The sequence below is a fragment of the Varanus komodoensis genome, unplaced genomic scaffold (genome assembly GCF_004798865.1).
Source record: "Varanus komodoensis strain SLA01 unplaced genomic scaffold, ASM479886v1 scaffold14_1, whole genome shotgun sequence".
Classification (NCBI taxonomy): Eukaryota; Metazoa; Chordata; class Lepidosauria; order Squamata; family Varanidae; genus Varanus; species Varanus komodoensis.
The window spans coordinates 16,012,248-16,156,260 of NW_025335438.1; the positions used below are offsets into that span (position 1 = coordinate 16,012,248).

A 144,013-nucleotide genomic window follows, 5' to 3' on the forward strand; every position below is an offset into this window, starting at 1 on the left:
GCTAGGGAGTTCCAGAAAAACATCTACTTCTGCTTCATGGACTATGCTAAAGCCTTTGATTGTGTGGATTACAACAAATTGTGGCAGGTTCTTAAAGAGATGGGAGTACCAGACCATCTTATTTGTCTCTTGAGAAACCTATATGCAAGTCAAGAAGCAACAGTGAGAACTGGACACGGAACCACTGATTGGTTCAAAATTGAGAAAGGAGTTCGGCAAGGCTGTATACTGTTTCCCTGCCTATTTAACTTATATGCAGAGCACATCATGAGAAAGGTGGGGCTAGATGAATCACCAGTTGGAATTAAGATTGCAGGGAGAAATATCAACAACCTCAGTTATGCAGATGATACCACTCTCATGGCAGAAATTGAAGAGGAACTAAGAGCCTCTTGATGCGGGTGAAGGAGGAGAGTGCAAAAGCTGGCCTGAAACTCAACATTAAGAAAACTAAGATCATGGCATCCGGTCCTCTCACTTCCTGGCAAATAGATGGGGAAGAAATGGAGGTAGTGACAGATTTTATTTTCCTGGGCTCCAAGATCACCGCAGACGGGGACCGCAGCCAAGAAATTAAAAGACGCTTGCTCCTGGGGAGGAAAGCTATGGCAAATCTAGACAGCATACTAAAAAGCAGAGACATTACCCTGCCAACAGAAGTGCATGTAGTCAAGGCTATGGTTTTCCCAGTTGCAATGTATGGTTGTGAAAGCTGGACCGTAAGGAAGGCTGAGTGCAAAAGGATTGAAGCCTTTGAATTGTGGTGCTGGAGGAGACTCCTGCGAGTCCCTTGGACCGCAAGGTGATCAAACCAGTCAGTCCTAGAGGAGATCAACCCTGACTGCTCTTTAGAAGGCCAGATCCTGAAGATGAAACTCAAATACTCTGGCCACCTAATGAGAAGTAAGGAGTCCCTGGAGAAGAGTCTAATGCTGGGAACAATAGATGGCAAAAGAAGAAGGGGATGGCAGAGAATGAGGTGGCTAGATGGAGTCACTGAAGCAGTTGGTGTGAGCTTGGGTGGACTCCGGGAGATGGTGGAGGACAGGAGGGCCTGGAGGAATGTTGTCCATGGGGTCGCGATGGGTCGGACACAACTTCACGACTAACAACAACAACAACATAAATGAGCTACAGGAATACCAGATTACTTAGCTTTTAAAGACACATTTCTGGTACTAAAACATCATCAGTTTTTACTTTGAATCATATGATAAAAATTGATGAGAAATTCTTACATGCTACGTTGAACTCAGTAGGAAGTCTGTGAGTGACAACATTTAAATAAGGTCCAGCTGAGAAAACAAAAGGTGGAAAAGGAAAGTGAAGCTATCTCTTGAGATTCCTGTTTGCAGCCATGTTTTGTCACTGTTGTAAGGATAAAATGAAGATGAAGAAGATTGTGTAAGCTTCCTTGGGTTCCTTGGTGGTAAAAGACAAGATGTAAATATAATAATTAATAATAAAATAGAAAATAAATTTGTGTTCTGTGAGGCTCCTTCCCTCTTATGTGTGTTCAGGATTGTAGCTTCATGCTTCAGACCTGTACAGTCTTATGTGAGAGTAAATCCTGTTAAACCCAGTGGAATTTACTTCCAAGTAAACATGCATAAAGAGGATGCAGGTGGCGCAGTGGTTTAAACTGCTGTGCTGCTGGGCTGGTTGATCGAATGGTCACCGGTTCGAATCTGCACAACGGAGTGAGTTCCCATTGCTCCATGCCTGCTCCTGCCAACCTTGCAGTTTGAAAGCAAGCAAATGCAAGTAGATAAAAAGGTACCTCTTCGGTGGGAAGGTAACAGTATTCCGTGCACCTCGGTGTTTAGTCATGCTGGCCACATGACCACGGAAACTGTCTGTGGACGAAGACTGGCTCCCTCAGCTAGGAAATGGAGATGAGCACTGGCCCCGAGAGTCAGGTATCACTGGACTTTAATGTCATGGGGAAACCTTTACCTTTACCTTAAACATGCATAAAATTTACTGCTGATCAGCAAAACAAATAAAAGACTATCTTACTAAGGCTACACAGTCCAAATGTTACTAAAGCTCTTGTTTCAGTTAAATATTTCAGTTTTAGTTATGACTTTTTGAAAGCAATTGCATGAAGGCACACAGGTAGAAATAAGAACTTGTTCAGACCAAACCAGAACTTGTGAGAAATCTGGACTGGGCATGAGAATCCATCAGATTGACTCCCCAGACTCCAGCCCACTTTCTCTCTGCCTTAAGTATGTCTTGTACTAAGCATTCACATGGGTATCCAGCAGGAAACAACTTCATGCAAGTCCATGCAGCCAGCTTGCATACATGCCACTGGCATACCTTCTGTGCAAGCGGAGTTCTGCTTCCATGTATGTAGCTTGCAGGATTGTATATTTTGTGTATTTTGCACAAAGAACTGCATACTTTGCACCAAGATGGGATCAGCCAGCATTCCAAAGTGTTTGCCAACTATCTTGACTCAGCTCACTTCCTGGCAAGTCTGAGTGCAGGAAAGATGTCTGGTCAGCATAAGGGAGCCAGATCTTTGTAACCCTACCAATGGCCTATGTAGTCCTGCATTTTATTAGACAAGCTAGTGATGAATGGGAAGCCCACAGGGAAGACATTAGTGCAATAGCTCCCTTCTGCTCACATGCATAGCAACTGGTACAGAGAAGCACAGTGCCTCTGTTATTGGAGATAATATGTAGCAATCATGACATGTAGCCATTGATATGGCCTTCTCCATGAATTTGTCTCATATCAAGGCCAAGGCTACAACTAGAACAGTTTGATTTCTAGCTTAGAGGAACCTGGAATAGATGGGGAAGGAGTTCTTTGTGTGAATTATACATATGTCTATGGTCCTGTGGAAAAACAACCTGAATATTCCTTCAGGGATTAAAAACCTAAGTCTAAGCTGGAAAAGGAGGTGACTCAGACTTTTACGCATTCCAGAACAACTTGGGTGGAAAGATGCAGGATATTGAGAGCAGACAAGTCAGGCCAAGAGAAATGGCAAATAAAAATGGACTCTCAACCGCAACAGGACAGTGACAGTCACTCCGCCATGCAGTTTGGGCTTCTATACAATTGACACTAGCCCAGGGGAGCTTGGCAAGAGCAGCAAGGGGTTTCCTTTCCTTTTGTTATGTTTGCCACTCTTTCTGAACAGCTTGTTATTCACTTTCTTAGAACTATGATGGAGTCAGTCATTTGGATCTGGATGGTATGGCAACTCATTATGGGTCCAACAACCCATGGAACAGGTCATGACTTGGCAAGGTGGCTTGGTGCTGACAGACCAGCCACCCTGTTGGAAGCGGTCACGTTTCACATGACATGACAACCCACTGTGACTTGTCACCCATAATGGGTTGTCACATCATGTGAATCAAGTAAGAGAGTAGATATAGATAATATGACAACTCACAGTCATTGAATCATGGAAATATGGATTCTTGTGTACTAGTCAAAATAACAAACCATGGTGAGCAATCCTTAGTTTGCAATACAACAACAATCCATGGGTTCTCTTCAAGGATTCTTCAGGATTAACAAACAACATGCTGATAACGTTGTTGCTTTCATATACCATAACTCATTGTTCAGCAACAAAGCACACTCAATTTATCTTCAACCTTTGAGGGGTGGTTATTATGTTGTCTGAAGCCCAATGTGCATGCACATGTGTCTGGATGAACACTGATGGGATGTGTGTGTCAGAAATTGTGATGATGCTCTTAAGAGGAAAGAGAGGTGGCACCATTTATCATTAACATATACTTCCTTCCCTGCGCCCCAAAAATGATCTCCAATAGAAAATAACTAGTGTGCTTAAGGTTTCTCGATTACTATTTGTAATTTAGGAGGACCTACCAGAAATATACAAGCCTGACTATGGAACTGTCTGTTGGAAGACTACATAGGTAACTAAATCTGGCCAGAGTTCTTTATATTTTGTTTACAGGTTATTTAAAATATCTCCATGACAATGGATCTGAGGCCAATACCAAACTACTCTGTAATGGATCAAGAGGGCAAAGAAAAACAAGTCATATTATTTTTTATTATCATCTGTTTGCAAGAAGACATTTATCTTCAATTAGAAAGTGACCTGACCAATTTAAACAGAAAGAGAACTCATTTCTGTGGCAGTCTATCCCTAATATACTAATTTTATTGAGCTGACTCTCAAATTAACCAACTTTAGGATGAAGTATCTGCTGCATGTTTAATGTAGATTAAGGATGCTGTGTGTTATAACTATATATGATCACAAGGAGGAGCTCTAAATCAAAATGTTTGATCTGTTTCTATCCAAAACAAACTTTTTGTCTAATGGGCAAAGCAGGGAAGGCCACATAAATAAATACACTAAAAGTTGAAATATATGGTTGGGAACTGTACTAACCAATTTCCTTGTCAACAACTAGTATACTCTGAATGTGATGTCAACATTTTGAAAGCAAGTGAGTGCTAACTCTGGCTCAATCCTTTGGATAGAAACACTTCAGCTATTGTCCCTAATTATATGCAATCCCCAAACCACTTGCTTTAATGCAGTTTCCAATCCTAGAATATATGGCTGTGTGCTGTTAATGATGAAAGTGTTGAACTAGAGACCAAATGCTCCTCATCTTACTTCTAATGCCATCAATCCTGCTGAAATTGCAAACTAGAAGGGATAAAACAGAAGTTATCATTTCCCATCTTAAAATATCAGCGACTGACACATTTATAGAAACAGATCTATAGTGAATGTCCTGGTATTATCTGTTAGGGTTTTACTGTGAGGTTTTATCTTTTTAAAAATGTAAACTGCTTTGAGGAGATTTCTATTGGAAGACAGTATATAAGAATGGTAAGCAAACAATATTTCTGCCTTTTTGAGTGCCCATTGGCCTTTGGAAGTATGAATTTTGACTGCCTCTCGATGTGCGCACTTCTAGCCTGGGTTTACTGCTACACAAACAAAGGATTATTTAGTATGGAAGACTGTTAGAAAGACACATCTCCCATTACAGCACAACAAAACCACAAGCAGCCATGGGGGTAGCCTGTAAAAGGAGAAAAGCATACTTTTCCATGACATACCCACTAAGGGAAGTCCTATCTGCATGCTTAAGATGTCTGCTCCCAGCTGGAAAGAGTGATCCTATCATCCCCAGATATCCTCTAGCATAGGCTGTTTTGGAGTCCTTGACCCAAGTTTGGAGACAGAACTCTGATGGTGGAGCTGAGGATTTGCACTTCTTCTGCCTACCCTGCTGCAGCTGAGGTGCAAAGAACCATGCCACCTGCTCCTCCAATATGAGGAATTTGGAGTTTAGAGAGGGGGCAACTGAACTGAACCTGTCTTGTGAGGGAAGTTCACCATCAGGACTCTGTAGCAGAGAATGGCTTCATTTACAACCCAGCCAAATGGATCTCACAGTGGTGGAATATGAAGCAAGGCATTTGAGCACAAAGCTATTACTATTAGTGGGTAGGCTCATGGGAGAGGAGGTGGTCCTTCAACATTCTGATCTCAAATGTTTGGCCAAGGCGAGTAAGAATTTAGCATTGAGACCATAGTGCAGGAAAGGTACGGCCTATGTGAGAGCAGTGGGTCTCCCTCTTCCTTTATTTATTTATTTATTTATTAAAACATTTTTATGCCGCCCCATTTGCCGAAGCCTCGGGGCGGCTTACAACACTAAGTTAAAATAATTATAATATAAATTAAAAATATAAATATTAAATTAAAAATACAAAAATACAGTATAAAATAAGCCGCCCTGGCCAGATAAAATCCAATAATATTAACAGTTAAAATGCCGCTTGAATAAAAAGGTCTTCGCCTGGCGCCGAAAAACAAATAACGACAGCGCCAGGCGGACCTCTCTGGGGAGCGCGTTCCATAACTTAGGCGCCACCGCAGAGAAAGCCCTCCTCCGAGTACCCACCCTCCTAATTTCTTTCACGGAGGGTTCCCGGAGAAGGGCCTCCCCCGCCGATCTCAAGGGGCGGCTGGGCATATACGGCCAGCTTCTGGCCAGCATATATGGCCAGCTTGCCAGCTTCTCCTAAGGCCTCTGCCCCAATCAGGAAATTCTCTGCTAAAAGTATCATATGTCCAATCATGGTTTTACTTTATTTCATTTCATTTTATTATCTTTATTGTGACTTTCACCAAAACAAAATAAAATGAAACAAATGAGCCACAAAACCAAGAAAAAAGAAGCAAGGAAGAAGCCCTGAAATTAAGCAATGTTGATATGTAAATATCCAAATAATGGCATCAATCCAAATGCATGAGTTTCAGCATACATGGATATATTTATATATGAAGTTTCATATATAAGTCTCAGCAAAGGAAGACCCAATATTGATCTATATGCCCATTTAAGAGTGGTGTCTGTGTGGCACCTCCTCACACAATGAAAGCATTGTTAAATCTTCAATCTTTTTAAATGGATTATACAAAGTGATATTTTATCTTTCCATGGTTGTAATATCAATCTTCTAGCTGTCAAAAGGGCAAAGGAAATTCATTTTTGTTGGACAAGTTTGAACGTCCAAGAAACAGGTAGATAATTTAAAAGCACGTGTACATCAAAAAATATAAAACAGTGTTTCAATTCAAAGTTTATCCATATTATGGCTTCTAACTAAAAGGAGACATTTTTGGGTGAACATTTCCAAAACATATGATTAAAAAAATCATTACTACTATTCTATCTGAAGTCCACTGAAACTTCAGGTACCAGTGGACCAACTCAAAGAAGTATCCCACTTGCTTGGACCAAACAGGATATTCCAATTATCTGTTCCATTTCACCCAGTATATCATATCTATTCATCAATTATAGTTATAGACATATTTGTTGGTCAATGCAACTGATCAGCCTCAATAAGTGTTTCCAATGTCTTAGGAGATTGAGAAACTGAAAATGTTGCAGAGCCAAACCTGGATTCTAACAAATGTTGCAATTGGAAGTATTCCCCATCAGCCATCCCAGGCATTTCTGAGCAAAGATGAGAGACTGCTTTGCCTGCATCCCACTACCACCTTTTAAAATACCATGTCTCTCTGCTTTTGCTAATATTAGTGTGCTTTGGACACAGTCTTCAAAAAGCTTCACAACCATTATTTAATTATAATTCTTACAACAGTTCAGTGTGGTTTGATCTATTTTCTCCATATTGCAGATGGAAAGCCAAGGAAGGGCAGTGGCTTGCCAAGGACACTTTTGACATTCTTTGTTTTGGAAGCTAAAGTATGTTGTGATAACTGGTTTAGCATAGTGGCTATGAGACCAAGTTGTGAATCAGTAAGTTTGCCTATGTCTTTAATTCACTAAGGGGACAATCCTATGCTGGTGAATTAAGAAACAAATTCCACTAAGTTTCATGAAACTTGATCATAAGTAAATTTGGGATTGTGACCTAAGTATTTTTAAGCAAGCCACTGGCCTACATCTTTGCACTTCATGTCTGTGACTCTTTCCTGGAAAACTGCAACTCTGTCGTATAACACAGTGGCTACAAGGCCTACTCAGAAGTAAGTCCTATTGAGTTCAATGGCACTTACTATTAGGACAAAATATCTAGATTTGCAGCATGTGTTATGAATCAAGAAACCCTTGCAATGAGCCTCACCTAATCTTCATCAATTGAGACGGCCAATCCAGATGTTATACAAAATATATTAATGGCTCTCCTACTTTGTCAAAGTCACAGCACAAAGCACAAACTGGACCGAGACAACAGTGTTGCTGTAGGGCAGGGTTTGCCAGGCACTTTTCCCAATTTAATTCTCCATTCTTTGCTGTGTTTGCATATAATGGCAATGCAGAGTATGGTTTGTTGTTGAAGTGTGAGTTGTCATTATGTGTATATCCTGCTCTATGGTTTAAATATGGACTGCTAAGCATGAACACTCAAGGAAAAGACTCATGGGTGGTTGTTTGGCTCTGAACTGAGGGTTGTTTGTGGTTAGCATGCCATAGTTAAATCATAGTGCAGAGTCCACACTTAGCAATCCATGATCAGCAACAATCCATTCTCAGGGTTGATATGTGAGGCAGGTCAATATCTGCTTTAAGCCATAGAAGGAGGCAGACAAACAGCTATGATACTGAGAATGTGTTAAACTAGGGAAGGTGGTTTGGTTTGGTTTTAAAAAGTCGCTTCTAAGACCACAGCCCTAGTTCAGTATGAGAACCCCATTTATTTTTAAGTCTTAGATTTTTTTAAAATTGGGGAGATCCAGTCATGGATTGCTCATGTCATAATTAGTATGTCCCTGAGTTAGAAAAAGATCATGAGGTCAATTTAGGGGGAACAAAATGCATCAGACAAATTTTGTCTCCTGATTCCTAAGATGCCTAAGATCTATCTTACATAGGATTGACTTCAGAGTATTAACACCTGTTAGGCTAATTATAGCAAAGGACTGAAAAGTAAAATATTGAGGAACTGGTACAAAGAAGTTTGGAATCTGTCTATTAATGATAAGTTAACTTGTGATATTAAAATAAAAAGGTCTGATAAATAAGAATAATTTTGGAGATATTTGGGGGCTGTTAATAAACAGTACTATTAATAAAAGGGCAAGGCTTTGCACTTTCACAAGATTCATTGCAATTTTGGAAGGGAGATGGAAACTCTTGGAAGAGTAAACAATATAACATGTATCCAATGGTCCTGGATATACTGTTTTTTATATTTTAGTATAATTTTAATTTTATAATTTCTTTCTTTTTAGTTGTATTGCATATTTTATGTATGTTGTATTGATTAATTTCTGTTATTATTTGATAAAGTATAATAATGATGTTGATGATGGATTGGGTTCAGAGTAGATTCACTGAAATCAATGGCATGTAAGTTAAATATGAATGACTAAGAATTCAGTTCAATGAAAGCTGGGACAGAAAAAAAGAACTACAACTTCCAGCATGCATCAGTTAGCTGCCTTGGGCATATGGGGAGTTGCAGGTCTTTTTTATTTTCTCTTTCTAAGCTTGCATAGGTCATACTTTAAAATAGGCTTCTACCCATTATTGACTGTAATTAATTGCTGATGTCTGCAAGTGAATTTTTGTCCCTGACAGATCTGGTTCAGTTACAATGCAAGGAGCTAATTACTGATGTTGAGCTCCAAGGATTGCACAACGCCAACCCCAAATGACCTGCACAAGTAAGTGACTACATCAAAAATATTAAAAACCAGAGCAACAGGAATATTATTTTTTATTATTATTATTATAACATTTCTATGCCGCCCCTTGCCGAAACCTCGGGGCGGCTTACAACATCATAAAATACAGAATAAAGATTATTTCTGGCCTTGAAAGATGTTATTCAAGAAAAGACCTTTTCTGTGGCCAGTCTCAGGCTGCCAAAGTCCATCTTAAGGGAGGCTAGTTTACTCCCATGCTGCTGTGCTTGCACAGATCATTCAATTTAAGAGGGCCTTTATCTTGTACATTGACTGGATGCCATTTTTAATAATGTAATACCTTTTGTTGTATTACAACCAGGAACTGAAATTTAATTAATTGGCATTGTTACCACTTGATGTACCCATGATACTCGACACTGAAGGTGCAAAATATTTTACTGTGGCACAAAAAGTGCTATTTGTGGGGGTAGAAAGAAGGGAGTTCAATAAGATAAGTATATGTGTGTGTGTGTATATAGTGAGAGTCCTGAGCATGTGCATATAAAAATATAAAGTCGATTCCTGAATATGTGTATTCCTTTACCAGAAACCATGAATGGACACCCAAGAGCCAACACTGCATACAATAGCAAATGCCTCAACCCCCTGCAAGATCAACCAGCACTGCTCCCTGACTTCCTACCCATGAAGAACAGTCATCACCAGCATGGGAGAGGTGTCTCCACTGAGGTTTGAGGTTGGGTGGACCCCTCCATTGTAGCACACTGCTGCTGCACCACCTCTGCCTGCCTCCAGTGGGCAGGCTCCAACACAGGCAAGGCATAGGTTTATCTGTTCCCTCGCCAAACCTCTTTCCTCAAAGTGGCTGTGTCGGTGGTGGCAGGCAAAAAAGCAATTTCTAACATGAAACCAAGCTAGAGTGGGTCATTGCCACATTCTGTAGCTTGTTGCCACCAATGTTCAGTTGCAAGTCATATATTTGGGAGGCACCGCAGTGCCTTTCAGCAGCACAGCAGCAGGGCCTGCATGCAGACCATGGGCTATGTGTTGCCCAGACCTGCCCCAAAGGGTGGCAGGGATAGGCCTAACTTGATGGCCAGAACAAGCAGGAAAACAGTTGCTGCCTTTGTTTATTTAAATGACCTGTCCCCAGTTAGCACAACAAGGCAGGACTGTGATGGCTGTTCCCAATCTCAGGAGCTACCCACTCAGTCAAGGGTGCAAGCAAGGAAGAAGAGGTAGGAGACACATCCTGCAAGCAGCACCCTTCCTTTGCCCCACAGGCCTGTCCTTTGCTCCCGGGTTCTTCTATAGCAGGGGTAGGCAACATGGTGACTGCAACCACAGCGCGTCCTTTTCTTGAGGCCCACCAAGTGGGCGTGCTTTACCCCTCCCACAAACAAATGTACTTTCTTAGTGGCAGCTTGGACAGTGCTGAAAACTGTATCTTTGGTCAATTTTGTTGCAACCCTCATGATAGTCATTTTTTGGTGGGGCACAGGAATGTTTCTCAAATGTAGCCATGGCCAAAACAAAGAACAAACAGTTCTTTAATGTGAACTGCTTAAGGATTTTAAGGATGCAATCCTAAAACATTACATTGCACATTCAATGATGAGAAGCTTCCAAATACAGAGATTTCTGATCATTCCATGCCAGGCAGAATGAACACTTGGAGATGTTCTTTTCCTCCCCAGCTTCCTGCCCTGCATATTTTACAAGTTGGGTGTTTCGCTCATTCAGAACTTGTACTTCAGAGAAGAAAGATGGAAGAGACTGAGAATAGCTTGCATACTGGCCTCTCCAGTTCCCTCTCTACCCCATCTACCAAAACATTTCCTTTTGGTCCCAGTTCTTTCCATACCAGCTGCAAGAGGGCAAGGTACGCTGGCAGTAAAGTATTTGCTGAGCAGTGTGAGAAATTATAATGGATGTAATACGATGTGCATGGGTTAAGCTTGCTTCTTAACAACTTCCTGACTCTAGACACCCTCTAAAACATCTAGATGAACAGAAGTAGTTATAAAGCATTATAAAAGTAATTACCTTGTTTCAACACCCCATCCTACTTTTTTCCTCATTTCTTTTTATGGGAATAGGTGCTTTATGTCTGCTTGACACAATGGAGGAAAAAACATCATGAAACATGGTTTGCATTGTTTTATTAACATTGATGTTTTACTTTTTAAAAAATTGGTTTTGCCCGCTCGTCATAAACTGGCAAAACCAAAAGTTTTGTACAACTCAGGACACATCCATGAACCCAACTACCTGCACAAATTAAAGAGGTAAATTCAGTTTGTAATTCTTGTCTGAATAAACTGTACTTTTGATATGACACAGTACTTTATGCCAAGGCAAATTATAGATTATATATTTTACTTTTCTAAAGTAACAAAGTTTCTTTCAAGCTATAGTGCATTTTTACTTTTTCCCCCTAAAATTTCCACGGTCTTTTAAAAAATACCTCCTTCCCGCCCCCTTTGGCTCCAAAATCTCTGGAACCTTTTGGCATCTCTGCCTAGGTTGCTTCCGGAAACGGAGATCTGCCCGCACAAGGGCACGTGGCAACTCTTGACGCGATCCCAACCGGCCGGCAGGCGGCCGGAACGGGCCAGCGGCGGGAGCCTCTGCGTTATAAATGGCCGGCGGATGGCTGCTCCTGGGGGGCCCCTGGTGGTGAGCGAGGTCTTCGCCAGCTGCTGCTGGCTAGTTCCTGCTCGCTGCAAAGCAGAGGCGCTGCGGAAGCGCAGCCGAGTCGGCTCCATGGCCTTTATTCGGAAGAGGCAGCAGGAACAGCAGCTCTACCCCAAAGAGAGGTGGGTGCGGCGGCGCGCCAGGGCGAGCTTGCTCCGCGGCACATTCGGGGTCCTGGGGGCGAGCAGGCGACGGGGAGTCCGGGCGTCGTCCTGCCTCCGGAAGGGAGCGTCTCTGTTTGCATGCGCTCTGAGCCCGAAAGCTGACCCGAGCCGCTCTCAAGTGAAGCGGGCAGTCCCCTGGATCTTTCGGTTATCAGGCCCAGCACTGGGGGCACCCCAAGCCAAGCGAGACAGGCGGGACAGAGCTGGTCTTGAATGTGCGCCATGGAAGCGTCCGCGTCTTCTCCAAATTCTTTTGGCTCGTCGCGGTGCCCTTCTGTTTTGCACCGCCGTCAACGCGATCCCGTAACGCGGAAGTCGAGCGGCGCCTGCTTGCTTGGGGGGCACTGCGGAGCAGTCTCACTTCTTAAAGGCTCTGCGCAGCTCTAATCCCCCCAAAGTCTTTACGTCGGCCTAAAAACCGCTTGAATTCCATGGGATTTAAGACCAAGTAGGTCGCCATGTCTTCCTGTTTATTTTCAGCCTTTTCGGATTAAAAGAGTAAACTTTTTCGCTATCTGCCCTGCCCCGGATCGGGGCCTCAGTGCTGGGGTAAACATGAAGGAAGAGGAAAAAGATGTAACTGCTGGACATACGTTTAAAGTAATGTCTGGTTTGGCCCTTACTTCCAAGTGAACACACGTAGATTTCATGCTTGTTCCTTTGCCATCGCACATCCTGTAACAATCGCTTTCTAATCTGTTGTTGCCCATCATTGCTGTCTGTGCGCATTCATGTCTACCTTGTGTTATTTTTGTATAGCCTAAATAGGGCTGGGAAGGTAAAGTGACTTCAAGGGAAGTTTTCAGCTGCATATGTTGACTGGACCAGTGTTTGCGCTGTTCTTTGATTGTGAAGTTTAATTTGTATTTGGGCTCTGCCACTACCTCTTTTGCATAGTGGGCCAGTAGGTTGCTTCTTATTTAGGATTAAGGCTCACTTGGAAACGGGAATTTGGCTTGATGCAAAAGATACAAGGAAATTGTAAACTGATTAGGATCACCATGACATAACCTACTATTGTCAGTACTGCACAGAGCAATCCTATGTATCTACTTAGAGGTAAGTTTCATTGAGTTCAGTAGGTCTACTCCCAGGGACTGCAGCACTCTTTGTGTGATGTAATAATCATTTAAGAAACTTCTGAAAATAAACACTTGCAGTGTGTGAGTTACTGCATTACACTGGTGTGCTCACTGGACAAAACACTGCACTAGTACCTTCTCCACAGCATGCAGGGAAAAATAGGATGAACCCATGAGGTTTGGAGTGGGCAGGGCTCCATAATGAGCCCAAACACATACCAGGCTTATAGCAATGCTGCAGAATAACTCAGACTGACCAAGCTGCACTTGGCAGAGTTTTACATAGACACCAAAGTTAGAGTAGAAATCATTATTTTACAGACAGGAAATACCCAGGAATGAAGCATTAAGTGAATCAAGTATTATCAGTATTGTGATTGAATCTATGTCAAAGAATTCTCAAGACAAGGCTGGGTAAAAAGGAGCCCTGCATTCGTTACTGTGTTCCCATTTTAGAGCTCTGGAATACCAAGGCTAAAACTTTGCTTGTCCAGTTTGATCAAAATATCAGCATCAGAGTCTTAACTGGTAACCATTACCTGTTCACACAACTTTCTTCTCCTGGGTGTGTGGTAGTGTCAGATGAGGGCCTGAAAGTCCCAGCTTCCTTTTTTTTCCTGTTTCATTTTCTCCCTAGCAACTAAGCAAAATGGGGAAAATCTGATGTTTTAATTTTCTGCATCTATTTATTTTTATCCCACTTTGATCTTCACTGACATTTAGGTTCTCAGGGATCTATACAAACTTTTCACATCTTACTAAAGAAGCTTAATTCCTAGAACTTGCTTTCTACATGCAAAGACACGCCATTTCTTTGTGTTTGCTTTCTAAAAAACCAACTCATTCACATTTCCAGTTAGCTCTTCCCCCATCTTTCCAGTTTGAACTTATGTATAGAAAATCACTTAAGGTTCCAATCCTGTTTCCACTTGCCAGGGAATAAGCTCCACTGAACCATCCCGGCTGCCTTAAACTCTACCACACACCTCTTAGAAAGTAAAAGTTAAACAGCATCTTGCAGTTTATGAGCTAGCTTTAAAACAAGAATGGAAATACCTCTGTGTGTGTGGAGGGGAATTTAATAGTTATCAAGATCATAATAGCAGTCAAGAGGGGAATCTTAACTTCTTCCTGCCCTGCTTTGATTCAGAGGAAATATCTTCTCTGAAGCTGGTATTTGCTTTGCAGGCTGGCAAAAAGCATAGTGGGGACTGTACAGGATTCCTTGCAGTGCAAATAGCATCTCTGCAGTTTGGCCCTTAGTGCAGGATTTACTGTGGATTGCTTCCCCTCCCTACAACCCAGACATAAAGAGTGCCTTTATGAATAGTCTCCTGTACAGTTCAGTTTTTGTAGGGCACTCTTCTGTAATCCCCCTGGTTTTCTGTGCAGTCATATGCTAGTAGCTCTAGGAAGGAGGGAAATGCACTGGTCACATGCGAATATTTTACAAATACTGTTTCCAATGCAAAGGCATCTCTGGTGCATTGGTAACACAAAAGTCACTAGCTTCTCACCCTTCTAAAGACTATCACATGGGAATGAGACAGTGGAAACAACTGAAGTTGGTTTCAGCTAAAAGGAAGTGATTTGGATACTTCCAATTTATCAGGACTCTCTATACTTTTTTGTATAGATAATTGGCTGCACCCACCTGGAAAGAAAAACAGACTTTAAACTACCCACCCCTAACTGGCAAAGTGCCATTTCAAAGATTGTAATCCCTTTAAATGAAGAATGAAAACAGAGTAATGTCTTGTTGTAGAAAGATCAAAACACTATTCTTGGTAGTTCTGAGTTTTTAAATGGAAACATTTTATAAATGAAGCCTGACAACATTTAGCTGTTTATTATTATAATCCTACATTTCTTGGGACTGGTTAGAATGTAGGAATCGGAGAGCCTCTGATCAGGTTTTCAGGGTATCATTAAAATTATTATTTATACAGTGTATTTCAAATATTCAAAAAGTGTCATTTTTATTAAAGTGGTAATCCTTACAACAACCCAGTAAAGCAGAGGTGGAGCTGTTTGGCCTGAGGGGTAGGGTTTTTCCTAAGGCCACCAAGTGAACTCAACCAGTTGATGCAAATGTGGGTTTTGGATGAGGGCTTGCTAAACACTGCCTCCAGTTAAGCCTGCTTCATTGATAGGGTCATTCACATTGGTCTGGTGTCATTTAGTCTGATTAACCTTTGCATGAAAATCCACAAAAACATGTTGCTATACTGTTAATGGGGCATGGTACCCCTTCGCCTTAAATCAGTTGTCTACTTCACATTACTGCTTAAAAATATTGTTGGCAACTTATAGTTGGAAAGGCATTCCTGGTTTTAAATGTGTTTTATTTTTTTAACCCTGCCTTTCAATACTGAAGGATTCTCCAGGAAGCTTTACTCAGTGCCGTGCAACCCACCATTTGTCCAAAGATTGGAGTATTGTAGGTGTACTTAATTTCGCTTGTCCCATCTAATTGTTGCAATGCTCAGGCAGGGTTCCAGAGGGCCAGCCTTGTCCTCTTCCAAGAATATGCTGTTCCGTTTCTTTCCATCAATATTTTCTATTTCCTCTTCCCAGTATTCTGTGGCCACTGAGCATGCTCAGCTCCCATTGGGCTAATTTGGAATCCCTTTAAGTGTTTTCCTAAAGGTTTATTTAACTGCTGCAAAATCTCTAAAAGTAAGTAGTACCACTTGATGGATATATCATGCCACTTTATTTCGCTACAGTAGTTGTTCTTTTGTTAAAGGGCCTAATTTGAAAGCCTTTACATTAATGTATCCATCATATGCAATACTCAGTTTTTATATAATGATATAAGTGATAAGGAAACATTTCATTGAGAGAAATTGTGAGCATAAAGAGGCTGTCACTTTTGTTCAGTGATAGTTGTTCAGTAGTGAACGTTCCCTTTATGGCTTCAATTACCAATGGTTGACCTGAGTGTGCTCAGGCAGGGGTGAAGTTAGGTCTTTAGTATCATGTAGCAAGATCAGCATTGGTCTGTGTATTGCATGCTGCTTTGGTTCCTGTTCAGAAAGCTTAACTACTTGTGTGTTCTTTTTGGAAAGAAATTAGCAGCCTTCATTCTTCCTGGATGCATGTTTGGAATCTCAGGTGTAGTGCCATTTATTTCAAAATCAAGATCATGCAACAGCTGTATTTGGACATCATGCTAAAATCCTAGTCTAATATGACAGAAGCAAGCCTAGATGGGATCTGCGCTCGTATGTTTCCCAGTAATTCCCTTCTCAGGCATGGCTGCAAAGAAGTTTGGAGGTGTCATTTCTAGTTTTGGTAAACTGGAATGGGGAACTTCTTTCAGCTCAAGGGCTATATTCAATTTTGGAGATGTTCTCCAGGGCCACATGCCAGCAGGAAGCATAGCCACAAACAAAGGATCTGAGAATAAAGCACATTCCAGCAAATGCAATTTAAAGCTCTTAATTCCAGTAACTGAGCTTTAAAAGGGGCATGTCGGCCATTAGAATGGGGGGGAAAGAACTGCACAGAATCCAAGAAACCAAACCATTTGTTTTGCCAGGGGGGCGGGGGTTGCTGGAGGAAGGGGCCAGGGTAAGGGCATGTGGTTGTCTGGGGGACTCCAAACAGCCAGATTTGACCTCTATGCCCAATGTTTCCCACCCCCATCTATGCCAACAAACTATGTTTAATGTTAACTATATTTTTTTTACATCCAAAATTACAAACCTTGCACAAGCAGTGGAAGAGTGCTCTGCCAAAAACTGGACAATTACACTGTTCTACTTCAGACCTGTATACGTAACACAGCCTGTAATGTTCAGTAGACCTCTTAATGTGCCGGAGAGGTTTCTTGTGTGTGGGGCTGGTACAGGAGGAGAGAAGGGAAGAAGAGATGCTATATGAACTGCTTTCTGTTCATACCATATTGGATCTTGCTGTAGTTCTCAAAGGAATGCTAGAGGACTATCTGTAATTACTCAGTCTAATTAAAGAATAACTGCATGAAAGAACTCCCATAGGTGAAAAGATAATTTCTTAGAAAGTTAGTAAAGACTTGTGCCAGAATATTGAGCGTGTAGCACAACTCTTAATCTTATCACTATCTGATAGTAAATTCCTTTTTCTTAAACTCTTGGATTCCCCAGTAGGTATCTACACTACATTCATAGCTATGAAGGATATACTCCTTTCCTGGATCAGATGGGTGTATAATGAGAATGAAACCTGAGAACCTCCTCTTCAGCTCAGTGTGCAAAATTTGGGTGAATACTGTTAAGCTTTTGATGCCAGCTAAAAACATTTGTTTACGTAAACATAGGACAGCATTTAATCAATACTTATTTAATGTTTCATTTAGCTGTTTTGTTTGTTCAAGCCTTGACATATTTTCAAATCAATTTTTCTCTGTTGTTGACCTGATACTTTCTTTAACATTTTCTTTCATAATGTCAGATTGTTCTTAAGTTCTGAGTTGTTTTGGAGGCTTTGCGTGGGCTTACAGGTAGGATACAGAATAAGCGGTGATGATGACAGTGGGCAATCAGCTAGAACATTCTGCTGGTTTGGGCTAAATGAGGAACTTGGGAGCAGTTTCTTTCAAAGTCAGGCATTCATACTCTAGTGGGTGTTCAAAAACCATGATCCTAGCCCATCGTGGCTTCTGACTTGGTGGTAGATGAAGATACCTTTATTGATAATGAAATCTGAACTTCCCTGTTTATCTGTGTGGTTTTTAAATGATATTTGCTTGTTTTTACTTATAGTGGTATGAATGAAAAAAAAGGTATGTAGCAGCAGCCCAGAGTGAAGGTGTTCTGCAAGAGCAACAAATGATTAACTCTTTAACTCTCTCAAAATCCCCACATACCTGAGCATAAGCCTCACTGATTTCAGTGGTGTTACTTCTGAGTGGGCATGCCTAGGACTGTGCCATGTGTTGTATTTTTCCTGGCAGGGAAGGACAGATGATCGTGGCTGCCTTGGGTGCTAGGGTGACCTGACCCGTCATGGACACTGAGCATGGACACTGATGGGAGTGTGTGGGTAGCAACAAATGCTCCTGGGCCAGCCCTGATGGTAAAACAGACATTTTAAGAGAAGCGATTTGTTACCAAGCTTGTTGTGAATAACCCTCAGCTTCAGGCTGGAACACTGTCATGTTAACAGAAAGGCTTCTGAGAGGCCGCTTGCAAAGATGTTTTCCTTGTTCTTTTACCAAAAGTTATCAGCAGACAGCTTGACATATTCTGGTACTGACTGTGATATGTATGAAGGGGCTGGATATAGCCAGACAATCAGATAACTGCTTGATAAGCTGAGATAGGCATGGATCTTTTGCCAGCCACATAGCCTCTTCCCTGCTCTCTTTATTTATTTATTCATTTATTTGGGATACTTGTATTCCGCCCCATTCGCATAAGCCTCGGGGCGGCTTCCAGCAAATAAATAACAATACAAAAATATAAAAATTGGACACATTCAGGCAGTAAATAAAACCAATAAATAATTTAACAATTAGACCTCTCTGGGGAGCGTATTCCATAAGTGGGGCGCCACCGCAGAGAAGGCCCTCCTCTGGGTATTCACCCTCCTAATATCTTTCACGGACGGTTCCCGGAGAAGGACCTCTGCCACCGATCTTAGAGGGCGGGAGGGCAAGTATGGACAAAGGCGCTCCTTCAGATACCCAGGTCCCAAGCCGTTTAGGGCTTTATAGGTAATCACCAGCACCTTGAATTGGGCCTGGACTTCAATGGGGAGCCAGTGAAGCTGACGGAGGACTGGGGTTATATGAGCACAATGCCCAGTCCCTGTCAGCAACCTGGCAGCTCTATTTTGCACCATCTGAAGTATCCGGACCGTCTTCAGGACCGTCTTTAGTGGCACAAAGCAATCAGACTTGCGAGTCTCCAATTGACCATGGTCCCATTTCATCCAAAGCGGGAAGCCAGTATTACCAGCTTCAGAAGAAGTCTGGATCTTAAATCAAGGTTTGCTTTAAGAATTAAGATACTTACTTGCACTGAAGCTGGCATTAATTTTCTGATTTGGATGAAATGGGAAATGATGGTTCATTGGAGTTTTCCTGATGGGATTGGTGCACATCATGAAAGGAGATTGGAAGAGGCTGCATGCACAGTCCCAAGTCTTGCATGCATCTCAGTTTATTAAGCAGAGAAAAACTCGTACAACTGTGACCTGTGTATAGATTTTAAAAGGGTAAAGGGACTGTAGTTTTCTCCTCCTACAAGACCATAGAACATTCTTCCCCATGCAGGTGCCTTCTAGGTATGTTGGACTAAAACTTTCAGATTCCCCCAGGCAACTGTGAGAGTTGAACTCCAGTGCATCTGGAGAGCACCAGGTTGGGCAGGCTGCCGTAGAATAGGTGGGAGAAAGCAGCAACTTCTTTATGCATAGGCTAAGCATGTTCATATATTAGTTAGAATAGCCAACTCCAATGTTCTTTGGGGCTGAAGCCTGAAGTACATTGGCTGAGACAAGCTGTGCCTTTGTGCATAGTCAAACTTGGTAATAAAACTGGCACCCTCTAGCAGTGAAGAGGCTCACAGTTTTCGAAAATGTTCTCCTCAGGTACAGCTGAGTCAACATAAATTAATCCAAAACTAATATTAAAATTTAAATATAGAATACTTATTTCTTACATAGTAAACCTGTCCTTAAAAATTGGGAGAACCTCAGGATTTCACTTAAATTGCAACACAAATTTTCTGTAGAATTTGGATCATGCAGGTTAGGGAACTTCTTTCAGGTTGTAAGGTGACCATGCTGGGCGTTGGACCCAGTGGCCTTCATGGCCCCTTCCAACTCTGCTAGTCTATGCGTTGATGAATGATTTTAGAAAGACTTCAGATGCATACTTGAACTCAGTTTTGAAGAACCTTTTAGGAACAGTTGTAATTGGGGTCAAAATCAAAGGGAGTGGTGCCAAAATACAAAAGTGCCAATATATTGTAGCTTAAAGCTTTTATTGCCAGTAACTATGCTTTGGGGAAAGTATTTAAACTTTGTGGGGGTGCACAAAAGCCAGGAAAGCACTAAAGCATCTGTAGGTACAGAAAGGGTGTGCTGGGAAAGGAGCAAAAGTAGGCACAGCTGAGCACCTGCCAAGGGCCCACACCCGAGGGGGAGCTCACTGCCCAGAACCCCCGGACTTCCTTTCCCTTTTCACTGTTGCATCCTGCTTGTTCCCCTCCTTCTCACTCTGAACCAGGTGAGATAGAAGAAGAAAAGTAGATGCTCACTAGCTCTCTGTTTGTACTAATGACTTCACCACTGTTGGATTCCTTTGCCTGGTGTTGAAAGTGGTTTTCCTTTTATTGTTTCAGGTTTTCCTTGTTGCTTCTTAATCTGGAAGAATACTTCTTTGAGCAGCATACTGTTAATTGCATTTGTAACAAGGCTGGCAGAGAAAAAAGGTATAATACCACTTCCATAAAATGGAGAAACAGCAGATAATATGATGTTGCATCTACTTAAAATTTTGCAATAATTTTAACTATCTTCTGTCCTCTTAGGAAAATCAGAGGATCATTAAAAATCTGCTCAAAATCAGTGATATTTGAACCTGATGAAATAAACCACCCTGTTATTAAGGTAAGCTGTATTGTAACAGGTGTCAGGGTATTTTAGTCTCCTTAAATTAGAAAGAAAGAAGGAGAGAAAGAAAACGATGTGTGTTTATATCTATTCACATAGATCCTATTGAGAGACTGCATTAAAATAGAAGCCCCAGAAGATGAAGGGTATGTGATCTTGAATGTTTTAAGTATTTTCCCCCTTTGTGTTTCATTTGTGTGATAACTGGTTTTCAAATCTCTGTTTTAGAGGTAACCCTGGACAGATTGCTCTTTTATCCAGTCAGGTAAGTGGTGGGCATTCCACAGTTGTATTTATTTATTTTTAATAAGCAGCATGTTGCTCTTAAAAAGACAAAAGTATGTGTGTTATCATTCAGAAGTTCATGAATTGCAGTTAATGTAGTAATTGGAAGTTTCATAATATTAGAATACTTGCAAAACCAAAAAAGGGGGAAATGGTGTGACATTTCATTGTGAAGGAACTCTATGAGCCAAACTCGAAATTTTATTGTAGACATAATATATTTATTTTGAATGTCCTATATTTGGAATATATTTCAGATCCAAATTATTTCCTACATCGTTTAGTAACTTGCTCTGAATTTACTACAGATAGTCCCTTTGGAAGCAAATAACCTCATGAAAGGGGTGACATTTGGTAAGAGGCAAACCAGGATTTGAATTCTGATCTAGATTTGGCCCATAGCTGTGTAAGGACCTCAGTGCTACTTTTTCTTTAAAGTAACCATGATCAATGAACTTAACACTTCTAAAAATTGTATATGTAACATAGCAGAATATTTTTTTCATAAATGAAGAAACACTAATCATCCTTTTCTTTTTCTTTTAATATATGACAATGCTATTCCCGTTCAATTATGTGTTTTTATTGCTTTCATTTTGAATAGTACGCACCTACAGTTTTTAAAGAATGTTAGAAGTAAAAACAATAGTGAAAGATAAAAGTGTTTCGTTTACTTTTATTACCTCTTTGTTGTACAGAGACAGTGAACCCAAGGTAGAAGTAAGGACAAGAAAACTAGATGTTATTTATTAACAAAATAGATGCTTAAACTGGAAATTGAAGACATGTAGTTGAGCCTAGACTAAGTTAGTCTAACTTCAGTCTCTTTGAACTTGATACATAAATTGATAAATAAATTAAGTTCCTTTTTCCAAGGGAAAAGCAGTTTCTGCTAAGTTACTTTTGCTCCAAACCATGATTAAAAACCTGTTTTAAATTTTTAATTCTAATTTATGAACTCTGTCTTAGATATACCTTTAAAATGAAAGAAGCAGGGTGTGCATTTCAGACAACAGAAATAGAAAAAATCAACAGATTGGAATTAGATTAGAGAATAGAGGAGAATGAGTCAGGAATAGGTTAAACTGACTGTGATACAAAAAGGGAGTCACTGAGTAGAAATACCTGTGAAAATGGGATGAGTAGCTATAGCCTTACTAATGCTTACTTCTTATTACATACATCTGCTTGCATGTTCTATGCTTTGTTTATTTGTTTTTCTTGTGAGCGGCCCCAAGGCTTCGGCGATGGGTGCAGCATAGAAATGTTTTAAATAAATAAATAAATAAATATTATCTACCTTCTCAGGATGTATAAGCTCTCGTACACCTCTAAAATCAGCAAAAACCTGTTACTGCAACATTCTATTAATAAACTATCCTTTTTTAGGCTTTTCTCATTAAGGAGCAAAACATCATTGCACCCTTCAAAACAGAAAGAGTGAGTGTGTATGTGTGTGTGTATATATATATTTCCAAGAAAAACAGCTTAATTTAATTTATTGCCATATATCCTGAACATGAAAAGCAATTAGAAGAAAGTAGAGTTACATTAAATCAGCTGTTTTATCACAGTGCCTGAATTGTGGAAAGTCAGTGCCCAAATGATTTATGGCATAATTTGCCAATAGTGAGATTTACAGATGTAGGAACAGATCTTTCTTGGTTCAAAGTGGTACTGCTAACATTGTCATTTGCTGCAGGCAGTGACTTGCAGTGAAAAGCTAATGTACAATTCTGTGCATCCTTGTCTCTGTAAAACCGAAAGCTGTTTTAATATTGAATGAAACATTTACACTGGCAAAGCAATATTACTTGTCAATAAATATATGTGCATATAATGCGTAATCCATTGACATAACTTGTTTGCAATTTCTAAGAACAGTTCAAAGTCTTCAGATGGTTCGTAGAGAACTTTAATGCTGTATAAGGTACTTCCTGTTCTTTCTGTACATTTAAAAATGTACACTAAAGTGATTTAAATTTCTTTTTAAAAAAGCCCTCAGATGGCTGCGCCATCTGTAAGATATTACAGATGACACAACAGGGATGATGCCTAGTTAGGCATGATTGTGTCACTTGCTAGTGCACATGTGTTTAGCATGGGTTTTCATATAATGACAAACCAGGTTTATTATGGGTTGTCATTGAATCATAAGTTGTCATTACATGTGAGTCCTGCATTAGATCATTATCCCACCATTTCTTGTTGAGTTGTGAACTCTAGTGCTGGTCATGGTTAACATTTCATGATTAAACCATAATGCATGGTTTGTGCATAATGACAACTCCTGATTCAACAGTATTCTATAATACAATGTAAAACAACAGCCAGCAGCTTTACAGGTTTTTACAGACATCTTGCCCAACCATGCCTGGTGATGCCAGAGATTGAACCAGGGATCTTTTTCATTAAAAACTCTTCTGCATCACTAAATTGGATTCCTTCCATATTTTAAGCTGTGGCTTTTAATGTGGGCTGGGTAATTGTGATCCTTCGATTTCAGTCTAGTTTTAATTGCTTTCTCTCCTTTTCCTAGGGTCAAAATGAATACATATTTCAGCTGGATGTTGCTGAGAAGGTTGAAGATGTTGTTCATACCATTCACCAGGTGAAACTGTGGTTCAGCCGAATTGCAGGTGGCAGTAGCACATGATCTTGGCATATACAGAGGATAATAAATCTTTTCATGGTCAAAATTTTAAAGTCAATAGCTGGAGCAGTTTTATATTCAGAATGCAAGTTCTTCTCTTTCAGCAAAAATTGGACTGCCTTATTTTTTTCAAAGTCCAGTGTTAAAAACATGCTGCTCAGCCACTGGCCATAGGCCTGCAGGGATGCTTCCTGTGCATGGCATTTTGCATGGGAAAAGCTTTAATGTATGGCAGGGTCTCTTATCATTTCTAATAAATTCTGAAAGATAAAGCTGCTCAACAGTTTTAGGAGCAAATAAGCATTGCTGCTAACCTGAGAGTGGCATAGTGGTTGAACTGTTGGACTGGGACTGAAGAGATTTGGATTCTGGTCCCTACTCATTTATTAAGTTCACTGAGTGGCTTTGGGCCAGTTGTTGATCTGGTTTGCACGAACTAATCTACTGTAGGTTTTTCAAATCACAGTGCATGCTGGAAATGATTTCCATGATTGCTGGCTGGATGTGTTTTGTTGTGTTTCCACTTGGGAAGCATGGCTTGCTGAATGGGAAAACAACTCTCCAGTGGCTCACAGCACAGGCTACAGCTCTTGTAAGCTGTCCAGAAACTTTTAGTATTGGGATGGCATATAAAAACTTTAAATTAAATTAATAATTGATTTTCATGGTGTAAACCACCAGCCCACTGATTCTCAGCCTTACATGCTTTATAGGATTGTTGTGATGATAAGATGAAGAGGTGGAAGGGCATGCAAGTCACCCTGGATTCTTTGTAAGAGTGAGAGTAAAGGAAGGATCTGAATGTAATTTTAAAAACTGTGAAGCACAGTGACTTCTGACTCCTGTGGATGTGTAGGCACGCATTTCATAGTGATGCAGGTGTGCTAGTGGAAATGGATCTGGTGAAGGCTGTGGTACTTCTGATAGAAGTCTAGCCTATTTCTGTGGATCTTTAAGGACCTTAGGAACATATCTAAGAGATACTAAACTTAATCTGCTTGCTTTTATTTTAACAGTTGTACAGGGCATCTCACCTGGACAAGCTGGGAGACCAGGCTGCTATGGTAAATATACATTGTGGACACAATACTAATGGAACATAATTTCTTGTAGTGATCAAGTTAATCTTAGAAATCATAAGCACTGTTTATTCTTTTTTTTCCAAATTAGATAACTGCTATATTGCAATCGCGTTTGGCCAGGACAACATTTGATAAGAACAGGTTTGTTTCTTAAGTATTTTACACACATACACACTCTTACTTTTTCCTGTAAATAGTAATGGCATATTTAGACAGATATAAATCAATGAATTATCAATAGCAACCTATATAATCTGTCCACTTCCTTTAATGCTACCCCGAACAGTTATCAGATTTGCTCTAGCCAATTTCAAGATTTTTCAGGTTTTACACATTTACAGATTACTCACTATTGAATTCTGGAGTCACAGAGGCTATCCAAACTTGGCAAAAGTTAGATTTTAAGATACCTATGATGTTTTAAGGTTTCTTCCTTCTGGGATGAAATGGAACAATGTTCTTTCCTGTAGCATGGAGTTTCTCACCTGCCTCTAACTTGGGCTGAACCTCTTTGCAAAGTGCCATTTTTCAACTAACTAGACTTTGTGCTGTGCTGTGCTGAGCAGTGTTTGCAGGCTATAATGAATGATGGAATCAAACTATATATGGACAAGAAATAGAAAATTGACATGACTGTTGCCTTTCTAAAGTATATTTATAAATGTGAAGCAAGTATTGTGTTTACAACAGGATGAGAAACTATCTAACGTGAAGTTACGGCCTGTATTGAGCAGTTTGTTTGTTCTGTAGATTTCAGAATGTTTCAGAAATACTGCATATGGAATGTAAAGCTGAAATGGTTACTCCTTTGGTGACGAATCCAGGACATGTGTGCATCACTGATACAAACTTGTATTTCCAACCTCTTAATGGATATCCTGTAAGTAATTTGGAGTTAAATTTTCCTCCCCCTCTTCTGCTTCTTGAACCATAAACAAATTGCTGTCTAAAATGTCATCCATCACTCGGATTTGGACTGCATTCAAACTTATTTGTAATTTTTTCACCTAATTTCTATGAAAATTTGGCAAGGCCGTCATGCTACTTTCATATATGAGGAATTGCACATTATTGCAATAATACTGAAATAAAAGAGGTCATTGTACATATTTATAGTTTCCAATCTGGGAGAATCCACTTTCATGCCAAGTAGATAGTACTTCTTCATCACAGGCAGCTACTAAAAATTTCCTCCCTCTCCACTACATGCCTGAATATTTTGGCAGCCCTGTACCTCTACATTTCTTTGACTTGAGTTAGCAGTTGAAGTATTTTTCATGTTCTCCCCCTTACAATGTCTATTTCCAGATGTTCTAGTAATTAGAATGGCCTGCATGACCCAGTCAGTGACTGCTGGTCATGATGGCTGCCATGCTTAGATTCAGAAGCCATGTGCCTCTGCTTGTCAGTAGCTGAAAAACATGAGCAGGAAGCTGCTGTTGCTCTTTTATCTAAATGTGGGTTTCCCTGTAGCCATTTGATTGGTCACCATGAGGACAGAATGCTGGACTAATAGGCTGTTCCAGCAGGGCTCTTACATAGCAGAGTTTATAGTTCTGTGGGGGTTCTCAGCTTTCTTGGTTAATCACTGAAGTCCAGGGATCTTGACAGGATAGTAGCAAACTATATAACAACATAATAGTCATCTTTTTATGAAGAGTCATGGTTATGTCATCATCATCTTCAGTATCTGTAGTGAACTTCTCACTTTGGCCATTTGATCCAGTTGATTTCATTTTTGGGGGTGGGTTTCTAATGTCAGATTCACAGATCTCTGTATTGTGTAAGCAGTTGGCAACAACTTAGTCATAGGATAGATTCCCCCAAGCTTACAACCAGCTTGTCTATCCAGTCATTTTTTGGTCAGCCGTTCTTGGAATGCATGCTGGTGACTGAGTCATTACTAATGCTGCCATGGCCATGCTGATATGGTTTGATTTAAAAATGTAGCAAGTCATCACTTGCAAGTAAAACTTAGACCCTGCAGGGAAGTTGCGACTTTTGTAATGAGCAGGGAAGCCAGAGATACCATATCCTGTTCTGGTATTTCATAATTTAGTAACAATATATGGTATAACAATGATTTCAAACTGTATTGTTTGGAAATTTCTATTAATGTCAGCAATTCATAAATTGACTGTCATTGATTATTGTCTGTAATCCACCTAGGGAACCATGTGGCTAGTGGGCTGAGCTTAAAAATCTAATAAATAAAATAAACATGTTGTTCTTTTTCCTTTGCCCAACAGAAGCCTGTGGTTCAAGTAATGCTTCATAGTGTCAAGCGCATCTATAAAAGAAGACATGGCTTATTGCCCTTGGTAAGGTGATAATTTGATTTTGTCTCTTGGAACCACCAAAGTGCTACATGGTTTAAACTTGCCTGCTGAAATTCCTATAAAATTCCTGTTTTTCTTCCTCCTTTATACTATTGATGCAGTATGAATGGCTACTGCCATGCTGCTAATGTGAGAACCACTGGTAATGTGAAGACAGCAGCAACAATCAGGATACAAAAACTGCTCTGTTTGTATCCTGAATAGCAAAACTAGCCAGTGAATTTTACATGTTGCTTTTATCTCCCTTTTTAATTTCCAAGGGTCTAGAAGTATTTTGCACTGAGAATGATCTCTGTTCGGATATCTATTTGAAGTTCTACGACACCCAGGACCGTGATAATATCTATTTCTACGTGGCAACATATTTAGGTTTAAATAAACTCTCTCTCCTTTTTTTTTGCAAATTGTGTTGTTTAAGGAAAAAAATAAATCTGTTTCTTACTTTCAAACACCTGAGGGCAAGCTAGAAGTATATTCTGGTATAAATACTGAGTCACAATGAAATTAGCATTGACCAGAATAGGAGTTGCCTTTTGCCTTATAGAACATTCTCAGCACCTTAAAGCAGTAATTTATAGGATAAACAGAAGAAAGCAATTAGATGCTTAGAATTAGTCAGATATATAACATTGTATTTAGATGCAGTTTAATCATATTCCTTTTATCCCAAACATACAGGCTGTAAGTGCCACTGCTCATGTCAGAGTTGGGCAATTTTAGGAGGACCGGTGGCTGCATTTACCCTCTAAGAGCTGCACTTCCTCTGCCAACTCTGCATGGAATTTGGCAGCAAATCCCCTGCAGATTTCTCACTGATTTTTCCATGACAAAACACTACAGAATGCTCCAGTGGCCAAATTTAGCTTGAAAGCTTGACGGTGAAGCATCTGAGTGATTCGGCAGCAAATCAGTGAGTCGTTTATATTACAAATTTTGGCAGTGTAGGGTCTTCTGAGGGGCTGAGAAGGGGCCTCATGTGGTCACTTCTACTTACATATTCAAAACAGCACCAGCAGACCGCCCCCATCCCCCAGTGCACACACAAGGTAACTGCAAGGGTTGGGAATCCCTGCGGTTTGCAAAAATGCAAACCATCCTTGAAGATCTAGGAGAAAGTTCAACACAACCCAGTGAGGACTTAGTATGCTTAGAATGCCAAACTTGAGCAGGCACTTTTATGCCCTTGTGCCACTGAGAATTTCTGTCTCTCACTTTATGCCTTCCTTTCTCCCTCACTCTGTACTTCCTGCAGTTTCCATTTATGGCTGTTTTGAAGGTACTTGGGCAAAAAAGTGGGAGAGAATCCCTGGGTCTCCACTGGCATTTTCTATTTTTCTTCTTTTTTCCATTCATAGACATGTGTTCTGTATATAGAATAGGGCAAGACTGTATAGTGAATTCATGGGAAATAATTTCATCCACTTCTACACTTGGTAGCCAAGGAATAGTCTGTCTCAGTTCAGCCTGTTCAGTATGGATTAATTTAAAAATGTGCTTCTAAAAGAGTATAACTGCAAATTGCACTGACTTCTTATTTTCTGTTTCATTACTCTGATTCTCATAGAGAATCATCTTGCGGAGCACACACCAGAAAGTTACATGTTGCAGTGGCAACGAGGGCATATTTCAAATTACCAGTACCTCCTTCATCTCAACAATCTGGCTGATCGCAGCTGCAACGACCTATCCCAGTATCCTGTATTTCCGTGGATTATAGCTGATTATTCTAGTTCAGAACTGGGTAAGAATCCTCACAGGAAAATAGAATAATTATGATCCTGTAGCCTTGCATTTCAGAGTAAATTCAGTGGATGATACAGATCACAAGAATATAAGAAAAGACATGCCAAATGAGATCAAAAGGTGCAACAGCACCAGTATTCTGTTCACAAAGTGGCCAACAGCTGCCCACAGGAAACCCACAAGTAGGACATGAGTGTAACAGCATCCTCCCAATCTGGTTCCCCAGCAACTGGAGTACATAGTGATAGAGCTTCTGATGTTGCAGCTGTCAGGATGAATAGCCATTCATAGCCTTTTCCACAAATTTCTCCAGGTCCCTTCTGGAGCCATCCAAACTGATGGACATCACTAAAGCCTGTGGAAGTAAATTCGCAAATTGAACTAAATGCTGTGTTTAAGTAGTTCCTGTCATGTATTCTGAACTTCCCACTAGTTAGTCCTTGGATGACCCCAGGTTCTGACATTGGAAGAAGGAGAAAAATGTCTTCCTATCCACTTTCTCCACATAGTGTGCATGACCTTGTGCAACTTTATCATGTCTGCCCTGTTTATTTACCATTTTCCTAAGCCAAAGTCTCATACGTTGGTTCCTTAAAAATGTCCTGCGCATTCTGTGGTGCTAGAGATGACTTCTTATTCCCAGTACACTTTATTGTCTCCAGCTTGTATTTCCAAGGTGGATGTAGCATGTCACTGCATCATGAAGCAGTAACACACTGTTCAGTGCTTTGTGTAAGCTCCATATATGGGATATATTGCCTGTTCCATGTAAATTAGGCGTCGGAGACAAATACTGCTATCTAGTACAGTAGGGTTTCCCCAACCTTTTTGGTCTAGAGTGCACATTCAGAATTCTAAGAAGGTGGTATCAGTACCCTCAGAAGTGGCTGCCTTGTTATGTTTGATCAATAACAACACATCCATTTCCTAAAGGGGAGTTGCAGGAGTGAAGAGAGGTGGTAATGTGCCCAACAATTTAACTCCAAAGCAGTAGAATGGCTTTGTGTGTTGGCTCTAAAATGCCAAACCATTCTTTCAGACCAACACTTTTCTGTCCAACTCCTGTTTCATACAAGGAAGGTTGATATGGAGGAACTTCCTCAAATGCATTTTTATTAGTGCCAATGGGTGGACACTGTTGGATGCTCCCCAGTTCATTGCTGTGCAGTGGATATTGCTGTATGTTCCAATATACTAGACATTTTGTTTTATTCCATTTTGTGGGTAGACTTGACAAAGCCTGAAACATTTCGTGATCTCAGTAAGCCAGTGGGAGCCTTAAATAAAGAAAGGCTGGAGAGATTATTGGTATGTAGAAACAATGTTTTGAGTGTTACATGTTTAAATATACCACTTTGTGATTCATTTTAAGTTATGGCTGGTTATATAGTAACATTTGTAAATTAAATCTAAATATTTATAGAGTGGATAACTATATTTACTATTTTGCTTTGGTATATACTGAACCACTTAGGGAGTCTACATGTATCTACTGCTTAGTATATAAAATAAATACATAGAAAACCATTTGTGCATCAATTCTGCACTATTATCCAAAGCAGTTAACTATGCAGTGTGGAAAAAATAAGGACGGGGGGAAGCATCTGGACTCCCTGTAAATGCATTAAATGCATTTAAAAAAAGCCTTGACTGGAGGTGATCTGCTCAACTTTTGGAGTGTGCATTTTTGTTAAAATCCATTTGTTTACATTAATGTCAGGTAGATAAAGTGGTTGGCTTTTAGCTCTTGACTGGAATGTAGATACAGAGTTACAAAGAACTGCCAAAAGAAATCCCCACAAAAAAGCACCCTGTCCTGAGGACCTTACTGTCTGTCCTTGGATAGGAGCTGCTAAATGGGTGACAGAGATAACCATGGTATGTATACAAGCAAATACAGGGATGGAAGCATATTTATATGACAAAGGCTAAAAATGACATAGGATGTTGTTGCTTATTATCTAGATAGAATGGCATTTCATAATGTTTCAGTAATATCCAAGCTGCATGAGCAGCAGTGTTGTGTAGTATGTCTTTTGCTGGACTGTTTCACCTAAACTCTGAATATAAGGTCATTTCTTGGAATTGCATAGGTCTTACTTTTATCGTAAGAAAACGCTAGAAGAGGAGAGATCTCTAGCTTAGAAGCCGCCTCTATGACATGCTGGCTTTTACATGCAGGTTGTAGTGAATTGATAGGTCCTGCTTCCAAACGTGTTGAGGACCAGGCAGCAAATATAGGCTATTATCTGCTACCTAGATTTAGATGAAATAGACATTGCTGCAGTAGAGCAGATTTTGGAACTGAATCCTTTAATAGCCTGCAGTGGTTGCATGTGGCTCTGATACTAAGCTAGGAAAATAGTTATGGTACGGTAATAAAGATAAAAGAAAAAAATTAAAAATATAAACCACATCTGTGACCTGGACAGAAGGATATTAGCACTGAGCAGTCTCTCTCTCTTGCATTGACAGGCACGATATCAGGAAATGCCAGCACCAAAGTTTATGTATGGCAGCCACTACTCCTCCCCGGGTTATGTTCTGTTCTATCTTGTCAGAGTTGGTAAGATACCTGCACAGGTTCTCCTGAGCATGTGATAATGGTGCTTTAATAAAGCAGCATTATGTGATATCTAATCTCTCTTGTTTCCACAGCACCTGAGTACATGCTTTGTTTACAAAATGGCAAATTTGATCATCCAGACAGAATGTTCAATAGGTTAGTTTTAACTTTCCCTTCCAGATCCAACATCTTGCTTTAACATACTCGTATGACATATCTGCAACATGTTTAATTTTTGATTTATTTTATGTATTGTTATTGCCCAGCGTTGCAGAAACTTGGAAGAATTGTTTAGATGGAGCAACAGACTTCAAAGAAGTAAGTGGTCAGCTTGTCCCTCACCCTGTATTAAATGGCTTCACTTATTTCTCTTGGTTACTGAGATACTGCAGAATTGCATTTCACTACAGAATCCAGAGCCATATTTATATCTCAGAGACTTAACAGAACCTTTTTGGAGCACTGCATGGAAAAGGGCTGTAATTCAGTGGTCTGCAAATGGTCTGTTTAATCCCCATAATCTCCAATTAAAACAGCTTTCTCCAACCTGGTGCCCTCTTGGATGTTTTGGACCACAAAATTCCTAAACATTGGCGATGCTGGGTGGGACTGATGGAAGCTGTAAGCCTAAAATATCTGGAAGGGACCCAGTTGTGGAAAACTGAGTTAAAAGGATCAGGTAGCAGGTAGGGCAAGATTTCTTCTGTAAAACTGGAGTACAACTATCAGTCACTGATAATAGCTGGATGGACAATAGCTGGTCATAGTGGAAGAAAGCTGCTTATGAGTCAAATCTGGCAGGGTACCTTCATGATTGGAAAAGCTGTTCTGCCATTGTTTGTGTGTGCTGCTGCTTATGATGGCAGCTAAGCTAAGCCTTCTGAAGTATTGCAGGTTCACAGGGAGCAAGGTACCCAGAGTTCCAAACTGTATTACCGAATGTACAAGCAGAAGTGCAGTGGCATTGGAAGGTCAGAATCTAAGTGAATTTGCTGAACTATCAGCAGTTGAAACTGGCAATATAACTCATTCTCAGTTGTCGCTGGGCAGCATTACATATTACTGGTTGTTCAGAAAATATCAGAGAAAATGACAGCTACATGTCAGGTTTTCTTCTGTATAATAGTGTACAATTCTTCACTAGAAAATGAAGCCTTGTAGGGAACTGAAAATTCTGACATCCATAACCATTCTGGCATGTTGCAGAGAAGTAGAAAAGAACTTAACAGAGATGCTGTCTCTGGCAGGATCCTCATTCTGCCTGTAATATTCCAGTTGAGGGGTTGGATCCAGAAAAAATACCTAATGGTGTTCCATTCATCCTGGAGAAAGGCAGAGAAGCAGTCTTTGCTCTTCCTACTTCCCCTCTACTCCTGTAGAAAAGCCTGTTTGGGAGACCCTCCAGAGCAGCATGAGAGGTGTCATAGGGCTTCATGGGGATGGAGGAACTTACAGCTTGCCTGTTCCCCTCCTACAGCAGGGTGCCTCTACTAGATCCAGTGCCTTCCAAGAACAGAAGGAGAATCCTGATCCAGCCCTTGGACTATAGTGAGAATAAGGCAACCTACTATAGTGAGAATAAGGCAACCTTTATGTAGAATGATTATGTTGCACAGAGTTCTGGTTGGAGTCCAGTGTCAATCTTTGCTTGCATTTTGGCATTTTAAGCAATGGTTTATGCTTGGCAAGTAGGCCAAACCATCCAGTTCTGCCTGATCCATAATTTAAAAACAAAGCAAAATGCAGACAGATGTCCTTTGCAGCACAAAAGCTTCACTAATGTCCAGAATCCATCAGTACCTGCTGATGAATTCTGCTTAAAGGTTTTCTTTGATTACTCTGAATCTATTTCTTTGATACTTAGTAGGAATTGTTTTATACTAACTTTTGGCTTTCTCTTCCAGCAGCTTTTTAGAATTCACATAAAATGTCAGTACTACACTTGAAAGTAACTTCTATTTATTTCAGTAGAACAAATGAAGTATATGTGTACTTGGCCAAGAGTGAGTTTTGTCTTTCAGTGGGGTAACTCTTGTAACAGGTGTTAGATTTAGTCAGGCTTTGGGAACTTCATATAAATTAACTAAGCTGTTAATTTATATGAAAGCTTAGTAATATTTTCCCTATGCTATGTTTGGGAATCATCAATAAATGCTGGTCAGTGGTTATAAAATCAAAAGCATAACAGGGCCTCAATACTTTCAATACCTGTCCTGTATTTTTATGTTCCAGCTAATTCCTGAATTCTATGGAACAGATTCAAGTTTCTTGCTGAATAATCTGAAACTGGACTTGGGGAAGACACAAGGAGGAAAGATGGTCAACGATGTAGAACTACCCCCTTGGGCATCAGGTGAAGAAAGCTCTGGGTGCATTTAGTACTCTGGAGTCTACTTTTGCCTCTATTCTTCATCATGGCCTCTGTGCATCACCCACATGGGTGCTGCGCCTGCGCAGTGCCTAGTCTGGAAGATTAGAAAGCTAACAGTTTTTGGTGGGAAAACGCTCCGCTCCCCTCCCCCCTGCAGTATAAATTGAGCGGAGTGTCCACCATTTTACTCAGTCTCTGTGACCGCCGTTCGCTGTGCCTCGTGCCTGCTCGTCTCTCGCTTAGATCTCGCCACGTGCTCCTTTACGGTTATCTTGTTCAACTTACCATTTCCTCGTTATATATCCCAGTTTCTCTTTCCCTTGTTGTAGTTCCTCTGTTCATTCTTTCTCTAAAAAAAAAAAAAACCAAAACTATTACTTACCCTCTGTACTTTTCGCAATGGCACAGCGGCCGGCATTCCGCAAGTGTAGTGAGTGCAGCTCCAAAATGTCTCCCGTGGACCCGCACAACTTATGCCTCCTCTGCCTCAGCGAGGGGCATAGGACCAATAAGTGCAGGCATTGCCTGGCCTTTACCAAACAGGCCAGGAAGAATAGGGAGAATCGTCTCCACAAGTTACTTTGGGACCAGGCCTTGCTTCAATCTGACCAGCTGGTCTCAAGGCCTACCCCCTCCTCGGCTGCACTGCCTCAGCACTCCACCTCTACCCTGGCTGCGCCCCCTAAGCACCCTGCCTCAACTTCGGCCGTGCCGCCGCAGCACCCTTCGGATGAAGGTGCTGCTCCAACGGAAGCACAACAGCTACCTTCTCTCCAGCCAAACAAAAGGAGAAGCGTAAGCATTCAGAGCCGGAAAGGCCCTCCGGCCATAAGAATCCGAGGAAAGAAAAGGCAGCTAAGGCAGCCCACAAGGGCAAGAAACTGAATCGCCCCAAACACCCAGACTCGGGTTCGTTGGGGTTCTCGGTACCGACTGCCGCCATGGTACCAACTCCCTCGGGACCAGCCCTGCAGTCCGCAATGCAGGTGACGCTGCCGGGATCCCGCAGGCCTGTTCTTCGGCCTGAGAGTGTGTCTCCTTCACAGGAGCCACCACTTAGGGAGTCCATCTCTGATGGAGAAATTAGAGATTCCCCGCTGAGGCAACGCTCCCCGACGCCAATGCCTGCTGTTGGGCCACCTGAGAGGCCAGACTCTCCTCCTAGGCGTAGGAGCCGTTTGTCGGAGCGCCATGCAGATGACTGGGCTATGCACGGCTATGGTGGCTATCCTGCCTGGAGTGGACTCCATCCATATGCCTTTTTTCCTCCAGACCATCACTCACCGTCGATCCCGAGAGAGGCACCGTCCACTTCTGGCCGTACGGAACGCAGACCTCCACCATCTTCTGAAAGCTCTTCGTCCAGCGAGCATTATCACTACCATCAAGACTCGGATGAGTCGGAAGTAGTCTCCACATCTCCGGACGTGGCTATTACTTCCCAAGACCCAGGATCCCCGGATGAGCCCCATGTTTCTTTCTCGGAGCTGGTTTCTCATCTAGTCCGGTCGCTGGAGATAGAGGCCTACCACCACCCCGGGCCCAGCACAGAACGGTTTTATGACATCGTCCGAGGTGAGCAATCTGCCACCATTGCCTTACCATTGATTACCATGCTTCGCCAGGCAATGGTTCAACCCTGGGACCAACCGGCTCAGCCGCAGGCGATGTCTCACTGGTACGAATCTATGTACCGGGTCCAAGAAGATGACATCCCGTTCCTGCTGTGCCACCCAAAGCCTAATTCGGTGGTGGTCGAGTCGTCCCAGGGCAGGGAGGCTCAGGGACATACAACACCCCAAGATAAGGAAGGGAGGAAGGTCGACATGATTACGCACTGGGTCTACGCGGCTGCAGGACTCGGTTTGCGTATTTCAAATTATGAGGCTACACTGGCACGTTACCAGTACTTCATTATGCAGAAGCTGGAAAACGTCGTCTCCTCCCTCCTGGACCAGCAGGCAGACCTAGCCAAGGTCTTCTTAAACGAAGCGAAGCAGGTGGCCATTCAACTGTTGTCTACCGTGAGACATCACGTAGACACTGATTCTCGGGCCATGGTCAACACTATCTCCCTCCGACGACACGCATGGCTCAGGAACTGCAATTTCCCTGAGGAAATGAAGAGGAGGATAGAAGACATGCCTTTCGATGGCTCCAGTCGCTTCTACGCGAAGACCGATTGGAAACTCAAAGCCATCCACGAATCCTGTATGTCGGCGCGTTGAATGAAACTCCCACAAACAAAACATAAGTGGCCATGGTTCAGACCCTACGGGCGCCAGCAATATCAGCCTCGCCAGCCGTTCCACCAGCGCCAGCAACGTAGAAGGTAACAGCCTCAACAGCACTTCTCCCAGGGCTGTAGGCGGTTCGACACCGAGAAACGTCCCCATTGATGATCCTGGCGAACCAATTCATCTCTCCACCTCCCACCTTCCCCTCTCCCCTTTGGGAGTCGGCTCCAAAGCCAACTTCCCATTTGGGAGGCCATTACATCTGATAGGTGGGTGCTGTCCATCATTCAGCTCGGATATAGAATAGAATTCGACATCGTTCCACCATCGAGCCCTATCTGATTTACACCGCCATCTTCGGTTCTGTGTGATGAAGTCCTTCACCTTCTTCATAAGGGAGCGGTTCAATAACTCTCTCGCACTGATGGGCTACTCGGGTTCTATTCTAGATATTTTACAGTCCCCAAACAGGACAGTGGTCTTCGACCTATCCTGGATTTAAGAGGAGTCAATAGATATATCAAACCGAGGAAGTTCCGGATGACCACTTTACAGAATATTCTTCCATTGCTGAGGGAAGGGGATTGGTTCGCCTTATTGGACTTGAAGGATGCGTATTTTCATATTTCTATCCATCCTTCCCATAGAGGCTTCCTTCGTTTTACTGTCGGATCCGATATTTTCGAATTCAATGTTCTACCATTCGGACTGGCTACGGCACCGAGAGTCTTTACAAAGTGCATGGCCCCAGTTTGCGCCCACCTATGGCTCCGGGGTATACAGGTCTACCCCTATTTAGATGATTGGCTAATTGTGTCACGGACTAAAGACAACCTTTTAGCGGCTGTCCACATGACTTGTGCTTTACTTGATGACTTCGAACTCTGTATTAACCTTAAGAAATCGTCACTTATTCCTGCGCAGGTCATCGATTTCATCGGAGCACGTATCGACTCCACCCTGCAAAGAGCATTCCTTCCTCGCAGGGCCATCCTGTGTACACACATCCATCGGATTCAATGACAAAGGACAGTTCAAGCCATCACTATACAAAGATTGTTGGGACACATGGCAGCCTCAGTGGCCATTGTGCCGCACGTAAGGCTCAGGCTCCGCCTGCTCCAATTATTTTTCAACAACTTGTTCCATCCGCAGCGGGATCTACAAACCAAGCTTCTGCAGATTCCATCTTCGATCCTTCACACCCTGACGTGGTAGACTATTTCACGCAACCTATCTGTAGGCGTTCCGTTCCACCCACCCCAGCCGACAGTGACAGTGTACACCGATGCGTCTCTTATCGGATGGGGTGCAACATGTGTAGGACTGTGGGTCCAAGAGGCATGGACCCGACGGGAAGCGGTGAGGCATATCAACTTCCTCAAGCTTCTAGCGATTTTCAACGCTCTCAAATCTTTCAAAATCATCTTACACCGCCAAGTTGTACAGATTGCATCCGACAGTATAGCTGCTGTTTTCTACATCAACAAACGGGGCGGGACAAAGTCACCTCTCCTGGCCCATTTGTCAATGCAAATCTGGAACTGGTGCATTCCTCGGGACATCACGATACTGGCGGTTCATCTTGTGGGAACCGACAACGTAGAAGCCTACGTACTGAGCTGACAGATGTCAACTACCCGCGAATGGAAGTTGGATCGAGTGATTTGCAACCAGCTGTTCCAGTTATGGGGACAACCGGATATAGACTTGTTCACAACCCAGTCGAACAGGGTGTGCGAACTGTTCTGCTCCAGAGCGGGGCTGGGACTGGACTCAAGGGGAGATGCCCTAATGATCGACTGGAACAACCTGTTCTTCTACGTGTTCCCTCCAATCCCACTCCTCATGAAGGTAGTGTCAAAGATAGTGCACGACAACGCCACAGGAATTCTGAAAACCCCATGGTGGCCAAGGCAACCCTGGTTCCCCACTCTCCTCACTCAGTCCAGAGGAGTTTTTCAACGACTTCCACTTGTTCCTCATCTGTTAACACAGCGGGACAGTCCGACATCCGGACCTACTCTCGCTGAAACTAACAGCGTGGTGCTTCCGATAGATTTGAATTTTCTGTCGACTCCATTGCCGTCCCGATCGATGGAACCAACTCCTCCCTCGGAACCATCAAGGTCCATTTTGGGACCGATAGTGTTATCCTCGGATATCCAGGCAATTCTCGAATCTGCACTACGACCTTCCACACACAAAGCGTATTCAGCAAAGTGGAGAAGATTCTCTTCCTTTGCTAATGCCCGTTCCTTCTCACTGGAGTCGGCTTCAATCGAGAATATTTTGCAATTTCTATTCGACCTTCATCGCTCGGGACTCAAGCCTTCATCTATAAAGATCTATACGGCTGCTATCTTGCATTTTTGTGGCAGCATCCAGGAGTCATCTGTTTTTTCTCAACCCGATTCACCATTTCCTTAAAGGGCTACAAAATTTGCACCCGTCGGTTTGACCTGTTATGCCGACATGGAGTCTTTCTGTTGTACTTCAGGCCCTTACAAAACCTCCATTTGAACCTTTGGCAACGGTGGATTTACGCCTAGTTTCATGGAAAACTGCCTCCAGTTCTCCGAATGGACTCCGAGTTTCTTCCCAAGGTGGCTACACCGTTTCATTTGAACCAAGACATCGTCCTCCCTGCGTTTTTTCCATGTCCATCGACTCCGATTGAGCGCTCTCTCCATACGCTGGATGTTAGGCACTGTCTAGCCTTTTACAGGTCTTGCACAGAAGCATTCAGGAATTCCAATAGACTTTTTGTCAAGTATGCTGCTCATGACAAGGGCTCTCCAGTCTCATCTCAGCGACTGTCCAAATGGATTGTGCAGACCATAGTCCTAGCATATCAATTGGCAAAACTTGACTTACCCTCACTTCCGAGGGGGCATTCTATGCGAGCAGTAGCGACTTCGTCGGCCTTTGCAGCAGGGGTTCCAGTTCAGGATATTTGCAAGGCTGCAACTTGGGCTGCTCCATGTACTTTCGCCAAGCATTATTGACTTGATGTACATGCCAGAAGGGATTGTTCCTTTGGTAGAGCTGTGCTCTCTGCCATTCTTCACTGACAACACCTTCCCTCCTCCAAGTCTGGTAAGCTTGCTAATCACTCATATGTGTGACACACAGAGGCCACGACGAAGAAGAGCAGGTTGCTTACCTGTAACTGATGTTCTTCGAGTGGCCATCTGTGCATTCACACAACCCACCCACCGGCCCCGCATGGTGTCGATGAGTGGACTATTTTTTCTTACTGTCGGTTCCATGTTATTCCTACAGTACCGATTTTTCTTGCTGTGATGCTGTTTTTTTAACGTTAGAGGGTGAACGTCAGTCTTCAAGACTGAGTAAAATGGCGGACGCTCCACTCAATTTATACTGCAGCGGGGAGGGGAGCGGAGCGTTTTTCCACCAAAAACCAGTAGCTTTCTAATCTTCCGGCCTAGGCACTGCACAGGTGCAGCACCCATATGTGTGAATGCACAGATGGCCACCCGAAGAACTTCAATTACAGGTAAGCAACCTGCTCTTCTCAGAACCTTAGAAAAGCCTTCTGTCTTCCTGCATACTTCCAAAATAGTTCATCTTATAACTTAAAGGAATGCACTTTACTAAGAATAAGCTTCAGTAAGAATTCTTATTCTGAACAATGTTAAGAAATAATTCTGTTTTGTATTAAATGTCAACACTTTTAAGGGGTTTTCTCCCCAGCAAGTTAAAAAAATGGAATGATATGAGGAGGAAGGCGTGAAATTTATTCTAATTTAACAAGTACATATTGGTACCATCTGCTTCAGGTGCTGATGATTTCCTTCAGAATTGCCAAGATGCTTTAGAAAGCCAGTATGTGTCGGAACATCTCCATGAATGGATTGACTTAGTGTTTGGCTATAAACAGAAGGGGACTGAAGCCATTGACACTCATAATGGTAAATTCGAAAGTTATTTCTAAAAATGGCAAGTGATGCTCTTAAGTTTAAGCTCTGTAGTGATAATTTAAACTTTCTGTCATAAAGGAACACTGAATTTTAAGTGTAGACTATCTCACATAACAGTAAATCCTATTTCATTTCCATCATGTATTATAGGCTTGGTGCAAACCAATCTGAATATGTTTTAACAGCACAATTCTATATGTGGGATACTCAGAAGTCCTACTGTATCAACTGTCCAGTAAGGGTGCATAGGATTGCAAAACTTCATTGATTTTGATGATTTAAGCATAACCATAGGTGTCTCTAACTATATGTTTTACTTTGCTAGATCATGCCTTGATTAAAGTGAAACTGAGTTTTAAAAGTTAGTTTCTCTATTTCTGTCTTTAGAAGAAGGAAATAAATTTTCCAATTTGTATTTAGGAAGAAATAAAATAGTATGATTCCTCCTAGTCAAAGTGAGTAAACAATATGTATATTAAGGAACAGGATAGTAATTCAAGAAATCTTACAAATTTGAAGGAAGGATGTGTAGATTATCTTGAATTACAATCCTATTTCTTCAAATGCTCATGCCATTGTGTTTGTTTTTAATAACTTTAATACCTTGGCTTTAATTGTGCCGTACTGCTGTATAAACTGGCAGAGGAATGGCCTAAATATTTTGTAAAGCAAAATGCTTTGTGTTCAAAGCAGGTTTGGGGAGTCTTTTTATTGAAAGTCATATTGCCTTAGAGATAATGGATTGGTTTGCACAATGGCTTGTTACAGCCACTGAGTGTGCTGGGTGTGCACCAGCTGGATTTCCCTTATTATCCTCATGTACTTGCCATGTTAACTGAACCTGGGTGGCATGATTTATTTGGGGTGGGCAGCAACCTTCAAATACCCTGTTGCTGCTCAGCCCAAAAAGCTGTGCTGGTATGGTTAAATACAGAAATCTGGCTAGTAAGTGCAGTGTGGTGGCTATAACAAACCATGGTGTCTTGTTTGTCACCACACCATGATTGTGTGAATTGGGTCAGTGTGTTGTGGAGGGTACATGCTGATGGTAGACAGGGCCACCCCTTTCCTTGCTGGTCAGGTGGGCTTCCAGGAGAGGGACACACTGCCCTTGCCAGAAGACCAAATCGGACACTTACAGGACCTTGAGCTTAGATTGCTTATACTGAAGTTTTGACCCAATATGCATTATTTTAAATTTGCTATTTTGCTGCCCTTTCTCCCAATTTGGAGAGATCCCTTTGGAGCGCCTTATAGTCCCTTTTTATTTTAACCATATTAAATAGTTTGATGTCGTCAGCAAACCTGGACACTTCACTGCTTACTTTTAATTTAAGATAATTTTTGAGTAAGTTGAAAAACATTCCTCACGCAATCCCACTGTTTACATTCTTTAGGAAAAATTACCATTATTATCCTCTTCTTTCTAGTCTTTAACCAGTTACTGATCCATAAGAGGACCCCCTTCTTATTACTTACAGCTGCTGCCTGGAGCAGAAATGAGTTAAGAACTGTAAAGGTCTGAGAAGTGGTTCAAGTTCACATTAAAGGAGCAATGCTAATTTCCGCTCACCAAGAAGCCATGTAAAAATGGGCTGAAATTGTTCAAGTATTTTCAGTTACAGAAGTTTAAAACTGAAGCATGGGTTTTCTAGCTGGGAAAAAATTCCATCACTGGGCATTTATTTTTAAAGTATATTTTTAATCCCACTCTCAGCTGAAAAATGCTTCCAAAGCTACTTACATGCAATTGAGGAAACAAGACCGTCCTTGACTGCAGGCTTATGATTAAAAAAAACACACACACACCCTCCAAAGGCAAGGGTTTAGGGAGGGAAGAGGAAGAAATTAAGTAGTCTTGGTGCCAGACTGGTAAAACAGGCCTGCTTCCACCTCTTGCTTCTCTGTATAGCCTGGCAGAATGGCTGCTGGTGATAACAGCAGAGACCATAACTAAACAATGGAAGGAGCATTTGATTCAATCATTTGAAGGGGTTTAGATCACTGAGGCAGAAAGGCTGACTAGAGGTCTTTTAACATTGTTTTCAGGCATATATCCAAAGATAGCAATCAGTAGTTATGGGGCCTAGTTCTTTGGCAGGACAACCGTAGAACGATGTCTGCTTCTGAAAACAGAGTTGGGCTTGATTTCTTCCAACTTGTTTCCACCCATAGGAACTATTAAATAGAGGTTATTGCATTTACAGGATTGGCAATATAGCACTTGCGGCTGCCTTTTAACAGAACATGAAATTTTGCATACACTAATAAAGGAGTGCTGATTACTTTTTTAAGCTGTGCATATTTGTGTATGTGTTAGCATTTCATTCAGTGTAACAGACATTTACTTTGTATGAATGGACTCAAATAATGCTGTTATGAGAATGTACAGTGTTGTTGACCCAGAGTACTGGTACTACTTACAACCAATTTGTGTTTTCCCCCCCTCACTTTCTTTTAGTTTTTCATCCATTGACCTATGAAGGAGGAGTAGATTTGAACAGGTAACTGCATGTTGGTAAAGGAGGGGGCAGAAAGCTTTGTGGGGGAACTTTCTTTTGATCTGAAGAGTGTACTGTTTCTTTGCTTCCAATAGCAACCTTTTTAATGGTAATCATTATCTGTATCTCTTCAAAGAAGGGATCGTGATAAAATGCTGAATGTCAGTGTGACATCATATATATGAATAGTATGGGTTCTCCAGCTGTATATCAGTCATTTATGTAGTCAAAATAGCACCATTGATAGGCAAAAAGAAGATAATTGGCTGGTTTCAGAGTAGCCCCAGGTTTGCAAAAGTTAAAAGAATAGTTAGGGAAAGAAACCACCTTAGACACACTTGCAGTCCAGTGAAGGCCAAGTATGCTAAGTTTCCATAACATGCAGCCTGACTGTTGGTAACAGGGAACAATAAACTGGGAGTGGAGTGGTCTCTCCTGGAAGATGGCATGCGTGGCCTGAGCAGGGGAGTTCAGCACTGCGATTTTTTTCCCTTTGGTGGGCCCACATGTGGTTGCAGAATGGGATGCCCTGCAACATGAAGCTAATGACAACTAAGTGCTCTGTATGTTGCAAATATTCAGAGCTCAAAAGGGCGATGGGGGATGGAAAACTTCTCCAGTTTTAAAAAAAATGTGCTAGTAATACTGGACCTGATCAGATGTAATAGTCTTGTCTCCCTAATCCATGGTTCATGAAGCTGGTGTAGACACACACACACACACACACACACACACTTCTCATTGATACTCTTCTCCCATTGGGTGCCACATTGGCATGGAGGTCCTGGTTTATTTAAAATGGAGCTTCCAGTTGTATCCAAAATAAGAAACTGGTTTAAGCAACTCGATGGGTCTTTATGTTGAAGCTGGTTTACAAGAAGACATGGATGATGGGGAATCTGGGGAAAGTATGTACAAACTAACTTCTTTTCCTAAGCTGTGATGAGGGACAGTTGTGCAGCAGAAATAGGGTATAGCTAGATTAATGCAGCTACATGGATTTGGACTTTCCTTATGTTTGCAGCTATGGATATTTTCATGATGAATTTCAGACTGTACTATGGCATTACTGGTGATTGAGTAGCTTTAGTACTTGAAATTATTTGTATTATGATTCTGTTTTGGAATTGTAGGATCCACCAATTAAGATTAGATTTAATGCACACCATAAACAGGAAAAAGGAAAGTTCATGTATAGACATACAGAAGTCATCAGATACTTGAGCAACTGATATATGAAATTATTTGTGCACTAGTCAAGCGAATGCATTGTTCTAGTTCATACATGCTTTGACTGCAGTGGCATCTAAACAGGAGGTTAAAAGAAATAGTTCATGTGCCTGTCTTAATCTCAGTATTAGTTTAAGTAGTTCCATTTCTAGCAGGAAGATTGGGGGGGGGGGAAGCATAGTCTTGAAACCTCCAGGAGTTAATACCAAGTGGAATAGGTTGCACTAATCTAGATAAGCTTACATGGTATACTACAACTCCATATCTTCATATGTTTCTTTTTTCTCCTCCTCCTTCACCTTTTTCTCATGAAGAATTATGGACCCAAATGACAGAGTAGCTCTGCTAACACAAATCTTGGAGTTCGGGCAGACTCCAAAACAGTTGTTTACAACCCCTCATCCTCAAAGGATCATGATAAAGGTCAAAAGTTTATCTCGAACATCTAGCCGCAATCGTTCTGTGGCTGAATCTCCAGGTAAATCTTAGACATGGTGGTAACTCCCTGTATGTTATGTTTCAGCTCATTTGACTTCACCTCTGCTGCTTTGTGCACCAGGGTCAATATAAAATTTAAATGAATAAGCATATCATGGCATGCTTAAAATGCAGAATACTATTTGCTAGAGAATTCTGGCTTTCAGCTTGTAAAGAGTGAGGAAGGAGCCCTTATGGGGTGTTATCCTCTAAGGACTTTGCAATTCTGAAAAAATTATGTGGGATTAAGAGTTCTCTCTTCTATGGAGCACAGAGTTTTCTGATTGGATGTCTCACAAGTTACTGCTTCCTTTGAATTTTTGTGGCCCTACCTCTTGGTGTGGTTTTCCATGGTTTAGCGTTTTTTCTTACCTCCCTAAGTGTGGTGTAGCATTTAAGAGTGCTGGACTGGGACTTAAGGGTTCTGGATTCTAGTCTCCACTCAGCCATGGAGCAAAGTGGATAACTTTAGGCCAGCCATAGACTCTAAGCCCAACTCTTAGCAGAGAGTCTATCTTGGGGTTGTTGAGGATGAAATTGAGCGGAGGAAGAGGAGAATTATGTAAGTCACCTTCAGTTCCTTGAAAGGTAAAAAGGCAAGATATAAATATAAATAAATGCACGCTATTGGTTGGACTGATGCGGTATTGAGGGCAAAAACAAAAAGACAGTATGGCATGTGAAAAAGGCAGAATTATCTGTTTCCTGCATTATAGTTGGATTCCTATGTAAAATACATCCTTTTCTCCCTGGGGTTTCCATTGAACATTTTCTTGTTTGTCAGTCTCTCTAGGTGAAGAATCTTTTGAAGATCTGACAGAAGAAAGCCTTCTGCTTGCTTGGAACAACATGAGCAGATTAAAATTAGATGGGCAGTACAAGATTCACAAAGGGTAATCTCTGTAACATATAGAAAGGGGAGAGGTATTTAAATTGCAAGAGCAACATGCTTTGGAAGTAGCTGCAACAATGTGCAGCCTTGTTGGGAGTGGGGAAGGAATTCTCCTTTGAAGGTACTATTTGCAAAGACTGGATTATACCAGTGACCATTTTCAGGTTTGTTGCTACAGGTAAAAAAAACACCTGTAGCAGCAAACATTTAAAAATTAAAACAGTAAAAATTTAAACTGGAAATAATTATGCAAAACCTGCAACAAAGATTTGCTTCAAAAGACAGTGCTTGCACTGGAAGAGAGAGGTCTTGCAGGTAAAAGTGTACCTTAAGATGTTCAAGTGCAAGGCAGTTTGGAGCTTTAAAAATTAGAATGATACTTTGAACTGAGCCCAGAAACAATATGGTGCTGATAGTTAGCACTGTAGTTCTGGTTTAATTGTAGAAACACTATCAGCCAACAATAGTAATGTAGGAAGCTCCCATACACCAAGTCAGACCATTGGTCTATCTAGCTTAGTACTGTCAACAGTGCCTGGAAGCAGTTCTCCATGATTTTAAGCAAGGAACTTTTCCAGCCCTATCTGGAGATGTTGGAGTCTGAACCTGGGACCTTCTCATGCAAAGTAACTGTGGAGCCACAGTTCTTCCAAGGAAGTTCCCATGATCACTGCCAACTTCACCTTATCCCACCCATTCTGTGGAAAGTAGCATCACAAGCAGTAGACAACACTAAACCTGCTGTTGGACTTAAGCAATTTATGTAGATTTGTCTTGAGGACTTTCAGGGTGCAATACTCAACCTCCCACGCTTGGGAGTAAATGCCATTGAAGTCAGTGGGATGCACATCTGAGTTGCAGACATGCTTATGATAACACTTTCATGTTCTGGTGCAACATTGTTGTGTTTTAAACAGGACAATCACTGGAATTGCTGTGCCTTCCAGTTTCAACCAGTCTTCTATATTTACAACTTCTCAAGGTACTGTATCACTGAGTGTCTTTCAGCCTCAGTGGGGTGAAATATTTGCAGTGCTCAGCACAGAATGCCTTTTAGATTGACTTGGAGTGGGATCACATAGGTCTGTTATCTGTTAAAGTATGAACCAAGAGACTCCACAATGGGTTAGTAGGCACGACACAGCTAGCTCACAGTGCATTATTTAAGCCATAATGAGCTGCAAATTGGGCCAGGAGTATATGGCCACCATTTCTACTGCACCGTCCCTGCTTATAATGGGATCTTCTTCTTAGTCTCCATGCATAATTCATATGGGTGCTGCACCTGTGCAGTGCCTATGTTTGGGAAGAGTCTTCTAGCTAAGCCTAGAAATTTTGGCTGGATCCCCGCCCCCTCCCCATAATATAAATAGGCGGGCTCCCACCATTTTCTCAGTTCACTGTCAAACACAGTACAGGTTAAGCAAAGGTTGTTTAACTCAGAAAAATCCCACACTGATTGGGTTCTCACAGTAGTAGAAGTGGCCATAGCACGTGCCACAGGTCATTCTGGGTTAAATAATTTGCAATGAGTCAGCCGTGTCATGTGAACCAGATCATTGTATTTGATTTTCTTACAGTGGAATTTTTTTCAAGCAGTTTCCTAGAAACTTTGATGTTTAATATATGCTGTAGTTCTGAGGAAGTGCACAAAAAGTATAGAATATGATATGGTTGTAGAAGTTGGCTTCCAAACTAAATCTCCATTTCCTTTAGAACACATACACACACACACACACTCTCTATGCTTCTATCTCTGGTGGCTCTGAAGATATATCGAATAATTCATAGGCAGTCTGTGTTGAAATCTCAGAAGCTAGCAAGGTAGCAGAATAAGAAGTGAGAGTGATACATCAGTATATTTTGTTCTCCCCATGACAGACAAAACTCAGCGAAATGTATAAAATAATGAAATTATAGAATAAATTATGCAAAAATGAGAAAAACATATGTATGTTCTTTTTTACTAATACTGAATTCATTTTCTGAGTGCTGCTTCTTAAGAGGTCAAAACAGCATTATCCATGCTCAGGAGAGGTATCAGATGGCTTGTGGAAATCATGAGATTTGTAATAATGCAAAATACAAATGTTCTTTTTCTTTTTAAGGAAGGAACAGCATGCCTCAGAGTAAAGGGAACACAATGGATTTATCCAAAGTTAGTCGCATTAGGGTAGAGCTACTGAAATGAATGGAACTTCAGTCGGTTACGATTGAGGAAGGCTGTTCTAGCCCTTGTGCATCTTTGTGCAAAAATGCCAAAGCAGTTAGTTTCCTGTGCTGGTGGCAATTTTGATTCATGGTCAGTTTGACTGTTTGAAGAAGCTGTAAAATACCAATTGAGAATTGTTTCATTTTTCCCAATTTGTACTAGATTCAACATTGAAGATGTTTTCTGCAGAATCAAAAATGCTTCAGAGAAGTGTGTCCTTCTCAAATATGGTCAGTGTGTCCAGAAATTTTATATTTTGTCATTGCTCCTGCAGAGTGAGAAGAAAGTCTTAAATGTGCAATTACAAGCTTTCCCTTAGTGCATCTGAAGTTTGCCAAGTGTGCCAATACCTGCCTGCTTTTGCCTGCCAAATGGTTAGAGAGCCACTATTAATTCTTAACACACAGTAGTAACTATTTTGTACACCTACTAAATTGAATGACTAAGAAGGCAGCACTGAGCCTTCATAAATGAAAATCCAGAAGCCTATTTTTCTATGTTTTTAAGATGAACAGATTTTACTTCCAAGTTCTGGGCTACTCAGTATGGACTACTTACCATCAAACTAATTCAGTTTACTGATCATAAATATCAATTTGTGTAAGTTGTTACTTTAGTTTACTTTTGTTATTCCTTGGCAATCTCACATAGTAAATTTGTGTGTGTGTGTGTGTGTAGTACAGAATGTACTACATGGATAGGACTGAATCCAGATTCTGTCCCACATGATCAGCCAGAATGCTGCATAAGTGTAACAACCTTTTCTTTGATTGCATGAAAACTCGAGGGTCCTAATCTAGCATTCTAGTGCAATCCTATGACATTATAATCCTGCATAAATTTGTGCAACGTTTTCTGTGGTCTTATTTGCATGATGTTGCATGTTGTCACTCCAGGTCTTAGAACCACACAACCCATATGCATTAATCTTTTTTTTTTTTTTTAGCTTAGCATTTTACCCTTTGGTAAATGTCAATCCCTTAAGTTACAGGAGATCACTTTAAAATTAGTTTTCTAGGATACAAACCATGCTTGTTTGCATGCCTCATCATTAAACTGAGCACTGTCTTCTTTATGTCATAGGCCTTGTCATCCTGTTTAATTCTACCGGGTGATACTACTGTGGTATGTTCTTCATGGGACAACAATGTGTATGTGATTTCTACATGTATCTAAATGTAAAGTAGTATTTTAGCAATATTTTAATCTGGACTGAAACAGTAATGAGATAGGTGGATGGGAAGGGGCAGCAGTTTATGCTTCCTACTGCCTCACCATCTTTTGCCATCATGATTGGCCGGGTTTCCCTGACTGGTAGTGGCAGCTGATGTTGACTGCCTACTAGCCCACCATGCTTTTGCCACAACATGAAAATGGTCAGAGGGACCCTCTGAACCAATGCCTTATTCTGACTCATTGATCCTGAGAGCAGGGGAGTAAAATAGTGTGTTTTTAAAAGAATAGATAGAGGCGGGCAAGCAGCATGAAGCCTCACACCACCCCATCTTTTATATTATGATATAAAGGAAAGAAGAAAATAGTTTTCACGTGTGTGTGTGTGTGTGTGTGTGTGTGTGTGTGTGTGTGTGTGTGTGTGTATTAGGAAGCCCTATCTTAAAATGAACTTTTTAACATATGTGGATACACTAAATTAAATGTATACAACTATGCTATCTGAAATAAGCCTATTATGCAATATATTTATATTTCCCCCCCCCCCTTTTTAATTTCTGCTAGCTATTTCTATTCAATAGCCTTTGGAAGACAGCAGGACACCTTAATGGGCCATGATGATGCTGTCAGCAAGATCTGTTGGCACAATGACCGTTTATATTCTGCATCTTGGGATTCAACTGTAAAAGTAGGTATTCTTTACCTGTTATGGCTATTTTGTGGTAAGTCAATGCATTGTGATGGAAGCAAATAAATTACAGAGAGAGCTGTTTGGTAACTTTTAATATTTTTGTGTAAATAGATAATTTTGTGTAAATAGATAATATCTCTTCAGAGTTTCTGTTATGGTGCCAAAATTAAGTGAAATTACCATCAAATTGGCAGGGGAAGTAAGCAGAAAAAAGAAACAGTGACTTTTGCATCTTGTTTCTCCAGTTACATATTTTTTTTCCCTTGCAGGTACAAAATAACACAAATGAATGCACTGTATCTTCCACTTTGCACTATGCAACTGTCATATGGAAGCTATTTTAAAATAAACTCTGTGTGATGGCTGCTTCCTGCAGTGTTAGTAACATGTTGTACAGCTGGCCATATAGTCATTCTTACCCATGCCACTGCCAGGCATCCTTGGTAGAAAGTGGCATGGCATGTCTCCATAAAGTAGCATTAAAATGATGTGGAAAATGGATTTTCTCAAGTAGCTGCCAGTGTACAAAGGTTCCCCAGGCACATAGGTTGGATCACCTTGTTTAATTATCAGTTTTATATACTGGCAGTTGTACAGCCTTCACCAAACTGATGCCCCCCAGATGTGCTAAACATCCCCAGCCTGCTTGGATGATGGGAGTTGTCATTCAGCATATCTGGAATGTGTCGCATTAGGGAAGGCTGCAGTAATATGTGCTGTTGGTTTTAAAATGTTATATAATAGTATTTAATGACTAACTTATGGTTTTTATGAAAAGAACAAATATATACAATGAGAAAATCAACTACAGATTGGTTACTGCTTTCCATTGGCCTTGTGTATTACCAAAATTAACATTAATTGGAGAAGGAGAAGCTTATTTCCATCTCTAATGGGCATAGAACAATTTCAATATTTTTTGTTCTAGGTGTGGCATTGTGTTCCTGCTGAGTTGCTGGGCACTAGGAAACGATTTCAATTGCTTGCTGAACTGGAACATGATGTCAGTGTGAGTATGAAGATGTGTCTGCTTCTTGCTTGTGAAAGAATGGGCCTGTTTGCACATCATCACAGCCACTGCGAGTTACATGGGCTCTCATGTTGTGCCATACATTGACAGAGGTACCATTTCTGAATGGTGCCTGTGAGAGCTTGGCTTGTCATAGCTTCTCATGTTGTGTGAATCAAGTTGGGTAAAGCCTGTTTGAGGATTAGATAATCCCCAAGTAAGCCTAAAACAAGTCATGGTTATTTAAGGATTGTTTAAGCCCCCAAAAATGATGTCCTGGTGTAGTGCCACAAAGAACCGTCTGGAATCAGGCTCTCTTGTGCTCACTGAACTTCTGTCCTGCATTTGGCCTTTGCCTAGGAAGTGAACCAAGTCAAGAGCAAGCTCAGCAACACTGGGGAATGCTAGCAGGCCATTTCTTTGTGCTGAATTATCCTCGCCTGCAAGTCGTGTGGAAGCAGGACTCTGCTTCCCCAGTGGGTGTATGGGCAGCTGGTGGCATGTGTGCAAGCTGGCCTTGCTAGTTTTACCAAAGCAGCTTGTTGGACTTGTTTCCTGCCCAGACACCCATGCAAATTGTTGGCATGAGGTGGACTCAGGGAAGAGAGAAAGCAGCCTGGAGTCTGGGGTGGGGTGGGGAGCCAAGCAGACTTGACCAATTACAACTCCCAAACCAGATTTCTCACACATCACTATCTTCTGGCACTGGGCACAATGTGACAACGACTGTGCAGGTAAAGTAAGGATCATCATGTGAACTAGGCTGATATAGTGTTAAATTGTTGTAAGTCAAGCTTTAGCCTTTCTAGCTGAACTGTTTTGGAGGAGGAGAAATGGAAGGTAGGAAGGCCTCAGGCTCACTCTTATCCTAGCCCACCCTGTCTTCTCCATTTCCTGCCCACTGGAATCTTTCTGTAAAGCAGAGGAGGTCAGGGCTCCAATTCCTAGCTCTGAGGTTGGAATGCTATTTCTGAACTCAGTTCTGAGGATCTGAAATAACCTGTGGCCTCTCGGACACTGTCTGAGTACCCTAGGATTGTTTCCTTAAGTTGACCTTCTGTTCCCAGAAGTGACCGTGATACCATGGGCATTTCTTTTGGTGAAAGTTGATATTTGCCCATTTTTCCTTGCAGTTTCCAAGGCCTTCTTTAATGCTATTCAAGAGAGTAAATCAACCCTCCTGAGGAAAGGTCATAGGAGAATAAAACCAGCACTAAAACACTCTTTTCCTAAAATAGATTTTCATGGGGAATGTCTAGATGCCTTTTTAGATGCTTCCTTGACTTTCTCTTTTCATGGTGCTTGTATGAGCAAAGTGTAAATGTACTTGTACTTAATTATTTAGGTAAATACAATCAACATGAATGATGCATATACTCTACTAGCATCAGGAACAAAAGAAGGAACTATTAGTATCTGGGATGTTGCTACTGCCTCTATGTTGCATCAACTCCCATGCCATTCAGGAACTGTCTCTGAGGCTGCTTTTAGTCCTGGTATGTTGTATTCAGTTCTTTTCTAAAATGCAGGTACTGGGAAAGAAACAATTACAGCTAGCCAGTGTGTAAGTCAGTGCCACCACCTGAATCTTGATTCCTGGATCTAAAACATATAATTCTAGTGCAATCCTGTGCATGTTTATTCAGAGGTAAGCTCCACTGTGTTCAGTTATCAGTGCAGCTTCATAAAGGTCCAAATGAAAATGGTTACTAGCTTGGCTGGCAACATAGACCATTTTTGTCATTTTAGCTCGTGGAATCCTTTTTTGGTTTCAGGCAACCAATCACTTATTTCAGTTTACAAAAAACTTTCCTATAAGGGTCTCCCCCTCTCCCCACTTAAAATCATTTGTGTTGACCTGCCGTAGACAAGCAACAAATTGATAATTTCTAAGGTTAATTTAGTAGATAACTTCTTTTACCATCCAGCTAGTTGATTTTCTTGAAGATGAAAGAAGATGCTCTGGTACCTATGTTGTGGTTCATTCTTTATGCAAATGACAGTGTAGTATTGCTGTATATTAAATTTAACTACTGTATATTCAAGGGCTACGTCTATTGTATCCATGTATATGAGTGAGTTTTGAAATAGGGGACTACAGGTGTAATCCTGTGGACACCTAATACTGAGTAAGTCCCATTGAACTTGATAGATCCTATTAAAGTAAACATACATGGGGCTAGACTGCACTAAGGAGGAACAAGAATAATTATTTTTGATGCTTCAGTGTGTTTGAATTAAATACCCAGTTCAGGTATTTTGTTTTATAGATAGCCGGCATCTCCTAAGCATAGGAGAAGATGGTTACTTTAAAGTGACAGATGTGCAAACAGGAATGATTATCTCTTCTATGGCCTCAGAACAGCCTCAAAGGTGACATTACTATGTGGGAAGTTTTGGAGTAAATGTCTGTCTCTTGTAGGGATTTCTGGTGGAATTAGATTGTAAGTCAATTCTGATAAGAGTTTGGAGTCATTTTATCTAAGACCCACTTTAAATAGAGAAAATTGTAATTAAAATTTGTAAAATGTAGGTAATGTGGGCTTATATAAGAATATCTTACCTGAAGTGTTTCATACAGTTTTCACAACAAGCCTATAAGGTGGGCCAATAGGTTTAGTTCCTTAAGACCTTTCAGGGGGACATAACTGTGTTGTGTTTTGAACTAAGAAACTCTAGCTTATTCCTCCTGTGATTAAAACAAGTATTAGTATTTGAAAATTGTGCTCAAAACCTTCTGCATGGCATTCTGAGCTTGGGTAATTAAAGCGTAATAATGGGACTGAGCTTTATAAATTGGAGCCTGAAGTAGAAGCAAAAATCTAAGTCTTAGCAATTAGTGTGACTGCTAATTTCCATTTATGTTGCTTGATATCGTGTGCTTTAATTTTAAAAATGAGAGGTTTGTGGATAGCAGTGTAAGCCTTAAATGCTTAGTGGATGGTAGATTTCACTAGTGGATATATTAAGTGCTAGTTTGTAATTCAGGCGATCAATATATTACAAGGATATGCACCATAAACAATTCTACAAGGAAAATGGGAAGGATTTATAAATGGCTACTTTATAAAGTTCAGGCAATAGTAAGCATTATCTTTTTCCGAATTCTTAGCATACCTCTTTGAAACTAGATGCTGTATCTTTAAGATGATGGACACTCTTAAGCTTCTGTTCTGTTCCATGTACTCTAGGCATACCTTTCATTTTGATATTCACTCAGAGCTAGGCTTGAAACTAATGTATAGGCTTAGTGTATTAAGCAGCATCCCTGTACTGCAATATGTTTTTGCTAAACTTATTTTTGCAGATGCTTCAAGTGGGATGGAAATACTGTCTTATCAGGAAGCCATTCAGGAGAATTGCTTGTTTGGGATATAGTTGGAGGAAAGATAGTAGAAAGATTCTCAGGACATACAGGTGAGTATTTTTAAAATAACATTTACCTTAGCCACTTTAAAAATCTTTAAAGTAAGATACAGATAGGTTGATCCTAATGCTTGCTATGCCAAACAGTAGTGATTAGGGTAAGATACATTTTTTTTAGTAAATTCATATGTTGCAGTACTTTGCTAATATAACTTAATGTCTGTGAGGAGAGCTTTTTATATTTTTTATCCTTTTGCTAAGGTTTTGATTGGTCATGCTTAAATAAGACAAACTGAACACCAGAACTTACTTTTCAAAATGGAGGTTTTATAGGTGCTTGAATCTGTGAAAGCTTTTGAAGCTGAATGCCTTAATCCTGAAAGTTAATTGCAACTCTGACCTAATTTGCCCTGGATCAAGGCCTATTATACATCTGAAATCATCCTATAACTGCAATAGAGTGAGGACTGTATGTGTAATTGTTTAGGGTTAAATCTAACTATGTGATAAGGATGATCTCAACATAGTAAGCATTCTGTCATGTTTCTTCCTTAGGTGCTGTGACTTGTATGTGGATGAATGAGCATTGTAGCTCTATAATCACTGGAGGGGAAGACAGACAAATCATGTTCTGGAAACAGCAGTACTAAGTGCCTTCCCCCTCAAACATATCAATATTCAAAATATTTTAAACCAAACTTTTAAAAGGACTTTATGCACATGTAAAGATGCCTGCTGCTGCTCAGACAAGGAGCTTTGATTGTCTCTAGCTGAAAGCTCAGATGTTACAATGTCAAACCACAGTATGCACTTACTTGTTTATGGATGTAATTTCATCTTGGAATGTTTGCCCAAATACTTAACTGAAAATAAAAGACCTTATTTTTCTGTAATCAATGATATTCTAACTTGTGACCATGATAGTAATGAACAGTTAGTCAAAATGGACTATCTTTTTTCCCCTGAATTTAGTTTATTCATTAAAGACATCTCAAAGTCTTCCTATTCTATTAGATGGACGTATGTTTGACTGTATTCTTCCAGAGACCTCACTTAGAATGAACACATAATGGATTTACAAGAAAGTTTCTCTCCTTTAAAACCTATACTGGCTATTTTATCTAGGAAAGTAATTTCTAATAGGAACAAAAAGCCTCAAGATCTGTTAAAACACAAGCCATTAAGGTCTCTTAAAATTCTAAAGGTTCCTTAAGGAACCTTATCAGTATTTTTTCAGAAAGCAGGTGTTAACTAAAATGTCTGGATACAATAGATTGCCTGTTCCAATTAGTGTTCATCCTACTTACAGTTGATCCATTGAACTGGTTGTAAGAAGATAATTAGGTTTATGCCTTCCTTCCCTTCCTGATCAATAGCCAAAGCTTTTCAAGTGGTTTACACTAGTTGCTAAATCAGGACTGTAATTCACCTGAATACCATAAATTTTTTACTGAAACACAGAATTTAAAAACAATTTAAAGAAAAAAATGTAACAGCTGAAGTATATTTGATACGATGTAGACCTGTTAAAAGCAACTAATCTGGATGCTTCCATTAGGTTATTAAATATACTTCAATGTCTTTAAATGCATCAGTGTGGAGGGGTCTTGGCCTTCTTCTGAAAGGATGGTCGAGCAGGACCCAGGCAGGTGTCAGTGAAAAAATGGTTTCATAGTTGGGGCACTCAGGTGGGAGGAAAGCCTCATGTGTTTATTGCAGTGTTTGGATAGATTGTGGTTGGGAGCGGCATTGAGTACTGCAGCCTTAAACCATATAAAGCTTTAAAGGTTAACACTAGCACCTTCTTTGGCTGCAGCATACAGATAGGCAATGAAAGCAGGTCAAAACTGTTACATATTGAAACCTTCTGGTTCCACTTTACCAGTCTTACAGCTGCATTTTACACAAGCTACAGCTTCTGAGCAGTCATCAAGGGCAGTCCTATGCAGAGAGCATTGAAATAATCTAATTTAGCAATAAGCACAATGTACACTTCTAAAGCCAGGCTATCATTGCCCAGATAGGGATGTAGTTGGACTTCCAGCCAAAGCTGGTGAAACACTCCCCATGCCACTGAAACCTCAGCCTCCAGTGACTGAGGTTTAGTAGATATAAAGGACTTTCCAGAGTCAAGTACAGCTGGGTTAGGTTTTTTGGGCAGCCAGCACTGGGAGTTTCCCTTTTCCTTTGCTAGCAATGAAAGTTTCTCCCAGAGGCATGAGCCTCATTCCAGTCAAGAGCAAGCAGGAGTAACTGGTAATACAGTACCAATTCAGCTTATCTTCCCTGGAGTGTCCCAGTTGGCTTATTTGTGGCTGTAGGCCTAACTGGCTATAACTGCTGCCAGAGTTGTTACGAGTCAACCTTTTTTTAAAAAAAATGCTGGTATGGATTTCTTCATTACACTGTTTGAACACCAAATTGTGAGATCCATTTCTGCTGCTATGGCTTCAAATGTGTGTTGAGTAGTATTCTACAAAATCTGGCATCAAATGTCCTCCAAACAGCCGTTTCAATGGTGGACAACACATCCTGCTCTACCATAGCTGCAGCTTCATGGTCTTTTTCTAAACAAGCAGTCAATGCAGTCCACTCAACCATCTATGGCCAGTCTGGAAAAGGGTTCTGCAGTTCTTCCTTCTGCAGTATGGTTGTACATAAAGAACCTGCTTTAGCATCATGTGACAGCACTGGAAGAGCTCATGTGGGTCCTCACAATGACCACAAACAGTAAGTGTTTTTAAAACAATTTTAATGGCAGCGGCAATAGCAGCTGCTTCTGTACCTCAACTCCAGTTGTTTCCACAATATAGAAAACGAGTACTAGCAATCACGTATCTCCATGTTTTTGCTGTGAGGATAGGGGTTGAAGAAATTGGGGCTACTTGACACGTCCTGGTGTGCCTGGAATGGCAGAGGCAGAATAGAATGAGAAGTACCTGATTCTCTGAGGCCAGGAAACGGCAATCCCACTAGCAGTGGTATAGCTGGACATCATATCTTTGACCAAGCAAGATAATCATCAGTTTGTCATAGAATAGAATGGTGCATGCCACAAGCCCAGAGTGCTCGTTCTGAATTTTGCCTTCCTGAATCTTTTTCTTCTGGCCATCAACTGTTTCCTTGCACAAAGCTCCATACTATCATCTGTTCTGAAAATCAGCATTGTGCTTGGATTCCTGCAGATAATTGTGCTCCTCCGGAGCAACCATGACAGAACCATACTGTTCAGAGCTGCAAGCTACTTCAAAGTTGCTGTGTAGATTTACGCACAGCTGGCTCATAAGGGAAAGAAACACAAGATTACTAAGAAGTGAAGCAGCAAAAACTCTTTCATGGGGGATGGAAAATGTGGAATGCCAAGGAGGGATGGAAGCTGAAGAGCACTGTCTGTTGCTTGGCAGTGTTTGGGTAGCAAGGTAACTCACTAGGAATGGCACATTTTTTGGCCACTCTCACCAAGCAAGACTATTGTTCCTTTCAACAAACCACAATGAAACCATCCTGCCAGGTTCAGATAGCCAACAAAGCACCCTAGTAGGAAGTCTATACCCACAGTTCTCAGAATGGCTGGGGGGGGGGGCACACAGCAAACCCATGCTGAATTTGGACAACAATCCACCATAACTAATCACCCATGTGAGTTACTGTCATTTGAACCAGGTCAATCTTTTAATGCCAATTCCAGAATAACTAAACTTCATTTCTTTTCAGTAAAGTAACTTTATTATTCAGAAAGTCAAGGAATCGAGATCGTAATTAGATGGTGCAATCATAGCTTAGTTGCAACTGGGAAATCTAAAAGCCAGTTAACAATACTCTTTCCTCAAAAGTATGAAGCCATTAGTCAAGTTAAATGCTGGATTTACTACTCCAGAATTAGAGGGTCATCACTCCACCTAACAAAGATAATGCATCCTCCTCTCCAGCACACTCATTTGTACCAGATCACATTTTCAGCACTGGGGATTTTAAAGAGATTATAGTCAGTGTACTCTGCCATTTAAAGAATGTTTTTGCAACTGAATGATTTAAGATGATTAAGGCAACAGAATATAAGCATATTCAAATGACTTTGTAAGAGCAGTAAGACAAAACTAAATGTTCATGTGAATATCTTACTATTTAAAATATCTATGGAATGATAAATACTAGCTATGCTCAGCTTAACTGGCATGCTTTTGTAAACAAGATTTCTAGAACCAGTTAACTAACACTACAAGTCATAATTGTATATATTCTTGCAGAAAGAATAGTAGAAAAACTAATTTATCTGAAAAAGTACAAAGAGCAGCAATATACTTGAATCACAGATAGCAAATACTAACACTTGCAAGATACATTAGTTTTCCTTTTCAATGGCTTATAGAAAATGTTGATCTATACAATATAACCCTATGAAAAAGCATACAGCTTGTTTTATCAAGCTAATAAGGCTACAAAATTCAGTTTGAACAAGGTAATGTGTTGGATTTGACATTCCAAGCCATCAACATAATGCAAATGCTCAATGCAGCATTTCATCTTGGCTTTAAAGAAAGGCTCACGTGCAGAACATAACCATTGCAGAGTAAATAGTAGCCCATGTTTAGCAGTGTTTCCATCACAGAATCAATGCATCCAAAATAAGTTTTAAACTTCAGGGATAGTGTGATCCATTAGGCTTTTCATAATGCTTGAAGCCATCCTGGGAAAAAAGAACCATAAGTATTAACAGAATATGGAAAAGGCAGACATGGCAAAGCCACAGGAATACAAAGTATATCTGAGCAAAACACTTATGTCATCTTCCACATGTACAAAGTCCATATGTGCTTTGAACTCTCTCAATACTGAAACAATCTCTAATCTCTAAACAATTTCCTAATCTCTGTGTAGCAAAAAAGCTTAATTTGTTTTGACAAAAGCCTTCAACAGCTTATTATATTTATGTATAAATAAATATAAACTTCTTATAAAATATAAACTTCTATTGGTAACGGAGTGTAGTATTAGTATGTTCTTTGCTTGCATTACATGAATAAGGCTTATACCAAGTCAGACCAGTTCACTTTTAATATACCCTTGAAGAATGGGTGCATGCTTATATCTTACTAAAAGCAAGAGCACTTCAAAATGTAAAGGTTGCTGGAATTTTCCTGTTTTGAAATGTCTTTCCAAACTGTCACTCAAGTACTTCTATACACAAGTTCTCCACTAACTTAGCTACATTCCAATTTTATATTAGATTGCAAGTATGTTTTATACATTTGTTTTATCCTGGAGACAAAGTATGCTTAATCTGTTTGCCATCCTTTCCTTAGATGGGTTCTTTATTTACTGCACCCAAGTTACCTGAAATGAAATATTCAAGCATACCTCTTTATCATGTGTTCAAAAATCTGAGAAGGCATGATTGTGATGGTCACTACATTTCCAGCAGTTGTTAATATGTCTGCAACCTGGGAATCCTGTTAGATCAAAATATAACATCATCAATTCTGAGAATCTTGGAACTCATGAATTTTTGCAATAACTTTCATTGTTATCAATAAAGCTTGAGCTACACCAAGGTGCTAGATGTAGATGTTTTACATAAAATGTGCATACAAACAAAAATTATAGCTCACTTTAATCCCTTTAATTTAAAAATTGGACTACAGAAGTTAACCCAGCATAATTTAGCACTCTTTTGGCCACCTTTTAAATATTGCTACCCAGTAAACAGATATAGACTCACATTTGGAGCCTAGGTTATTCCCTATTCCTGCCATTATTATCATCCTGTTTTAAGGAGGATTATTAAAAGGACATTATTATACTCCTGTTACTACATCTTCAAGCCTAGCAGGAAAGTAGCTATATAGATAATGGGTTAGGCATATTTAGAACTAAAATCAAAGGGACTTCAGTTCTAAGTGAAGGTCAACTACATATATTTAATTCTGGAAGTAAATGTCACATATTCCCACTGTTAAGCATCAGAATATGCGACTCTGGTTATTTGCTTTTACTAGCCAGGAGGGTAAGAGACCAATTGATGAAGAAAACTTCAGCAACTAGAATGCTCTGCTAGACAAAGAGAACAAGAGACAGTATCCAAATCCTTCTCGTACTAAGTATTTCAGACTTTCATTGCGAGCCATCCAGAGATGCAGAGTGACTGGACAGCCTAGAAATATCGCAAATTAAATAAATTATTTTCTACAAGCCATGGGAAAGAGTATTATCTATCCTCTCCAAAACACAAGGTTTATATATACTTAAAGGAGACAAGCTACTTACCTTCAAGCCAATTACATTCTGTCCATTAATTTCACAGATGTTGTGTTCTGTCAGAAGTCCATTTCGAGCAGCCGAACTATCTTTAACTATTGAAGTTATCTTTCCATTTTTGAATATAAAGCCAACATGTCCTGTGCTGTCCTTGTGCATGGTAATAGTTCGTCCAAAGGGCCTGTATGAAAAATGTTTGGAACTCAATGTCTAGAATATTTACTAAATATAAATACATCACACAGCTATACAGGCTGATTAATTCTGTGTTAACTAGCCAAATGAGAAGACTGTTTTGATGTTTAACACACAGGATAAATGTACAAACGTTCATCAGAAATAGCCCTCTCCCTCCACAAATAATCATAAACAGAAATACATTTTTGGAACTGTTACCGGTCACGAATAATCATTGAAATTCTCTCTCCAGATGCTTGCTTCAGAACTTTATGGGCTTTATCAGAACTCCATCCAGCACAATTTTCTCCAGTGATTTGCAGAACCTGGTCCCCAAACCGCAAACCAGCCAGTGATGCTGGAGAGTTAGCCTGAACCAACTGAATAAATATACCCTAAACAAAAGACACAAGTGCATATTAAGATAAACCAAAAATCCTCTCTCTCTCTCTGTGTGCGCGTGCACGTGTGTGTGTGTATATATATATATACACACACAAAACATTTAAAATATGCAAGGCAATGCAGGAAGAACACAGCACTTGTGCAGTTTTTTTTTTTTTTTAAATGCTGTTGCTGTATCCTTTGTTTTGGTTTAATGAACATTTTTCTCGCTACAGCACGAAGTTCAGCCAATATTGGTCTCTCATCAGGATGTTCTGTTATCTGTGAAAAGGCTGCATTTCAGAATGCTAACAAGTTTTTGTCTTCTCATAAATGTAATGCAATAAACTATTTAAAATGTGATGCCTCCCTTACAGAAGTAATTTATATTAAAACATTAAAGGTTAAATAGATAGCATGCTAGGTTAATTACTGAAGATCATGTAGTAAATTAACAAAGAATTAAGAAAACTGTGAAGCACAAGAAATTCAGCAAAATCTGAAAGGATGTGACTTGATTAGTGAATCTATAGCATCTTGTATATTTTCTGCCCTTGACTGCTGATGTTAATGGGTCAGCATAGCATACAGGACATCAAACATACATTATCCACTGATTTGAGGCGAAGACCAATTTTTCCATCCTGATCTTTACACAAGATTACTTCACGAATCCCTTGCTTAATTTCTGCTCTACGAAGTCCAACATCATTTCCAGTTACTGGAGCCACCATGTAATTCATTGCAGAAGGTCTTGCAACAACCTGAAGAATACAAAACATATGTAAACAGATTAAAAACAATGGCAGAGTCAAATCTCATTTACAAGCCTTTGATTTAAAAGAGACAGATTAATGAAAGAGAGATTCCAAGACAACTTCTGAGCAACTACAACAGTCACAGGATGGCAGTTAATTTCATCTGGGTACACTAATTCATTGTTTTAACAAAGCACTCTGCAGTGGAAAGAGGTACTTCTCCATAAGAGGGGTATTTCTGTTCTTGCTTTTTCAGAATGCTAAAGAAGGAAAAAGCCTCATGAGAAAAATCATTATCAGAAGTTAACATCTTATGCTGAAAAAGCACTACATTCCTCAAAACTCAAGAAAAAATCTGCTCATTTGGCTGATACCTACCCCCTGAGAATAAGCAGCAGGAACCACTGCCAAGTTTCTTTGTATCTCCTCTTCATTCAAGCTTAGACCCATATATTGGGAAAGTTCAGGATACAACTTGGGATATAAGTCTACAGAAAGTTAAAAAAATAAAGTATTAACTATTACCAACATCATCTTTATTAGCTAAGGCCTGCTAAAACAGAATGTGTCACCATATGAAAATGGTGAAATCAAGAGCAAGTCTCAGTCTTGAGTAATCCTATTCCTCCCTTAGAACATGTAAAAAGTTACAGCTACACTTGAAGATATTGTATTTACTTACATAAAGTTCATTCAGATCCCTGCAAAGTATATCTTTAGTTATATAGGTCTTGTCTATGGTAGCTGGAACAGGAAAATTAATTGGCAGCTAGAACGGGAAAATTAAAGTATGGAACTGATGCCATATTATCCCATTCCTGAGCATTCTCACATTCCAAAATGATTACATAAGAACTCAGTTTAAATCACTGTACAGCATATGTTTACATACCCCCTCACAAACTATTCCCAGCAAAGATTGAGAAACTTATTACAATTTTATGCAGCAAATAAAGCAGCATAGTATTTTCAAGCTATAAAGAACAATAATTTTATCAGGCTTGTTATTTTTTTAAGAATTAAAACCTGTATAGTTTCTTTGCTATGAAATAATGTCAAAAAATCACCATTTAAAAACTGCTTTAGCTATATCCCACCCGGTCTTCTTGCAATCCTTGTTCACTCTTGAATCCTTGGGAAGCAGATATAAAGTTGGAGTGTGTAAATTAAGGGTTTCCAGATTTTCAACTCAAGGGCCAAATTCAATTTCAGAAATGTGTTGCATCACAGTTGTGAAAAGCACAAGCCAGGCCCAAACTACTAAACTATTTTAGTTTAACACTCTTTAAGAGAGGCATTTCAACCTTTTCAAACAGAATAACTATTAACAGTCAGGAAACCACCAACATGTTCCATGACAGTGATGGTGACAAGAGTTCCTTTCCTCAGTGATCTTTTCAGTGTCCTGAGAAGAGCTTTTTCCAAACGATTCATGGCCATTCAACTAGTAGGCCACGAAGAGTAACATTAAAAGATAGAATCACTTGGATCCACAATTGCAATTAATTTAGTTCCACTAGGACAGATGCCCACAGTACCATCTGGTTCAGTTTTCCTGGACAAGTTTCAAATTGTTGAGACTCGAGGATCTAGACAAAGTGCAGGGCCAGATCTAGTTGAGGACCCATGTGCATGACCCTTGTCCTTTATGACTTATTACATTTCACAAAGAGATGTCTGGATCAGTACAGGTGGTTATAAATTTCTTAACAGAGGAGTGATACCCAATTCTTGAAAGGATCTGGTAATTAAAAGAAACCTAAAACCTAAAAGAAACCTAACCTATTCCTAGATAATGCTAACAACTCTATCTCCTTCTTGGGCAATGTGCATGAACGGGTGGTTGCTGGTAAACTCCAGGCACCTTTACTGAAACAGATTATCTATAGCCACTTTGATTTAGCTCCTTAGCTAAATCTCTTTGGAGACATTTTAGTCTTTCAGTTTAGTTTAAGTCTGTTACTGACTGGGTCCAGACATGACAACACACATTCAAGGATGAGGTATGAGTTGAGCATGGGATGTTGTTGAACTGTGGGATGTTGCTGAAACATGATAAATCCAGCTAAGCTAACAAACCATGTTGTGTAAATTCAGCTAGGCTAACAAACCACGGTTGATTAATTGCAAACAATCCATAAAGAGAACGCGTATCTTCTTGTAAGGTTCTGAACTATCGGTTGTTTACCTAGAGGCTGACTAATTTCTTAGGGCACCTGGATCTGACAAAACAGTAACTAACACATGCCACTGTATTTTAAATCTTGTATTGCTGCTAAGTCTTATTTTATTTTGTATTATAGTTTAAAAATTTTAGAGTATATATTTTACAGTTTTAACTGCTGCAAAAAAAACCTCCAGCTATTAGGCAGAATGGAAACCCTAATAAATATGCCACTCTGTTAAGCATTGTCCAATTAAAATTTGTGAAAACTGAGTTTTCTGTCCTTTGGATTTTTCATCTAGCCTTGTTAAGGGAATTGAAGAGTATATTTTCAGGAAATACGTATTTTGTTCCCCATACTCAAAGGTCTTACATTTTTCCACACTATAACGACTTACTTCCATCTTGGAGGATGGGAGCTGAGGCTTCTGATAAAATTGCTGGATTGGCTGGATTTGAAGCAAAAGATGTCTGGGCCTACACAAGGAAGAAGTAAAACATACTTTATGGATTTTATTTAAGATGAAGAAAATATAGCGATCTCATCTCATTTGGCCATGCATAGCATATGGTTAAATCAAGTTTGGGTTATATGAGCATCTAAATCAATTTCATTTTAACTACACAAGACAAACTTGGCTTAAAAGGACTATGTCTCCAAGGGCTTAACTAAATGTAATATAGGAGAGCCACAATAAATATTACTCAGTTGTTTCTTTCAGAGTGACCAGGTTGGATTTTAATTTGAACAAATGGTGTCAGGGAACAATCTTAACCATCCACCCCCCATAATGCTTCCCCAATCACACAAAAAACTCTATAGGAGATATTAGTCTTAGACCTTCCTCCATATCACATCCACTTTGGCCCTAAATACTATTACATATCAGCCCTATCTTATCCTTAAAGTTCTGCTTGATATTATAAAGTCCCAGATGTAGGATTTGCCTACTGGGCAGCTAAAGTATCATTCATTAGTGCTGTTCAGTGATTGCTAATAGCTGGTCCTAAGAATATGTTCATGGCACTCCATGTAGCATCCTAGGTGCCTTATTAGCAGCCAATGTTCATGTACAACTCTGTATTATGGTACAAGCATTTAAGGAATATACACTGTAAGCTCAACAAAAATAGATGACTATATGTGGCTTGCCAGACAATGAACAGGCAATTCAGAGTACAGCTGCTATAGTCACAGTACTGCATCACTAGTCAATCTGTAGGATCAAGCTGATCAACAAGAACTACCAATTTTGCACATGAAATACAGAATTTCTGAATTTAGAAATTTTTATTATAAAAAATTAATTTTTATTTTCCCAGCATATACAATTACATAGAAAAAATACAGAGCTAAGGAAAAACTAACATAAACAAAACAGCTAAAGTGAACAAAATTAAGCAAATTGCCAAGGGAATTACAAACAACATAACCCATATACTACAGCCCCCAGAGCTAACTCTTCATATCTTCCCAAGCTCTATAAGAGTTTGCAAAAAAGAAAAAAGATTCATTATTCTATACATCAACAGATTTTCTAACCAGTTCAAATTCTAATGCTTTCCTTTTTCCCTTCCAATCTTCCATGGACTTTTATTAATCATGCTAAGCATGATAAAATTTCCATTTGTCATTAAATTCCTCTAACGGTCTTCTATTTACATACTTAGTTAGCTTTGCCATCACTGCATATTCTGCTAATCTATTTCTCCATTGGGGGCTCCAGTATTTTCATGAATTTAGGAATTTTTTACAGGCTAACCAAGTTTCAAAGATCGATAAATTCCTCTTCCAACTGAAATTCTAAGAATAATTGGGAACAAAAGCTTTTACCTTTTAACAAATATAATATTTCCCCATCAAATATATTTTGACATACCTGAATTACTTTGTCCACCTTCAAATCTTCCAGAGAAGGATACAGTGACATTTTCACACAATTTCACTAGAGGAAAAATAGATATATAAGAGTCATAAAGTATACCATCTGAATGTTCATGCTCATTTAGGATACAGCTGCATTTGGGATTAAACCTTTTACATTTCTCTATATTTGTCCAATATTGAATAATTCTACAAGTCGTATCTGTGTACATGAAAATTACAGCACCATCCTAGCACTGTTCACTCAGAAGTAAGTTCAAATATTATCAAACAGGGCTTACTACTGGGCAAGAATCTCTATCATGAATAATAATCTTTTTTTTCCAGATTTAGACTACAACTGCCTAATGAGTGATCGCTAAGATTATCTGAGTTGTAGTTTCAAACATCCGAAAGGTACCACACTTCCTGCTGTCTCTGTATTAACCAATGTGCTCAGGTTAGTAGAGCAAACAAGGTTGTATTGTTTCTGGGACACTCCTTCACAGGTGTGTACTGTGCATACACTTAAATGGATCAAGTCCCCATATATTTAGCCTGAGGCAAACCACCAAACCCAAAATAGTAGGAAAACTGTCCTGTGACCTGAAAACATGTCCTTAAATGTTAAAGAAATTTCCAAAACTGTATCCATTGAAATATACAAGCTTTCAATAGGAAGGAAAAAAATCAGTAGTGTTGGATGCTGGTTCATTTCATGAACAAAAATATCTTTCATAATTATCAGTCATGACTAATTCTCCTGCTTTGCAAGGAAAGATAATAAAAAGAACATCTGGGAGGCTGAAATTAATGCTCTCTGCTGCATGCCCAACACATTTAGCTGATATCTAATGATCTCTCTCTTCTCATTAGTGAGGAAGATACTTTTGCTTTTTGAAATCAAGTAACCCAAGAATGGATGGTGGAGGACAGGAAGGCCTGGAAGAGTGTTGTCCATGGGGTCGCAATAGGTCGGATGCAACTTAGCAACTAGCAACAACAACCCAAGAATTATATCTGTCTAAAGAAGTAACTGATAATTGCACAAGATATTTGTGCCTTAAAAGGCTAGCACAATTATCAGTGAAATTTCTGCTATTTTTCCTTTCTACCAAAGACCTGTATGTAGGTTCTCACTATCCGACTTAAAAAGTAGTCCAAGTTTTCACTGTGTGAAATTATGGATCTGCCTATTCCCACCCCATTATCCTCACAGGAAAAGCCATTTTCAATGGAATTAGGAGTGACAAATACAGAAGTACCAGTACCAGAACCTTCTCCTCCATTTCTTTCAACCTTTATTTTCCCTTAGCTAACTGGGTGTGGTTGACTTATTCCCTTCTCTCTAGGTCTAAGTGCACAAAAAAAGACATACAACCTTCACACCTTACAAAAAATCCATCTGATCAGGAGTAGAATACTTGCTGGCTGGCTTATTTGTGTTCACAACACAACAATGCCTTCTTGGGGGGGGGGGGGCAGTAATTCCTCTCATGAGCTCAGGTATAGTGAAGTTAAGAAAGAACAGGAAAATTATTCCAAAAATCATTTTTAAAAAAAGTTAAAACATTTGCACTCAAAATATTCTTGCTATTATATATTAAGTTGACATATATCATATGTCAACTTAACTTGAAGAAAAAAGTAATTTTTTCACTTAAAAGTCAAGCTGTTAAAATATTTCAGGATTAACATGTAACCAAGGAAATGTTTGGCACCTGGCCAGAGCTTTGGTCACTGCAAGAACACAAACCCATATACAGTGGTACCTTGGAACTTAATACATTCCAGGACTCTGGTCATGACCCAAATTGATTGTGAGCCAAGTCAAATTTCCCCATAAGGTTCAATGTGAATAAGATTTAAAAAATAGTTACAGAATGGATTAATCACAAAAATTTGAAGCAAAGTGACAAAGAACAACAAAGATCGTGGCCATCTCCCCCTCCCCCCCCAACACTCCAAACACGGCCATCTCCTCCTCCAGCAAGATCGCGATCATGCCCGTCTTCCCTGCACGAGCACAACTGCAGCCATAGATGGGCGCGATCATGAGCATGCTGTGGTGGGAGACGGGCGCAATCACAGGCGTGCTGTGGTGACGGACGAGCATAATTGCGATCGTCACCCGATGGGGAGTTTGTGACCTGAGGCAAAATTTTTCAGAAATTTCTGTTTGCAACCTGATTTGGTTGTGAACTGAAGCGTTTGTGAGCCGAGGTACCACTGTATTGAAGGAGATCAAAATCCTCAATGATTTGCCATTACTGTATTTTGCTACTCTCCAGAGGGAAGCTACCTCTGCTAATGCAGACATACAGACTTTGCTTAATCCTTTTGTCTGTTTTGCGGACTGACCAGTGTTTTGTGGAATCCTACTGCACTGAATATTAATTGATGAAATCTGATTTTTAAATCAGAATTTTCTCCTACTTGCACTGATTTGCATTAATGTGAACTCTTGCACATTAGTTAATACAAATTAACATTAATTCAAATAAGCACGTATGTCTCCCAAGCCATAAGTTAAAAATATTCTACAGGTCTGTGGAATCACTCTTGGACAAGTAATCTCAGATGTTGCAGTCTGCAAGAATAGAATCACATGGAGTAAGAAAGCAGTACAGTGGTGTGCCTTGTGTAATAGAAATAGCTCAGAATATTTGCTACAGAACAGGGGTTTCACATAAAAGGAGGTGAAAAAATAAGCTATTTTTCCTGCTGCTAGAAAATAATTGAATATATGGAGAACAAACCCCAAATCCATATATTTTAAGGCACTTCCTAGCCATTCACCTAATTCAGATAATTTGTAACTCATCCAAAGGTTGCAATCAATTTAAAAAAAAAGTCTAATGAATTGCACTGTTAAGTTTCCCTGCTCATCCTTTTTTTCCTTTTGTGAGGCATATCTTAGACAATATATGCCCTGTAGGTGCCACATTTAAATGAATACTTATTTGGATACCTAGTCTACGTTTGTTCACACACACACCCACACACTTTATATGTATTCACTGATATGGAGAGATATACAATTCATATTTATTTATTTATTTATTTTAAATAAATTTTTATTTTTATATTGTTATTATTAATGTATTTATGTATTTTGTTTCTGTTGTGAGCCGCCCCGAGGCTTCGTTGCGATGGGGGCAGCATAAAAATGTTTTAAATAAATAAATAAATATGCAAATTTTTAAAACACTTAAAAGGGAAATCAAGCTTGAGGGATCTGAGACATCCCAGGGTGTTTCAATGATTCTTTTAAACTGTCTTAAGAGCTTTTTTGGCAGGAGAGCAGGGCAAAAATGCTTAAAATCAGTGGTGGGCAACTTGTAGCCCAAACATTGTGGAAGGCCACAATTCCCATTATTCCTTATCACTGACTGTTGGTTAGGAATAATGGCAGTCAAAAGGCCAAAACATGTGGAGGTCACGAATTGTCCACCTCTGCTTTAAGTAGAGAATGAAGCAAGGATGAAGCACACCAAAACTCACTAATCTTAGGAGCATTCATCCTATACAAGCAGAAAATGACATCAAGAATTCACCCAGAAACACCAGGCACTGGCTCAAATGCTTATTGTCTTACTAGAGGAAGGGTCTTCAAGCCCTCTCTCCAGCAATCCACCAAAACCTCTAGGGAGACACTGCCCCCTTGTCCAGTTCCAGCAACTGAACTTGTTCCATCAGTGGAAAGAGAAGCACTGGATTCCACCTATTATACGGAATGAAAGCCACATCTGTCCAAAGCAAGTAGTGCACTTTGGACAGTACAAACTAATTGCAAAAGCCACTTTTGAAATATTTAATATAAACAAACAGAATGAGGCCAAGCAGAATGAAGTCTGTTATCAACTGTTACCAACAGAATGATCTTCAAAACAGAATTAAAAATGCAAATCTATTACAGGCAACTAATTTCTCTGACAATGCACAATTTTAAAAATGTCCATCTTCAAAACCATTCTTCCCCAGCATGGAGGAAAAAATATCAGCCAACATACTAATTGCCTTCCCCCACCACTGTGTGTGTATTTGTTTCATCTAGATTTACATTTGGAAATACCAACATGGGATCTCTAAAGCTGCAATTCTGAGCAACTTAACAGTGTGAATCTCAAGACTTACTTCCAAATAAAACATGCACACGATTATCTAAGTAGCATATAATAAACCTATTAACATACATTCAGAAGCTACAATATACAGTAATAGCTGGATCTCTCTCTCTCTCTCTCTCTCACGTACTAAGAAAAACAGAAAATTCACCGTGCCGGCCACAAAATCAGAATTACCTCCTTCTCCCACCGTTAAAGTAAACATCCGATGTAACGAAACTGAAATAACCGAGGCTTCTCTCCTTCGTCCTCTCATTCTCCCGTCAAAGCACTGCAGTGCGTCCCGTTTCCCCAACCCGTTTCCTTACGGTGTTATTTACAACAGACAGCCTCCAGCTCAATCGCCCCGTTTTCCTTCCTCCATCACTCAAGTCTTAGCCGCCCCCGCCCCGCGCTGAGAAAAGCCAACCGAAGCGCGTTACCAGCTTCCCAGAACCTCACCCCACCCCGCCCCGCAGGGTCACTCCAACGTCTGGGAGCTCGGCCAGCTCGCTCCCCTCCTCCTTCCAAGGACTCAGAAGAGGGGCTCTGCTTCCCGCCCAACTTTCCCGCCCCGCCCCCCAATCGAGGAGGGAGGAAACGGGCCCACAAACCAGGGCGCGGCCCTTGTCGGGTTCCAAGACGCAGTTCCGCGTGAACGTGTGAAATGACACCCGTGGCGTGCCTCTGGGCATAACAGCGTGCGCTCCCCTTGCGTCGAGGGACGGCAACCCAGGCCGCTCTGCCGGGTCAAGAGACATTCTTTGCCTGGCTCCGTCCCTCGGAGTCCCCCCCCCCATTGAAGGAATGAGGAAATTCCCTCTCACACCGTCCAAGGCCGCCGATTTAGGAAATTCGTCCCGGCCAGCTCCGTTTCGGCCTGCCCTGCTTTCTTTCGTACCGGCCCCGGAGGTACAAGATGCTCACCGAACGAGGCGACGGCTTCAACTCCCGGACCGTTAAGGGCAGTGGCGACTCTGAAGACAAGGCTCTCCCTTTCTTCCGATCCTGACGTTGCCTCCGCAGCCGAGGAAAACGAAGCCCAACCAGCTGGAAGGGAACTTTCCGCGCATGCGTCATCACCAGGGCACTCGTGACACCAAGCGGAGGAGTGTGGTGCAGGGGAGGGCGAAGTGAGTCACGTTGTCTGCGGCTTTGTGCAACTCTCCTTAAAAACTCTTACTTCGCGTCAATGGAGTTTTCTCCCAAATCAGCCGTGAGTCAGCTTTTGCTCTGTAAGAAGGGAGAAAGATTCCCGCAACTGATCCCCTCCACTAATGGATGAACATAGCAGAATTAAGTTCATGTGATCAACTTTTTGGAAGTTTCCTTCCAAAACGACCCTATTCCTTTCCTAGAACGACCGTCTGGGAACCGAGGTGCAAAATAGTGGCCCCGGCAAGCGGACACAAATGCAAAATGCTGACTCAAGAGGAAGTGCTAATTCCCCTCTGCATCCTTTGAGTATATGTTATTTATTTATTCAATATATAATGGCTAAGATGACCTCCCCGTACAGGTATGAATCAACAGATCACGATTCTAAACTCTGAGAAAATCTTCGTTTCTGTGGAGAGTCATAAGCCCATTACAAATCATCAGGCAATTAGTTTTTATGTGCCATCATGTCATTTCTGTCCTATGGCAACCCTAAGCCTTTATGCTAACCCTCCTTCACCTGCCCCCCCCCATGTTGTTGCATGCCTTCAACTAATCACCCCCATGAATTAGTGTAGTCCAAAGTGGCCTGTCATTGACAGCCCTGCTCAGTTCTTATAAATGCAAGTCTGTGGCTTCTTGATAGAACTGATTCATTTCATATTGGATCTTCCCCCTCTTCTGATTTCAACTTTCCTCCACATTTTTGTCTTCTCCAGTGAATCTTGCCTTCTCCTGAAGTGTTTAAAGTATGACAGTTTCAGTTTTGTTACTTTCCAGGGAAACGTCCTGCTTGATTTCCTGTGGGACCTACTTGTTCATCATTCCGTTGGTCCATGGCATTTGCAAAGCTCTCAACCAGCAGCATGTTCCCATCTCATCAGTTTTCTTCCTGAAAGCTTTCACATCCATACATAGTGATTGGGAATACAGTTGTGTGGATGATCTTGGCATTGGTCTTCAGTAAAACGTCGTTGATTATCTTTTCTAGTCCCTTTTGCCTGCAATCTCCCATTGAGTTGATGACTGAGCAGAATCTGGCACACCTTTGGTGTGTAAACACATATTGTTCACACCTTTTTCTAATCATGGGAATAGAGTACTGTTTGAAGTCAGCATGTATTAAGATTGCTGTGGTTGACTAGAAAAATATGTGGCTGTTTATACATGTTATCGTAGTTGGCTAACTACTGCAGCTCTGCACATGTGAACTTTCATGTGCAGTGTAACATCTATGAGACCGTGTAAATGTTAACATACCTAGTAATGCCTAGGCATGAGAGCATAAGAGCCATGCCAGATCATACCCAGGATCTGTCTAATGTAGTATTCTGTTCACACAGTAGCCCACTGTCATGAGAAACATGTAAGCAGGACATGAGTGCAATAGCACCTTTCCCCACACTATGTTCCCAAGTTACTGCTGTACTTAGGCATGCTGTCTCTGGTTATGGAGGTAGCAAAAAGTTGTTGGGGCTAGTCATTGAGAGGCTTCTGTGCCACTGATTTGTCCAGTCTCCTTTTAAAACCATCCAAAGGGATGGCCATCATTACATTTTGTGGAAGTGAATTCCATAGTTTAACTACATGGTGTGTGAAGAAATGCTTCCTTTTATCTGAACTGAAAAGGAGCCAGCTTCATGAGATGACTCTGAGTTCTTGTGTTATGAGAGAGGAAGAAAAATGTCTCCCCTTTCTTGTCTTTTTCTAAAGTAAATAATCCCAGTTGTTGCAACCTTTCCCTATAGGGGAGTTGTTCCCCTCGTTGTGTTTTCTGCACTTTTTCCAGCTCTACAATATCCATTTTTAGGTGTGATGACCAAAACTGTGCACAGTATTCTAAGTGTGGTTGTACAACATATTTGTATAAGGGGAGTATGACCTTGATGGTTTTAGTTCCAGTTTCAGTTTCATTTCTAATTATGCCTAACATGGAGTTTGTCTTTTTCACAGCTGCCACAGTATTTTGGTTGATATTTTCATCAAAGTGTCCACTACAACCCCAAGATCTCTTTCTTGATCACTCACCAATACATTAGTTTCTATCAGTTTATATTTGAAGTTGGGTTCTTTTGTCCCAATAACTTCTTTATCGTGGTTGGAACTTGCATCTATTCATTTAACATTGGGGCAGTTGAAACCACTGATTATTATAACCTTTCCTTGTTTGAAGACCTCATTGATTCATTTACTGTTTGTATTATTTATATACCACTAAATATAATAAAATCCCACAGCAGTTTTTCATCTCAAGATTACCTTGAGAGTTCTGGTCTGGAGGACAAGAGCACATTCCTAGTATTAAATTAGTTTTGGAACCTAATATCGTCTACACATCTACTGCTGTGGTAGAGTTTAGACCTTTTAGGGTTCTGCTCCTCACTGCATTCTGTACAAAGCAACACAGCTCCTCGAGTATATCATGGCACCTTCCAGATGTGTTGGACTACAAGTCCCATCAAAATGGAGGATGACCTGGAAAGTGTACATCTGGAAGGTGCCAGGTTGGGGAAGGCTGTGGTAGATCACAGCAGTTTTGTTTTTAGAAAACTTGCAAGATACTTCTTGTGCACAAATCACAACTATAATCTGTATGAATTCATTTCTGATGCAAATTTATACAGACAGATTAGAAGTTCTAAAAAGTAGTATCTTTAAGTTGCTCTGATGTAGAGAAAGTCAGTAGACTGCAGCATCCCTTACATGCATTCCTAATTACTGTTGTCTAATCAGGAGTAAGTCCTATGGTGCTCAGCCATACTTATTCCCAGATAGAACAGCAATCCCATGGAGAAGAGGGAGAGGTTTCTTGGAAAAGCAATAATCCATTACTGAGTTCTGCTGGTTCATACTGGCTAGGGCAGAAGTTGAGGGGAGACAAATACTGTGGTTTCTTCCTTCTCCCTGCTACAGAGTTTCCTCTTTTTAAAAGTTATTTCCCTGCTATTGACCACAGAGAGAAGAGAATTAACTAAGCTAGTTCAGGGCTGGTGTCTTTTTTTCCAACCAGTTTGGAGTGGTGTTGAGGAAATTTTATGCGCAAAGGTTTCACATCTTCTCCCAACATGCTTCCAACCCTCTTTTCAGCTCTAGCCACTTTTGGAACATCAACAGTGGAGAAAGAGGCCCATAATATGCTATGGCGCTCAGTGTGCTTTCCCAGGGACTATAAGGTTGTGTCCTACGTATGTTTAGGATTACAGCATTAAACTCGCTTTAAAGTGCATTTCCTCCAAACTGGTAGTAACCACTACAATTGTCCTTGTATGCTATTTACAGATGCTAATTTACACATTGAATACTGTTCAATAATTCTCTGGCCCTATATGTTTAGTGACTGATAGCTAAATGAAACTGACTCACTGATGTGATATATGGGATGATATTGGAATTCTTTTTGATCTGTGATGGCCTTCTGATTTGTCACCTGATGTCTCAAATATGCACATATGAACCAGTCCCAATACACTTTACAGAGTACCTTTTCATGCAGATGTACAAGGATAGAAGGGGTGAGATGACACTTCAAGGCAGCATGGGTTTTTTATCACATTAATATGTTATAACATTCTGAATAAGATTTATCTGTGACAAGTTTGCTCAGCAGATAAACAGCATGACTGGCTTGGCCTCAGTTTTGTTGCAGCCAATCTCATGATGAACAGCTGCAGTCCTCATCTTTTATACTTGCTGTAGATCATGCAAATGAGGAAGGAGAAAGAATGTTTTGATGTCTGAGCAGCTGATTTCTAGAACTCATATACATCTCTGCAAAACTCATTGTTGATTTGAATTCATCTCTACCATGTAGTCCTCTTTCAGATAATTAATGTAATTATCACAGTCTTGCTGTCAGAGGTAGTTTATACATGACAGGTGTGAGCCAGGGTACAGCCATTTTAGAATATATTACCTCCTGCTCTCAGTCTCATTTTCCTCTGAAGCAGCAGGAACTATTTTCATAGGCCATGTGAATGTGAGAGAAATAACAAACTTGCAACAATAAAGCTCCCAAATCCAGATAACTGAAGACAGGCCCAAGTTAGATGAAACAGGATGTTCTAAGCCAAAGGTCAGTTACAAAGATAATATATCCTTCACCTGACCCACACCCATGTTGTTGTTACATGTCATCAAACCATTTCTGACGCATGGCAACCCTGTGGATGAATGCCCTCCAAAATGTCCTATTACTGCCATACTCAGCTCTTGCATATCTAAAGTTGTGGCATCCTTTATAGAACGGACACATCTCATATTTGGCCTTCCTCTTCTTCTGCCTTTGACTTTACCTAGCCTTATTGTCTTATTTCTTTCTCCAATTAAACAACCCTTTAGAAGGCCCTGCAAAGATCAAAAACCAGTGATAGAACAATGGGAAGTCTCTCAGACTGAGATAAGGATGAGAAGAAAAAGCCATGTAACAGCTGATGCTGCACTTCATGGCAAAATTCCCAACTAGGACTGAATTGCTACTGTAGCATCTTTATTTATTTATTTATTTATTTATTTATTTATTTAAAACATTTCTATGCCGCCCCATTCGCCGAAGCCTCACAACATAAATTAAAATATAATACATTCAAAATATAAAACAAATTAACATAAAATAAGTCGCCCTGGCCAGATAAAATAAGCAAATAATATTAACAATTAAAATGATGTTTAAATAAAAAGGTTTAAACGTTTACTTATTGCTAGCAATAAGTAAATATTTTGTCTTGGGTGAGCATGTAAACCAGGGGTCTCAAACTCGCGGCCCGTGGGACGATATTTTGTGGACCCCACTTGATATCAAAGTTTAGTGATAGTGCGGCCTGCTCATTTTTCTCACACGCACCTGCGTGGTCGGCCTTGGGCAGCAGCGGTGGTGGTGGGCTGCTCATCCCGCGTCGCTCCCGGAGGCCGGCCCGGGTGCCGCTGGCGCTTTGAAGGCCGCAGGGCCTCCCTCCTGTGCCCCGCCCGTCCCGGCGCGCAGCTTAAAGGGAACATTGCCTGGGCATTTTGTATTTTTTGTCATCTGTGGGCTACCATAGCTCAGGATTGTGACAGCAACGCAAATTAACAACATTAGTCACTTGAAATGTGATTCGGAAGTGTCACCAAGTGAAGGGAAAATATATCCTGTCACCCAGTGCAAATACGTTCTTTTTGTCACCCAGCCCCAGTCATGTCTTTCTCAAAACCTGCCGTAAAGAGAAAGGGTGGCGATGAGCACAGACAATTTCAGGAGACGGAATATTTTTTTGTTGAGCACAGGGACACCCCGACGTGTCTTATATGCACAGAGAAAGTTGTGGTGCACAAGGAGTACAACATCAGACATCATTACTCAACTAGACATGCTGAGGAGTATGCAAAATACCAGGGAGATGGGAGAGGACTGTGTTGCCCAACTTAAAACATGTCTACTGAGGCAACAAGATTTTTTCAAGAAAGCAAGCAAAGAGAGTGATGCGGCAGTCGAAGCCAGCTACGTAGTGAGTGAGATGATTGCTAAGGCAGGAAAGATGGCGAGTTCATCAAAAAGTGCATGTTACAGGCTGCAAGTATAGTCTGTCCGGAAAAAAAGGGTCAGTTTAGCAACATCAGCCTCTCAGCCAACACAGTGGCAGAGCGCATTTCTGACCTGTCAGGTAACATTTAAGATCAACTGCGTGAGAAAGCTAAACATTTTCATGCATACTCAGTCGCTCTTGATGAGAGCAGACGTCACTGACACTGCACAGCTCGCAATATATGTCCGTGGTGTTGACAACAATTTTGAAGTGATGGAGGAGTTACAGTGATTCCAATGCATGGCCAGACCACCGCTCAGGAGATATTCCACCAGCTGTGTGATGCCATTGCAGATGCCGGCTTACTATGGAAGAGTTCTGCTGGAATAATAACCGACAGAGCGCCATCAATGACAGGGAGGAGAAATGGAGTCATGGCACTTGTTCAAAGAAAATTGGAAGAAGAGGCTGTGGAAGAGGCCATTGCTCTGCACTGCATTATCCATCAGCAGGCCCTTTGCAGCAAATGCCTGAAGTTTGACAATGTGATGTCTGACGTTGTGAAATGCATCAACCATATCAGATCTAGGGGCTTAAAGCACTGGCAGTTCCGTGCCTTTTTAGAGGAAATAGAGTCAGCATATGAGGATGTGCTCTACTACACCGAGGCACGTTGGCTTAGCAGGGGAAACATCTTGAAGAGGTTTTTTGAGTTGAGAGCAGAGGTGAAAACTTTCATGGAGAAAGATGGGATGGCTGTTCCTGTACTAAGTGATCCCAAATGGCTCATGGACTTAGCTTTTCTTGTTGACATCACACAGGAGCTGAATGTACTGAACAAGAAATTACAAGGCCAGGGGCAGCTTGTCAGTGCTGCCTACGACAATGTCAGAGCATTCTCCACAAAACTTGTGTTATGGAAAGCCCAGCTTTCTCAGACAAACCTCTGCCATTTCCCAGCATGCAAGGCACTCATGGATTCTTGCACACCATTCAGTGGTGAGAAGTATGCTGATGCCATTGTAAAGCTACAGGAAGAATTTGATCACAGGTTTGCAGATTTCAAGACACACAGAGCCACTTTTCAAATTTTTGCTGACCCCGTCTCCTTCGATGTGGAAGATGCCCCCCTGTGCTTCAAATGGAGCTAATTGACCTGCAGTGCAATTCTGAACTCAAAGCCAAGTTCAGGGAGGTGAGTGGAAAAGCAGACAAGCTTGGACAACTTTTGAGAGAATTGCCCCTTACCTTCCCTGAGCTTTCCAGGATGTTCAAGCAGACCATGTGCCTTTTTGGGAGCACCTATCTGTGTGAAAAGCTCTTCTCCACCATGAACTTTAATAAGTCAAAGTTTAGGTCCAAACTTACTGATGAGCATCTTCAAGCCATACTGAGGGTCTCAGTTGCTTCCTCCCTCAAGCCAAATGTGGCTCAGCTGTGTAAGAGGAAGCGCTGTCAGGTCTCTGGCAGCAAGGAGTAGGAGGAAGTAAGAGAAGCCTATGTTCTGAAGAACCGTTCATGTTCTAAATTATTATTAGTAAAGATTGAGAAGATTGGATCAGTTGTACTTTTTTTGGAATACTTGAAATCTTTTTGTGGAATACTTGATGCAGCCCAGCCTCACCCAGACTCTACTTCCAGCGGCCCCCAGGTAAGTTGAGTTTGAGACCCCTGATGTAAGCTATCTACTTGAATAAGTCCCAAACAATTTTCCTTAAATGCAATTGCTTGACTTTACAGCTCCAGTCTCAATACACTGATTAGCCTTTGGTGCCTTTGTAGCTCTCCTCCCAAAACAGGACCAATCTTGCTGCCTCATACTACCAGGAATTATCTACTGCAGTGAGACTTAATGTGGTAGTTGGGGAACAAATTAACTACCACTCCTTCCTCAGAGAGAGTGTATCCTTTAATTATTATTTCACATCAGTGGGGCTCTAACATTTTATGTACTCTTCAATTCCACAACTGTATAATTCTTTATAGTGTTTGATACATATTTGCTTCTTTTATTCCCCATGTGTTATTTCTTGTCATTTCTTTTTTGTTCCTTCTTCAATTCTAAAACTAGTTTTTGTAGTCTTCTAACATTTCTATTTCCATTCCTTTCTTTAATAATGTAGTCTGTTTAATATTTTATATTGCTATTGGCATTGCAGATCTTGAGCAAGGAAAACTTGAACTCTTTCTCCTCCTCAGAAATGAATTCAGGATATGCTGGATGGTTTACTAACGCCCCCTCCCTTTCAGGAATCCCAGAGTTTGAGTAATACTTGCATAAATATTTATTCATTAATTTTGGTTACATGAGTAGTGTGCTCTAAAAATACATTCACATTATGATAAACATCATCAAAAATAGCATGAAATGAATGTCTGTCACTTCTTGTGAAAAATAATGGTAATAATTCATTTCAGGTATAATCTGAGGCAAATTTGCACAGAAAAAAGTCCTAGCTGGGACATTCTGGGGGTTCTAGGGCTTTTTCTGTCTAAATGTCCATGGACTGTGCCCTTAATGACTAAGAAGAAACTTTTTAAAAAATCTGAGGAAATTGTAATCTGCTCCAAATTCACTGAGTGTCAATTATTTCCATAAGGCATATGAGAATACCATTAGGTTTGTAGTCTTCCATTAAAAACACAGAGAAGTCAATAAGAAAAACATACAAGCAGAAAAAACCAGCAGTGGCTTGCCTTTTATGTACTGCTCATCGAGTAGTGGGGAACGAACTGTGTTGCAGTGGTACAGCACATGCTTTGCCTGCAGAGGTTCCCAAGCGGATTCCCCAGCATCTCCAGAATCAGATACTAAGTGATAGGAAAGATCTTTGCCTGACACTCTGGAAGCAGAAGGCACCGGGCTAAACCTATAAAATGTAAGATCTATTTCTGTAGGGAGATTTCTGGGTTCCTAGCTGCATGCACAGAAGAGGACATTCTCATTTCTCCTGCCCATTGCAGCCTCCTGAAAAGTCTGAGGGTCAGGGACTTGTTTGTAGGCCCTTTTGTAACCTTTACAAATGCACGCTACATCAGAATATACCATTGCTTTTTTCTTAATAAATTTCTGTTTCCATTACCCACTGTCAATTCACTCTGATCACTTGGCTATCCTGAATTGGCCTCCTCTGCATTACAATATAGAAAGGGCAATGGAGGAATGAAATTGTATAAAGGAAGTGGCAGTATCCAGTAGTTTTTGTTTTTACCTCTGTCATAAAGCTCACAGCTTATGAAAATGTTTCATAGAATGTGGAAATGTTTGCACAAGGGCAGGTGGTTTAGCAACCCGAGACCAATGTCAGTAAAATTGTAGACACTGAACAATGCTAGCAGATATATGTAGAGAGACAAAATGCCACATAAATCTTTAAAGCCAAGAGATGAGCCATGCCATCATATGTCAAATTCAATTTCATGTCATTTCTGTAAAAATACAAAAGGGGGGATCATCTTGTGATGGAATCATGAGACCACTGAGTTTAACATCTTCTAAAAGAAATTAATAGATGAAATTAACAAGACAAATGGTTACAGGGATACAAAGTCACAAAGGCAGTTCCCAATGATAACAGAAGGAAGGTAAAAGGCAGGGGTCCTCAAACTTTTTCTAAAGGGGGCCAGTTGACAGGTGCCAGCAGTGGGCACGGGTTGCCAAGGTGGTGCTGGTGAGGGGGCGGGGCGCATGGAAACACCCGAGGCAAGGCACGGTGGGGGGGGTGCGGGGCAAGGTGCTGGCTTGCTCACGAGGAGATCGAGTCCAAAACAACCTCCCACGAGCAAGCCATCGCTGGGTGCGCGCACGGCAAGGCAACGGCTTGCTCGTGAGGAGATCATTTTCTCTGAGCTAGTCCAAAACTACCTTCTCGCAAGCACGCCATGTGCCAGCGAGTGCAAAACCTGTGGGGTGGGCCAGTTAAATGGGCATGGCAGGCCAGATCCGGCCTGCAGGCCTTAGTTTGAGGACCCATGGTAAAAGGAAAGGCACAATGTTTCTGTCTTTTTTAGTGTAAAAATCAGTGACAAAGAAAGGAGAGGAACAAGACAGGTTTTTAATGCATTGTATAGGAAAAAGGCAGGTTGCTTACTATTGTGTCCCACTTTTTTTTACAGATGAGACCAGAGACCACTAGGTATTTTCAAGAGGAGTTTATTACCTGTGCAGGGACCAGCACTCTCACACAAGGATGGGATGAGTGCGGCCCCCAGTAGAGGAACAGCGGGGTTTTTGTACCTTGTTACAAGCAAATGGAAAGTTGTTATCTTCAGCCTAAGCGAGCGAGCATGATACAAAAGCGGAACGGTTTGCGGCTAGTCTATCTTTTGATACAGAAGCAGGACGGTTTGCAGTTAGCCTATCCTTTGATACAGAAGCGGGACGGTTTGCAGTTAGCCTATCCTTTTAAGTTTTACGCCTTTGATAAGCCCTGCCCATTTTCTGAAAGAACACCCTGTATATGCCTGGGGCAGCTGATAAGCCTCCTGTTATGCTAATCTTGTACCAGGTGGGTCGAGCCTAACACTTACCTGTAATTGATGTTCTTCGAGTGGTCATCTGTGCAGTCACACATATGGGGGGGGGGGTGCTGCGCCTGCGCAGTGCCTAGGCCGGAAGATTAAAAAGCTAACGGTTTTTGGCGGGAAAACTCCGCTCCCCTCCCGCTTCGTGGTATAGAGCGGAGTGTCCGCCATTTTGTTCAGCCTTGAAGACCGAACGTTCGCTGTGCCTCGTGCCTGTTAACATCCTCGCTAAGATCTTGAGTCCTTACTGTTCCTTTTGCCTTTATCCCTTCTTTAACTAATTCTTATATTCCAAGTTTATATTCCAAGTTTGTATATCCCTCTCTTTTTCTTCTTCTCAAAAAAACAAAAACAAAAAACCCCAAAAATATTATCTTACCCTCTATCCTGTCATCTTTTCTTCTTTTTCCGCGATGGCGCAGCGAGCGGCCTTTCGCAAATGCACCGCATGCGGATCCAAAATGTCACCTGCGGATCCGCATGATCTATGCCTCCTCTGCCTCGGCGAGGGGCATAGAACCGACAAGTGCAGCCATTGCTTGGCCTTTACCAAGCAAGCGCGGAAGAACAGAGAGAACTGTCTCCACAAGCCCCTCTGGGACCAGGCCTTGATGCAATCAGACCAACTGCTCTTACGGCCTGGTTCCTCTTCAGCTGCACCGCCTCCACACTCCACCCCAACTATGAGCGCTCCTCCGAAGCGTCCCGCTTCCACCGCTCCTCCTCAGCGTCCTTCAGCTGAAGGTGCTACTGCAGCGGAGACCCAGGTGCCGCCTTCTTCCCCAGCCAAAAAACGAGAGAAGCACAAGCACACAGGTTCTGATAAGCCTTCCGCTCGTAAAGTTCCGAGGAAGGAGAAGGCAGATAAACCCACTCACAAGACCAAGAAACCCGATCGCCCCAAACACCGGGGCTCGGGTTCGTCGGTTTTTTCGGTACCGTCCGCCACCACAGTACCGACCCCTTCGGGACTGGCCCTGCAACTTACTATGCAAGTAAAACCGCCGGGATCCCCCAGGCGTCTCATTCAGCCTGAGAGCGTGCCGACCCACCAAGTGGAGGAGCCGCTTTGGGAGTCTATCTCTGATGGCGAGATTAGAGACTCCCCACCGAGGGAACGGTCTCCGACTCCAATGCCCACGACTGAGCCACCTGTGGAGTCACCTTCACCTCCAAGGTGCCACAGCCGCTCGTCCGAACACCAGGGTGACGACTGGAGGATGCACAGATATGGTGCCTTCCCAGACTGAGGTGGCTATCAATCTTATTCGTACTACCCTCGGGATTGTGCGTCTCCATTGGCCCCGAGAGATTCGCCTTCGATGGCCAGGCATGTGGAGAGGGGACGTCCAACCTCCCCAGAAACGTCGTCTTCGAGCGACCGTTCACTTTATTATCCGGATTCGGATAAATCCGACGTTGACTCTACATTCCCCGATGTAGCAGTCGCCTCCCAAGGACCGGCGTCGCCTGATGAGTCACATGTCTCCTTTACGGAGCTCATGTCCCACCTCATCCGTTCACTAGAGATTGAGGCTAGTCAACAACCGGGCCCATCCACGGATCGCTTCTATGATGTCGTGAGGGGAGAACAGTCCGCGGCCATAGTCCTGCCGCTTATTACCACACTTCGGCAGGCTATGGTCCAACCCTGGGATCAACTGGCCCAACCGCAAGCGACTTCCCATCAATATGAGGCCATGTACAGAGTTCGGGAGGACGACATTCCGTTCCTGATTCGCCATCCACGCCCGAACTCTGTTGTCATCGAATCCTCCCAGGGCAGGGAGTCCAGAGGACACACAGCCCCTCGCGACAAGGAAGGGAGGAAGATCGATATGCTCGCCCGCCAAGTCTATGCGGCCTCTGGACTCGGCATGTGCATATCGAACTATGAAGCAACACTGGCACGTTACCAGTATTTTATTATGAAATATAATATATGCAAGATAGGTTTTTAATGCATTGTTTAGGAAAAGGATCAGTACTGTTGTTTATCTTACAGTACTGAAACTCAGTCATCCAATTAAATTGATTAACATTAGTGTCAGGACATACAAAAATGTACTTTTCCATGCATGCTTGGGTTATATGATGATGAGTAACTTAGGCAGCTCTAAAAGAGGATTAGAGTAGGTTTGGGCAGTTCAGGAGCTACAGGTAAATTCCTTGATTATTTGAAGTATAATATTAACAGCAGCAACAAGAATGACATATAAATAGTCACAGAAACCAATATTCTCAGCCAAACCTAGTAGAAATGCCTCTTGTACATGTTCCAAAAGTCTCTAAATCTGTAGTTTGGTTTGCCTCTTTGTGAAAGAGGTTCATAATTGTGGGGCTATTATATTTGACATAAAATGAAAGGCTTGCTGGCTGGACTTTAGGTAGTGACTGAGCTTGTTGGGAAAATTTGGGTAAATCCTGTCTGAAAAGCATTACTCCTGTGTGCCTTTGCATTGTGGGATCAAATCCTGTCTTCCTTCCCAAAACCAAGCTGTCATTGTTTAAAATGGCATTCCCCCTCCCCTTCTCTCACCTTTAGCTGTAGGCTACAGTAGGCCATTTTAGCCCAAATATACATTATAAATAGTCATTGTTGGAATTCAGTTTACAATAATCTTTTGATAGCCCAGAGGGCTTCATGTGCCCTGATCATGCAGAATGTTTAGAGTGGAGATAGGGGTCTGAGTTTATCATGAATAGTTTCTAGCGCTTGAATTTGCATGTCTAAGCAAACCTGGAGATGGGTTCAAGTTAATCAACTAAAGTGTCAGTACTAATCTCATTGTTACAGTATGATTGCCTGACATTTCTTTATCTGTTCTGTATGTGATGACCTCAGAATCTTATTGTAATCTCTGCATTCTGTCATCAATTGCCCTGTACATGTGTACCTATAAATGCCCTGTAATGGTATTGAAGCTTTGCAGCACAGTTCACCTCTGCCTGCCCGGTAATGCATGCATTATCGTGAGTGTGCCGCGGGAACCTTGGGGGTAAAACAATAAAGCCTCAGATGGTCTGGACGCTTGGTCTTTCCCTCTTCTCAAATTGAGATTCCGGGATTCTGACAAGCTCATAAGTAGAACATCCTTAAGGCATAAGGAACCCAAACTTAGTAAGTTTAATTTGTGAATTGTGCCCAAAAGTATAACGACATTCTGTGCAATTGAATACATGGCTGTTGTAAGGAACAAAAGGATCAGCATTTCCCACCTCCCACTACTTCTTGGGGGAATCTGCAGCCCCAAAACTTTCTGGCCCCAACCACCAGGACCCAAACACACTGGATTTGGCACACTCCATCAAAGTACTGGGGGAAAACAGAACTTTATTGAACAGAAACACAATAGGAGTGGGGGGTTTGAAGAGGCGAACACTCAGCAACGCAGATGTTCACACACAAAAGGGAGAGGGGAAGAAAGGGAAATTGGATAGCAGCATACAGAATACAAAGTTCAGAACCTAAACACCATTCCTAAGCCCTTTGGCCATCTCAGACCTAAAACAGTAAAGCTGGCTGACTTACCACTAACACCAGATAGAATACTTAGCAGAGCTTCCTGGCGATTAGCATATCCAGGCACAGACGGACAGAGCCTTCGGCAGAAACTGGTTTCTCTGTAAAAAGGGAACATCTGCCAGCCTGATTGCTCTCCTTTTACCCCCCCCCCCCCCGCCTCAAGCAATCAGAACCCTTGGTGCCATGGGGTGACATCTCCTGATCATTCCAGGTGGGACCCATTGACTTGGTGACCCCCAGCTCTCCAGTGCCCTTCCTTCAGGAATGTGAATTGCCCTGTTCTTGGATGATTTGCAACCTTTGGATGTTTTTGCTATTCCTTTCTCTGCTCTGCCTCCGCGGAAATGGCCTTGAAGCCGCCACCTGGGCTCTGCAGACCCTAGTCCGGTTTTAACTCTTTCTTACCCGTTCAGGACATCGTGCCCTCTCCACTACAGCTGCCTCCTTGCACTTGTTAGGAAACATACAGTAGCATTCTGTTCCATCTGTCTTCAAGAGCAGTTCCATGAAAAATGCATTACAGTAATCAAAATGGAAAAGTACAGAAATTTAGATGTGAACAGCAAAATCTGGCCAAAGACAGGTGTCTTTTCCCCATTTAAGAGAGGAGAAATCCTTCTGAAGTAGCTAAAACTAATGGTGGTCCTAGGAGCAACTCTGACTATCTCAGGGTTGTCCCAGGTCCTTTTCTCTTCATGGAAACCCCATTGATTATAGGTAGACTAGGTTAGCCTTTTCCTTTGGATGATTTGTATTTAGCATTCCCACCAGCCCCAACCGCTATATCCAACAGCAAAAAAGTCCCCTGTGGCTCTATCATTGCAATGTTTATTATGGTGGAGTAATGCTAACTCATTTGTACTGTGGCTTTCCACCAACCACAAACTATTATTTATTCACTCATATGCTCATAGGCTATAGTTTCCATCCATCCATTGTACAGCAAGGACATGTCAGCATTATAAAGACAGAAGAGTATAGCACGTGGTCACAATGCAGTTCACTATAAAAAGAAATGGAAATTAGGACCCTATCAGAGAATTCAGAGACAGGAAAAGTATGTCAGGAAATGGGTGGAGAGACATTCTTGAATTAACAACCAAAGGAACTGTATTTTTCCTGTTGCTAAAATGCAAGTTGGACCTTATTACCACTGAGTGGGGGAGGGGGAGTTGGACCTGATGGCCTCCTGGCCCCTTCCAGAGCTAATATACTATCATTCTAAAATCAAGCAAGGAGATAACAACCATTGCCCTCCCTCTCTGTTTCATAATTGATAGTGTGTCCTAATCTCATGTTTACATATGGATGATTCTATCATCTCAGTAATGCAACCACCATAAAAAGCACAGTATAAAACTCATACTTAACTATAAACTAAATAGAAAGATGTTTAACTGTTTTTAAGCAGTTAAAAATCAGAAATAAGTACCGAAACAGTTTAACCCTCAGTCCCACAAGAGATCTCTGGAAAAGGGCAGTTTTTGCCTAGCTCTGAAACAGAAGGAGAGGCTTACCTCTAAAATAAAAGGAGAGGAGAACCAAACCAAGGTTTGCTTGTGCTGATACCTTGTCCAACCAACAAAAAAGTCCAGCTTCTGACTTGTTTGAGGACTTCTAGTGCTTTGCAGGTCAGTCCTAGCACTTAAATTCAGGAGCTAGTGCAAGTACTAAACTTACATCTCTTTCTGGCAAACTGCTGCATATCTGGACTTTATTAGGGGCTATAATTAATGCAGCAGTGGGCAGCCTGGGGCCCTCTAAATGTTTTGGGCTAAATCTCCCATGATCTGTAGCCAATATAATCAATGATAAGAAAGGATGGAAGTTGTTGCCCAAAACACTTGGAGGGCCACAAGTTGCCCACCCCTGTGTAATGAGTGCAGCAGTTCTTCAGAAAAATGCATGATATTCTTTTGTGAAACTTATAGCCCTGTGGTTACACTGGTGCAGGCAGGAGGAAAGAGATAAGAGCAAGACTATGTGGGCACATGGATGAGTTAATTTCATATCTTATTCTAATGATCAAACTAGAGCTAATGTAATCCTGGAAGCTTTCTCTTTTTAAGGAAGCAACAATAGGCATGTCAATGGAAAGGTTTAGGGCTGTAATATGAATAAAAAAGAAAAAAAAACCTGGAACAGTTGGCTGAGACCATGGCCAGGGCAATGTGTGGACCAATGACGAAGAGGCAGGTGACACAAGCAGGAGCAGTGCATGGTGGGATCGATTTTCAGCTGTGGGAGCTGATGGGATACCAGCCACCGTTAGAAGGCAAGGAGAGTTGTGGAAACCACATGGCTGTCTAAACTGAAGACCCAAGATAAGAAACTACACCATGTGGCAACCACATAGCATGGTTTAGTGTTACATGTGACTGCAACAATCTTGATCTCTTCTATGTGACAGGTTCACCTTTCATATGAGTTCCTTAGTGTTCTCTTGGATAAACACAGATTTGTTCCTTCAGATGTTTGTCATAGGACTTGTTCTCTGTATTGCTAAACATTTTAGTTGCACTTCCCAGAATAACTTCCAGTTTCTCTATATCCTTAATGTGTAGCACAAATGGACTGCCTGATACATTATCTGTCCTCTCTAGCCATATTAACTAGTGAAAGTGGCTTTGGAGCGAGGGTGTTGGGGTGTTTTATAGTGTGATTTCTCCTTTAGTGTAAGGTTGGCTGTCTTACCTGCTTGAATATTTGGAAAGTACTTGTTTTGCAGATATATTTCTATGATGCACCCGCTTTTGGCTTGTGGCCCAGTGTGGTCTAGTTTATGCACTGCTGAGTATGTTCCAGTTTTGGAACACAGGCTTGAATTAGATGGTCTTTTTGATTCTGCAATGAACTAAATCTGTTGTGATAACATTTTCTGCTACTGACGGAAGAATTATTGTCCATGCAAGGCACTTCAACAGAACACTGTGCACAAATCAGGCACATATTATTTCCTTTTAAAAATGGTTGAACCCTGTTTTTAAAGGACTGCTTTAGACTTCCTGATTCCTCTGTCACCAAGCACAGCACAAGCTGTGAATCACATGTTGTGATAAGCAAAGCAGTCAGTATTTTAATTGGAAAGTTTAGCAACTATGGAAAATGCCCCCTTTTCACAATAAGTTTCTAAATCTAAATAATTAACTGCTGGAATTGTATTTCTAAAAATTTCAGAATTATTAAATCTAAAAGTACTTTGAAAACTCCTCCAACTGCTCCATGCAATGAGACTTAACATCCCATATTAAGCATCCCGAACTGTGGGCAGTCTGTGGGCCATTTTTCTCCCCCCTTGGGTGGTCCACAATGGGAAGGAAAAAACAAACTACCCAGATTTGAGACAGCCCTAGGAGCAACTCTGATCATCTCAAGGCTTTCCCAGGACCTTCACCTGACAGATCACATCACAGAAATTCCACTGATCACAAACAGGCCAGATTAGCCTTCCCCAGCACAGAGCCTTTTGGATGCTTTGCACTTTGAGTTCCCACCATCTCCAACTAGTATATCTAACAGTAAAAAATGCTGGGAATTGTCTTTCAGAACATCTGGTAAGTGCCTGTTTGTGTTTGTGGAAGGCTGGGTTAGACCATGACCATTCCCTACCACCATCTCTCTGGTTGCATTCGCACATATGCCCCTAAACCAGGGGTCAGCAACCTGCGGTGCCGAAGCCGCACATGGCTCTTTCATCACTCTGCTATGGCTCCCTATCGCTCAAAATATGCGTCACAACTGCCAATGTACTACACCCGCCGGCACATGATTTATTGAGCTTTTGGACCCCCGGTAAGCCAACCATGGATTAATCCAAGAAAATAAAAGTTTCAGAAGAAAACAGAACATTTACTTGTACATGGGCAGATTCATTTGCTTTCACTGCTGATGAGACTGGTTTACCAGTATGCTTAATATGTGGGTGAGAAATTGGCAAACAACAAAAAGTCAAATGTTGCAAGACATTTACAGAATAAACACAAAGCCTTTGCTGAAAAATATCCGGATGGAGAGGAGAGGAAAAAAGCCATTTCGGAACTGATGCAGAAGGTTGATCTGAGCAAAAATCATAATTTAAGTTCGGGTTTTTATTTCATAAATATGAGGAGGATTAAAATAGAAATTGAGTATTTTATTTGAAAATAACTTTAAACCCAGAATTTTTTTTTTTTTTTTTTTGGAGTTCAAAATGTTTTTCTTGCATGAAGAAATAAAAAATTGTTTTATCTGTAGCAGTTCATTATTTCATAAATGCAACACACTATAGTTTTTTTATACATAGCATAAAGGTAAAAAACGATATATGCAGTGTTCTCTTCATTTTAGATGTCAAAAGGGTTTTGTGGCTCCCGATGTTTTCTTTTTTGTGGGAAACGGGTCCAAATGGCTCTTTGAGTGTTTAAGGTTGCCAATCCCTGCCCTAAACCATGACCCATGGTTTCCTAGCTAGTTTCTGGGACCAGAAAATCAATTCCAGGTACAGTGCTTCTTCCTACATTGCCTGTTTCTCTCTCATTGGTCCACAACGCCCCTGGACAAATCCTTGGCCAGCTGGTTGTTTGTTTGTTTTGGTGCTCAGCCAAAGCAACCACTTATTCATTAGAGTAGCAGTGTTATCTTAGAGCAGCACTCCCTGTGCTGCCATCCTCAATGCCAACATATAAGATTACCCACCCACACCACTTCTCCACCACTTCCTTGCTGCAGATATGTCCACTTCCCCTGTGTGCAGGATTCACACATGCTGAAGGGCATCCTCCCCTCTGTAGTCTGGCATTAGTGTGGGCAGGCTGTGCCCTCCCCACCCCCTCCCGTGCCATACTCTCAGCCAACTTCATGTGGTGCCCCATAGCTTCACCCTCTGAAGCACTTCTCCCCACATCCCTCTATGCCATCACATGAGCAGGCAGCTAACCCTGGCATCCCCTCCCCAGTGCCAGGCCACTCTGTGAGAAGCCTTGGTTGGGTGCTCCCCCTCACGGCCTCTCTATCCATCCCCACAGCCAGCCCTCCCCACAAGAACCATACCCCTGTTTCAAAATCTGTCTTTAACTGTCACTAAAACAAAGGCAAAGCAGCTTGCAAGTGATGCTTCTCCACTGTCAGCAACATTCCAAAACTGCAGACATTTCTGTAGCTGTTGCAGAGTGCCACTTCCTCTCCAAATTTAGTTTAAAAAATTCAAGGTGATAGCAGTGTATTGCCCATTCCTGTCTTTCCGTTCCTATAGCACTTTTAATCAGTTAGCAAAATTAAGTTAATTGGGACAAATTTCAACAAGTTTTATGTCATCTTTTTGTTCTGTTATGTGGGCAAATTCTGGTGGTCCTCAAGCCATTTTCAACCCCTGTGAGTGTCACAAACAGGAGGTGAAGTATTTATAATACAAATATGAGTATGAGTAATAATACTACAAATCTGGAGATGTCAGGGACTGACAAAAGGTTGAAAGTTAACTTGTTTTACCATTGATCTTTCTGGTGCTCCATAGCAGCTCTAGATGCCATTTTGTTTGCGTTTTGGGAGGTGGCGCATGGAGAAACTACAGGGTTCACACATGAACCCCAGGGTACATGTTGTCTGCTCCTGTGTCATGGAAATTCTTTTTGATTTATCCTAAAGGCTGGTTCTCAGCCTTTGTAGGTATTGCACCTAAAAAAGGAAAAACATACACCACATCCCAATAATATGCCATGCAAAGCTTCTACACCCATGTTCCACTTTCTCACCTACCCTCTGTTGGTAGACTGTCTCCAAGGGAGGTCTTACATTATAAACAGAGTCATGCATAAGGAGGCGATCTTTTGAATATTCTGGCCTCAAAGCATTTCATACTTTATGGGTAAGAGCTAGCCACTTGGATTATAAGAAGAAACAAACTGGAATCCAGTCAATTGATACAGGACTATCTAATTTAATCAAAAAGGACACACTAGATATCAACCTGTCCATTCATTTTTATGAAGAGTACAGTTTCCAACCACTTTTCAAGGGCAGCTCCATATGCAGCATGCTACGATAATGTCTACTTTCCCAACTGTGTTGGATTACGATATGCTGATTGAGGGATGCTAGAACTTAAAAACCAACACATTTGGAGGCTCCCACTCTGAGGAAGTCTGCTGTAATTGAAGCAAGACATGATTAAGGCATGGATCACAGATCTACCTTCTGCATAAAATAATGAAATAACTGGTCCATCAGCCAGTGCTGAGCAAAGGTGCTGTTGGCCACAGCATCCACCTGGGGGCAATCTATACTAAATATTTTTATTGCAATTGAAATGTGTGTCTCACTGGCAAGTCATATGGCACTCATGTCAACTTCTCACCTATTTTCTGTCACAATCCCCTGGATTTCTTCAGACCGTTCATCTCACAACTTTTCTAAATGATGTGGTTCCCCTCCCCGCATATATATTATCAGTGTGTGTAAAACTTGCAATACTTATAGGCAGTGCTTTTTTTCTAAAAAGAAAAAGAAAAAAAAGAGCCAGAACTCACATCTTGGGGTCACATTTTTACACAATGGTCACTGCCGGCAGTAAGCACTCAGCACGCAACCACACGACCGATCCCAAGCCGAGCAGCGCCCTCACAATCAACGCAGACAATCGGCGCCGACACACAAGCAGCCTGCAGGCACTATGTTAATGATTTTTGCTGCCGACCTGCTACGCCCAACAGGGCGATTCACAATCACTTGGAAAAATCCATCAAAAAATGGTGCTGGAACGCTGTTCCGGTGTGTTCTATGACAAAAAACCCCCTGCTTATAGGGGAGCAGGAGGAGTGGTCTCAGTGGTCTGGGATAGTAAAGAAAGTGTCATACCTGGGCTTTGGCAAAAGAGCACCAGAAGGAGATCCTTTAGTCGCTCTTCCATCTTCCCCCACCCCAATTCTCTTTGTCTGATTTGAAAATGCAGTGCTGCCTCCCTCTTCCCTCTCCTGTCCCTTGGGAAAAAAAAAGTTTGTAATGTTTTTTCAAGTCTTCCCAATTGTCTCCTTTTTCCTGTTCCTCAAGAAGCAACTAACTGAATATGCAAGGCTATGTAGAGGTTAATCACATTATCTTCTTAATCACAAGCAAATCACACTGACTTACAATTACTTTGGGGCAAAGTCAGCACAGGGCAGGGGCTGTAATGGGTGGCAGGGAATGGGGACACTGATATTTCCACTGACACACTCTGTAGGAAACAGGGTGAAGACAGCACCACACTCCTTCCCTCACCAGTTACCTCCTCTTCCATGATTTTCTGTGAGGAGCACAGAAGGAATTGCCTCTTACCCTATCCCTTTTAAAGTCTCCTCTCTTTTGCATTTGCACCTTGTTAATAGATTGAATATCTATCCCTGCATACCTTCCCTTTCCACTTCCCCCTACTTCTCCCACAGTTGCAGTTGTAGGTGACACAAGCTCAGTTTTTCCACTATGCTGTATTAACATTAACTAACAAGTGCCTCAGCTACTATGCTTCCTCCATTGAAAAGGGTCGGAGAACAGATCTCCTTCTGGACCTTTAGGAGCAATGCCCCATACAGAAACACCTTCAACTTGCAAACCTGATCCTTCAGTGGGAATGTAATATACCCCCAATCTGGGATTTGCTTCTTTTTTGACCAGTAGAACTCCTGTCATGTCTGGATTAAGCCTTAACTTGCTGACCAACATCCAATCCATCAATCTCTTCAGTACTTGGTTCAAGACTTCCACAGCTTCCTTGACATTATTTAAAAAAGATAATAGTATTGCATATCATCTGCATAGTGATGGAACCACACCTCCAAAGTCTGGATGATCTCTCCATTGGCTTTATGTAATGTTAACAGGGCTGGGAGGGAATGGGAAGAGAAAACAGAGCCTTGAAGAGGCCAAGGGTGATGAGAACAAGCAATAGTTCCTCAGCACTATTATCTGGGAACACAGCTCAGATAGCTAGGATTCAAAGCAATGCAAAGCAGTGCATCAAGAATGATACCATGGTTTATGGAATCAATTTGAATGCTGCTGAGATAGATATCGGCCTAGGTCATCTCATACCATGGTGATCAAAGCAGTTTCTGTCATAAAACTGGCCCTGAACCCAGAGAGGAACTGAGTCAGTCAGTTTCATCCAGGAATACATTTAAAAGGAAAAAAAAAATCTAAATCTGAACAGTCATGTAATGATAAGTTCCAGAAGGTAGAGTAAGTCTTTCTCAGCATTTTTCTTCACAGTTCGCATTTGTTTCTTATGGTGTACTTGCACGCAGAGGAAACACAACAGTATTGTATAACACTCCTATTTATTTATTCATTACACTTATATACCACCCCATAGGCCAAAGGACTTTCTGGGCAGTTTACAAATTTAAAATGAAAGAAATTATTAATAGTAGTTGCTGTGGGCTATAGCAGGGTAGAGATCAGGATTGGGATTGAGCTGGGCAGACAGCAGCAGTTTGAAATCTTGTTCAAAACAGTTAGCCCCAGAGGCAACTATTAGCCCTTCTAAAAAATTAAAACCAAAACCCAATCCCTCTGCAAAACATGCCATGTTAAACTACACTATAGCCCCCTCTGCTGGAAATTCTAATGCTTTTTGTTTGTATGGCAGCTTCTTTAGGAGACTGGCTTCTCAAATGACATTTTTCATTCATATTAGATACAGCCCGGTGATCGACTAAAGCCCCAAATGGATTTTTCAGCTTAGGTGGAGAGAAATGGTGGTGTTCCTCCATCCTGCTCGTTAGTCTGCCTTTTAATAAAGAAATGACTAGAGGAATCAGGAGGAGGACATGTGAGAATATCCTTCAGTAGACAGAAAAAGAACATAAATAAAGTTGCTTGTGTTTAGTTAGGTGCCTTGTAAAGGTTTACAGTATTGCAAATATTAATGCTACCAAAGTGCAAATCAATAAAATGCTTCATGTGTTTGGAGATCTTTATCTATAATCAGCATGTACTGCCAGATTAGCCAATGTCAGTCTTTGCACATACATCAAACAGAGGGGAGTAAGACTGTGATGGTAATCATAGATTTCAGTCAGTGCACATTGCCGTTCAATGTGTCAAGGGAGACTACCCAAGTGTATGCATATATGCAGAGTTCCGTCAGCACAGTCCGGAATCCTTGAAAAGCAGACTATCCAATTATGCAGAGAACTGTGCATGGGTAGAAGTTTTGCAATTGTTACATACCCCTGCAGACAACTGACCAAAAAAGTGTCAATTCTTTCCTCCTGCAACAACTGTACATAGGTTGAATAGTGCCATTCCCCTACACGGATGTGTCATCTCTACATTTGCTTCTTGTTACTATTGTGCTCTATAACCTTATTACAATATTTCATCTTCCTTGCACACATTTATACTATAGACTAATATCTCTTTCCTTTTCCACAGGGAGAATCCTGTAGTCCCATAGACAGCATCTGAGGATCCATAGGATGTTTTGTATTCTTAAATTCAGTTCCCCAGCCAGCAACACAGTATACCACTTTGCTTTATCCCATTAAAAGTTGGGAACTGATGTCCCAGCATATCACATTTAATCCACAAACTAGTATTGAAGTATAAGCTGCATGTCAGTATTAGGAGGTGCTTATCACTGTTTGTTGCTTCAAATATTTTCCCCATCTTGCTCTCAAAATCATGTCAAATGCCAGCTTAAAGTCAGTAAAGACTGTATAGAAAGACCCTCCAAATGTTATTACATGTTTTTCAACAAGATGTTGGAGGACACAAATCCTATCAGTTTGTATGATCTGTCAATACTTTTTTGCTCACTATACTCCAACAATTTTGACATATGGCTCATTATAGCAATTGGTGGAATGTGATTTTCAAAGAATCTTGTAACCATAATTCTATTATGCACACAGAACTATTTTTTTTTCATTTCAAAGCATTGCTAGCCTTCCTATTTGCAGAATTCCCCTGCATCAGTGATAACTAATTGCTATAACTTCCAGTCAAAAGGGAATTAATAGAAGACAGAATTAACAATCTTGAAGCTAACACAAACAAATTACATGACTCACTTTGGAGCTACAGCTTGTGTTGTGTTCTTTGATGCCATCTTTTGAGATGATGTCATCTGCTATCCCTTCAGACTTCCAGGTTCCCTCAGCTTAGCTGCAGTCCTCCAGGAGGTGGGAGAAAATAGGTTTTCCAGCTATGATCTAGACTATAGACACAAGGCAGGTAACAGAGAAAAGGGACTGAAATGGAGGCAGAGGAAATCATATGCTATAACCTCACTTCCTTAAGCTTTGTTACAGTCTGTGGAGACTAGGGGGTTGTGCCAAAGTTTTATGGAAAAGGTGTGTGGTGTGGAGGGATTTGAAAGAGAGGTTGCATCACACAGACATTCAGGAAAGCAGTTCTACTCCTAAAGGGCAACAAGAGATAAAAGTCATAGCAGAGCATCTGGTATGGACCTTGTTTGAATGATAGATTTTACAGCAAAAATGTGTCAGGATATAAGAGAAGAGAGATAGGGATTCAAGGCTGCAGTAGGTATATCAGCAGGTAAGTATTTATTCAAGGCATCCAGATGAATTCCAGATTGTTTCAAATATTTGCAGAGCTTGCCTTTTTGTAACTATTTCTAAAGGGATAATTAGACTTTCATGACTTACACATTTATTACAGCATAAGCTTTGGTATGTTACAATCCACTACTTCAAATTCATGAGTTCTGAGTGTGCATATATGCTACTCATGATAACAGTTAAATGAGAGCAGCAATTTAACCTCCCCTGGGGAGGTTATTTACTCTTCCACAGGTGCAAGTTAATATATTTCCTAAACACACATCTTTTGACACACCTTGGACATGTCAAAATGAATGGTCAGGCACTTCAAAAGGCCTGGAAGATCATTGCCTATGAAAAGGGGACTTCAGATCCCTGCTTTGCAGTAAGACTCCACGAATATTTTTGAGGAATCCATGTATTTCCAGTGTCCCCTTCATTTTGCAACTGTTCTGTTCCCAAAATCTCCTATTGATAGCAATTACCCTACCCCTCCCACTCCCTTGGACATTCACACTTATTTTGCATGGTATCACCTCAGGAACAGTGAAAAAATGGAAGGGGCACCAGGGAGATACAAACTCATCCCTGCAAAAAAATTCTGATAGTCCTGCTACTAAGGGTGCTTTCTTGATCCTGTAATTTTTTACATCTAGTTTCTAGAGTGGCTTTGGATGGGCCTATAATTTCTTTATGGCAGGGACATAGATTATGTTTTGTTGGTAACCCTTGGCAGGACTGCTCAGGGATAGGTAAATTGAGATAGTGAAGACGGAACTGACCAGTGGTTTTCACAGTCTCCCCCCCCCCCCCCAGCAAAAAAAGCACAATTAAACTTTTATAAGTTCACAATGGCTTGCAGTGGTGGCGGGATACAGGAGAACCCTTTGCCAGCCACAGTCAAATGGCAATGATGCACTTTGGAGGTAACTGGCCCTGGCAGTCATCCACTAGCAAGATCTTTTTTTCTCTTTTTTGGTCATTCTTGCCATGTGATTAGCTTGTGGCCTTGCCACACAATAGGTTGTATTGTCTGGTTCAACACAAGCAGGCCCAACTGCAAGCTGTGGGTTGTCAGGGTGCTCTCTAATCCAGATTTAGACAAACCTGACAAATCTGTCATGGGTTTGCATAACTTACTAGCCCATAATATCTTATAAGGTACTGTGACTTAGTATGCCATGCAATCTTAGTCAGAGTGTCCTGGGAGGTTGAAGTTTTCCGCTGCAGGTTTTTGAAAACTATCATTTCTGATATAAATGCAGGGGTGTTTCGTTTTTGTTTTTTTGCTTAGTTCTGTTATGATCAACAGAGAAGTAAAAACAGTAAGATATGTCTACAAAACAAAATGTATCAGCAGAAATAAGAATTCAAACATACACTACACAGAAACAGCTTCCTAGAAACAATGTACTAACAGCAGATAGTTGTTTCCTCATTCCTATGACAACTGGCAAAACTTTGATGATAATTAACATGACTAATATATGAAAACAAATATTTAACATACAGTTGCACTATCTACCTGGTAAAATGGCCAATAAAGAGACCATTTGCTGCCAAGTTTCAACATAGAAATGGCAAACTCAGGATTTCATAGGTTGTACTTCCTGTTAATTACATGGACAAACCCTAAAAGACACATTTTACCTAACCTAGATTAGAGCTCCATGTATAATTTATGCATAGACTATGAAGAATTCATTAATGCTCTGTTGGCAAAAAAAACCTTTGCAAATAAAACACTCTTTAAAAGTCAAATTTATTATTCTTGGCATCAGGATTAGGTATGGTTTCTGGAGAAACCTTTGTTTCTCAAGTTTTCTGGTACTAATAGTGCACTTTGGTGGAATACAATGAACATCTTCACAATCTTCTACTTCTTAAGCTTATGAATGTTAAGACACACAAGCAGGTCATGGTATTATTAATTTACTTTGGCATGTCTGAACAACATTTTCTGAAGCTTTGACTTCACTTTTGCCACATTTCCAGCAATCTGTATGAGTCAAAAGTTTAGCGTCACAAAATCAGCTGTGGACCACTGCAACTGAGATATATGAGGTACCTCTACAACAATTATGATGGACATATGGGAACTGTTTTTGGTATATCATTCTTAGGTGAAATCTAAGGTACCTCTCATATTTCAATCCACTGTGGTGGACCATATTTTTATCCCTAGTCTAGTCTACTTACTTCTTGGCAAACCACCAGTATTTCTGAAATCAAAACTTGGAGAGCCTAATAGAGATGGAATCACCTGAAAGCCACTTTCCTGAAGCCTGTGCTTGACCTATAAACTGTACTTGTCAAATTTAAACACGTCTTAGACTGTAAAATTATCAGCTGTTAAAGCTCCTTGATTACTTTGGACCTTCACTGATAAGTGATAATCAGATCAAGGTTACCATTTGAAGTATGCAATCCAATTCTTTACAAAGAATTTGGCTCAACTACAAGCATAGAAATTTTGTCCAGAAATAGTTAATTAATAGCTTAAATAGGTTATTTAAGTTCAATGAAGTGAGGTGACCCTGTTGAATATAAAAAGTGGCCCCATGTCATCTTCTGAATCAGTCTCAAGCTTACATGTAAACCATTGTTTCACACTTGAGATTTCATTGTAATTGTCTGAAATGTTGTTGTTGCTTTTCACCTGGGGACTAGTGGTGATGTCCTGTAGTTTGTGGTTTGTTCTGAGAATAAGAAGAAGGTAAGGAGGACTATTTTCACACATTATTTGATGAAATTTGAAATGTTCCATCCCTTTAAAATTGTAATGTGTGCAACAATTTTTAAAATGTAGTATGTTTAACAAAAAGTAGTTTAATAGGAATAATTATTTGCTTTTCAGGTGTGCATACATTACAAAAATTAGCAGAGATGTACCCTTATCTAATTTTATATAACATTAGTATCAAATATGTAAACAATGGATTAAATTATATAAATTGGAATACCGAAAACCTGATTTATTAGAAGTGGCTAGCATTGTGGATGCTTTGAAATCAGCTGCTAGCCTCTTGTATGCAGAATGCCTTTGTTTTCTCCTATACTGTTTTTCTGTTTTTCACTTAAAATATGCCACATTAAAAAATGGATAAAAGTAATCCATGTTTACTTTCTAATGAGAGATAAGATGTATTATTAAAACCTAAATTGCTTCAGATACATAAATGAAAAGGTATATGCAAAGACATAGCAATTCAGCATATTAATTTCAGCTTGTACATACTGTTCCATGCCCCAAATGGTACTGGGACACGACCATCTTAATTCAAATATGAGGCACTATAAGGAAAAACAGTTCACAATCATCATAATATTTATTTGATGTATGCAAATTATTCAACACTGTTGTTGTGTAACATTTATGAAGTGTCTAACATTTTATATTAAAGTAACTATTCAGTAAACAGAAAATTGGATTTTAGCATCTTTTCTACTGATGAGATCCATGAACAGTACTATACCTTGATCTTACATTAAGTTTCCCCCCGTTTTACATGAATTTACCATACCTTCAAAGGTTCTTGAGTTATTGAATATCCAAATATAGAAACATAGAATATCTACTTGTGTATAGTATAAGAATAATTCCATAATCAATGTAGAAGAATTTTCCAACAGGGTAAGCCATAACTCACTCATACTAACAATGCCAGAAATGTGTGCCCCAATCTAGCAATAGGCTTGAGCAATGTGTTGTCTTCAACTGATGGCTTTGCTGGAGGAAAGTGCATCTGCACTTCCAAAGATGCAACAGCATTTCAAGGAGGCTTGGCTGAGCATCATCATATGGATGGGGTACACCTTTACATTGGCTTATGCATGTGGGTGGCTGTTTTTGTACATACACCTCCACTGTGAAATTAGGAAGAGGTAGATTAGCCTCCACAGGAAGAGCTGACAGGCTTGATTTCTATGCAATCATGCACACATCAGCAATTTGAGTAGACAGATTGTTCAAAAGTGCAAACAAAGTGGAGCGGTCAAATGTTAAATCAAACAGATACTGTATCTATTGCATCAATTGGACTGCCAAGGCTAGGCTTGGGCAGTCTGCCCCAGTCTCTGAGAAATTTTTTTCACTCAGCCAGTCAGATTTTTCTTTCTCTCCTAAAAGTTACATGCACCCATACCATACAGTATTCACTGAGTAATACAAATTATCTAAGCAAACATATTTTGTTGTGAATGGCCAGTGCTATTAAAAAATAGACACAATATCCAAGAGTAAACAAGGTTGAATTTATATGTTTAAAGGGGAAAGTAAATTTCATTGAATTTTATTTACAATATGTCTGATGCATTCTTATTATTTAGGCTATAATAAGCTTCTTTATTGCACTAAAGTCATTATATGTTTGTTATCTACTGTCTTCTTAAAGAATTTATTACTCAAAGGCAATTCCTTCTATCAAAGATGGAAGTAGAAAGTTATAAATAGAAGCTTGCGCAGCAAATGTGAAGGTCAAACTTTAATTTACAGCCCTAATCTATACCATGTATGTATTGCCTTTTACAGACATCCAAATGAGCCACCCTTGGAAAATGGAATGCTGCCGTATTTTGGCTGTGCTTTGCAGTTTGGGGCCAATCCTCTGCATTTCCTCAGGGAAAGACAAAAGAAATATGGGCCCATTTTTACTTGCCGATTGGCTGGAAAATATGTGCATTTTCTCACAGATCCCTTTTCATATCATGCAGTGATGCGACAAGGAAGACATCTGGACTGGAAAAAGTTCCACTTTGCAACCTCTGCAAAGGTAGCACATTTTTTTAAAAAGATATTTTTCAGTAATAAAAACTAATTTTTGTTCTAAGTATAGTAAAAGGAGGGAAATGCCCAGTCTGAAAACCATGCCAGGAAGTAGCTTGTTACCAATGCAACATCCTTGGTCATAGTGTTGCATTGATGTTTATTTGTTTAACACTTTTATACCATCAAAACAGCCTCCTGGCTCTCTGCAATGTTTACATAATAAATAGATGGTCTGGAGGTTCCTCCTATTTATTTTGACTACACTAGGAAGTGGAACCAAGATTAAGTTATTAGTTTCTCATCATATATATCTCTGTTATTCAAATTATCTTTACAACAAACCTTAAAGGATCTTCTTTAATGTACATAACATGATTTTATTTAGATATTTAGATCTCTAAATTCACTGACTTAAATTAGATTAAATTACAGAGTGTGGTAAAATATTTATTATATAGATCAGATGAACTGATTTGTAATGAAGAATACAGAATTATATCTGAAAGACAAAAAGTACCAGTTGCAAACAAATATTTTTGCTTAACATTCTAACAGGGCAAATCTACCACATTTATTAAAGGTTGGATTGATTCCAGCTGCAGTCCTGTGTACGTTTACCATGCACACCAAAGACATTGGGGGTTACTTTTGAGCAAGAGTGCAAAAAGGACAGCTTGTAACAGCCCCATAATCTGGTTGCTCCCAGATTCCCAACATCTGTAGGTGTTGAAACAAGAAGCTCTAAGTGCAGGCTTTAGCATTCCTGTAGAACATTTTTCTGCCTAAACATGCATAGGATTATGCCCTAGAAGTAGATCATCATTATCTCTATTTGTTCCTTTAAAAAATAGAAAACTTGCCCAAATAAGGAAGACAAAAGGGATCATGAACTTTCACAAGGGACATTCACAAGCAGACATTAACAGAAACAAAGGAACATTTTGAGGAGTGTATAGCTAATACCATCAAAGCTGACTGTAAAGAATTATTTAAATATATCAGATGAAAGAAACCAGCTAGAGAAGCAGTTGAACCTTTGGATGAGAATGAAATTAATGGAGCTCTAAAGGGGAATAAGGAGATTCCAGAGAAGCTGTTGCTCATATGACATTTATTTACTGAGAATTCAAAGCACTGACACTCTAACAGATTTCTGTTTCTCAATAAATTTAGTTCAGAGGGCAAGATCAGCTCCCTGCCTCTTTTTCAGATTCACTGTCCTCTTTGATATAGTTGTCTTTGCCAAACAGCCATTAGAATGATGGATTCTGTAATCTGGCAGAAAGTTGCTTTTGATATAAAATTGCCAATTCCCTGTCTTGAACTCTTTCTAACCTTGCTGAGCCCTTGACCTTTAACTGATTCCAATCTGCAGAAGAGCAGAGAGACTCCTCAAATCATAAAGCTTGTGTATCAGTAATAGAAATTAACCATTTGTGTATGTAGGAATGAAATATTAGTGTAATAGATACTGTTCAGTTGAAATTTCATTCTTGGTTGTAATTGTGCCACAGAATACTTACAGGGAAGATACTTGACTGATGTCTGCTTGTCTGCCCACTGGTAAGATAAGTGCAGATCCTGGCTTCAAAGGTTAACAATAGGCAGAAAGAAAGGTCAAAGTGTAGATGAGGAGAGATCAAGATGACCAATGACTGGTAGGTGGTTCTTAAAGGTATAAAAGCATTTGGCTTGTTAGTAAGAGTGTTGATCTCTTTTGAAAGAGCAGGCTGCTCTCTACTGCTGTGTGAACACTTCAGGAAAATGTTTTTCTGGTAGACCTTGCTGGCAGGTTTTTTTTTTTTTGTCTCTCATGGTTAGACAAATGCACCTGGCTGATTGGGGATTTAAAATCCCTGGTACTTTAAAAATGTAGTACTTATCATCATTTTCTTCTCTGCCTTGATAAAATCAAAGCCGACTACAACCCCTATTGGAGACAATTAAAAAGTAACCTCAACTTAAATGGATACTGGATAGAAGTCTTAAGTGGCCATACTTTATTTATCAGTATCAGTCAATAGGTTAGATATTTAATTCCTCAGACCTTTCCTTTATATTTTACTTCTAAATTAAGTAGAAAATAATTTGCCTCTAATTTCTCTTGTACATTATTATTCACTTAGACTAGAATCCAAAGCACTTGTATACAGTGATCTGCTTACACACAGGAGCTCTTTGGTTCTACTTCCAAATGCAGAGTTGTATCCAATGCTGTGCTAGCAGAAAAGAGGTATCATTGATCCAGTAGTACTTGTGAACTACTACCACAGACAACCCCTAGTCCTTGCAAAGGTTTTGTAGATAAAATAGTCTTCTAAATCAGAATGCTATGAGATTCAAGGAGCTAAGTGTGTGCTTGCAGAAGCACATTCTGCTCACATGGCAACAAGGAGAGAAAGAAGAGATTGAATAAAGAAATAAATACATACAAACAGTGATGACTGGGGTACAATTAACATCATCTATATTTGGTGACAGGCATTTGGACATAGGAGCATTGACCCAAGTGATGGAAACACCACTGAGAATATGCAACAGACCTTCACAAGAACTCTTCAGGGTAATGCCTTAACAAGTCTCAATGAGGCCATGATGGAAAATCTGTACTATGTTATGGTGAAATCAATTGTACCAAAAATGAACCCAAGTGCCTGGGTCACCAATAAGCTTTATGAATTCTGCTGTCGTGTCATGTTTGAATCTGGGTTTTTAACCCTGTTTGGGACAGAGTTTAACATAGGCCATGACAAAATTCTTTCTTCTAACCAAGAAGCCCAAAGAGAGGTTATCCTCAATGCCCTGGAGAACTTCAAGGAGTTTGACCAAATCTTTCCAGCTCTTGTAGCTGGTCTGCCAATCCACCTATTCAGAAGTGCCCACATTGCCAGAGAGAAGCTGGCTGAGGCTTTGCTCCATGAGAACCTTAAAAAAAGAGAGAACATCTCACAACTAATTTCTCTCCGCATGTTCTTGAATGATACACTCTCCACTTTTGATGATAATGAAAAAGCAAAGACCCATCTTGCAGTCCTGTGGGCTTCACAAGCTAATACAATCCCTGCTACCTTTTGGAGTTTATTCTATCTTATGAGGTGAGTACTACTAGACTTCAGTCTATAGCAGCCTTGCCTTTTTGGGTTGTTGCACATGTTTGGAGTTCTGAGCGAGTGTTGTGGGCAATGTCATAAAACGATTATCACAGGAGAGAGACTTGCCTACCCCACAATGGTGGGTGGGGCTACTCAGTGCACACTCATTTCTGAAAAGGCAAACTGATGAAAAGAAAAGGGAAGAAACTTGCCCAGTTTGCTCAAACCAAAGCAGAGTTTGGATCCTACCTCCAAAATGCAAAACTGCTCTTTTGAACCCAAATAAAGATAACATTAAAAGGCTGCACTTTGCTTTGCAGCATTCCAGTTACAAGAAAAACCAATGTTACAAACCCTTAGGAAATAAAATAAACATCAAGAGAAGCAGGAAGCCTGGCAGGCAGGCACCAAGAAAGCTGTACAGGGGCACATATTGGAAACTCCAAGTCTACAGATAGTCCTTGTTCTATATTGTCCTGTTACCATTGTCCTTGGTAGCAGTTACCTCACCCTTGGGATTAGCAAAGAAAACTTATTATGGTTACCATCTTATCACTTGATGAGCTGAATTGTCCTGCATCTGCATTTAAAAATTTCAGATTTCTGATTCAATTTGTGGAACGTAAGTTTAACAACAGTTCCTAGCCCTAAGTGCTGGTGCTTGGATCAGTCTGCACCTTGTGTCTTTTGTCAAGAAAACATTTTACAATATGCCACACTAGCTATGCTTGCAGAGATTCAGTCTAAGCACTAAACATATGCATAACTATGAAGTGCACAGCAACAATGCCCATGCTTGGCATTAATGGATGCTTTCAGATCCTGAAGGAAAGTTTTCAGTCTCAGTAATCATGGTTAGCCCTCCAATTGTCATTGAAAGCTTTTTTAAGTTAGCTGACTGCACATTTCTAAAATTCATCCTTAATTAAGCTGGTTTGACAGCAATTTTTAATGTGTCTGTGGACAAGCTATATTGCATATGCATCTTTTGTAGAACCATGAATGAAGTTCTACAGATTAGGTTAGGTCTTTTGATGTTAAAATATGCAAAATTCCATTACCCAGAGAAGAAGCATACCACTATGCTGATATGTTTGGTTGTGACCCGTTAGCTTTTGACCCTATATGGCCAAGTGAGCTTCTCCAAATTGGAATTTGGCCCTCAGACTGAAAAAAGGTTCATCATCCCTGCTCAAGAGCTTTATCCATTATATAGGGTGGTTTAAGATTAATCCTGATCAGAACACATGAAGGTATTTCTGGCCAAAGGCAGGCTGTTTGGAGAGTGATTGTTATGTACTAGGAAGCTGGGATTGGGAGGAAAGTGAAATGTGGTAGTATGATCACAAGGAGGATTTGAGTAGGTTGGGCCCCTGCAGAGGCAAACATGTTTGTTGCTGGATCTGGGATAGCCAAGGCAGTCAGTGCCCATATCTTTCCTTGATCACAACTTGGTTTTCCAAGAAACCATCCCTGATCAATGCCCCCTTAGAAGGCCTACCTGAAACTCACTCTTCTTATGAGACATGTCTCTAGGTAGCAAATGACACGTGCATGCACTATGAGTATGAGTATTATATTTATACTATGTCTTTTTATTTCAGGAACCCAACAGCAATGAAAGCGGCCACTGAAGAGGTGCAAAGGGTATTAGAAAATGCCGGTGAAAAAGTAGACTCAAATAGAAAACCTATTTCCTTGAATCGAAAGCAGCTTGATGACATGCCTGTATTAGGTATGCTTGATGTACCTGCCACTTCCGATGACCAACAAATAACTTTCAAGGTTTAGGGACAATTAATCATTAGATCAGATCAGCTATATAATCATCTTGGTCTTAGTCACTTCACATTATTGAATATATTATAAAACATTTAAAAATGTTATACCAGTAAGGTTTTTTTCCCTAGCTGGAATGGCATTTGATAGAAGCCAATCAAATCCAAGGAATTAGATTCTTGTCCCTAGTGATGTTTGTTTGTTTCAGTGGATCACTCTACTTTCAATTTTGCAGTAGCTCACATTTTTATATGACATCTAGGTTAAAGGCTGAGTTGTTTGTTTTGTTTTGTTTCCCCACTACCCAGATAGCATTATCAAAGAAGCAATAAGGCTCTCTAGTGCATCCATGACAGTCAGAGTTGTCAAGGAAGATTTTGTTTTGCAATTAAGGAGTGGCTCCTACAATATCCGCAAAGATGACATCATAGCTCTTTATCCCCAGCTGCTGCATTTTGATCCAGAAATCTATTCTGACCCCCTGGTGAGTAATCTTGACTTGTAAGCCATCCAAAGACCTGCAATATATTGGAAGGGGTAAAAATACCCATATATATTCGTGCACATCAACAAAAGGTGGTGTGATGCAGAAAAGCACATAATATCAGCACTATTATCTGTTTTTGAGATTCACATACTGGACTTTTGTTAGATGAATTCTAGTGTACATGAGAACTTTTTACTAGAGGTAAAAGGATTAAGTCAATGTTCTTGCTATAGCAAAAAGAGAATACATAACACCAATAGCTAGATAACAAAAAAACTGTTTAGTCAACAGAGTAAACAGAACAATCTTAGACCTGTACACACAGAAGTGATTACCATTCAATTCAAATAATCCCTGTTGAACTGAATGGGACTCAATTCTGTATGGATGCATATAGGATTGTTCTGTTGATCTTAACTGTTGAAAAGGTTTACACTATAAATTTTTTGACATGGGCATAGATGTTATATGCTCTCTAAACTTTGCCTATCAAAGGCTTTCATTCCATGTTCTGACAGGTATGTCCTAACCTGACAGTGTCACCTGTAATTCCTTTATTCGGTAAGGGAAGATTAACCCTTCTCCAAGATGGTACCCTTGCCCAGACCAGTTACAAATCCACAGGAAAATAAAATCCTTCCCTTCCAAAATCTCTGTAGAAATCCCCACCCAAGGCTAGCTGGAATTAAAGAATTCATCTGCATCATAACTTCTTAACTAATAACCAGAAGGCAGTAAACACTCCTCATCAGATAGAATTCCTGTAATAAACACTAAACACCGACCATGGTATGGATATACACTGGAAATACCACTGAGACACACTATTAGGGGCAGTGTAACTAATCTGCTTATTACTGGCCACATGTTTTTCCATCTAAAACGTGGCTCCAGAGGCCCCCAGTTCACATGAGAAGCATTGTGAGGCGAAAGAGAGATCAATACCACTCTATTTGTGTAGCAAACACTTTTTTTTCTTCTGAAGCAGCTAATTGCCCCACAGTACTGTTTTATAATGTATTCATATAGAAATGTGAGATTGATACATTCCACAATTTTTAATATTTCTGAAAGATGAGATTTATTTTGTCTATATTTATTTAATTATGATGTGCTTATTTTATTATATATTTTGTTTTTACCTATGAAATATAGTAGTGCAAAATAACTAATAGAACAATGGCAACTGAAGTTTGTGAAGAATGTTCTATGTACAAATTAAAGTATTGAAGAAAAGGCATACATTTCATGTTTCCTTTGTGAATCTCAAATGCTCTTATGGTGACTTTAAATGTTGTTGAATTTTCAACTTCATTATCTGGCATTCATTACAGACATTCAAATATGACCGTTATCTTGAAGAAAATGGAGAAGAAAAGACCACTTTCTACCGCAACGGTTGCAAATTGAAATATTATTATATGCCATTTGGAACAGGACTTGCAAAATGCCCTGGAAGATTGTTTGCAGTTCATGAAATTAAGCAGTTTCTGACTTTGTTGCTTTGCTATTTTGAAGTGGAGCTTGACAACAAGAATGTGAGTTGTCCTTCTTTAGACCAGTCACGAGCAGGACTTGGCATTTTACAACCTACAAGTGATGTTGATTTCAAGTACAGATTGAAACTTCTGTGAATGAATGGAACAAAAATACTTCATTATATTCAGTCCACAGAGTGGTGAAAAGCTGTGTACAATGATGCCAAAGCAATGCATTAAGGATTATGAACACTTGTCACTTAAAACAGTTTGTTATGGCAAGGTTTGCCTTTATATATTTGGTTTCAGGACACAGGGTATGGGTTCTGAAATAGGACAGTCCAGTTCCTTCAGTGTTGTACTATGTCTTCAGGGAAGTTTGGGGGCCATAGAAGGTTAAAAGAAAGGATAAATTGACCTCTTGTACCCCAGAGTGGCTTTCAAGCTGCCAAAAAGAGGGTTGCTTCATCACTGCACTCTGCAGAAACTCTTTACATCATGCTGCCTTTTGTAAACTTGCAAACAAAGCTTGCAGGCAATCATGCAATCAGGGGTTAGGATTTAGGTAATCAGGGTGGTTGTACAACACTCAGTGATCTCAGGGAAAGCATAGAATGCTGGTAAAAACAAGGCCAGTGCAAGGCTATGTTTACATTCAGGACAGTTGTGCATCAAAATGACAATGCTCCAGATATACCATTTTCCTAAATGAAGGCATGTGTTTATGTATGGGGATGGTAGGGTGGTCGGTTTTATTTTGATATTGTTTATTTCTGCTGATTTTAGATGGTATTTTCTTAATAAAAAGTTTTGATCACTTTATAAAGTTATTTGGTGAATCTTGTGACATGAATAAAATCTACAACCTACAACAAATCTGGCATTACACTAGGGGTGCAGGAGATTTTTTTAATTCCCCAACCTCCTAGGAATTCTCACAGTTCAGACACTTCTTAGTGCGGACAGCACCCAACCAAGATGTTATTGACATGCAGAGTGGTATATTGAATAATGGTCCTGTTGAAAGTTAAGAAAACATCATTCTGGGTCATGAGCAAACAGAGGTGGGATGTTTGGTTTATAAGGGTAGTTTTCTTATCAATAGACCAAAGTAACCCCATACTGACTTGCTCCATATCTGATCCCTTTTCATAGAAGTTGGCAGAACTATGCCAGTTTTCCTAATCTGCGGAACTGAACACAATCTGTTCCACTATTTACTTAACCTGTAATAACTTTAGCCTACAAGGATCTTCTGTCTGATTTTTATCAAGAACAGTTAAAGAATTTTCTTCCTGACTAATGAACAGATAATCTCTAGTGCTTAATTCATTTTTCATCTTCCACAGTAGCAACCTTGGCTATTATCAGGCATTAAATCATTAGTTTATCTGCCAATACCATTGTTAAAATTCCATGCATGTTCTATTGCATCGGAATTGTCCTACTTTAAATTGTTAGTTTTTGGTTGCCTTTCAAAATCACTTGGAGTTATGTTTTTCTGTCTAAAGTGGCATTGGTTAGAAAGTTATGGGCAGTCTCACAAAATGGCTGTGGTGAGGCTGAAAGTTCAGACACAACCCCCCCCCCTTTTGTCCGATGTTATTTTCTGGCAATTCACACCTTTTATAATTGCCCCAAACCTATAAAACTCATACTGCTGTATGACAGGTTAGGCTAATTCCTTCCCCTGTAGCCCTCCACATGGAACTGATCCACTCTAGCAGCTTTGGCATCTTCAGGAGGTGAGTCAGCTAAAGAAGCTGATTTCTGTTATCTAGCTGTGGTGGCTTGGAGGAAGAGGGAAGGAAGCAGGTGTGCTCCCAGGATACCTTGTAACCTGGCATCCCCAGTGTGTTCCTACCCCTTGGAATTCTCCCTTGACCCCTTCTTCAAGGATGAATTTCTGGTCTCATAGAAGCAGTTGGTACCACCATGAGGGGGATATAAGCTTGAATAGAGCTCTTGTTCTGATCGCATTTCTGGGAATCTGGAGTCAGCTAAGGCCCTCTAGAGGCTTCCTAGTGGGGCATAGCATTGCTCTCTCATGAAAATATAACTTGATCATCTGAGACATTTCTCTGGGAATATGTATTCCTGATCATCCAAATTGCCAGTTGACTACAAGACTATGCAGTTTAGTTTCTCCATTTGAAATTAATTCAGGCTTTGGCCAATTAATTGAATAACTAGAGAATTCTCCAAAAATATTAATCACCTGCATGAAAACTGGAACAGATGACTCATGTTTTGAGATAAACAATACAAGAGCATCAGCATAAAAATTAATTTTGAATTCTAAGTGCTTATATGTGAATATTACTATTCTAATAGCACATGCCAGGGGATCTAAACATAAATCAAGTATCAGTGGATAAAGTGCACATCCTTCCCCAAGGATTAAAAAAATTCTTGGGGAAGAAATATTATTGGTCATAATTCTAGCACTTGGAATTAAATATAGAATTTTGATGCATTTCAAAAGATATACAGGAAAGCCAAAATTTCTCAATGAAAATAACTCTTTAATGAATGCTGACAAAAGTCTCATCAGAATCAAAAGTAATAATTTTTGTATATTATTGTATTGTATTCATTGTTAACTACCCAGCAAATTTTGGCTATTGGATGATATAGAATTGAAACAAATGAATGAATGAGATTAATGCAAGATTATAAGCCCACTATTTTAATAAATTGTCTTGAGCAGGTCCCTTCCCTTCAGTTCCAAAAGCAAAAACAATTCTTTGAAATACAATTTTTATTGGACTCTACAGATAACAGAACAGCTTGAACTCAAAATCTCCTTCTACCAAAGCTGAAATGAGAAGCCTCTGCTCATGTTAAGAGCTGAATCCAACCTTTCCCACAATCCCTCCCCTTCAGTAAAACTTCTGTCTCCGCCCTCGAAGTGGCTCTGTCTGCTCCCATTGTTACCTAGACTAGACAAATTGGAATAAATATTTTAAAATTGTGAGTTTATATCTTTGAGAGCATTAAGTGTCACATTGCTCTTATTGGAAATAGCAGAAATAAGATGTTGCTGTTTAAGACAATGTGCCAAGATCTTACCAAGACAGTCACATTCCCCTTTATGCATGTGGTAGACAGATTAAGGGAAATTCTGTTTGATGTGAAAGGATTTAACTCATTTACCATTCTGCAATTTCCGGCAAAGTATGGTCCGAGAAATAGCAAACTGGGTTATAAGAAATTTCAAATGCTCACCTAGATATACAGTGTCTTTTAAAAATCATTTCAGATTCCTGAGAGTTGATGGGCAAATATTGAGTGGAGTTTCCTGTACTTAATGGCTGTAAATATCTGCTTATGGAACTTCATGAATGAAACTTTTGTCATAACAGGACTCTGGACCGGCTTATGCAGAATTTAATGTGACTGGAAGAGTCACTTAGCAGCAACAGGTATTTGCAAATTCAGGAGTTCCTATACCTTGCATATCAGCAGGGCTGTTCCTGATTATTTAATTAGGCCACAGGTCAGCAAGTATAAATGATAGTTCTCTTGCACTGGCTGGTCAAAGTCCTTGGTAAATCAGCATTCCGGGACAAAATGAAAACTAGCTGTACTGCTAGATGAAGGACTCCTAGTAGCACCAATCAAAATAAATTGTGGTGCTATTCTGTCTTTGTTCTCTCCTTACCAGAATTTGTTATGGTAAGAAAAAAATTGACGGAAGTGATGGAAAAACACAGGAGAGTTAAAAGTGAAAGATGATATCTGGCTTCATATAAAATTATATGCATGTGACAGGGAGATAAAGCCACATCTGAATGAAGCTTAAGTTTGTGAGGTGTAGCTCAAAAGAAATAGTGCAACAGGCAAGACACCTGTTGGTAAGAAACCATCCTTACACATTGCTATACATACTGACCTGCTCTGCATATAATGCCAGTCCATCAGTATGTTTAACCAATGAATTGGCAGAATTGTACCAGAGTGAGCAAGGAAACTGCCTCCTGCATTGCTTACAACTTCTAGATTGCACCCACTTTCATCAATATTCCAGGTACACCTGATTCGTGAGTTTATTGATCCAATGGGCAAAGCAGAAATTTTGCATTGTTAAGGCACAGACAACCCAAAGTTCTAACCTAACAATAAAACATGGCTTCAAATTCTGAGTTGTTTGTTCCTCAACAGCCCAGAAGTTTGGGTTCAAATGTCATATTAAACACATAAATGAACATTCCTAGCTTGTTCATCAAAGTCAAAGTGTCAACTAAGCAGGAGGCAGTGTGCTCACTTGCTCTTACACAGCCCTAACAAACAGTAATATAAACAAACTATAGATTATCATTTGACCAAATGGGCAAACTGGCCCATTTAAAGGTGGTTTCCCATCCAAGTTATGTTATAGCTGGGGAACCCATTTGATGCAAACATGGTTTTCTTTTCAGAAAGAAAGAGTATAGAAAGAAGCCATGATTAGGAGGGTGGAAAATGGAAAGCTGGGTAAAGGTGAGAATTATATTTAGAGAGTAATGTGCATCCATTAGAAACATGATGTACAGAACTGTATTTTGTAAATGCTGACTACTAGGTTATGGAGGGATCCTATCATTCCCTCTATTTACCAGCTCTGCAGGTCAGTACTGATGTGAATGTACCCAAAACAGCAGCAGCCATGCCCAAGATCATCAGATCAGCACCCTGAAATTTGCAGAATTACAGATCTTTTAAAAATCTGGTTTAAAAAGTTCAGAGTAGGCAAGCTTCAGAGAAATGCTAAAATGCAACTGTGCATGTGTGCAGTACCTATTGACTTACCCAGATCTGCTGATGTTTTTTTTGTTAGAAGCAGCAGGGTATTGTGCAGCAGGTTTTCCAAAGCCATTGCACAAGATCTTATTTGAATGTGCTGGCAGAAGCAAGTGGCAGGGTGGATGGCTGGGAGGAAAGAGATGAACAGAGCAATTCCTCTGGGTATATGCATGTTCCCATCATCCCCGTCTATGTGAGCGTAACAGAAGTCATCCATTGCTGCAGTGGTCTCTACTTTGGGTGCCTCCCTGATTTCATTCTCTATCTCAAGATCACTCTCAGCATTTTGTCAAGTGTAACAATAGCAAGTTCCCCATTTCCTTTGATTGCGGCCAAAGCAACTCTGTGAAAGAGTCTTCCCCTTTAGAAATGTCTAGCTTTGACTCATTTCCTCTTTGATAGACAGGATAGCACTGCCCCCAGTATACTCTTTCCTGTCCTTCCTATAGCATTTGTATTAGGAGAACACCTTATTCTACTGGTTTTCTCCTATGTTAGTGTTCTCATTTGAAGCCAAACACTGCAGCTTTCCCATACTGAAACATTTAACCATACTGCAACCAAATTGGTATGGTATAATGAGTAAACTACATATGATTGTAGTAAAACCATTTTTTAAAAAGCCTAGACCTGCTGCAATTTCATGTATGTTTAAGATGCAAGAAGAAGTAGGAGGTGAAACAGCCCCTCTTTTTTGGCAACTTTTCTCCCAGCAGTTCCTTTTCCTAACAAGTTGAGTTCAGCTCTGAGGGAAATTAGATCCTGAGGGAAAAGCCTGCTTGCACCTTCTTCTAACCCTGATTGGCACACATTCAAGTTCTGCTCAATCTGTCCCAGGTAGTTTGAGCATCAGGCTAGACCTGTCACCTCAGAGAGATAAAAGTCTTTTACAATATGCCATTTAAAGGTTCTTGGAGTGAATGCTTATAAAATAAGTAATTATTTGATAATCACTCATCCTTTAGCCTTGAGCATACAGCCCTGAACTGACTGGTCAAGGGCTTTCAATGCTACACATCTTTAATCATCAATCCAGTAAATTGCAGCTTCAATTATCCTTGAAACTTTGAACAACTGAAATGTTCTTTCCATTCAACAATGCTCAATTATGTTAAACACAGAGATTAAACAGCAGCACCTTACAGATAAAATGTATTATGTTTGTGTGAGAGGTATACATGCAACAATCACGTGAGAGAGATTGAGGCATCTCAGGAAAGCTAAGTTTGCATGGTTAACCTGTACTTTTAATATGATAAAGTTACAAAATAATGAATATATTGCACAAGGACTTTCGTAACTGGGATCAAATGAAAACTTAAAACCAGCATATGTATTATGTGCTTCCTATTTTGCTCAAGAGATGAGAATGTTTGGGGACAATACTCAAACTCCCACTAGGCAACAAATCTGCTGGCTCAGTGGCATGCCCGTGATGGTGCAGTTTTTCTTGAAGCACCCAAATCCCTCTTTTAAATGGTCACATTTGTACTTACTTTGTTATGGTGTAGTTACTTTGTACCTCAGCAATACCTTAACTTTATCTATTTATTTACATATATTTATAGGCCACCTATAATTGCTGAAGCCTTCCTAGGCGACTTACAATGTAAAACATACTGACAGAGTAAAAACACATTAAAAACCAATTAAAACACAATGAATTAAATATCTATAAAACAATTAAAAAGGATCACAACATACAGGATAAAGGTTAAAAAAATTCCTTAAGAGATATTCTTAAAGCCTTGTTAATCAGTTTTACTATGGTTCTGTCCTGTCCAGGAGTTTTCCATTAGGGCCAAGGCAGGCCATTAGGAATACAACTAGCCTAGTGGGCTAGATGTTTCAATTATACCAGGGGTCGCAACCTTTAACACTCAAAGAGCCATTTGGACCCATTTCCCACACAAAAGAAAACACCGGGAGCCGCAAAACCCTTTTGACATCTAAAATGAAGATAACACTGCATATATCATTTTTTACCTTAATGCTATGTATATCTTCATTATGATTTAGCTGCAGCTCTTGTTCAGTCACTAAAAACTGTTATTTTTAATCTTACATTATAAACTAGTAGGACTCCTTTCATATATTTTGAATAGGAGAACAGCTTTCTGAAGAGTCAAAGTCAGTGCTAAAGGGCTGCATGCATTAAACAGCAAACCCCATAAGTTCGTCATCAGTAAAAGCAAATGAATCTACTGAAGTATCATTAAATGTTTGGTTTTCTTCAGAAACTTTTCTTCAATTTACCCAATTTAGCCTACGGGGGGGGGGGGGGGGGGGCCTCAGTAAATCGCAGGGGTCCACAGATCTTTGTGCTGGAGATATAGGTGTGTTTTAGTGACAGATTAGCAGATAAACAGTCAAGTGCTGTGAATTGTGACAGGTCCCAAGCAGCTTTTAGATGAAGGAGATTACATTGGGACAAAGAGAATCTTTTCAGCAGCATTTCCTGTAACATGAGACCCTGCAGGAAGCTTGTTTAGCAGAGGAATGTAGCCATTTACTTAACTAGCTAGCCCTGCATTCCTGAGTGGAGCTTCGAGCAGATCAGTGGCTGTGCCGGTGCGTGTTTTGAGCTACGAACGGAGCCCAGCAGGGGTTCAAGAGCCACATGCGGCTCCGGAGCTGCAGGTTGCGAACCCCTGAATTATACATTTCTGGCTTTGGGGAGGGGCTGCAATTTGAAGCCAAGGGGCTGTCATAAGGGATGAGGGGTTAATCCTTTGCCCACACTGACACACTTGAAATGTGCATTTGCAAAAAGCTCTCATTCACTCCAATAAAAGCAATGTTCCACCACCACCCTCAAAAAAATTTGGAGTGGGACAACAGCAGGAAGAGAAGAGTTAAAGCCCTCCTATATCCATACCAGGTTCCTGATTCAGATCAGAGACAAATACCTATAATTTACATTCTAAAAATCGTATCAGCTAGGGCAAAATGGAGACTGCCATCACACCTGATTAGGTCTCTTGGACTGTGGCCTCTCATTGACACCACCTACATGACCAGACATTTGGCTGAACTATTCTTGTTTCTCTCTGTAGTCCTCTTTATTTTCATACAGATGCTTGTATCAGTCACCTTCCTTTAACCAGTGTGGGATGCATTGAAATAGACTTTCCAACACTCCATACAGACCTTTGGTCACTAAAACATATTTTAACAAGTATTTCCCTTCAGGAGATGTCCATTAGCCATTCTGTGCTATTAAGAAATGTTAACATTCTTTTGAGCCTGACTCAATACTGATTTAAGGCAGAAGCTCTTAGTCTTCCTGTAAGCTGGCATATAACAACTGAAATTTAAACACAGTTTATCCTTAAGAATCCTCCCTGGAACAAAAGGTGTTTTCAGAGGAGAGATATTATCCAATTGTGTTCATCTACCTGCAATAAAGATATCGCATCAGATGATCACCATGGCATGGAGCAGAGAGGGACAGCTTTTTATACAACTATGAATCCAGAACAATTAAATGGTTCTTAAAGCATGCCCCATGCTGTTTTCCTGATGAAGTTCACTACCCACACATCTCCAAAGCTATTATCTACTCCAATGGGGAAAACCTTTGTCAATGTGCACTTTGGGCTCACAGGATTGTTTAATTCTTCAATTTATTTTGGTATGAGTTTTATCTCTTACAGATATATATTTGAGAATAAGCATGGTGAGAACAAGGCAATTCTTAGCAGTATGAATTCTGCCATTTTAGTTAATAAAACCATGGAATACATGGTGCAATCCATGTAGAGGATGCATGGTACAATCCATGTAGAAGGGCATTCTTGGTAGTTGCACCCACCTCTGGAACAAGCCCCCCAGAAAGGTGTGCCTGGTGCCTATGCTGTTAGCATTTTGGCACCAGGCAAAGACTCAACTTTTCTTCAGTCATTTCAACAATAGATTTTAATGGCTATCTGGTTTTAAAATTGACCCTATGTTGGTTTTAGTCAATTTTAGTTTAAATGATTTTATGTAATGTTTTATATTATAATTTGATATATTCATAATTGGATTGGAATATGTTGATTTAATTTATTGATTTTAGAATGTTGTTTTTATATTATGAGTTCAGATAGGGGCTATTGCAGCAGCATATAAATCCTGGAAGGAAGGAAGGTTGGTTTTAAGTATTGCACTTTCCCTTCTGGATTCTGAAATGATGTTTAATCCATTTGTGTGTATGCTCTTCTTGTACTATCGTTAGGTGCAATCTTCAGATGCAGAAAGTTTTGGGATTGACATCCACAGCATGTACTGAACTGACTTCCCATCATTGGTATAAATTGCTTTGAAGTACTCATGTACCAGGTTTAATGGATTTCACAGTTAACAGTTGCTTGGTAGACAGATAATCATTGAATGGAACTATGAATAAAAAAACCACTCTGGCATGCAGCTGTTAAAGGCAGAATAATACCCTAAATAGGGTGTTAAATAACACTCTGAATCCTGTTCCATTCAGAGTGAAAGTGATATTATAATGCAGGTTCCAACTAAAGTTCTTAAAATTTATAGTAGGAATTCCTCAGAAATATTTCTGATGGTATCATAACTATATTTTTGAATCCAAAATATCTATTACTATTATATCAGAAAAAATACATACATTTTGTACAAGATAAATGTACAGTGATTGGAATTTTCATGATAACAATGGCAGTAACCACTGTATTTCTGCAATAATTATTCCACAATTGTGTGATAACTTTCACATATATTCCTCAGGTTGAAACAACTTCCATGTTGGATGACACTTTTTATTAGTATTATCTGTAAAGTATTATCTCTACTTAAAATTGAAATCTCTGTTTAACTGATGAATTGGACAGCTTCAAGAATTAGTTTACAAGAGATCATGTATAAGAACTATCTGTTAACGGTGGATTGTATTTAACTTTATTTCATGATATGTTTGCTATATTTGCTTTGACTAAAAGGGATCCCCTGGGGGTGAAGGCAAGCCATAATAAAAGCAGTCATCTTTAATTTGATACTGAAGATTAATTAATTACCTTTACATCCCATCCACTACTGAGATTTCAGGACAGTCTTACAAAAAAGCAGAATGGATTTTCTTTTGAGCAGTATTTCTTCAGGCCAGTGATACAAGTGCCCTCTTATTGCAAATGCTGTGTCAAAATCAGGGCATTTTCAGAACGTAAGTGAATCTAAACCAGGAAGACTGCAGTCCTTCCTCTTTCAAGAACACAAAGACTAGGCTGGATTCATATAGCAGCCTCTCACAAAAAGGTATAGGAAAGGGAAATGAGGTCAGCTGACTTAAAACAAGATGGAATGAGTCTGAAAAGAACTTCAAATGTCTTCCATAGGCAACATTTTCTGCTCCAGCAGTGGATACAAAGGACTTTTGTCTCACAATACTATCTTTCGACTTTTTACATGCTAACTCAAGCCCTGTTGTCTTCCAAGTCAGCAAAAGCCTATTATAGTTGCCACCCCTATACCTAGGAGCAAACCCCATTAAACTCAATGGTACTTACCTCTTAAGTGATACGTATAAGACTGCGCAGTTACTATCCTAGGGCTCACCCTGTTTGTTCCTTCAGTTTATGGCAAGCACACATGGAAACAACAGCTTCTTCACTTTTGTAAAAAAGTAAAACCAGTATAAAAACATATAGAAACACTAAAATTAAAACATAAGCTTTATTAGCACACAAAGGGAATTTGTGGTAAGTTAAATCATGCAGACATCCAACTAACAAAACCTTCTTTTGCTTTCCATGAAATCTTTTCAATTGTTTTTATTTAAATGTGGCAATACTTTGAACAGTGTGAGATGCGTTTGCCAGCTTCCAAGGTAAGAAGCTAAACTAAAATGTACTGCCTAGAAAATAACCAAGGTTTACAAAACTAAAAAATTACTCAGAAAAAAGTAAGCTCAGAGGCTTATCTAAATGGACTCTCATTTCTTTCAGAACATATTTCCTTCTATGTCCTTGCTATGAAAAGCAGCAATAAACTACCCTTAAAAGTAATTTTGTGATCAGTTTCAAACAACATGAATATAAATAGAATGTCTAAAAGGTTACCTTTCTAAGTAGCTTTTCAAGATAACACCTTAGGCAAGGCTTCACAATCTTAAAGGCTGTGTTGCTCAAATTGTATTTATGTTACATTGTATACAGAATACTGGACAAATAACCACATATGCTAATCCAAAGATAAGGTGTTAATTGTACATACAGTTAGATAGACTTAGTGGTGTGACCCATATGCTGTCAAATTCCCAGTAATAAGATTTGTGCGCACAAATGGCTATAGGCTATCTGGGAAACAGCTATAGCAACATGGATTAGTACCCAGCCATTCTTTGCGGTCTGTATAGATGGCTCCTACCAAATGAATTCTCTCTTCTTTGTATCCCTTCACTTTTAAAGAAGCCATATAAGCCCAGACATGGAAGGAGTTGCAATTAGCAAGGAGATGTACTTCTGCATAGAACTAATCTCAATCTGATCTGTGTAATCCCAACTGTTTGTGGACCTTCTTCATTTATATTACAGGATAATTATGAACACAAGTCATAGTTTGGTATACCAGTAAAGCCTTCTTAATCTGGATTACCAGAGATTAGTCAAATCATGATTTGAGTTTATGGGAAATAACTCAGATGTGCTGGTCAGTATGGGAAATACAATCCAGACTAAGAAAGCAGAAGCCAGTCATACAAATCCACTTCTAATTTAAATGTTTTGTCCTCTCCAATGTACCCAGTGGTCAAGCTTTTCCAGTCATTTAAATGGGTGAATCCAATCCAAATGTCAGAAATAATGTGGGCATGGACTGGGTATCTCCACGGAAAGGAATGCACTAAGTGGCTATGGTAGCATCTGATCCACATAAAATGGCTGGGTTTGAGTGGCAGAACAGCCATAACTAGCCATCAATGACACTCACATTTTTAATACAAGCACAAATCTCATTTAAACATTTCTGTCATTCCTCTTTTAAAAACAGATTACTTTACTAAGGTTTTTCTTTTATATCAAAAATTAAAGCACATATTTTGCAACAGGGCTGAATCAGAATGCAAATATTTTATATCTATTCATCAATCTCTTTTAAGATACTCTTATTAATAACTCAGAGAGAATAAAAAATATCTCACCAGCACAATATTACAAAAAGTGTCAAATCATGCTAGATATATGGAAGACATCAAACAATGAACAGAATATTTCCAAGTCACAGAATGAATCTCAACTGATATATTGAAATTCTTAATGGCTATTAGCTGATGCAGCATAATGTTTTTCCATAGTTCCAAATCTTATATGTCTGCAGAAAAGGGGGTTTATTTCCATCATTACATTGTTTCTACATCCCTATAAATTGTCAGACAGTTTATTCCTTTTTATTGCCTTCCCCTGTTAAATAAAAGTACTTGAATTCACACCAGCTTGAGTGTGAAGCTTAGGATACAAAAAACTCAACATTTGTTAACAAAACTTTCTGAATTCTAATTCAGAATATCATTACTGGAAGACAGAACAGCATTGAAAACCAAGTGACATACTTAAGTGGAATAGTGTTTTTTTCTGTCTTTTTTCCCTTTTTTGGAAGTATTGTTGTAGAATATGGAACATTATCCATTCACAGAAGCCATATTGCACTGATAGATTCAAGATTTACTTTAGCTGCTGAAGAATCACAGTGTTCAGTATATCTGACTCTTGCAGTGTCAGGCTTTCATCTGTAAGCTCTTTATGTGGAAATGTGGTCAGAAGAACAAAATCAGTAGTGGCAAACAAGGGGCGAGACTGGATAATAAAGTTTCGAATATCTATAATCCTGTTGGCAAGAATATAAATAGGCTTGTTTTAGTTAGCTCAACAGAATACACAGTGCACTTAAGAAAACACAAAATGGATATTAGCTCTGAATGCTAACATTAATGTTTATGTGAGAAGTGGTTATAATAATGTTGAATCAAGCAAAATAGCTAAACTTACCTGTGTGTTTGATTAAATCGTTGTATTAAACGACTTCCATCTGCTAGCCTAATTTGAATCTTGGTTGTTGGCATTGAGTCATCTATCAAAATAGCAGCATCAAGAAAAGGTTTCTCCTCTTCTTCTGGAGATGAAGGTGTACTGACAATCTCAGGTGTAAGGCTAAAACAAAATTAAATATATACTATGCATGGAATAAATTATGAAAACCCAAACTGGCAAATCAAACGGGCATTTCTTTACAAGTAGCTTCAAATGAAATTTGTGGAGCTTGCTTGTCTAGAGCAAAGGAAGGTACAATTCAGTCTTGTGAGATCTATTTTGGTTTTTTTTTTACTAGAACACCATGCAGAGCCAGACGCAAAAGGCAGAATTAAAGACTTGTACTGCCAGGAACCTATTCCGTGTACCAGCACTGAACTGAGCTCACAGTTCTTTCACACAAGAATCCACTACTTGTTACCATCTCCCTTCAGCTTTCTTCATTTCAGAAGTATAATTGAGGTGTTTGTGTGGTGTCTAAATGTTCGGCAACTCCTAGCATTTCCTAGCTGTGAACTGTGTGACTTTGTTCCATCACAACATGCATAGGATTGTGCCCTAAATTATGTTTTCATGGTGCATCAGTCGTCCCATGCTTTTATGTATTTGTATTGGATAGATAGTTATTTAAGAGCTTATTGAAAACACAGTATATCACCAATTAAACAGCATGAACCTAAGTGTCTAAATGGGATTGCAAAGAGACAGTACATACGCACAACCAAATTTCACACAAACACCCAATTCTGTTATCTGCAGATGATGATGGTGATGAGATACAAGCTTTCCTCTCAATGCAAAATGCACTGTTGGGATGTAGTGAAGGGTTAAACTCTCACATACCTCCTGCCATCTTCCAGATCCTGCTCCTCCTTTGGCTATCTATTCATGCATTCATTCACAGTAACACATTTAATGTCACTTTTTCATTTTCTCTGAGTACACGTTTTGAGGGGAAGAAAAAAGCCAGATTTGGGGGAAAGGCTTAGCCAGAATCCATGGAGAAGGGTAACATTTTTCTGGAAAAAGGGCAGACTGTGGGCAAAGAATTAATGATCAGCTGGCCTGGTTAACCAAGAGAAATGTTTTACAATGTTCGCAAAGTTTTCTAACTGCCCAGATAAGAGACACTGATAGAAACAAAAACTTCAGCTTAGAGGGAGAAAGTTCCCACAAACTGGGTACTGTCTGCTATTGGCTTCTGCTATTAAAATAAAGATATATAGATATGTTTACTTCAGTGTGTGAAAAATACTAAAGAACTGGTATACCAGATGAGAATGAAAACATAACTTATTTTGACTAAATAGGCATGGGTAGTTATATTTTTTCACATTTAATTCCCAGACCATAATTGAGCTTTCAACACATATTTTACTTGAAAAAATACATATTTCCATTAAATTTCCAGATTTGTGAGTTCAATGAAGTGAAACTTTGCAAGTAGCAAAGTAGAATGAAGTGATTATTCAATATGGACTGCTCCAGGGTCTACTGTAACAGAATAAAGCTGATGCCTGTGTCTAATTTCAATATCTTATAGATAGAACCTGCCCCCACACAGGTAATTTTGGAAGGTGCTTCAGTGCTAAACATTAACATTGCTTTTAGGTACAAGAAATTTCCACCCCTAAAAAGACTTCTTGAAACAATTAAGGGTACAATCCGAAGGGAAGCCACTGAATTCAGACCCTTACAGATATACATTGTAAAGCGGGAGGAGCAGCAGAGGTGATACTGTTCTCATTCTCCAACCCTGAATATTTCCCTAGATGGGTTTTTCTGTTCATCTAGCTGGAATGTCAAGAACTGGGAGGGGAAAAGGTTAGGGCAGCTTCAGGATATCTCATTTTCTGGCCAGTCTCTTCCCATCCTTGCAAGCATCCTCCTTTGATCTCCTTCTGAGTATGCACTTATGATCTGAAAGCAGCTAGTGCAGTTCTTTCTGTGCTGGCTTGGAAGCATTGGGTGGAATGTCAGTGTTCCAATTCCCAGCTCTGAGGCTGGAGCCCTCGCTCTGATCAGAACTGGGAATCCAAAAAATCCCCACTGTCCTCAAACAATATCCTTTACCAGTTTATCTAAATAATTTGACAGTTATGATTTCTCTGAATCATTTTATAAATAGTTACTATAACCAGGCACCATTCAATAATAAAAGAACTAAGTAAGTGTGAGGAATCTGTTTGGGAGTCTGTCAGATTCTCTGGAACTGACTCCACTTTGCAGCATCCCTGAGTCTGAGTTGCTGGCAAACATGCTCAAGGTTCATGGGTTGCTCACCAGGAACTGAGCTGCATGAACCCCTTGAGCACAGTACAAGCAGCGGCCCTCTTTCATGTCTCATGTAGGTGCCATTGGGGCTTCTGCACCTGACCTGGAAGAAGTTTGGTTCAATGGGGCTTGCCAGGTATGGAGCCCCAGGCAACTGCTGTGCAAGCAGCATCCTTCTTCCCTGCCAGCTGCAGCAGCCATTTGTGTAGCTGCACCTGATGCAGAAGAATATTGCTGGTTGCACAGCCTTCATTTTGTGAGCATTTGCAGACGTCTGCTTGGCTTGGCTTGCTTTGCAATATGGAACCAAGCATGAGAGGAAATCTGCAAATGCTAGAGGAATGGATTTCACTAAGATTTGTCCCAACTCTAAAAGGATGCACAGGTCACGTTCAGTGCTGATCCAAAGGAATATAGCAGTTGAATTTTGTTTTAATTAGCAATGCCAGCTATATTATTGCCATTATAATTGCCTTTTGTCTAGATAAATGATATCTAACCAGTCCTGGATGGGTTGTACTCCCCTAAAGGACAGAGTAAGGAGCTTGGGGTGCTTCTGGACCCTTAGCTGTCCCTGGAACATCAGGTGAGCTCGGTGGCCAGAAGTGCCTTTTATCATCTTTGGTTGGTTTACCATCCAGCACCATCCCTACCGAGACCAGCAGAACAACAGTGATCCACGCCCTGGTAACCTCTCATTTGGCCTACTGTAATGCGCTCTACATGTGGCTCACTTTGAAAATGGTCTCAAAAATTCAGTTGGTTCAAAATAGAGCAGCTTGCCTCCTAACTAGAACACCAAAGCACAAACATATAACCCTAGAATTAAGTCATCTACACTGGTTGCTAATTGACGTCTGGGCCTGCTTTAAGGTGCTCATTCCAACATATAAAGCCCTAAACAGTTTAGGCTCTGGATATCTGATGGGACATCTCCTCCCACATATACCTGCCTGGACCATAAGATCATTGTAGAAGGCCCTTCTCTGAAGACTATAAGGAGGTGGCCACTAGGAGAAGGGCCTTCTAAGGGCCTTCTCAGCTGTGGTGCCCCATCTATGAAGCTAGGTACACCTGGTGCCAACACTTTTAGCCTTTAGGTGCCAGGCTAACACCATTTTTAAAATTCTCAAACTATTTTAACTATTGAATTTTATTATTATTTTATATTTTTATGAAGGCAGTGTGAATTACTTGGTTTTATTTGATGATAGATTGTTTGTTTGTTTATGGATTTATATCCTGCCTTTTTCCTACAAAGGGCTCAAGGCAGCTTACATCATCTCTCCTGCTCCATCTTATCCCCACAACAACAACCCTGTGAGGTAGGTTGGGCTGAGAGTCTGTGACTGGCCCAAAGTCACCCAGCTGGCTCCATGGCTGAGCGGGGACTTGAACCCAGATCGTCTGAGTCCCAGTCCCACACTCTTAACCACTACACCACACTGGCTCTTTATGGAATGTGTTACAGAATTTGTTTATTTTACTTAGTTTTATTGCCTTTTTATCATTGTTATTGTTGATCACTTTATGGATTATTATTGTAATTAATTATTATTATTAATTTCTGTTGTTTATTTTAAATTGTAAGCTATCCCAAGTGCCATTAGGCTAATTTAGTACATTATAGAAATGTTTTAAATAAATAATCATCAAGAAAACAACTCTTAAAGAACCCTAAATTAATATCTAAGGATTGTCATGGGACTCTCACCATGGCCAGTGCAGTTACTTCCAAGAGTGTAGCCCTGTGCTGCAATCTTGTATACTTATCTTGCAGTAAGTTTGACTGAACCTAGTGGGGCATACATCTGAACAGACATACCTAGGTTTTCTCTATTAGTATATATATTTTTCTAATACTACATCTTTCAATACTTAACTAGGAGACTCGAGGACATATAGAATTAAGTGAAGGAGGCAAATAAATTCATCAACACGATCAATGTTGATTACAATACATGCCTTTGTAAAGTTCCCATGCCCAAATCCTAAAGCAGCTGACAACTGGAGAGAAGATGCTCCCTGTTCAATGCTGCAAAAAGTCTCCCTTTCTCAATGGTAAGCAAAGTTCTTCTCCTAATCAGCTGCTGATGGAGAAGGGGCAGAGAGGAGGCTGTTGAGTGGGTCAGTCCTAATTATTTTGGAAGTATGTGGTTCTTACTTCTGAGTAGGCATGAAGAGGCTGCCCTACTTACATCTGTGCATATCACTTCTAAGGAGACATGCAGAGCATGTGTGTTTAGGACGCTATTTGAAAGTAATTCTGAGTAATTCATTCTGCTTACTTTAGGGTAAAAATACAGAGGTTTGTCCTGACTTCTTCTGAGTAGGCTTACATTGGTAAAAATAAATTTTGGCCCTGTCTATTTTGCCTTTGGTTCCACCTGCAGATGCAATGCCCTACTCACAGATCTTACCCAGATTGGAATTCAGCTTGGACTTGGACTTAAAAGGTTTCCCACCCACAGCCTGCATGATAGAATACCATAGATCATTCTATATTCCCCTCTTCAACTGCAAGCAAGACAGCAGTACAAGTTATCTCATTATAAAACAAAAATAAAAAACCCCTAACCTTCCAAGTTTCTGACCTTCTCCGCTGAAAGCTTTGAATTTCAATCTAGGCCTTACATATTCCTGTTCTTGGTGATCTTCCATATCCAAATTAACTTGGCCTCCATGCACCAATCGCTGAAGTTCTGCAGGAATCTCTCTTAATAGTAGAAACAAAACCAAAACAAACAAGCAAATAAACGTTTGCAAGAATATACAGAGCAAACATTGCCCTAAATATTAAAGTCACTTGTCTGAGAGAATTTTATGTGGGATAATTGCCACCTCAATTCTCTCTACATCTTTATATAAATGCAACAAAGCAGAGAAATTTATTTTTAAAATCATACATACATATCATAAATGCCGTAAGAAAATGGGCAGAAGGTATGAAAGACGGGTGGGCAACTGAAGGGGGTGGAGATAACAGCACAATTTGCTGCTCCTCCCACTTGACTACCTAATACTGGTACATCTGTTTGCATGACTGTCCTGCCTACTTCTGGTGGAAATGTCTGTTGAACATCAGTCCCTTCTGTTAATGGAGGAAGTCCTCAAAGGTCAAAACTGGATCCAAACCAGGAAGCAGAAGAAAAAATACTAGCTTTTATCTAGAGAAGTGCTAAGAAATACTATTTAGATTTTTATTTTCTACCTCTGCCAGATCAAAGTTCTGAAATATGGGAGTGAATATCAAAATTAATTAATTAATTAAAACATTTTTACGCCGCCCCCATTGCAACAAAGCCTCAGGGCGGCTCACAACAGGTATTATTGCAAAAGCAAGGTAAACCTCTCCTCTTTTGCCTGGTTTACCTGCTTACAAGTAGCATGACATTCATGGTTCATTTCTTCAGTGGTCAAGACATTTATATATTTGGCAAAACCCCTCCTGCAGACTCAAATACTATAAACTTACCCTCTTTTAACAGACTCAAGAAACTGAGCATTTACTGGATCTGTGTAAGATCTCAGCTCTCCATCATCTAAGCTGAAACCATTCCTCCACAGTTTAAGCAAGATTTGAACCTATGGATGAATCAAAAGGCTTTTGAAAATGTAAAAAAAAAAGAAAGAAAGAATGCAAACACTGGGTGTTTTATCATTATATTCATCTTGGTCTGTTTTCCAGTATTAGAACACCTTTGTCTAAAATGATCCTGTACCACCTGCCTCTTACCAAAAAAACACAGTGGCTCTCATTCAGAATTCAGCTGGGCTCTACTTTGCCTCTATAGCTATTTGGAAACAAGAGCTGATTCACTCTGTTTGGCAAATCTAAGTGCTGGCATAGGATTCTACACTGTGCATATGGGACATCCATCAGCAATAAAGAGAATGGAATGGCACATGACAGAGCTCTATGCATAAGTGTTTGCGTTTGTATGATGTAGCTACTGGACAAGGTAAATATCTTTTCAGGGAAGGATAGCTTGCAAAGACAGGAACAGGAATGAAGGAAACTCGGCATGATATCATTAGGTACAAATCCTTTTGCTTGTTTATAGTAAGAAAGCAAAGTGCTGAAATTGTGTATAGCATATTTTAATTCCTTTAGGGCATGATCCTATGCCTGTTTAGACAGAAAAACATACCCCGGACATGGGACATGCTAGGAGCTATAGGGATTTTTTCTGCCTAAACATGCACAGGACTGAGCTCCTATTTATAAATAATAGCTGGATGCGCAACACAATTTTCTCCCTCTCTTCTTATCACTGCAGACTTTTGTGCTACCAAAAATATGCTCCAGAGGGTTTCCCAGTCCTACAAGGTAGTTTTTGAAGATGCAGGAGTGGGGGCTGGCGCGAAGGAGAAACTGCCACTCTCTTGGTTCTATTGGTAGAACTGCTTTTGTCAGTGGGATAACACTACTGTATACAACTAAGGCTTAAAATAGTTAAGCATTTCTTATGTGTCAAAGCAAATTTTCTTCATCATAACTATACTTACATCTTGCCCAAACTGATTTTCTCCATATATATATTCAGAGCGTTTCCGAGTGGAATCTCCTAATCTGTATCCACCACCAGAGAATGACTGTAAAATAGTTAAAATATAGATTGGTGTAGTATGAAACAGCAGTAGATTAAAGTCAATTAATTAAAATTGCATAATCTAAATCACTGTAATTATTAAATGCAAACACTGACTATATCCGTTGACACTTCCATATGGGAAATAAAGAAAAATGTCTTTATATACTTTGTAATTAGCCAGCAAATATGTTGCAAAATATGTTTACATTTTGTAAATCAGAAACCAAGTGTGTTGAATCTAGACTTGGTGAAACTGAGAGCAGATCCACTAAAAGGATTAGAACAGATTACTCGTGACTAACTTGTCCCATTTATTTTAATGGTTCTACTCTAAGTAAGACCAAAATCTAGCTCCAACCCAGTATTTTTAGCTGTTACAAGGAAAAGGGGGTTTGGTAAAATGTTCCTGCAGTAATACAAAAGCTGAATTCAGACATCATGCCAAACCAGTCAGTGTTTGGGCAGGAAATTGGAATCCAACTGAAATAGGCTTGCAAAGTACCATCTCCCATGATGATCAGATTGTAAGCCATAGTTCCAGCTATCACTCCACTTCAGATATTCTAGATAGGAGTGAACTGATGGAACTAAGTGCTGATGAACAGAGAAAACAGCATAAACTATGATTTCATGTAAAACCAGACAACATATGTAATATAGCTGTCAGAGACTGTCAGCAAATCCTGACTGAACATGTACCTGGTTACTGTGGCCAACTGTGGCTGGCACACTAATATTGCTAAATGTCCCTTTTGAACACATGTCCCCACACCCCAAATACATGCAATGATTTGAACATAAGTATTTGTTATTGTTTGTTTTGTCGTTATTTGTTTTTCGGCGCCAGGTGAAGACCTTTTTATTCAAGCGTTATTTTAATTGTTAATATTATTTATTTTATTCTTTGGCCAGGGCGACTTAAATTATACTGTTTTATATTGTGTTTATTTATTTATGATTGTGAGCCACCCGAGGCTTTGGTGAATGGGGCGGCATAGAAATTCTATAAATAAATAAACAAACAAACAAACAAACATCACTCGCTGCCATTTCCTGTCTTGCAGAAAAGCTATTAAAGCGCAGGCACATATATTAAAACAAACTTTCTTTACTAGTTACCAAATTCATTTTTGTAATCAAAATATTTAACAACATTTTTTTAAAAAAAGGAATCAAACACTTTTTTAAACAAAGCATTTTGCATTAAAAGGACCATTTCCCCATAAATATTACTGCATGTACTCACTTTAGCTTTATGACAATCTCCGGAGGCTCTTGATACTTCATCTAAAGGCACTGCCCCATGTTCTCTTGCTTCTTTGAAAAGTTCATCAACAATTTTACTAGAAGTAATATTAGATGGTCCAACAATTCTGTATTCTGAATCACCCGAGTAAAATCTTTTTAAAAAGAAGCAACAGTATTAATTAAATGATATATTTGAAACATTTACATAAAAGAAGTTTCTAAGCAATATACAAAAAATGTCTTAATGCAGACGATAAGATTGCCTTCCTATGAATGCCTCTGTAACTCCATAATAGGCATGGAGCAGATATGTTTTCAGTAGGCACTGATAATCTAAAAAGATTGACGTTTTCCTGATTTGTAGTTCTATGGAGTTTCAGAGAATGAGTGCTAAGGTACTGATATAATACTAATTGCTTATACCTTTAAAGAAATTATCAAAGAGAACCATATTCCATACTATTAGGGTGCAATCCAATGAGGCTGCAGGTAACCCTGTAAACTCCAAGGATTATGGGCATCTTATGACAGGCAGGAGAAGCACAAAGGCAAAGGTTACCTCCCTGTCATGCAAAACTCTTCGACTTCAAGCTTCCAAGTTGGAACTGGGATTCTGAATTATCTACTGCCAGTTAGCCTCTCTCTAGCAGCCACAGGATTGCACCACTAACAGCTGAAAAGAAGGCATCTTGGAATCAGAAATTCTGAAGTTAGCTATACTTTTTAAAGCCCATGAGTTTTCTTGCTCTTCATAAAAGTAAGTGGCAATGCTCAAAGGCATTCCCTGCCCCTCCTCCAAACTGTTCAAGGGATCAAAAGACAAGAACAAAGCAAAACAAAAATGCTAGGCAAAAGGAGAAATTAGCGTTGCTGTCTGAAACCTATTTCCAATTCCAGATGTAACTCTTAGATGTTACAGGTATAGAACCAAGGCATGTAGATATGAGTTACAATGACAACTAACAAGGTAAGTTAAGAAAAAAGGAATAAACAATGTTAAAATCCCCTTTATGTATCTTATGGGTAAATTAAAGGTTCATTTTACAATACCTTTGGTTATCCTTGTCATCACTCATACTTCTTTCTGGTTTTCTCAAACTTCTGAAGAAGTCAGTCAAAAAATAAGTATTTAAAATTTCATTTATGTAATGCTACCACCAATATTACAAATAATTATATTCAGAATAACTTTGCTATATCCCAACTTCTGCTATATCCCAAGAAAAATTAGTAAATAACAACCCAGTTCCTATGTAAAGGCCAATCATGGGTTATTAATTTAACCCATGGTTGGCTCGAGTCATGCAGGAACATAGGTTCTCATCCTCAGTTAAACACACACCTCTGTATTGAAAACATTATCTAAATGCTGGTTCATTGTTAACATTTCTGAGATCCATATTTATAGGAACTGTCATTGTTCATTTAAACTATTCTACACATGTAATTAATAAAAAGTCCTTATTTACCTTTGCACTGTTAGTCTTGGATAACTGGCTACTCTAGTCGTTGGTTTATCTGGATGTGATGGCTGTCTTTTAATTTCATCTTCATATAAACCAGCCAGTGCTAGCTATATAGAACATTAGATGTTTAAGTCAATGTCTACTAGACAAGAAATAAATTTACATTCAATCTTAGCATTTAAAAGGTTACAGATAATTCATACTGCTCAAACACAGGTATCAATGGGAAGCCAAGGATATAAGAACTATTTCTCTATTAAAGTCCCATATGGAAAAAATACTTATTTGCCAACAGAAAACTTTTAAAGTCAGGAAAGACCAGTACTTAGCACTCAATATAAAACAGTATTGCAAGGGCAAACATAGCAAACAGAAACAAACAAGCAAACAAGTGATCAGACATGATTTAGCTTGCACTGATTACTTGTAACACAGGTGAGCAACATGCTGCCTGTCAAACTCCCCAACCCACACAATGCGGAACTTGGTGAAAGGCAAGACACACATAAATGCTACAGAGTTTCAAAAGATACAAACTAATTTTGACCTTTTTAAGCTCAGTAGCGCTAAAAACACCACTTCTGATTTGTGTTAACTTTATTTTTAATATTTTGGGGGTGCCTGCTTGGGGGAAAAGCCAGTTCTTAAATCTGTATCTAATATTTGTGCACCATGGTTATACTTTGTGATTCTGATATTTATGTACCATGAAAGACCATCAATTTAGAAATGATCTTTAACATGAAAATATTCAGCCAAAATATTTCAGAGTATTGCAAGCGAAAAGCCTGAGATACACTACTATCAATTTCAAAAGCACAAAAGCTAATGCGGCTGAGTTGAGCAAAATCTTTCTCAACAAGCCTATAAACTTTTTAATGGCAGTAAAGACCAGTGAATCGAATGAAGCTTTCTGAGCAATTAGGGCACAGTCAGAAGAGTTTCAACTAGTCATTCTATTATATGATGATGCTCTAAGGAGGGGCGTTTCTATGTATTCATTTAAAATGAAAAACCATCGCCTGGACAAGCAAGACTTTGCAACGGAGTGTACAGATTCCTTAAGGGACTGGCAGAAATTTTACCTAAGGAAAAGTGAGTAACCAAGATCGGCGTTTTAGAAGAAAACAACATCCCAAGAAATGACTTCATCGGCAGGGAATGAACCTACCAGAATCTCCTCCAGAAAGAGGCCGCTCCTATTTTGTCCTCTTACTTACACCAGCCAGGCGGGGGTGCCCTGGATCTCTACACGTCCCAAATCCGAGCGACTCAAAAGCAACATGGCTCATTCCACCGACATACCTATGCTTGGAGGTTTTGAGGCGGAGCAACGGTCAGGAAGGGGAGAGGGCACTGCCAGGTCCCTCTGATCACCTACTCCCTTTCGCAGTGCTGAGCAGCCGCCGCCCTTCCTCCCGCCCTCCGTACCTGCAGGTCCCGAACGGTGGGGGGCCGACCACTTCCACGCGGCCCCTTCTCTCGCCGCCGCTCAGCTGTGCCCGCCGCCGCCGCCGCCGCCTCCTCCTCCTCCTCCTGCTGCTCGGCGGCTGCCCCATCGTCCGCCATCTTCAGCAGCGGCGAACGAGCCGCTCCCGCCGGACAGCGCAAGCCTCGCCTTCCAGCGAAGCGAGGCGCGGCTTGGGGAGGGGGTGGGATCACGAAGAGTTCTTCCGGCCGCGGGCGTTGCCGTGGCAACGAGGTCACGGAGCAGGAGGACCACTCCGTTCCGAGTGGCTCCCCGACCAAGTCCTGCTCGCTTCTCCCACGCCCCCCTCACACCGCCTGCCCCTGCCTGGGTCGCTGGCGCGTGCGCACTTCGCCTTTGCCATTCCGCCCGTCTCCTTCGAGTAATTCGGTACCGAAGGGCGGGCGCAGTTGACGCCCGTTTCCGATGCGTGAAACTGGAATAACAATCCTTCCACTTGATTGCCGTTTATTCCAGATGTGAAGCAGCTTGGGTCCATACTGGCAATCGGCAACGCTCATTCAAGCCTTCTCGCCCCATCTACGCACCTTTTTGGTTTTTTGCACAATGCACATTACGAAAGTGCACGGTTTTACTGCCTTACTGACTGTCGGTATGAAAGAGCGATTAAACAGGGACGTTATCCTTCAAGCGGTTATCCTATGCATACTGTTAGGTCACAATACAGAGAAAAATTCCTGTAGTTCTCAGCTTTCTGTTGTAGGATTTTTTCCCCTTGTTTAAACATGAATAGGATTGCACACTTGAAGAACGCTGCTTCCAGATGGAGGATTCCTAGCACTAGGAACCCAAAAGCATCATGCAGTGTATCACATCATTTCATTAAGGACGAAAAGACCAAATAGCTCGACAATGCTCTTTCATTAAAAACAACAGGCTTGTGGTACCTTAAAGACTCAAAACTTTAAAAAAAATCTGGCATAAGCCTTTGTGAAAACTGACAGTTGCATCAGGTTCCATCATTGTCAACTAAGATTGGTCAATTCTGATATACATATGGGGTGGAGTTTGAGATTTTTCTGTTCATTCACAGAAGTCTTCATGATTTCTTGGCTTTTCCCATTGTTTCCCATAAAGCAGAAAATCCAGTGAGAAGTAAAAGATGGCATAACTACACAATGCCTTTTAACTGCTAGTGCTAAGAGCATTCTGTGGAATTTGCTTGTGAGTAGAGATGCATACAATCTGATAGTATCTGGGTGACTGAAAGAGCCAAAAAAAAAACAAAACCAAGTTGAAGCATCTAATTGCAACAGTAATTATTTTAAATAAAACTTGTTTGATTCTACTGTCTGTTTTTCACACAATGTACTTTGTATGAAGCATGGAATTGTATGTATGTGCACAGCCTGATTTGGGAATCCACCATTTTAATGTTACTAGAATCCAACTGGAGGATCACACTGGAATGATGTGGAAAATTAAACTAGAAGACAGGAAGGGTCCCTCTCAACCCTGGAGTTGCTTTATATGTACCTATGTACAGCCCAATCCAGTGAAGAGTTAAACTCTACTGAACCCTCTGAAATCAACATGTGTGTCTAATCTCAAGTAGATAATTAAAGCATCCACAAAAATTGATGTGCTTAAATAATTTCCCCTCTTAGATTAAGGATTTCATTGATAATATTTTATGTACCATATGTGGAATAAATAATTCTATATTTATAGCATCAAAGAGTCTTAAAGTACCTTGAAGACTTACAAATATATTATGGCATAAACTTTCATGGACTGCAGTTCATCAGGGCACCAGAAAGAAACAGTGTGACTTAGAAGAGAAAGAAAGAGAGATGGCTTTATAAAGCCAGCTGGACTTGAAAAGCAATCAAAATTGGGATTATCCTTGGGAAGAAACTGTGAGATAGTGAGCTTGAGCCAGAGGAAGTAACTGCCTATTTCTGGCAGGAATCCAAGTGTTTCAATAATGAACCTCAAGAAAATTAAGCCTTTTGAGCAGTAATCCCAGTCATACATAGAAAGCCTGAATAGAAGTGTTTGCATAAATCTGTGAAGAGAAAGTCTCCTTGGGCCAGCAGCTACAAAGGGTCAATATTTTTATTTATGTATTTCATATCTATACTGCCCAACAGTTAAAGTTAACCTTGAAGCACAGCCACAGATATGTAAATCATGACTGACGAAACATGCAAAACCAGATCAAGAAACTGACCATCTTGAACTGTGAAATTAAGATGCTGAAGAATTAAGAAACTTCGTTTACCCTGGAGCTTGCCAGCCCTGATAAGAGTAAAAAGTCAGAGGAAAACCTGTGAAAACTGCTTAGCTGCTGATGAAAGAAGCTGGAGGTGGGAAGCAAGAGTAGCAGTTACACTGCCAGCGTGTGCCTTGGAGAGGGGAACTGTCTGCATCCTTGAGTCATGCTTTGGTCAGGTCAGGAGTGGGGTAACCTTATAGAGTTTAAAGGCTTAAGTGGAAACTACAGGATTTACACTGGTGATCTTGGAGCTAACCTACATGCTATATTATTCTTGTCTTTTAAAATGAATGCTGATGCTAGCTTCTTTTCTGTTGTTGCTGTTTGTTGTTCTTGTTGTCACATTCCTTTCTCTTGCAAGGAACACAAGCTGGCTTACAAGCACTCTTCTTCTACATCTCACTTACAGCAACAACTCTGGCAGCTTAGGCTGAGAGTCTGTGACTGGACCAAAGCTTCATGGCTAAGTAGAGGCTAAAACCTGGATCTTCCATGTCCCAGTGTAACACTCTGACCACTACACCACACTGGATTGAAGGAAAAAAATCTGGGTAGATGCCTGATCCTGATCCAGTCTGAGAGCTATTTTGGTTTCCCTCTGAACCTCACCTCCAGTTGTTATGCCTGAGGTGGGAAAAAATTGGTGGGAAAAATTTGTGGGCCATAGATCAGGACCTACTCAGCTGTTTATCCTTCAAAGTAAAAATAGCATGATTTTTCAAAAGTGAGGACAACTCAATGGACAATTTAACCCTTGCTATACCCATACATGATCAGTCACTGGCTACTAGCTAACAGATTGTCAGGCTGGTGCTGAATGAATCATATCCATTTGACTGTATGCTGTATGTATTTTGTGTTCTGCTAATATGGCACTCCAGCTATTGCCTCTAGCATTGCTTGACATTTGGGTCTTAATTTTATGAAAAAGTAAGTGCTTGGCTAATTACTTCATGTACTGACAGACTGAGTTCTGAGTCCATAAAAACCTTGGTGCAATAAATATATCAGTCTTTAAGGTGCGGCCAATGTGTCCATTAGTTTAGCAACAGGCTAATTCAGCTACTCCTCTGAACCATGTCTGTGCAGCAAGTCTCATAAAATGTACTGTTGCTGGGAGGACAGAAATCATCTGCCTAGTCCTGTCTGACATTCTTCATAAAAGTGCAAAGAAAAAGCCAGTTGTCTCATGACATGGCCAAGTTGCTCCTGCTTGGTTTTCCCAACAGGAGCAGCTGAATAACTCAGGGTTGTCTGAACCTAGAACACTGTCTCATCTCTACTTCAGTAAGCCAGAGAATAAATCTTGGGTCCCAATGCTAACTCGCTGGAGCAGGTGAGCAGGGCCAGAGAGAGAGATTAAGTCTGAAAATATATTGACATAAAAGAACCCTATTTTATAAAGCTGAGGTTTGCCACTAGGTGGTGCTGAAATAATACTTAACTCAATTGTTAAGGTTAGGCCAGTTTTACTTTTATTAGCAAGTTTCTTTTATCAATGCTGCTTGAAAATATAAAAATGTATATATTAAATAAAATACTTGGTACCCCAAACACTTATTCAGTGCAGAAAATGACAGTTCAAACTGATAAGCAAGCCATGGTCTTGCTTTTGGCAGCAAGATGTGAAGATGTTGCAAGCACCTGCCAAAGGGCTCGCTTCAGCCACCTAGTGCTTTGAGTTTTGAAATAGATTTGATTCCTCTACATTTGAGAGGAACAACAAAAATAGAAGACTAACTCGATAGATATAACCCCCCGCCCCACAATTCTTTCACCACAATGGTAGCAAAAGACAGATCTACCATATCGTAGGGTAACTGCCCATAATAGTGTTTTATTCTATTTCTATGAAATTATTCATTTTGTGAGTTCTATCCAGTATCTGCAAGGAACAGCCTCCAGGCACTGGAGGCAGTTGAAGAGCAACTTTTTGATTAGTTTGTTCCAAATCTGTCTTGGCAAAAGATCTGTTCCCAGCCAACTGTGAAGGATGCTTTACAGCCAGCACAGAAGCCTGACCTCAGAAAGGTATTGCATTAACACAAGCTCAGCCAGCCCTGCAGACTAAAGCTGCATTTTACAAAAGAACAGGATATAAATTTCATCACCATCAATCATTTTTAACTCTCACCTTTACCCCTGAAAATACCTCTCACAGGAGAAGCAAATTGATACAAACCTCAAAACCCAAAAAGGCATTCCAGGTGACCAGCTATGACAACTGATTTGCAGACTACTCAATTAGTCTGAGCTTTACTTTATGACATATAGTCTCACTAGTTTTCTAGTGGCATTCCTATAAATTTATTTCTTGTTTAAAATATTTCTTGCTCACTTCTCAGGGCAGGACCCCTTTCAAGGCAGCATACAACATTGAGACACACAATAAAGCCCAATGTTTTCTTTAAATGGTAAAAGCACAATACAAACAGTGAAACCAGCAACCATTCTAAAAAACCCCAGCATATCTCCACTTGCTTTCCTCCACTGTTGCCCAAGTAGCTAGCAAAAGAAAGAATTGCTTCCATATGCAGCAAACAAACAGGTGAGATGTCTGCTATTGGATTAATAAGAGTCACAGCTTTATTAATTTTACCACAAAAGAGAGCTGAAACAGTTGAAAGCATGTAGGCCTTTGTTAAAACAAAAGGTGAGAACAGTTCTTCTAGCTGTCTAAAGCCTGTCTCTCTTCCCTCAGGCACACCTTTCTGCAGGGGAAATTGAGGACCTCCATGTCAGTAGGGCTATTCATCCACTGGAGCATTTCAGCTTTATCAGAGCTATCCATAGGGCTTTCAAGTGGTGAACCTCATTTCAGTACCATGGGTAGCTCCAACAAACTTCTGATAAAACACAAAGAAAAGCGGCAATAGATGGGGAGCCCCAATGATACAGAAGTCCACAGCCTTCTCTGCCTTTCTGAAGTTGGGCTGGGCCCCCTGGGTCACAGAACCTGCTCCAAAAAACTCTGAATGTTTGGCCCGGTCACATCTCAAAGGAGTTATTTTCTCTGCCCTTTAGTACTGAGCAGCAAGATTCAAAATCTCCTCTTAGTTCTTGGTGCTATTAGGCACTTTCTAATTATTGTACTCTGTCTTCTTCCTGCACTTAGACCAAATGACCTAAGCTATTTACTGAACCAAAACCTGCATTAACTTGCATAGTTCGTTCAGATGAAACAACACGGAGTGTAAGTGTGTGGAAGGGGAATCCTGTTTGGTCCATTACATTACCAGTCTGTGTTTGTATGCAGTGGGGAGATGGGCACCAGCAAAATCCAACTGAGCAGGGGAGGGAATGGTTAGTGAGAGGTGCTACAAAACTCTGTCCCCAGCCCCTCTTGATGGCTACATATGTTGTGTCTTGGAGTCCCACCCTCTTCAGAACTACACCAGCTACAAGTCCTAAAAAGAGCGATTTTGTTGGACTGGGATTAGTATTCTTGGCAGCAACATCACTAACTCAAATTCAGTTCAAAATCTTATATACATCTATATATCTTATAACCATGGCAGATTCATTTCAACTGCTTTTTCTAAATCAGTAATCCCTTCTTTTCTATGTGATAGGAACTATATGTTTCTGGGCTAATTGTTATGCATTTAAATTATTTCTGTACAGACCTTTACTACATGAGATTCCTGGGCAGTGTATAACATGATTTCTTCCTGCTAATTTTAATATGTGAAGATTGTTCTTGTTTATAATGCAGTCCCCCTACATTTCTAAAGTGTGTAAATTCCAGTAGCTGTGTTGAAATGACATTATCTGAGATAATATGTAAATGAACGCTAGGAGACCAAGAGAGAGTTTTTCTTCTTTTTTGGTCCTCATGCTAAAATAATTAAGGGTGCAACCCTATTCAAGTTTATACAGAAAACCCTTAGTTACATTTTAAAAATGGGATGAAAAGGTAGTCCACCATTGTCTAGGAATACTAATATTTTGAACATTTGATGCAAAATATGAAGCATAATAGATGGTTAGACTTCAAGCACTGTGTTTGTGTTCATGTGAGACATGAAGGGCAAAAGTGCAATCTTTAGATAGTATTATAATATAATGTAAGTAATTCAGTATCCACATCACTGCTATACTGATATTAGATCAAAATGATTCTTAATAGAAGAAAAGAATAAAACCCAACAATGCCAAAATCATATATTGGGTAATGATTAAGTAAAATGTGCCTCAGAGTTGAGCCCTGAATGGTGCTTGGGATATTCATGAGTTATTCAGTGAGTTGGCAGCTCACATTAGCATGTGCAACACTGAATCACGCTATCAAAGAGACCATTTTCTGAGAAACAATATAACAAGGGATTTACTGTGATGACTGGATTATAGAGTCTATGTACTCATCTAGGTTATTTGGATTTAGTACAATGCTTGAGTAACACCAAAGGCCACTTACTTTCCTTTCTTTTTCTTTTTTAAAAACAGACTCTAGAGGTGCAGCTGTCATTGGAAAATTATGGCTCTAATGGTCTGGGCATTACCAGAACTTGAAGAGAAGAGATCATGTTTCATTTGAATGTTGGTGCTGCAAATAATTTTGAATTTTAAGAGGGGGAGGAGTTTTTCATTTTTCAACAGGAACGTTTAATAATAAAATTAATGTTCTGATTGCCAGACATATTTCTAGTCAGAATTTATTATTTTACTTTTAGACAAATGAAATATCATTTTACCATATGGCAACTATCCAAGAATAAAATACAAATGTCCATTAATTTATACACAGTGCACACCACCCTAATTTCATTTAATTTCACTTCCATTCATCTGTTACCTTTCTATACTATCCAACAGCTGAAACTCTCTGGATGATTTACAAAGATTTAAAAACTTCAAACTAAAACCAAAAAACTAAAACTAAAACCAAAATACATATAAAAGATGGTCAAGGGGAAGAGGTCTCAAGACTAGATTAAAACTTCATCATATGCTGTGAAATGCCTGAATGAAGAGGAAGGCTTCAATTTAACACCAGGCAAGTAACAATGCTGGCACCAGGTGGGCCTCAGGGAAAAAATTCCAGGATTGGAATGCCACCGTCAAGGAAGCCCTTTCCTTTACGGCCACCTTCCAAACTTCCCATTGAGGAATATAGTTTTTTCCTGATGACCAAACAACATGGGTCAACTATTTTAGGTTCCATCAGAGAGACGCAAGAGGGTCAAAAATATAAAATAAAGTTCTGTCAAGGAGATCAGAATTTGTAAAGATAAGCCTGGAGGCAGATGTTTTGACACCAGATGCCCTAAAAAAGATGTGTAGGTCAACAGAACCAAGTACAAAACTAACAGAATGTTTTCTGCTGTGATGTTTTCTGTTACAAGACATTGCAAAAAGCTAAACATATAAATTCTCTGTGTATGATGACTGTAGCAGCTGGTCCCAACGGGAGAAAGACTCACTATTGTTAGCACACATCTATAATAAATAGTCTTTTTTAAATATTAAATTACTTGTTGGTGTTGCCTGGATCTCTCATGGTCAGACAATGAACAAGAGGAATTTTGTTACTGTGGTCATAAACACCTTGAAGAAGGGCCTTAGATGATGGATGTAGTACCAGGGTAGGTTCATGCTGTGAGGGGTACTCTGACAGGCTTTGTGGCCCTGAGCCATGTAAAGATTTATAGGTCAAAATAGCATCCTGAACTGGGCTCAGAAGCATGCTGGCAGCCTAAGGAAGCAGGTCAGGATAGGAGTTATATGTTCAGAAGTTCTTGTCACCATTATCATTCTCGCTGCCATAGTTTGCATGAGCTGCAGCTTCTCAGCTTTTCCAAAGGCAGTCCCATTTATAGTGCTTTTCAATAATCTAACCAGGAGGTGATTAGAGCATAGGCAACTGACTCCAGTTTATTTCTGTCCGGAAAGGGACATTGCTGGGCCAGCAACTGAAGTTGCTCTTCAGCAACAGAAGCCTCAAGTAACAAAGACAGATCTTTCAGACTATGAACTGTTCTTTCTGGAAATGCAGCCCAGTCCAAAACAGGTTGAGCATCAACCATCTGCTCAGAAAAACCACCCAGTAACAGCACCTGTGTCTTGTCTGGACTGAGTTTCAGTTTATTAGTCCACATCTGATCCATTACTGCAATCAAGAACCAAGCTAGCACACATGTAATTTCACTTAATAAAGACAAAAATGGGAAATAGCATTGCTTGTCATCAGCATACTGATGATAGCATGCTCCAAAACTCTGGATGACCATAGTCAACAGTTTCTTGGTAACCTCCCAAATGGACAGAAGGAACACTGTGGACATATCTACCTAGACTTTAGCAAAGCTTTTGACAATGCCCCATGGCATTCTGATAAGCAAATTAGCAAAAAGTGGACTAGGTAGAAAAAGTATTAAGCTGCTAAAAATCGGCTAAAATTGGCTGCTAAATTGGGCACAATTGCTCTTCAATGGCACATTCTTAAACTGGATGAAGGTAACCAGTGGGGTGCCACAGGGCTCAGTCCTGGGCCCAGTGCTCTTCCACATCTTTATTAATAATTTGGATGAGGAAGTACAAGGAAAGATAATCAAATTTGCAGAAGATAAAAAATTGGGTTTTTAGCAAATACCCTAGAAGACAGAATGAGGATCCAGGATGAGCTTGATAAACTTGAACACTGGGCTGAAAGCAAAGGAATGAGATTCGATAAGGACAAGTCCCAAGTTCTCCACCTAGGAAAAAGAAACCAAATGCATTGACACAAGATGGGGCATACTTGGATCAACAGAACTGAAAAACAAAAAGATCTTGGCGAAATTGCGGACCATAGGCTAAACATGAGCCAATGTGATACAGCCACCAAAAGTGAAAATGCTATTTTGGGATGCCTGAACAGAAGCATTACTTCACAAGAAGTAGTAGTTCTCCTATACAACTCACTAGTCAGACCTCATCTGGAATGCTGTGCTTAGTTCTGGGCACCAAGATTTAAGAAAGATGCAGAAAAATTAGAAAGGGTCCAGAGGAGGGCAACGAAAATGATCCAGGGTTTGGTAACACTTCCCTATGAGGAGAGACTGAGAAAACTGGGCATGTTCAGCCTTGAGAAGAGAAAACTGAGGGTCATTACACAGGTTGCCCAAGCCTGATTCCATGCCAAAACCTGGACTGAACTGAAATAATTCTCATTCAAAAGCATCTGTTTCAACCTAGTTTCTTGATACCAGATTTTTTTTTTACATGAATTAATTTACCACTATGAGAAATAGATCTGGAACAGTTCTACTCTATAGACCCTTCCATTTATCAGTATTTATGCTCTGTTGCAATAGGAAAAACACTGATGGGATGCTTGCACTGTTGGGAAACATGCAGTGCAGTTTCCACTGTGTTGAAAGTATGATCTTGTGTCACACATTAATGTAATTGAGGAAGAAGTAGGAGGAGTTTGAAAGGTATTGTGTACCAGGGGAAATGGCCTTTTAAAAATGAGTTGTTCTTTACTTGTTTGTTTTATTTTTTCCATCTAGGTGGTGGTGAAAAGGCATGAACAAACAGAGATTGTTAAAAAAAATTAAAAATGGGAGATCTTTCTGCCCCCTCACAAAAAACTCATGGACAAACAGATGTGGAGATATGAGTGGGCAGCTCTGGTGAAGCCAGCAGGATCAGTAACTCACTCTGACCCACTCAAAAGCCCATCTCCTGTGCTGACTTTCCCAAGAGTAAGCAACATTTAAATCAATGTGATTTATTTCTGAGAAAGGTCACTGAAGATAATGTGATGTATGTCTGAGTAGATCTGCATTTGATTTGCTGACAGTTAGTTGTCCCCTCAGGCAAGGGATCAAAAAGCATGCTCCAAATTTGTTGTTTCAAGAGGAGAAGAGAGTAGGTAGAAAACAGCATTGCATTTACTCTCCAGTTCACTGGAATGAAGAGATGAGAAATGGGGTGGTGAAGAAGATGGAAAGCAATGGAAGAATCTCTTTTTCCAAGTTGCTCCTGTCTTGCTAAAGCTCTGATAGGACACTTCCTTCCCAGTGTACGACTTGCTGAAGTCACTCTTACTTGCTCCAGAACATGTGTGCTGCTAATGTAACTTTAGCACGCACAGATACACACATATGGGACAAAACATAAGGTATAATAATTCACGGTATAACTGGTTGGAAGATGTCTGGAACATAAGGGAAGGAATAGCATGGGGAGGATGTTGGTTAAAATGTCTAGTGTAGATTTAGTCTTGATATTATTCTTTTTCTAAAAATGTGACAAGACTAGTCAAGGCAGCAGTATGCAGTCCCTTTCACTATTCTTTCAAAGTGAGGCATTCATTCTTAAGCCATTAATCCCATTGACTGTTAGGCTAGAGGATGACTTCACACACTTTTTAAGTATCCCTTAAGATGTTTTAGGAATCTTATAGCTCTTCATCTGATACAGTTTCAGAATGGGATTGCATGGTACAGTGAGGAATTGGTAATACCTGCTTTCTCATGCAAACCTCCACACATTTAACAAAAACTTGCAGCAGCATAGCATTTGGCAAATATGCTATGAATGTCATACCAAGATATTTAAAGGCAAGCCCTCCAAACTTCAGATTAACAGGCAAGCTATTTGATCACAATAGAACAATGCTTGCCATTTCAGCAAATTTTAAGTGAATAACAAATACCCTTAAGTTTGAACATCTCAAATTATTTTTAAACATTTTGCCTTTTGTCACAAATTGCAGTCCAAAAGATTTAGACAGAAATGTCACAATAAAGCTATATATAATATTTCAGTTTGGCCATCATGGGTTTTTCAGAAGATCTTCCCCTTCCCCTTTCTGGTCGCCAATTATTTGATAGATTTTCAACTTTTGTGCATTTTTCCAATTGTAAAGGGCTTAGTTACTAGCAATAAGAGCTTTGGAATAAAATATGTCTTTGGTCTTATTCCTGATGCCTACAGCCCTGCGAACCACTGGCAAATGGCCCTCAAGAGTTTCTCTGAAATGGAATTTGGCCCTTGGGCTGAGAAGGTCATGTACCACTGGTAGAAAGCAGCTGTTACTTCAGTGTAAGATCAATACAAGTTCTTTGCCCCAAACAGAAATGGCCTTTAGTCCTTCCATCTAGCTATGGTCAACTTCACATGTTGACACAGGCACAATATTGGTGGGAATCTGAACCTAGTATCAACTAGAAATAAATAAAATGGACTTAACTTTGTGATAAATACAAGACTGAAGGGTTTTCTCAGGTTTTTTTACCACTGGCATGCTAATCGCATGATACATGCTAATCACATGCTAATCGTAGCAAGAAAATAAGAACTCTGAACAAGTCTTAAAGCAAAAACATAAAACAGATTCAGGATTGGATGGCTAGGGCTATTTAGGCCTGTGTGAAATAAGTAAATAAATAAGTAAATAAACTGTAGGCAGCCAAACTCTTCATGTATACCCCTGATGTGACTGTCTTAAAAGAGAGAGAGGTAAAAAGAATTCCATGCACAGCAAGCAAATCCGGAAAGCAAGGAAATCAAGTAGATTTAAACACAGGCAAGTTTATGCCTATCTCCAAAGTAATATATCTGATACTGAGACAGCCTCTGAACTAAGTCATGCAATCAATTACAAGACAATCTAATGTGGCCTTGGCGTGAACCTTGGAAGTTGCATTAGGATTCAGTTTGGAAAGTGGAGCTTTCCCTTGACAGAAAGTAAAGTTTTCTAGACCAGTAGGCAGGGATGTATAAATTAACTAGGCTCATGTTAGAGTGATGTCTCTGTTGTGGTCTAATAGAATCAAATGAGTATAAATCTTGTTTGGGTGGAAAGGAGTCATTAGCTGCTTTAATGAGACAAAATGACCAAATAAAAGAGGTACATTTAGACCTTTGTGGGGGAAATTAACTTATTCATAAAGGAGACAGATGGGACCTAGCTTGATCTAGTCCGTTAAAACATTCCCTGGCTCTGAATTACATAAAAGGCTTTCATTTCCAAAGTTGTTTCAAAACACACTCTAGAATTATAATTTAAAGAGCTCCCTAATGGATACTAATAACAGTTTATTTAGACATATAGCTGAATATATACACAGTATATTCAGATATACAATTATTCAGATATACAATTGACTGTTGAATGATTGGATCCAAGCTGTGTAGACTAATTTTTAATATATTCTACAGGGAAATAAGAGCCCTGGAATAAGTTATGTTCCATGTTGGAGACATGTAATCTGCAGACAATAAATTTCTATTTATCTGTGTATGTCTAGGACAGGGGAATAACTGACCTAATCCAAAAACAGAGAACCACTAATGGAAGTCAATATGGGATCTGATTCATGAGCTTAAGCAGGTGGCATTGCTCATCTGCTTAGGGAAAACAGCCATGGACTGCATGTGGAGCTTATGCATTTAATTCATAAATATATGTTATATAGATGACACTTATTTTAGGACTTTTGGAAGACCTTTTGGCAATTGAAGATTGATTTCCCACTACTAGTAAAGGCATATAGTAAATTATACAAATGTTAGAAAATTCTGTTTCTGAGAGTACTTGAAGATTGGCTTTTCAAAAGCATTCAGCATTACTCTTACTCTCAAAAACCTATGGAGAGCTTTACTTTGAACTTAAGTAAGTTAAGCTGTCTCTTTAATTTCTTTCTTCCTTCTCCTTTTTTTCCAAGAACAGCTGCTCCCACAGTGAAGCAAGTTCCAATTCAGTTGTGGAAGTTTAAAGAAAATAGGAGGTATTGTCCAGTAACAAGTATCTGCTTCTCACACACACAAAAGAAAGAATATAATTTTGTATCATTATAAGCAGTAAATGGACAGACAGATATCTTACAAGATGATACAAACATTCTACACAACTAGTTTCTGCTGGAACAGGAAAGCAGGTTGCTCTTGACCTCAAATTTCAGAAATGTTGTATCTCTAACCAGAAGGACTGAATATAGATCTACTGTTTTTGTCTTGAAATTAGAACCACACTTTTTAAAAGTAGGATAGGAAAGAATTGAAATGTTTTAATGGGAGTCAGAAATCATTATAGATGAGTCCTGAACTCTACTAGGATCCTCAGCACATGTGGAATAATCCAGTAAACATACCCTAGAACATGTAGAGGGAACATATTTCCCTTTCAGCATTAAGCAATCACAGCCAACTTAAGATTAGTAAAGGAAATTTTCTACCCCAGAAAACATGACTTTGAGAGAAATTGAGATCTTAAAGCCAGTTGTTTTAAAAATTAAATAGTGGGAAGGGCTGCTTTTTAATTGCATAATACATAGTATCATAATGCCAGAAACATAGTTGCACCAAATACAGTGGTACCTTGGCTCATGAACTTAATCTGTTCCAGGACTCTGTCATGACCCAAATTGGTTGTGAGCCAAGTTAAGTTTCCCCATAAGGTTCAATGTAAATAAGGTTAATCCGTTCTGCAACAATTTTTTATCAGAAAAATGTGAAAAGCAAAGTGACAAAGAACAACAAAGATCACGGCCATCTCCCCCCACCCAACCCCAAGCATGAGCCCAGCCATCTCCCTGCTGCCACAGCATGACTGCGATCGTGCCCGTCATCCCTGCATGCGCCCATCATCCCGGCGTTCTGGGGGCGGGGGAGAGATGGACTCAAATGTGGGTGTGCTGGGTGGGGAGAGATGGGTGTGAATGTGGGCGCACTCGGGGGGGGGGGGGAGATGAGCACGATCGTGCTGGGGGGAGATGGCCGAGATCACCGTTGCGCTCCTGCAGGAAAGATGGACTCAATCATGGCTGTGCTCCTGCAGGAAAGACGGATGCGATCTCGGTCATCTCCCCCCCGCCCCCAGCATGATTGTGGCCATCTCCCCACATGGGGGGTGGGGGGAGATGGCCATGATTGTGGCCACCACCCAATGCAGCATTCAC

At 40.1% G+C, this 144,013-nt stretch overlaps 4 protein-coding genes across 11 annotated transcripts; 2 read left to right on the forward strand and 2 right to left on the reverse strand.

The window, feature by feature from the left end:
- The first annotated feature begins 11,795 nt into the window (after positions 1 to 11,795).
- Positions 11,796 to 54,489, forward strand: NSMAF (neutral sphingomyelinase activation associated factor). 3 transcript variants are annotated; one of them, XM_044423738.1, is made up of 31 exons: positions 11,803 to 11,976; positions 20,435 to 20,524; positions 20,624 to 20,702; positions 20,805 to 20,851; positions 20,934 to 20,970; positions 22,380 to 22,430; positions 23,530 to 23,601; positions 24,660 to 24,707; positions 24,814 to 24,866; positions 25,476 to 25,605; positions 26,975 to 27,046; positions 27,325 to 27,433; positions 28,629 to 28,805; positions 30,036 to 30,115; positions 31,283 to 31,373; positions 31,466 to 31,529; positions 31,640 to 31,691; positions 33,606 to 33,726; positions 39,785 to 39,916; positions 42,387 to 42,429; positions 43,971 to 44,134; positions 44,918 to 45,026; positions 45,943 to 46,007; positions 47,400 to 47,467; positions 48,321 to 48,388; positions 48,975 to 49,098; positions 50,030 to 50,110; positions 51,456 to 51,606; positions 52,381 to 52,483; positions 53,418 to 53,527; positions 54,032 to 54,489. In XM_044423738.1, the coding sequence occupies exons 1-31, from the start codon at positions 11,810 to 11,812 to the stop codon at positions 54,124 to 54,126; spliced, it is 2,853 nt and encodes a 950-aa protein (XP_044279673.1). In that variant the 5' UTR covers positions 11,803 to 11,809; the 3' UTR covers positions 54,127 to 54,489. The 3 variants fall into 3 exon arrangements, 1 of the variants encoding a protein (XP_044279673.1); XR_006414040.1 differs by lacking the exons at positions 51,456 to 51,606; positions 54,032 to 54,489 and having other exon boundaries at positions 11,797 to 11,976; XR_006414041.1 differs by lacking the exons at positions 51,456 to 51,606; positions 52,381 to 52,483; positions 53,418 to 53,527; positions 54,032 to 54,489 and having other exon boundaries at positions 11,796 to 11,976; positions 48,321 to 48,362.
- Positions 54,490 to 57,179: 2,690 nt separating this feature from the next.
- On the reverse strand, positions 57,180 to 70,265 carry LOC123020276 (syndecan binding protein). Of its 2 annotated transcripts, none has more exons than XM_044423740.1 (9): positions 70,112 to 70,265; positions 65,095 to 65,160; positions 63,613 to 63,691; positions 61,429 to 61,538; positions 60,898 to 61,056; positions 60,128 to 60,303; positions 59,741 to 59,912; positions 58,835 to 58,926; positions 57,180 to 58,163 (listed from the first exon to the last, which is right to left on the reverse strand). In XM_044423740.1, exons 2-9 carry the CDS (start codon positions 65,143 to 65,145, stop codon positions 58,109 to 58,111), a joined length of 894 nt encoding a protein of 297 aa, XP_044279675.1. In that variant the 5' UTR covers positions 65,146 to 65,160; positions 70,112 to 70,265; the 3' UTR covers positions 57,180 to 58,108. The 2 variants fall into 2 exon arrangements, with proteins under 2 accessions (XP_044279675.1, XP_044279676.1); XM_044423741.1 differs by lacking the exon at positions 70,112 to 70,265 and adding an exon at positions 69,383 to 69,505.
- A 13,428-nt stretch (positions 70,266 to 83,693) lies between these two features.
- UBXN2B (UBX domain protein 2B) lies at positions 83,694 to 130,068 on the reverse strand. 5 transcript variants are annotated; one of them, XM_044424380.1, is made up of 10 exons: positions 129,847 to 130,068; positions 128,419 to 128,522; positions 128,000 to 128,050; positions 126,948 to 127,101; positions 125,616 to 125,702; positions 124,582 to 124,691; positions 123,685 to 123,822; positions 118,791 to 118,952; positions 116,316 to 116,418; positions 83,694 to 83,988 (listed from the first exon to the last, which is right to left on the reverse strand). In XM_044424380.1, the coding sequence occupies exons 1-9, from the start codon at positions 129,982 to 129,984 to the stop codon at positions 116,361 to 116,363; spliced, it is 1,002 nt and encodes a 333-aa protein (XP_044280315.1). In that variant the 5' UTR covers positions 129,985 to 130,068; the 3' UTR covers positions 83,694 to 83,988; positions 116,316 to 116,360. The 5 variants fall into 5 exon arrangements, with proteins under 5 accessions (XP_044280315.1, XP_044280313.1, XP_044280314.1 ...); XM_044424379.1 differs by lacking the exon at positions 83,694 to 83,988 and adding an exon at positions 93,993 to 94,061; XM_044424381.1 differs by lacking the exon at positions 83,694 to 83,988 and adding an exon at positions 114,102 to 114,197.
- On the forward strand, positions 97,050 to 107,515 carry LOC123020537 (cytochrome P450 7A1). Its single transcript, XM_044424376.1, has 6 exons — positions 97,050 to 97,126; positions 98,942 to 99,182; positions 101,660 to 102,273; positions 103,875 to 104,005; positions 104,358 to 104,533; positions 105,871 to 107,515. The coding sequence occupies exons 1-6, from the start codon at positions 97,050 to 97,052 to the stop codon at positions 106,168 to 106,170; spliced, it is 1,539 nt and encodes a 512-aa protein (XP_044280311.1). The 3' UTR covers positions 106,171 to 107,515.
- Positions 130,069 to 144,013: the final 13,945 nt, after the last annotated feature.

Excerpts from the sequence above, each read along its gene's own strand:
- NSMAF (XM_044423738.1), top strand. The coding sequence starts at position 11,810 with ATGGCTGCTCCTGGGGGGCCCCTGGTGGTGAGCGAGGTCTTCGCCAGC. Across the intron at positions 24,708-24,813 it reads TGGGAGACCAGGCTGCTATG|ATAACTGCTATATTGCAATC; the intron begins GTAAATATACAT and ends TTTCCAAATTAG. Across the intron at positions 24,867-25,475 it reads ACAACATTTGATAAGAACAG|ATTTCAGAATGTTTCAGAAA; the intron begins GTTTGTTTCTTA and ends TTTGTTCTGTAG.
- LOC123020276 (XM_044423740.1), bottom strand. The coding sequence starts at position 65,145 with ATGTCACTGTATCCTTCTCTGGAAGATTTGAAGGTGGACAAAGTAATT. Across the intron at positions 63,692-65,094 it reads AGGTGGACAAAGTAATTCAG|GCCCAGACATCTTTTGCTTC; the intron begins GTATGTCAAAAT and ends TTCCTTGTGTAG. Across the intron at positions 61,057-61,428 it reads CTGCTGCTTATTCTCAGGGG|GTTGTTGCAAGACCTTCTGC; the intron begins GTAGGTATCAGC and ends TGTATTCTTCAG.
- LOC123020537 (XM_044424376.1), top strand. The coding sequence starts at position 97,050 with ATGTTGTTGTTGCTTTTCACCTGGGGACTAGTGGTGATGTCCTGTAGT. Across the intron at positions 104,006-104,357 it reads TGATGACATGCCTGTATTAG|ATAGCATTATCAAAGAAGCA; the intron begins GTATGCTTGATG and ends CCCACTACCCAG. Across the intron at positions 104,534-105,870 it reads AAATCTATTCTGACCCCCTG|ACATTCAAATATGACCGTTA; the intron begins GTGAGTAATCTT and ends CATTCATTACAG.
- UBXN2B (XM_044424377.1), bottom strand. The coding sequence starts at position 129,984 with ATGGCGGACGATGGGGCAGCCGCCGAGCAGCAGGAGGAGGAGGAGGAG. Across the intron at positions 123,823-124,581 it reads CTTGAGTCTGTTAAAAGAGG|AGAGATTCCTGCAGAACTTC; the intron begins GTAAGTTTATAG and ends TCTACTATTAAG. Across the intron at positions 118,630-118,790 it reads CGATTTAATCAAACACACAG|GATTATAGATATTCGAAACT; the intron begins GTAAGTTTAGCT and ends TCTTGCCAACAG.